Source organism: Hyperolius riggenbachi, chromosome 9 (assembly GCF_040937935.1).
Source record: "Hyperolius riggenbachi isolate aHypRig1 chromosome 9, aHypRig1.pri, whole genome shotgun sequence".
Taxonomy (NCBI): Eukaryota; Metazoa; Chordata; class Amphibia; order Anura; family Hyperoliidae; genus Hyperolius; species Hyperolius riggenbachi.
In genome coordinates, this window is record NC_090654.1 from 28,160,030 (window position 1) to 28,304,208 (window position 144,179).

Here is a 144,179-nt window from a genome sequence, read left to right on the forward strand (position 1 = left end):
GAGGTATATGTCCCCAGTATATGTAGGCAGGGGTATATGTGCCCAGTATATGTAGGCAGGGTTATATGTGCCCAGTAGATGTAGCCAGGGTTATATGTGCCCAGTAGATGTAGCCAGGGTTATATGTGCCCAGTAGATGTAGCCAGGGTTATATGTGCCCAGTAGATGTAGCCAGGGTTATATGTGCCTAGTAGATGTAGCCAGGGTTATATGTGCCCAGTAGATGTAGCCAGGGTTTTATGTGCCCAGTAGATGTAGCCAGAGGTATATGTGCCCATGGGTAGCCAGGGTTATATGTCCCCAGTATATGTAGTCATTGTTATATGTGCCCAGTAGATGTAGCCAGAGGTATATGTGCCCAGTAGATGTAGCCAGAAGTATATGTGCCCAGTAGATGTAGCCAGGGTTATATGTGCCCAGTAGCTGTAGCCAGGGTTATATGTGCCCAGTAGATGTAGCCAGGGCTATATGTGCCCAGTATATGTAGCCAGAGGTATATGTGCCCATGGGTAGCTAGGGTTATATGTCCCCAGTAGATGTAGCCAGAGGTATATGTGCCCAGTAGATGTAGCCAGGGTTATATGTGCCCAGTAGATGTAGCCAGGGTTATATGTGCCCAGTAGATGTAGCCAGGGTTATATGTGCCCAGTAGATGTAGCCAGATGTATATATGCCCAGTAGATGTAGCCAGATATATATGTGCCCATGGGTAGCCAGGTGACCCCCCAAAGCAGGAGGGGAGCAGCTCGCTCTCCCCTCCTGAACTAAGTGACTGAGTGGCTGGCAGTGGCAGGCGGCAGTGAGCAGAACTTACCTGCGTCTTCTCTCGTCGCCGGCGCGGTATGATTTGCCGCTACTCTGGTCTGGTCCAGACCAGAGCAGCAGAACTTCCGGCGCAGGAGCGAGACGGAAGGTAAGTCCCGCCCGCTGCCAAACGCCACTGCCAGTTAGATCAGGAGGGGGACAGTCAGCGAGGGAGGGAGAGCACTAAGGTGAGAGAAGAAGGGGGAGATTGCCCCCCCTTCTCCACCGCTGCCCACAGCTCTCCCTCCACTGCGCTGCTGTCCTCCTGCAACAGAGCGGGCGGCCCTTTTACGGACGCTGCTGAATTCCTTACGGAATTCACGGGCAGCTTAATTTGTAGCAAAAATTACGGGCTACCCGTAAATTTACGGGCGGTTGGCAACACTGGACTAGCCCAAAGGTAAAGTAATGTCAGAGTTCTACTACGTACTGTAAGTGACAGCAACATAGGAGAAGTCTTTTATGGCTCATTTTACTCTGGAAGAAATGTACTTCCTATTTGTATGTGTTTTAAATTTTAGGATTTTTGCGACAGTTCCTCTCTAAGTATTCATATAGCGCCAACATATCACGCAGCGCTGTACAGAGTACATTGGCTAGTCACTAACTGCCCCCTCAGAAGGGCTTACAATCTAGTCCCTACTGTAGTGTATATGTATGTATGTATTGTGTAGTGCATGTAACATAGTTTAGGGCCAATTTAGGGGAAAGCCAATTAACTTATCTGCATGTTTTTGGGGTCTGGGAGGAAACCAGAGTGCCCGGAGGAAAACCACACAGACACAGGGAGAACATATAAACCCCTTGCAGATGCTGGGATTCGAACTGGGGACCCAGCGCTGCAAGGCAAGATTGCTAAGGGCTCTTTCACACTACAGGCAGCGGTAAAAGGCTGCGTTTTGGCTGCAGGCGTTTTCCAGGAGTTTTGAAGGCGTTTTAACGCCAATACATTAGTATCAATTGTAATGAGAAACGCTGCGGTCAGCCCTAAAAAAGCTCCTGGGAGCTTCAAAACGCAACGCTGCAAAACGCAGCGTTAAGTGTGAAAGGTAAAATGAAACTCTATGGACTTTCATTTTACCTAGGAAAACGCCATCTTTTTACCTAGGAAAACGCCGAAAAAGCCCTCTAGTGTGAAAGGGCCCTAACTACTACGCCACCATTCTGCCCATAAATAAAGGTCTCAACAGCCTGAAACGGCTGTCTCTAATTTGGATTATATGGGCTATACATTTAATAAGGTTTGCTATGAAACTGTGAGAAAACGCGGAAAAGCCGCCGCGAGTACTCAGAATAAGGCGGCTGATTCCGCGTTCAACATGGCAGCTGGCGCGCAGGGACCTGCATTCACTAGCCTGACGGAGCGCGGAGAAACCGCCGCATGCCCAGTGAACAAGGCGGCGGATTCCGCATCCGACGCGGTGGTTTGCACGCATGGGCCTACCACTAGCAGTACGGCTGAACTCGGGGAAACCGCCGCATGCTCTGACAGCGGTGCGGCTGGCCCCGTGTTCAAACCTACAGATGCATTACAACACATGTCTGGTGTGGCTGGGACTGATAGTCCACACAGGTTCAGAAGGACGCGCGCGCGCGCTGAGAGACAGAGCCTTTATGGCAGTCAGAAGGGTGTCAGCTGACAATTCCGATCAGCTGACAATTCTATCAGTTTTCATTGGTCCAGCACTTAGGGGAGGCGCTGGAGAGCGCTTGTGTATATATACTGGGTGCTGGTCATTTCTCTTGTGTCTGGCGTTGCGATCACTACGTGGTAGCACTCAGACCTTGTCAGTTCTGTGATATTATCTGTGTTATTATCTAGACCAGTTCCTAGGTGTTGATGATCAAGGACCTCACACCTCAGTCTAGGGAAAACTGTATATTATCTGTGTTATTATCTAGACCAGTTCCTAGGTGTTGATGATCAAGGACCTCACACCTCAGTCTAGGGAAAACTGTATATTATCTGTTATTATCTAGACCAGTTCCTAGGTGTTGATGACCAGGGACCTCACACCTCAGACTAGGAATTAGCTTTACCATCTAGTTATATTCAGACTAGTTCCAGGGTGTTGATGATCAAGGAGCTCACACCCAAGACTAGGCATTGTTGATTATTTGTTATGACCTTCTGCTTTCCTGACTACTCTTCTGATCTCTGATTAGGTACTTCGCTATATCTGATACTCTGTTGCCGAACTCTGCTTGTCTTAGGATTCCACATCTGTCTCTTGTCTCTGTCCCTGATCTGTCTGTCTGTTGCCGACTTGGCTTGGCCGACCTCGAGAGCTATCTCCCCAGTCAAGAGATAGCTCACAGACCTGTGGGTGACACCCTTCCTTGGTCACTCACACTCTGTCCTTCCTACTCCTAGCCTGACCCCTCCCTTGGGAGAGTCTCAGGCTTGCGGAAGGAACGTGTTACTGTGCAGTACTCCTTACTGCTGTGCACCTGCTCTCTAGGTGCAGTCCTCAAAGTATTTCTGTTGCACCAAACACTCTTATTACCCAAGTGTCCAGAGGTTAGAGATATATCTTATTATCGGTGATACTGCAGATCATCAATAATCGGGTACAGATCTGTATTCTCGGTGATACTGCAGATCACCGGTAATCAGACCCTCTCTGTGTTACACCGATCGTTACAGAAACCAGTGCTTCTGACTTACAAGAAAACAGAAGTACAATTGGCATCGACACACCATCGTGAAAGGACATTGCTTCTTGCTCATGGAGAAGTGAAATTTGCAAATACCTTTTGTATTTACACAGGGGCTGAGCAATCTTTTAGTGAGAGGGATATGGAGGCTGCTATGAGGGCCGGATTTACCATAAGGCACTGTAGGCACGTGCCTACAGGCTCTTGGTGATGAAAAGGCGGCTCACTTTCCTAGTGCCTGCCTCCTTCCTAATGCAGAGTCCTGAGCAGAGCGCAAATGAAAGTTTACTGATCCTGCTCTCGGAATTCCACTGACGAGATCTCCCTCCAGTCGGGGGCACCTCAAGCTACTTAATACTTGGGGGCGCCTCTAGCTACTTAATATTGAGGGTACTTCTGACTACCTAATGCTAATGGACACCTGTAGCTACCTATGACGGGCAAAAGAAGGGAGGAGTATCAGCTGGACCAGTCTGTAACTTATGGTGCGGTTCGGCAGGGTTTGTAGGTTCATGGAGGGCGAAGTCTAAGGTGCCAGGACATCTGTGCCTATAGACTCCTGTGATGTAAATCAAAACCTGGCTGCTATATTGATTTTCTTTTAAAGAATGCAGATTGCCTGCCAATCCTGTAGAATATCTTCCTCCCGTACTTTAAAGTCTACCCGAGCCAAAGCTTTGGTAGAAAATCACATACGTACCTGGGAAGAGGGAAGCCTTTGGATCCTAACAAGGTTTCCCACAGTGCCCTCTGGTCCCCCCGGCACGTTTGTGGACCCTCCAAAGATTACCGACAAGGACTTGTCAGTAATCTGATTGGAGCCACGCTTCTCTTCAAGCACGACCGTATTGCGACTGCGCAAGTGCCGCCAGTGGGAGCTGTTTAGGCACAAGCAGCTCCATGCTATTGTACAGGCGTGCTGGTGCCAGGAGACGAGCCCGGATCAGCTGCCTGGTCTTGGGCAGCAGCGGTGAACCAGAGGACAGCATGGGAACTGGGAAGCCTCTGAAGGATCACTCACCTTCGGTAAGTACGTGTTTCTGGGCCCAGGCTTCAGCTCCAGTTCTGCTTAAAGAGGAACTTTAAGAAAAAAACACAGCCTTTGGGGGTACTTACCTCGGGAGGTCTCCTCTGGGCCCTCCGTTACTCTGTTCCGACCCTCCGAAGCTACTTGCTTTGCGTAGGTGCTGAACGCTGACAAGCGTCCTTGATCACGTGCCTGCAGGGCGGGAACGTTCTGCGCATGCACACTACATAGTTGTGACGTAGTGCACATGCGCAGAGCGCTCCCGGCTGCATGGGTGCAATTGAGGACGTGCGTCACTGGGCAGTGCCAGCACAGTCTTCCCCGACCCTCCCGACCAGGAAGTGGCTTCGGAGGGTCGGTACACAGTAACGGAGGGCGGTAGAGAACAGGGGAAGCGGTGGGCATGAGAAGAGACCACTGCACATGCCTGCTGCCCCAATTTTTACATTTCCTTTTGGACTAAGGCATCCTTTAAACCAAAGACCCGGAACAAGTATGAAGATCAGCTGCTCTAACGAAAGCCTGGTACACACTTTCAATTATGATTGGACAATTTTACTACCTCCATGTAGTATGAGGCCCCTTTCACACTTGCAGTGCAAGTGTGTGTTGCGTTACTCTGTTTTACCGCAGGGTAACACAACCGCAATGCAAGGCAATGGGGCCTAGCATTCCCATGGGGCATATCTGTCACTTACCTCTCGGTGGCACCTGGCTCCCTCTTCAGCCTTTTTGCAGCATCTCTGGTGGAAACTCTTATTATGTGAGTGCTGGAGGATGTCATAGAGTGGTGATCTATTCTACGCATGCACAGATTGCTAAGACTATAACTACGTTTGTGCAGAATGTTCCAGGCATCGGAGTAATAACAGGAGGCGCATGTGGCCAGAACCACTCATGCACAATGGAGCACGACTGGGTTGGATTGCAGATTCCACGGTGGGAGAATAAAATGGATCGGAAGATCGGCGAGGGTGCAGATTGGACATTTATAAAAATATCTTTGGCTGCAATCCTTTATAACGTGAAGGATCAAAACACAGTCCTCTTATGGGGCATTCCACCTTGCCCACCAAGACACATTTATTGCTTTAGAAAAGGACTTATGTGAATAGTGCAATCTCAAAAAGGCAAAAAAACTTTTCGAAAAAACTTTGACACATATAGAAAAAGGGGTATATCAAAAATAGTATAAAAGCACGGTTCTTCAATTTCATGCAATAAATCTTCATATAATCAATAAAACATCGCTTGACCAAATAGGCTAAATAGATGGTTAGAGCTTTGCAGGTATTTAATCCCAATCAAGTAGACTTAATAAGTGGTTGTAGCTTTACGGGTATTTTATCTCAAGGCAACGACACATGTTCGTTTCGGGCTCTTATATAAATTTGTATGCGCCCTTCATCAGGCCGTGATACCCAGCTCTGTGTGGCTCAACCAGAACAACCGAGCAGCGTTTCTTTTTCACCGCCGTTGGGAAGGTCACTTTTTGTGCGTCTGGTGAGTTCAGACGCCTCCTTCAATTTGGCTTTTTTGATTCCAGTCGGTTGTTCTGGTTGAGCCACACAGAGCTGGGTATCACGGCCTGATGAAGGGCGCATACAAATTTATGTAAGAGCCCGAAACGAACATGTGTCGTTGCCTTGAGATGAAATACCCGTAAAGCTACAAGCTTTGTCTTGGGACAAAATACCCGCAAAGCTACAACCACTTATTAAGTCTACTTGATTGGGATTAAATACCCGCAAAGCTCGAACCATCTATTTAGCCTATTTGGTCAAGCGATGTTTTATTGATTATATGAAGATTTATTGCATGAAATTGAAGAACCGTGCTTTTATACTATTTTTGATATACCCCTTTTTCTATATGTGTCAATAAAGTTTTTTTTTCGAAAAGTTTTTTTGCCTTTTTGAGATTGCACTATTCACATAAGTCCTTTTCTACAGCAATAAAGGTGCAGATTGGACTACAGAGGGTTGGAGGAAGTCCAGGTAACTATAAATCTATATACCGTATTTTTCGGAATATAAGACGCACTTTTTCTTCCCCAAAACTAGGGAGGAAAAGTGGGTGCGTCTTATATTCAAAAGGTACGGTTTTGGGTCCCAGAATATACTCACCTGATCCTGCCGCCGCGCTCCTCTTCTCCATCTGCGGTAATCCGAGGCTGCCCGATCATCCAGATTCATGTCTTCTGTATCATGAGGCTTCCCATTCCATAAGGATGCAGCTCTTTGGCGTCCCATCCGCCGCGTTCCTCATCGCTGCAGTCTCGGTATACAGACTGCAGCCTTCCGGTGTACGCATTCCTCTGCCCGATACTCTTCCTAGTTACCGCGTCATAGGCACTTCCTGGTTACAGTGCCTCTTCTGTGTGACCCGCAGCGCACGTGCGCCTGACGTCACGTGCGCTGTAACCAGGAAGTGCCTATGACGCTTTAACTAGGAAGAGTATCGGCAGAGGAAGGAGTACACCGGAAGGCTGCAGTCTATATACCGAGACTGCAGCGATGAGGAACGCGGCGGATGGGACGCCAAAGAGCTGCATCCTTAATGAGTGGGAAGCCTCATGATACAGAAGACATGAATCTGGATGATCGGGCAGCCTCGGATTACCGCTGATGGAGGACAGGAGCGCGGCGGCAGGATCAGGTGAGACACAGCAGAGGTTAGTTAGTGAAGTGTAGCATAGTGTAGTGTCGTTGGTGGGGGGGCAGAAGGGGTTAGTTAGTGTAGTGTAGTTGGTGGGGGCAGCATAGGTTAGTGAAGTGTAGTGTAGTTGGTGGGGACAGCAGAGGTTAGTTAGTGAAGTGTAGTGAGGTGTAGTTGGTGGGGGGCAGAAGGGGTTAGTTAGTGAAGTGTAGTTAGTGGGGGACAGAAGGGGTTAGTTAGTGAAGTGTAGTGTAGTTGGTGGGGACAGCAGAGGTTAGTTAGTGAAGTGTAGTGAGGTGTAGTGTAGTTGGTGGGTGGCAGAAGGGGTTAGTTAGTGAAGTGTAGTGAGGTGTAGTGTAGTTGGTGGGTGGCAGAAGGGGTTAGTTAGTGAAGTGTAGTGTAGTTGGTGGGGGCAGCATAGGTTAGTGAAGTGTAGTGTAGTTGGTGGGGACAGCAGAGGTTAGTTAGTGAAGTGTAGTGAGGTGTAGTTGGTGGGGGGCAGAAGGGGTTAGTTAGTGAAGTGTAGTTAGTGGGGGACAGAAGGGGTTAGTTAGTGAAGTGTAGTGTAGTTGGTGGGGACAGCAGAGGTTAGTTAGTGAAGTGTAGTGAGGTGTAGTGTAGTTGGTGGGGGGCAGAAGGGGTTAGTTAGTGAAGTGTAGTGAGGTGTAGTGTAGTTGGTGGGGGGCAGAAGGGGTTAGTTAGTGAAGTGTAGTGTAGCTGGCCAGTGTAGCCTAGATGGGGACATTTTAGAGGGGAGTAGGTTGGTAAGACGCCCCTGCACCAAAGACGCATCTAGGTTTAGTTAATTTTTTTTTCCTGATTTTTGCCATCTAAAACTAGGTGCGTCTTATATGTCGGAGCGTCTTATATTCCGAAAAATACGGTACATATATATATATATATAAATATATATATATATATATATATATATATATATACATATACATATATATATATATACATACATATATATTTCTCTACTAAAAAAATGTGTTTGACTCTAAACTTTATTCCCATCCTTTAAATGGATATATTACTAATTTTAAAATGTTAATATGAAGTAAATGAACCAGGATATGAAGGACCAGTGTGGTTTGAATTATAAAACAACATATTTTTCTTATGAAATCTTTATGGTATGCATGACTAGGGGTGTGGCTTAAGTGTCTCTCATCTCAAAAAGTTAGGAGGTATGAAAATGTGTTTTATTAAACTCGATAGAGGACCAGAGTGGTACGATATACAAATCTGGGTCTTTTGCGTTTGAATTGCTTGTTGAATGTGTGACTAGGGATACTATGTCCCACTTGCTTAACCCAAAAAGTTGGGTGGTATGATTGTGTTGATGCACATTTTATGCTAAGCTGTGGCACTTTAAAATACACAGGCATTCCCAATATTCACCGCACAAGTAAACAAGAGCTAAAACAATCGTATTATATGTTCAGCCAATTGCTTTGCCACCAGGTGCCTTTCCTTCCCTCTTTAGTAGCCTATTACACAGCCATATAATTCAACCTGCAGGCTTCGCTTTTTAGGCTTTTATAACTTATTGCATTAGAAAAGTAATAAATATAAAAACAGTAATAATAAAATATAATTATTACATAATAATAATAATAGAGAAATAAGGAAGGACTGGTATCCAAGCAGTCACAAGGAAGTCAGGAGGAACACCTCCTCTCCAGCCAGCTCCATGGAAACCCATCCTGCCAGCAGTCAAAATGGCGGCCGCGCATGATTCCGGCATGACAGGCACTTCCGGTTCCGGCGCTCTTTTCTCCGGCCATCATGGTGGATGAGGCCACTCGCCGGGTGGTGTCAGAGATTCCGCTGCTGAAGACCGGGGCCAGCCCTCGGGACAAGGAGCTGTGGGTGCAGCGTCTGAAGGAGGAGTACCAGGCGCTCATCAAGGTGACGGGAAGAGGGGATAGAGGTGTGTTTGTGTAATGCTTCCCCCGGGGACTCTAGAGCGGTGAGAGGTTCCGGGTGTAACGGGGCGCGGAACTGCTGAGTTTACCACACAGCTGTGTGGGAGGAGCTTTGTACTGGACAGCCCCGCCTCAGCTACATGTAGCGCAGGGCAGTGTATGGCGGTGAGAGGAGTTTGTGAAGAGACAACCCCACAGGTCGGAGCAGTGCTTTTCAGCGCTGCTAGCTTTGGGCGCAGCCAGCGCCGCCATAGACTGTAATAGGAATCAGTCTATAGCGGCGCTCAGTGAGGAAGGTCGGCTCCGTCAGAAGACGGAGCCGAAGTTGTTTAAAAAACACATTAATTCGGCCTCCAGCGATCGCTGGAAGCCGAATTATTTCATTCCCCCACTATCCATGTCGGCCTGGAGGGGGAATAGTAATTAAAACGCCCCGGACTTGTGCAGAAGCAGGACCAGCCATTTAACAGCTGGATCCTGCGCCCAAGTCTACCAGCGCCGTATTCAAATGTACGCCCACAGGTTCTTTCAACAGCTGCTGAGCGAGGGTATGATTGCCCCGCCCCTAGCTCCTCCCAGCTGTAAACAAACCAAACATCTGTCATGGAAGGTATCTGAGGGTCCCTAGTAGTGGAACTTTATTCCACAATTTTGTATTTGAGGGCTGGTTCACCCTGTGAGCGATTGAGCTCAGCTTGCCGACCACCAGCTATCAGCAAAGCTCTACAGCAGTGTCACCCTATGAGGGTGATCTCAATGGCAGCATTTCAGTTTTTAAAAAAATCGAAAATGTGCTGCCTCTACCATTTAACCCCCCCCCCCCCCCCCCCCGAGATAAATGATATAGCGCATGCTGGGCCACACGCCCTTCGTTGTACTCTCGCAGCTGGGAGTATTCCGCGCAGGCGTAGAAAGCTCCCGGACACGGGTGCGCGACCGAACCATGCATCTGCTCAAGGCTGGATCATTTGCTATTCTTATTTACTATTTATATAGCACCGACATCTTATGCAGCGCTGTACAGAGTATATTGCCACTAACTGTCCCTCAGAGGGGCTCATAATCTAGACCCTGTCCTATCATAGTCATATGTCTATATGGTTTAGCGTATGTAATGTAGGTTAGAGCCAATTTAGGGGGAAGCCAATTAACTTATCTGTGTGTTTTGGGTTGTGGGAGGAAACCCACGGGGATAAAATACAAACTCTTTGCAGATGTTGACCTGGCTGTGATTTGAACCAGGGACACAGTGCTGCAAGGCGAGAGCGCTAACCACTATGCCACTGTGCTGCCGGGTCAGATAGCAGCAGAATGGAGAGTGTGTTGGGGAAACCTCAGGTAAGTATAAATATGCCTATATAGTTTATCTCAGGTACACTTTAAAAGCACATTCCTTTAAAAATCGCTTTGCAAAATGTTTGAAGCTTGAACTTGGTGTTATTGTGGATTGAGTCTGTGAGGGTTAGATATAGGCTACTTTCACAATGGGAAGTTGCGTTCCTTGTAAAAACAGGACAGCAACCCAATGGTGGTAAAAAGTTGCATTACACATTATGAGAATGTTCGGTTGATTACAGTGAAGCATACAGTCAATGAAAAGTTAGCTTCTCTGCCACTAATGCACTCATTATGTGTAACGCAGAGTGCATTAGAAGTCGGGAGTTGGTGCATTTTTTTCCTGACTCCGACTCCAGACTGCACCAGGACTAAAGAGTCGGAGCCATTTTTGGGTACCTGAAAAAAATTGCACCGACTCTGACTCCTAACTGTCAGGCTGCAGAAGCTAATTTAAACCTCTATTCTCCTGTGTTAAACAGTTTAGAAGGAAGCTCAAAAGCCATTAGTGAAGATAAACATTTCAGTTACCTTTGATGTGTGCTTATCTTAAAGTCTGTTATAGACCCATAAAGACGCAAGCCGCAGCTAAACTGCAAAGCATTCTGGGGCCCTCCCCTCGGCTGCTAATGAGACAGTACAGGAGCTTCTAATCAGTCCAGTGCGAAGCACTGATAAATCTCGGGCAGACTACACTGCAGGAGTCAGCTATTGTTCCTAGCCACATGGCTCATTAATATTCACTGCACACTGTGTTGTTCAAGAACGAGCTTATCTGTGATCAGAAGCAGGCAGGACATGACGACACATTTGGCTTCACAAACATGGAGCCTGCCATGAGCTGTCAGGAGCATCTATCTCTGCATATACTATATACAAAATCTGTGAAATCCAAACGTGGACAGTGAAATGCATATGTAATGTAAGTACAGCCAATCTTTAGCTACTGATATATGTGTTTATTTTCTCTGAGACCCTATACCTAACAGCTCCTCTAATTCAAATAGAAAACATGATAAAATGTTCTATTTTTCAGATAATACACACACCACACCCCCACTTCTGCTAAACCAATCAAAACATAGTTACTTGTGCTGCTTCAATAAAGCAGCCCCTGTTATATATAAATACCATCTATGCTGTAAGAATAAAACCTGATGGGTAGCTGTGTCACTCAGGGCCGGGCCGACACATAGGCTCAGGAGGCTGGAGCCTCGGGGCGGAGCTCACTGCTGTGTGGGAGGGGCGCAAGGAGCAGGTCTGTGTATTGCCTGGCTTGGCTTGCCGCCCACTACCCCCGCTGTGTATGCTGCACTCACCACTTTGCTGGCTGCAGTGCTGGCTGGCTGCTGGGGAAGACGAGCGGAACAGATGAGCTGTATATAATCAGCTTTCTGCTGCTCGCTGTCCCCAGTCTTTCCTGGCTGCGTGCGTATAGAGAGCGCCCCTCCCCTCCTCTCTTCTTCATGTGACACTGACTGAGGGGCGGGGCTGAGCACTGTAACCCGGGCATTTCGATCTACAATGAAGACTGGAAGAGAAGAGATAGCTATGCGGGGGGAGAGACACTGCAGGGAGAGGTATGTTCAGACCATAATATGCACACATGATTCTGCTCTTCTCCAGCCCACACACTGCCTGTGTTCCTGGTGCTTGCATGATAGATCAGTTTCCCTAATGCTGCCTTGTTTGTGCACTACAGGAAACACTCAGCTGAGCTCTCTCTCTCTCTCCTTCCCTGTCCCTGAAGCTGCTGCATGAGTATATCGAGGTTTTAAGATTACAGGAATAACTGCAGCTTTTTAACACCCCAGAGCTGGGCAAAGGAGAGCACAGGGGGGAGTGACTATGTGCTGTGTCAGGTGTGTGATAATGCTGGCTTCTATGTCACTAACTCCCCTGCCCCTCTCCCATTCCCTATCACTCTATTTCTCCGGCATCAGGCTATATTCTGTGGGGGTGTCCTGGGGATAAAAACACACTTACCTGGGGCTTCTATCAGCCCCCTGTAGCAGTAATGTCCCACACCGTCCTCCTCCGATCCACCGTTCTCCCCCGCCGGCTCCGGGCAATTATTCGTCTGACGACAGACGAATAATGCGGGCTCTCGTTCGTGTCAGTGGAAGCTTACTGCGCAGGTGCAGTACAAAGGTTTCTCGTACTGCGCCTGCGCAGTAAGCTTTTGATGATGCCGGCGGAAGCGAGCAGGCGCGCGGCCATTGGCGCCCAGCCGCAGTTGAAAGCGTGCCACGCTGGACTGGAGCCGGCGGCGGAGAATGGCGGATCGGAGGAGGACTGCGTGGGACATTACTGCTACAGGGGGCTGATAGAAGCCCCAGGTAAGTGTCTGTATTTAACCCCAGGACACCACCACAGAACCCCTTTAACCTCCCCCCAAGGACAAAGGAAAACAGAGAAATGCACCCTGTATGTATTTAGAGAGTTTAGCCTGTCTAATTCCCCCTCATCTGTGACTAATCACAAGTTGTAGTTTGATCTCACCCCTGTGCCTCCTGATTGCCATGGCAGATAAGACATATAAGCTCATTTAAAAGCTCAGGATATTAGCAATGTCTGCTTCCATGAAAGCAGGAAGTAGACACACTGCAGATTTATTGCAGGATTTGTATCAGCTGTAACATCGAAATTTTTTTCTTTAAAGGTTATTATACTGTTGCCTATCTTTTAGAGCAGAGAGGAAGTTCAGGTCCGCTTTAAAGTGGCCACTACCGATACAATTTTCCGGACAATCAGTCATCCTAGACCACTAATGACAGCTTGCTGGTATATCTAATTCGATCAAATTGATGGAATCGATCCAAAAAAGTATCAATTCCATTAATCTGAGCAAATTGGATAGCAGCTTTTCTTTCATTAGTGGGTCCGAAAGATCGTTTCTGATCAATGTTATCAAATCAGACGATCAATCATCTGGAGAATTGTATAATTAATGGCCACTTTAAGTATTTATATAGTGATGATGCCCTCCATAGCACTTTGAAGAGTACATAGCAATATTGCTGATTATTCTCAGAGCTTAAACTGTAATCCTACCATAGTTGTAGTGTAAAAAGTCTCTACCACATTAATATGTATTTATATAGCACTGACATGTTCTGCAGCACTTTACAGAGTACATAGTCATGTCACTGACTGTCCTCAGAGGAGCTCACACTCTAATCCTACCATAGTCATAGTCTAATGTCCTGCCATATTATTATTATGTATTTATATAGCACTGACATCTCCTGCAGCACTTTACAGAGTACATAGTCATGTCACTGACTGTCCTCAGAGAAGCTCACATTCTAATCCTACCATAGCCATTGTCTAATGTCCTACCATGTTATTTATGTATTTATATAGCACCGACATCTTCTGCAGCACATTACAGAGTACATAGTCATGTCACTGACTGGCCTCAGAGGAGCTCACAATCTAATCCTGCCATAACCATAGTCTAATGTCCTACCATATTCACATTATTATGTATTTATATAACATTGACATGTTCTGCAGCACTATACAGAGTACATATTCATGTCACTGACTGTCCCCAGAGGAGCTCACAATCTAATCCTACCATAGTGTAATGTGTCCTACCATATTATGTATTTATATAACACTGACATCTTCTGCAGCAGTACTGTATACAGAGTATATAGTCATGTCACTGACTGTCCTCAGAGGAGCTTACAATCTAATCCTACCATAGTCATAGTCTAATATCCTACCATATTATTATTATGTATTTCTATAGCACTGACATCTCCTGTGTTGGATTCAATGTGTTTGATCTTTGTAAGCTTACTGCTCACTCAGTCATCAGAGAGCTGCACATGCGCAGTAAGCTTACGGAGCAGGGGGGGGGGCGCACTTGGGCAGCTCAGCCTCTGTTGATTGTGGACCTTGTCCCAGCCCTGGTGTCACTAATAGAGATGGTCAATGAGATGGAAATAATTCTGTGTTGATTCTGATTTATGCAAATGTATGCACTCCCTTTGCTCATGAAATCAAATAATTTGATATGTTGTTAAAATTTGGTTTAGTGACTATGAATTAAAGGGTACCAGGTTTACTTTGTTACTCAGTAGTACTATACTCTACATATGCACTCTCCACAGAGCTGCAGGGAATCCACTGAGAATGTTGTGCACATTGAACACAGAGGTGTTGTCTATCACCCATAAACCTGGTTCAGATTGTACCTGAAGAATGTGTGAGGGATGGAACCCACAAGAGTGTTTTATTGAGCATTTTGGCAGCGCTGCGATACGCTAGCGTTTTTCCAAAACGCTTAGCTGATGTTAATGGATGGGGCAACTTCCACAGGAGCGTTTGCGTTTCCCAGAAACGCAAACGCAGGACCTGCAGCATTTTGGGAGCGTTAGCGCTTCAATGTAAAGTATTGAAACGCTAGCAGAAACGCTCATCAAAACCTAAACTGAGCGGTTTTGCTAGCGTTTTGCGGTTCAGCACACTGTAACAAAATTAAAAATAATTCACAGGACCAATCAGGATAAAAACGCAAAACGCTACACAACCGCTGAGCAAAAAAATACACTGTTGCAAAACGCGACCGAAAACGCGCATGAATCCGCTTGCAAACCGCTCAGACAAAACGCTAGCGGTTGCGTTTGTGGATTTCAGTGGGTTCCAGGCCTAATAGAGGAAGAATCCCCTCATTCCCCTGCAGAGTACCTGCACATCACTCTTACATGTACCCACAGTTACATTGCCTAGGGCCTGATAGATGTTCTTTGTTCTTGTCTGTACCTTCTACTGGTACTCTTACCAAGGACTAGTTTTATTCTATGACTAAAAGTATTAGAGGCAGAAGATCTGCCGGATATCCAGGTAAGGGTCGTTTCCACTGAAGTGAAAACCGCTCCGAATCCGCAGAGTTTCCCGGCAGGCAAATCGTGCGGGAAAACTCTGCCATTAGGGGGTAAAAAAGGGGCAGAGAAATTCGTACCGCGGAGGGTAAAGTGGTTAATCAGCGCTGTACAGAGCATATAGTTTTGTCACTAATTTTCCCTTAGAGGAGCTCACAATCTAGTCCCTACCATAGTCATATGTCTATGTATGTATCCTGCAGTGCATGTATCGTAGTCTAGGGCCAATTTAGGGGGAAGCCAATAAACTTATCTGCATGTTTTTGGGACGAGGCAGGAAACCAGAGTGCCTGGAGGAAACCCACGCAGACACGGGGAGAACATACAAACTCCTTGCAGATAGTGACCTGGCTAGGATTCGAACTGGGGACCCAGCGCTGCAAGGCGAGAGCGCTAAACACTACACCAAAACGGATGCTTCCAATGTCCCCCTCCATACCATTGCCGCTGCCCAGGACCCAGTGGCAATGGCCACTATAACATATGACAAGCTTGTGTACCGTATATACTCGCAAGCAAGCCGAATTTTTGACCCCCCAAAAGTGGGCCAAAAGTTGGGGGGTCGGCTTGCTTGCGAGTCATGGGTGGGTGGGTGGATAGGTGCTGTCCCTCCCCGCTCCCCCTGCGGCCACCGCTGCTATTACCTTAGGCGGCGCCGCTTCCTCTATCCCCGTCCTCCTCCGGTAACTCATTCACAGCAGCGCCCCCCCGCTGCTGTGATGACGCAGGAAACCATAGAGAGCGGTTCCCATAGTAACGGCATCGCCGCTACAGGAAGCCGCTCTCTATGGTTTCCTCGTCATCACAGCAGCGAGAGGCGCGCTGCTGTGAATGAGTTACCGTAGGAGGACAGGGATAGAGGAAGCGGCGCCGCCTAAGGTAATAGCAGCGGTGGCCGCAGGGGGAGCGGGGAGGGACAGCACCTACCCACCCACCTACCCACCCACCCATACTGGGGCACTATGCTAGCTATACTGGGGCACTATGCTAGCTATACTGGGGCACTATGCTAGCTATACTGGGGCACTATGCTAGCTATACTGGGGCACTATGCTAGCTATACTGGGGCACTATGCTAGCTATACTGGGGCACTATGCTAGCTATACTGGGGCACTATGCTAGCTATACTGGGGCACTATGCAAGCTATACTGGGGCACTATGCAAGCTATACTGGGGCACTATACAAGCTATACTGGGGCACTATACAAGCTATACTGGGGCACTATACAAGCTATACTGGGGCACTATACAAGCTATACTGGGGCACTATACAAGCTATACTGGGGCACTATACAAGCTATACTGGGGCACTATACAAGCTATACTGGGGCACTATACAAGCTATACTGGGGCACTATACAAGCTATACTGGGGCACTATACAAGCTATACTGGGGCACTATACAAGCTATACTGGGGCACTATACAAGCTATACTGGGGCACTATACTAGCTATAATGGGGCACTATACAAGCTATAATGGGGCACTATACAAGCTATAATGGGGCACTATACAAGCTATAATGGGGCACTATACTAGCTATAATGGGGCAGCACTATACTAGCTATAATGGGGCAGCACTATACTAGCTATACTGGGGGCACTATACTAGCTATACTGGGGGCACTATACTAGCTATACTGGGGGCACTATACTAGCTATACTGGGGGCACTATACTAGCTATACTGGGGGCACTATACTAGCTATACTGGGGGCACTATACTAGCTATACTGGGGGCACTATACTAGCTATACTGGGGGCACTATACTAGCTATAATGGGGCACTATACTGAGCACTATACTAGCTAAACTGGGGCACTTCACTAGCTATACTGAGCACTATACTAGCTATACTGAGCACTATACTAGCTATACTGAGCACTATACTGAGCACTATACTAGCTATACTGAGCACTATACTAGCTATACTGAGCACTATACTAGCTATACTGAGCACTATACTAGCTATACTGAGCACTATACTAGCTATACTGGGGCACTATACTAGCTATACTGGGGCACTATACTAGCTATACTGGAGCACTACCTACCTATACTGAGCACTATACTAGCTAAACTGGGGCACTTCACTAGCTATACTGAGCACTATACTAGCTATACTGGGGCATTTTACTAGCTATACTGAGCACTACCTACCTATACTGGGCACTATACTAGTTATACTGGGACATACTGGGGGGATCACGCGGCCAGCGTTTCCTACCCCCGGCTTGCATGAGGGTCAATCATTTTTTCCTGTTTTTTGGGGTAAAAGTAGGGGGGTCGGCTTACATGCGGGTCGGCTTGCTTGCGAGTATATACGGTATATGTTCCAGGGATCTGCGCACAGCGATAGTGAGGGCGAGGAGGACACAGGAAGCCTCCACAGGATCCAGAGGCTTCGCTCTGTGTAGGAAAAGGTGCCTACACACATCCAATATTGATTGGCCAATCGCTGAACAATTTTACCGATTCCATGTAGTAGGAGGGCCAACAGGCTTTGAATACTATGAATAGATGCTATATATATATACACTCTCCTATTATATGGAAGTGTACCAGGGTTTATACTGATATCATCTATCAAGCTCTGGCCAAATATGACTATTAGTTCAGATGCTTGCAGCAAAGCTGTAGACCACCAACCCCTATACAAACCTGAGGGGAGGATGAGCTGGGATAGACAAGCACCCAGCTCTGTACCCAGTAAAAGCTATGGGCAATAGCTCTTGACGGCTGTTTGTCCAAAGCCTGAAAGAGGAGATTATGTATCTGGTTTTTATGTTACAATCTCCTGGTAGTTGAACTACTGGTGCATTTACGGTACATACACTTTTTTTTAATACATTCTCGGTTTTGCTTTGCAGTATGTAGAAAATAACAAGAAAGCTGACAATGATTGGTTCCGATTAGAATCGAATAAAGATGGGACGAGGTAAGACCTGAGTGAGATCGCTGGCGTAGATTACTTGGCACAGTAGCATTGTAATGTATTGACTTTTTTCTTCCTGTGTTGCAGGTGGTTTGGAAAATGCTGGTACATCCACGAATTATTGAAATATGAATTCGATGTGGAGTTTGACGTGAGTTTTTATTTAGACACCTGTTACTGTGCTCTATTAGATTTTTCAAAGCATTAACAGGTCTAAGAACTGAACAAACCCTTAAAGGGAAGGTCCAAGCAAAATAAAAAAATGAGTTTCACTTACCTGGGGCTTCTACCAGCCCCAGGCAGCCATCCTGTGCCCTCGTAGTCACTCACTGCTGCTCCAGTCCCCCGCTGGCAGCTTGCCGACCTCGGAGGTTGGCGGGCCGCATTACGTGCATTTTTACGCATTCCCGCTAGTGCAGGAACATTAACACATACATTTTTACGCATTACTGGGTCAATGCGTAAATTTTTTTAAGGGTCCTTCCCTTTAAATGGGTAAAACAAAATAATCTTCTTTTCCCTGATCCCTTGGTTCAACCCCCCCCCCCCCCTCCAGATTTGCCAGTAAAATCATTAGGGGTAATTCCTGGGGGGGCTCAGCGCATCTCTGATGGAGGCCATTCGGAGGCGGCCTGGTGTTGCGCTGATCCACCTTTTGCGCAATTTTCGATTTTATTTGATTAGCCGCACCCAGGCTATGCATATACATAGGTTAGGATTTAGTTAGTGTTAGGCCCCTCCCATGGAGGATTGACTTCTTCGCAGTGGGAGGGACGAGTACTTAATAGGTTGCATGCAAGCTGTTAATGGAAACCAACATCCTCCTCTAGTGGTAGACAGGTCATGTGTATGCTCGGTGTGTATTCGACCCCACAAGTGGGGCTTGCACTCTTTTGCAGGTAGGCACTAGTCTGTTTTTAAGTAGCGCTGCTCATTTCCTTGCTATGTACTAATGTAATTCGTTTTTGGTCAGCTGCTCCCACTTAACAGCCATGCTTTTGGTGTATATGCAGAGCTTCTGTTTGGGTTCAAGGTGCGTCTGTAGTTCCTGGGGGGGCTCAGCGCATCTCTGATGGAGGCCATTCGGAGGCGGCCTGGTGTTGCGCTGATCCACCTTTTGCGCAAAAATCATTAGGGAGACTGTGAAATTAACACATAGATTTCATGTTTGATGCAGCTGTTTCAGAGTGGTTCCTTTTCGAAAAATCAGTCCCTTGGCCAGAGATCTGTTAGCAAAGTATGCCACTGCCAGCAGTCATGAGTGCAGACGCAAGCACTGAACACTTCCAGCCTTGGGAGCATGCCTGGCCAGTCCGTGCATGCGCGATAAAGCGTAACTTGGCCAGGCTATGGGGCACTATTGTGGGTGACAGGGGCCACCTGGGGACACAGCCAGGGACTGAGCGGCCTCAAGGGGGCTTAAGGAGCCCCATGTAAGTTTGGTAACTGAGATGGCTTTCATCTCAGGTACACTTTAAAGGAATACTGTAGGGGGGTTGGGGGAAAATGAGTTGAACTTACCTGGGGCTTCTAATGGTCCCCCACAGACATCCAGTGCCCGCGCAGCCACTCCCCAATGCTCTGGCCCCGCCTCCAGTTCACTTCTGGAATTTCAGACTTTGAAGTCTGAAAACCACTGCACCTGCGTTGCCGTGTCCTCACTCCCGCTGATGTCACCAGGAGCGTACTGCGCAGGCCCAGTATGGTCTGTGCCTGCGCCGTGCGCTCCTGGTGACATCAGCGGAAGCGAGGACATGGCAACGCAAGCATAATGGTTTTCAGACTTCAAAGTCTGAAATTCCAGAAGTGAACCGGAGGCGGGGCCAGAGCGTCGGTGAGTGGCTGCGCGGGCACAGAATGTCTGTGGGGGACCATTAGAAGCCCTGGGTAAGTTCAAATCATTTTCCCCCAAACCCCCCCCCCCCCCCACACACACACACACACACACACACACACACACACACACACACACACACACACACACACACACACACACACACACACACACACACACACACACACACACACACACACACACACACACACACACACACACACACACACACACACACACACACACACACACACACACACACACACACACACACACACACACACACACACACACACACACACACACACACACACACACACACACACACACACACACACACACACACACACACACACACACACACACACACACACACACACACACACGCACACACACGCACACACGCACACACACACACCCTTACAGTATCCCTTTAAAGGACACCAGAAACCAAAGAGGGATATTAAGGCTGCCATATTTATTTCCTTTTATACAATAAAAGAGGGATTTCCACATTTTTGTCAATAAAGTAAGTTAATTGTGAAATAGTGTTGTTTTTTTCGCATTTTTGATTGACATCTGCGGCAAACTTTTGCACTTTCTAATTGGCCTAAACTGATTTCAGCAGCACAATACTGACTATCTGATTGGTCCAATGTTTCAGTTTTGTGATTGGACTAAAATTTCCGAGTCTAGGTAATGCGGTATTTCCGCAGAATTCCGATTTCCGCATACAGTCTTCCACTGCGTAGAGTCGATTTCCAATCATGGGAAACTCGGAATTTGACAGCTCATCCCTACTTATAGCTGAAATGTGTGTTCTGTATGGACCTGCTGTTTCACGGGTGACTGTCAGGAATAGATTCTGCTTCTTACAGTTAGAGAGGAACTCAGCCAACATAAAGAGGAACTGTAACCAAGTATTGAGCTTCTTTACCTTCTCTCAAATAGATCATCAGGGGGGGGTCTGTGTGGCTGATATTGTGGTGAAACCCCTCCCACAGTGTGATGTCATGAGCAAGGTCCTGACAGTTTCCTGACTGTAAACCTCGTTGCATTGTGGTGAAAACAGCTGTTTCCAACTGCCAAGCAACCAGTATCGCCCTCTGTGCAGATGTATGTCTATAATGGGTGTGGTTATAGACTGCAGTAGTTGGTGCTATTTGTTGTTTTTCATGTCTGCCAGTAGTAAAGAGGATGACCTGCAGGCTCATTGTGGATCAAACAACTTGAACAAATTACATGGCGCATATCAATCATTTCTTGATAATTTCTTGATCTCTCTCTATTTTTTAACTTCTCATTTTGCAATGTATTTTATTTTTTTCCCCCTTTTCGATAAACTTCCTCTTCAACTCGTTGTCATTTTCCCATAGATTCCGGTCACGTACCCAGCCACAGCCCCCGAAATAGCCATTCCAGAACTGGACGGGAAGACAGCAAAGATGTACAGGCAAGTATGGGGTTAAAGCTGAAATCCAGACAGCTATGTACATAAACAGGCCCCTAATCTATGACATCACATTTCAGCCACATGCCTCTACTGGTTATTGAACTGGTCACATGATCACAGTTCTGTTCCAAATTCCAAAGTCATTCTTCTTGGAGGAGTGTGTGAGCTGCAAACAGGCAGGCCCTGCATCTCTTCAGACTGGGCGTCCCTGGCCAACGCAATGCATGGTAGGAGATGTAGTCCAATAACCTCCCTAGCAGTATGACCACTTCTGGTTTCTTGAGTCTAAAAGTGGTGCAATTTTTTCACAAGCGTTTAGACCCTAAAAGCAGGAAAAACATACTGCTACATAGATCTGCAGCAGTCCTGCACTTACTCACCTCCCCTGGATCCAGCACTGCAATTCTTCCTCCGTCAATTAGGTGGCGCTCTACCCCTATAGTAAGATTGCCGTCTGTCATCACGACAACAGATGATGATCTCACCAAGAGGGATCATGAGCCTCTGAGGACTGAAAGAAGGACGGCTGCCAACGTCTGGATCCCAGGGGAGGTGAGTTAGAAATGCAGCCACACTGCGCTATTTATCCATACCTCCTGGCGGCTACCACGAGTCAGGCTCTGGGTTACCTCTGTGAGCTGTGTATTCCTTGCCCGATCCTGACTTGGGGTTACCGCTAAGGAGGTTAATGTGATTCCATCTCCCAGATAGGTTTGCAATGTCACAGTGGCTGCTTTTCACTTCCTCATCTGAGACCCATGAAGAATCAAGATGGAGGCGCTGATATAGACATTGGGCTAGATAAGTAAATGCCCAAATGCCCCCACCCCCTCCCCCCAAAAATATGCACACTGTTTATGAACCACCCTTTGGGAGAGGTTCATTTAATTCCTTACTCGAATATGGTGCACCGGTTTTTCTTTAAAGAGACTCAGACTAGTATTGAGGTGTTTTTGTTTTTTTTACTTACCCGGGGCTTCCCCCAGCTCCATAAGCTCTGATGCGTCCCTCGCCGTCCTGCAGTCTCCCATTTAACCGCGGTGAGCCCTGGTAACAGGCTCAGTAACATCAGTTCTGGTCTACTGCGCATGCACAGTAGGTCCAGGCATGTGCAGAAAATCCAGACTGGCTTCGATTGAGCCTGTTACCAGGGCTCACCGCGGTTGAACGGGAGACCGCAGGCGGACGGCGAGGGATGCATCCATGCTTATGGGGCTGGAGGAAGCTCCGGGTAAGTAAAAAAACTGAGTACTTGTCTCTGAGTCTCTTTAAGAGATAATTAAAGAAAACCTGTAACAAAAAAAACCTCACCTGGGGGGTACTCACCTCGGGTGGGGGAAGCCTCCGGATCCTATTGAGGCTTCCCCCTTCCTCCTGTGTCCCACGGCGGCGAAAAAAGCTCCCCTAACAGCGGGGATGTAAATAATTACCTTCCCAGCTTCAGCGCAGGCGCAGTATCGGCTCTCTGCTCGGGGATAGGCGGAAATAGCCGATTGCTGTCGGCCCACTCTACTGCGCAGACGCAAGTCTCCTGCGCCTGTGCAGTAGAGCGGACCCGACAGAGATCGGCTATTTTCGCCTATATCCGCGCGGAGAGCCGCAACAGCGCCACCCACTGGAGCCAGGAAAGGTAAATCATTGCTTGTCGAGGGAGAATTTCCAGACACTTCGGGGGAGCCAGCGTTGGATTGCCTGCAGCTACAGGGGAGGGGGGGAAGCCTCATTGGGACCCTGAGGCTTCCCCCTCCTGAGGTGAGTACCCCCCAGGGGAACTTTTTTTTTGTTACAGGTTCTCTTTAAAGGAGCTGTTGGTGCTTCTGATTTATCATATCAGCTGAGATAAAAATCGGAAGTATAGGAACACCTTTAGTTTGTTGATGATAGTTGCAATGCTTCCAGTTCTGTGCAGCTAATTACTCACGGGGACGGGATTTACTGGGCAGTCAGTACATCAGAAAGAAAACAAGTAAATACTAGTGCCTCGTACACACTGTGCAATTTCCCATCAGATAGATGTGTTGAATCAATTATTTACAACAGGTCTGATTTCTGATCGTTCTTCTGATCGAAGAAAGGATCATTTTTAATGGCTAAAATGACTTGTGTAGCACTGATCTGTAATAGAAATGTTTTAATTATTATTTTTTTAAACTAACTTTAAAGGAAACCTGTAATGATAAAAAGTAAGTTTCATTACTGCCGACTTGCAAGTTGACGGCTCCTGCATCTGTGCTGCCATGGCCGTGTGGATGCTCGTTCGCGCTTCCGTCGCCGGGAGAGTCCTGTACATGCGCAGTATGAGAAAACCTCGCATTGCACCTGTGCAGGACGCTCCCGGTAAGGGGAACAATTTGCGATAATGAAACTCAGCCACAGTAGGGACCGGAGGATCGTTCAGAGACGGCGCAGGGACAGGGAGGATGCAGGGGGCTGGCAGAAGCACCAGATAAGTGATTTCCCCCCCCCCCCCCCCCCCCCCATTACTGGTTTCCTTTAAGGAACAGAGACTCATTTGGAAGATGTTTTGATGTTCTAGAAGTTGTCTCTTCATTATAATTTTTTTTCTGTCATGTATTTTCTTCAGAGGAGGGAAGATCTGTCTCACAGAACACTTTAAGCCTTTGTGGGCTCGGAATGTACCCAAGTTCGGCCTGGCGCATATCATGGCTCTGGGGGTGAGTGATATTCCTCATCCTCTACACAGACATTGCTACTACTCTTTGTCACAGTGTGGAAGGGAATCTGAAGTAAGAGGTACAGTGGTGTGAAAAACGATTTGCCCCCTTCCTGATTTCTTATTCTTTTGCATGTTTGTCACACTTAAATGTTTCTGCTCATCAAAAACCGTTAACTATTAGTCAAAGATAACATAATTGAACACAAAATGCAGTTTTAAATGATGTTTTTTATTATTTAGTGAGGAAAAAAACTCCAAATCTACATGGCCCTGTGTGAAAAAGTGATTGCCCCCCCTTGTTAAAAAATAACTTAACTGTGGTTTATCACACCTGAGTTCAATTTCTGTAGTCACCCCCAGGCTGATTACTGCCACACCTGTTTCAATCAAGAAATCACTTAAATAGGAGCTATCTGACACAGAGAAGTAGACCAAAAGCACCTCAAAAGCTAGACATCATGCCAAGATCCAAAGAAATTCAGGAACAAATGAGAACAAAAGTAATTGAAATCTATCAGTCTGGTAAAGGTTATAAAGCCATTTCTAAAGCTTTGGGACTCCAGCGAACCACAGTGAGAGCCATTATCCACAAATGGCAAAAACATGGAACAGTGATGAACCTTCCCAGGAGTGTCCAGCCGACCAAAATTACCCCAAGAGCACAGAGAAAACTCATCCGAGAGGCCACAAAAGACCCCAGGACAACATCTAAAGAACTGCAGGCCTCACTTGCCTCAATTAAGGTCAGTGTTCACGACTCCACCATAAGAAAGAGACTGGGCAAAAACGGCCTGCATGGCAGATATCCAAGACGCAAACCACTTTTAAGCAAAAAGAACATTAAGGCTCATTTCAATTTTGCTAAAAAACATCTCAATGATTGCCAAGACTTTTTGGGAAAATACCTTGTGGACCGACGAGACAAAAGTTGAACTTTTTGGAAGGTGCGTGTCCCGTTACATCTGGCGTAGAAGTAACACAGCATTTCAGCAAAAGAACATCATACCAACAGTAAAATATGGTGGTGGTAGTGTGATGGTCTGGGGTTGTTTTGCTGCTTCAGGACCTGGAAGGCTTGCTATGATAGATGGAACCAGGAATTCTACTGTCTACCAAAAAATCCTGAAGGAGAATGTCCGGCCATCTGTTCGTCAACTCAAGCTGAAGCGTTCTTGGGTGCTGCAGCAGGACAATGACCCAAAACACACCAGTAAATCCACCTCTGATTGGCTGAAGAAAAACAAAATGAAGACTTTGGAGTGGCCTAGTCAAAGTCCTGACCTGAATCCTATTGAGATGTTGTGGCATGACCTTAAAAAGGCGGTTCATGCTAGAAAACCCTCAAATAAAGCTGAATTACAACAATTCTGCAAAGATGAGTGGGCCAAAATTCCTCCAGAGCGCTGTAAAAGACTCATTGCAAGTTATCGCAAACGCTTGATTTCAATTATTGCTGCTAAGGGTGGCCCAACCAGTTATTAGGTTCAGGGGGCAATTTCTTTTTCATACAGGGCCATGTAGGTTTTGAGATTTTTTTTTTTACTCACTAAATAATAACAAACCATCATTTAAAACTGCATATTGTGTTCAATTATGTTATCTTTGACTAATAGTTAACGGTTTTTGATGAGCAGAAACATTTAAGTGTGACAAACATGCAAAAGAATAAGAAATCAGGAAGGGGGCAAATAGTTTTTCACACCACTGTATATGGAGGCTGCCATATATTTATTTCCTCTTAAAGGACACCCGAAGCGAAAATAAACGAATGAAATAAACAATTGCATCTCTATTCCTTCTCCAAAAAAATGACTTTTTAAGATATTCCACAGTTTTATTTTATGTTTAAATCTATTTTTTAAGTTTTAACTTTTATTGTTTTTGTTCAAAGACACAGTCATTGAAGTATGCCAGAGGTAAAATCTATGAACTATTGATCCTTTTTATCTCTTTCCTGCTCACAGAAGCCATTTTCTGCTAGGAAAATGTTTCATAGTTGAAATTTCTTATCAGTGAGGGTCACACTGTTGTCACTTCCTGTCAGGACTGAGTCAGCCACTTACATACCTGATATTTAACTCTGTCAGGCAGAGAAAGGAAAAAAAAAGGAACACAGCATAGTTATTTGTGTGCTTGGCACTGTACAAACACATCTATCTCATCATGTCACATGTCACTTCGGGGATCCTTTGAACAATACCAGTTGCCTGGCAGCCCTGGTGGCTTTTTTTGGCTGCCATAGTGTCTGAATCACACCAGAAACAAGCATGCAGCTAATCTTGTCAGATCTGACAATAATGTCAGAAACGCCTGATCTACTGAATGCTTGTTCAGGGGCCGTGGCTAAAAGTATTAGAGGAAAAGCAGGATAGCCAGGCAATCTGCATTGTTTAAAAGAAAATAAATGTCAAGACTCCATGTTTCTCTTATTTCAAGTATGCTTCAAAGAAAACCTGTGTAATTAGCAATTTTTAAAGAGACTCTGAAGCGAGAATAAATCTCGCTTCAGAGCTCATAAATAGCAGGGGCATGTGTGCCCCTGCTAAAACGCCGCTATCCCGCGGCTAAACGGGGGTCCCTTCACCCCAACCCACCCCCCGCAAAAGTGTGTCGTAGAAAGGTCGCAGAATTTCCCTTCCTGGTTGGGGCAGGGCTAACGGCTGCAGCCCTGCCTCCAGTCGCGTCTGTCAGCGGCGCATCGCCGGCTCTCCCCCGCCCCTCTCAGTGAAGGAAGACTGAGAGGGGCGGGGGAGAGGCGGAGATACGCACTGACAGACGCGCGTGGGGCAGGGCTGCGGCGGTTAGCCCTGCCCCAACCAGGAAGCGCTCCCCGGGTGTATCGAGGGGGATTTGGGGGTGAAGGGACCCCCGTTAAGCCGCGCTATAGCGGCGTTTTAGCAGGGGCACACGTGCCCCTGCTATTTATGAGGTCTGAAGCGAGATTTATTCTCGCTTCAGACTCTCTTTAACAAAGTTTCTGATGGAATCTAATTGAGACTTATTGTAGAAGTGTGGCCTGTTACCTGCTATATCTAGTCCATTTTAATTTTATCATTTAATTTTTGATTTACGGACCACTATTCACCTTTTTTTTGGGGGCTACCTCTAGCGATTAGTAATTTTGCATTGCAACTTCTGTTCTCTAAACTTTTTGTAAGGTCATACGCAGTGCATACGCTGCCTATTTACTGCTAACAGTGGCATGGCAATAGGGGGTGCAGAGGTTATGCAGGGCCCTCCCTCAATGGCAGTTTTAACTCTTTATTGGTCCTGAGCTGGTAATAACCACTTCTATACATTCTTTCAAAAGTGGTAATCCTTAAAGGACACCCGAGGTGACATGGTGTCCCGGGTCGGGACCGGGTCAGACTACAGCATAACCCTCGCGGATAAGTAATTACAGCCATAAAACACTTTCCTGTCATTAAATTACTTCTGAGAGCAGGAAAGAGATAAAGAGGGTCAATAATTCATAGATTTGAGCTCTGGTAAACTAAATGAAGGTGTCATTGAGCAGCGACAATGAAACGGTAAAATCTTAAAAACTAGATTTAAAGTGAATGTTTACAGAATTAAAAAGAAAAAGTCAGATACTCACCTAAGGAGAGGGAAGGCTCGGTCCTAATGAGCCTTTCCTCTCCCGGTGCCCGGTCCCGCGCAGGATCCCCCGTGGCAGTATTCGACCAGTTTGGTCAAATACTGCCACTTCCGCATGCCTTCGGGAGCTTTCGGAAGCCTTCGGGAGCACTCGGGCTCCCGATGACGCGGCCGCTCCATACTACGCATGCGCGAGCGCCCTCTATGACACACTCGCGCGTACGTAGTATGGAGCGGCCCGTCTTCGGAAGCCCGAGTGCTCCCGAAGACCTCCGAAGTCCCTGCGGCAGCGGACGCGAATGGGGGAGCCAGCGCAGCACCGGGAGAGGAGAGGGAAGGCTCATTAGGACCGAGCCTTCCCTCTCCTTAGGTCAGTATCTGACTTTTTTTCTTTTTTAATCCCATTGGCTTTAAATATAAAATTGTGGGATATTTAAAAAAAAGTCATTTTTAGGAGGAGGAGGATAGATATAATTGTTTTTCTCATCAGTTTATTTTCACCTCGGATATCCTTTTAACAAGCTGTTCCACATCCCCTCCTTGCACATCCAATACTGTGGCGGTGCTTGGCAGGTTTTTGTGCACCATATAAAGGGGTATGTATTGCTATGAGTGCTTGTGTGCTTTTGGAGGGTGGGGGGTGTAAAACCTGCACTGGGGCCCATAGCTGCTTAGCTACACCACTGATTGCTCCCATGGATTTGCGGAGACACCCGTCCTCCACACACGTGCCTGGGCATAGCAGCAGCCGTGCTGAGACACAACCAGTTGATTTTCTGCTGCATAACCACCACTAGGGGCTCTATTCACAATCATTTTCCGCATATGGAAATGCACTTGTGGTAAATTCCTGACTGAAATAAGAGCATCTTGACATTCACAACATTTTACGCAATTTCCTCTGCATGCGTAAAATTGTACGCATCGTTTTCCAAGTGCGAAATAATGTCCGCAAAAGTCGGTAATCCCTGCAAAAAAACATAATTCACACAGAACAAGGGGCGCATTTTTTCTGACTTGACTACCGATTTTTATATCGCCTACAAGTACTTGATGATATATTTTGCTTCCCATTGACTAAGATGGAGTCTGAAGCCTTGAGCGCTGTGTTTGCTGGACTTTATTTATTGTGACGAAAAAATTTTATGCAGCTTTTTTATTTTTTTTTACGCATGGTTTCCGCATGTTTTCTACTTGATTCCGCATGTTTCCCCAATGTTTTTAACATATTGTTCCCGAATGCGGAAAACGTGTAAAATTTTTAGTGAATGTTGAAAAAAATGCGGAAATTATCACTGCCGAAAATATAGTGGTAAAAAAAATCCCTTTCCACATGTCTGATTGTGAATAGAGCATAATGAGGGAGATTTATCAACGCATTACCGACAGTTTTTTCTTCTTAATCTGCTCTAACCAGCAGGGAAAACAGTTCTGCATGATATGAACCTTCTTAAATCCTAGGTAATGGCAATTTAGCATGAATTTCTAAAGCTGCACTACAGTTAAGCAAACTGCAAATCCATCCCTAAACTGGTGCAGATTAAGAAGTGCTTGATAGCAGTTCTACAGATGTAGAACTGCAGGTAGACATGATTGCAGAATGCAGGCTAGACATGATTTGTGATGTGCCCCTCCCCCCTGCTGAATTCCTCCTCAGAGCCTGCTGCTATCTATACAGCAGGTGTAATGGTTACCTCAGCAACAGCAATTCCCCTCACACACTGCACTGTCTGAGAGACCTTCCTAGCTCCACCTATTTAAGAACAGTTTTAGAAGGAATCTGCACTATCTAATGATTTCTTAAGATGCCAGAGACAGTTCTGCACGGATTTCTAAAAACCTACCAATATTTTGTCTCAGACACTCTTGATAAATCTGGCCCAGTGTGTGTCAACAGCCAATGCACGTGGCTATGAACGTTTGCCATTCAGCTGCACTAAACTGTAAACTGTTTTCATGCTCTTCTTCTGTTAGTGTAGGTTTCTTCTTTAAAGTGGACCTGAACTCTTGTACAGGACAGAGGGAAAACCTAGAGAAATGCCCCCTGAATGTATTTAGAGAGTTTAGCCCCCTTCTCTGTGAATAATCACAAGTTGTAATTTGATCTCTCAGCTGCGTCGGCGCAGGAATCTCACTAGCCGTGGCAGAGCATTAAATTTGCAAACGCAGGATGTTAACTCTATGTCTGCTTCCATGAAAGCAGGAAGTAGACACACTGCAGATGTATTGCAGGATTTGTATCAGCTGGAACAAAGTAATGTTTTTCTTTAAAGTATGCTGCTGTTTATCTTAAAGGAGAGGGGAAGGTTTAAGTTCAGTTCCGCTTTAAAGACCCCAAAATGTAGATTAATAATCACCCAGAAAGGACTGAACAGCCCCATGGAAGTTGCTGATGCTATATAATGATTAAAAATAATTATCTTACCACTGTGTGCTTTCTCTATGTGCTCTCTGTAAAGCACTATGTACTCAGAGGCGGGACAAGGTCCTCCAGCACCCAAGGCTGAGACACCAAAGTGCGCCCCTCCATCCCTTCCACCTCAGCCGTCACACACTGATTGCTATTAGACTAAGAGGGCCACAAGGCCCACAACCTCCCCAACACCTTAATCTCTAGTTATCTGGCTTACAGTCACTGCCATGTATCTCCTTTTCTTATTTCTTTCTGCTTCAAACACAATTAGGAATGACAGCTGAATGAATTGTGCGCCCCCTCCTACACTGCGCCTTGAGGCTGGAGCCTCTCCAGCCTCTGCCTTGGCCCGGCCCTGCGATGTACTAATGTTATAAGAAATAAATAACACATTTTATCTGTTTATCTTGCAGCTGGGGCCTTGGCTTGCCGTAGAGATTCCCGATCTGATCAGCAAAGGATTGATCAAACATAAGGACAATTCATGAGAATCCGCCACAAGACCAATCAGCCGATCATCGTTTACAGACTAAAGAGGGAGGAGCCATGATTCAATGCTGACACTTGATGAGGGCATCAGAATCCATTCACCTACAGTTATTTATGTCTTAATGTACGATGCTGACCACAGCATCAGATTTATCAAACTAATCAACGAGCATTAACATTCAGGCTAATAAATATTCAGCTCCATGAGCAACCCTGGTCCCGTGTCTGCTGTACTCTACTGACTTGCAATCCTTGCTTGGCATTTCAAAATATTCTATAAACACTCCGTATCTGTGTACAGGGAAACAATATATGCAAACTTTGTCCCTAAGGGACAGGCCCTACAGTACTAATGGCAATAAAAACAATAATTTATTGAATCGTCAAAATGAATGACATGACACATTCAGGTCTAAACTCTATGCTAAACAGCTGAAGGAGGCTGTGTTAGATGCAGTCACAGGGATATATTAGTGAGGTCCTGGTCGATTCCCTCTCCCCCACCCCTAAAGTACAGACAATGGGGGGGTTCTATTCCCAATCCCAATTGACAAACTTGCCTGGTGTGTTGTGGCCAGTTCTGATAGTCATCAGGTGACAGTATTTGGACCACAAAGCACGCAAGAGGTGTATACACAAACTGGTAAGGATAGAACAATAAAATCTAGGTGCTCATATTTACAGTGCTATCACCACCCTAGTCAACCAGTTTCACCCCAAAGGGCTTCATCAGGAGTGTAATCAAGCAGTGTAGTGTCTACATATCATACAACACCAAAGTCTAACATAGTATTCTCCCCCCCCCCCCCCCCCCATTAAAGCCCAAGTCAGAGCCAAAATTGATTGAGAATGGGTGATCACACCAGACAGATGATATTGATCGCCCAATCGGTGGCAGATCAGGACGACCAACGTAGAGTGTTGGAAGAAGAGCCCATTCTCACCTGATCCCCGTCACACCCCCTCCTGTGTCCGATGTCTGACATGTTTTGGCGCTTTTCCCTCTCTTTTCTCCCGGGGTGGCTGTGCCATGTGACACATGCTTGAGGCAAAACTGTAGTTGCACCGTGGTATACAGGCCGGGCCTTTAGTGGTCTTTTCTTCTAGCATTTGTCACATGACACAGGCACCCCAGGCTAGAAGACGTGGGAAGGAGCATCGTAGCAGGGGAAGGCACGCCTGGCAAAAGATGAGGGTAGCTCCCCTGACAACACCTGGGGGGGGGGGGGCACATTAGGTGGGGTACACCTGCCGGCCAGATTCTCATCTAGTGAAAATCAGTGTACAGTGTGTGGGCTGCTATAGATTCTTCTCTGATCAGATTCGATCAGAGAGGGATCTATCCGATGGTCGATCTAGTGGCCGCTTAGAGGCAGAAAGTCAGAGGCAAGTCCCCCGACTGGGACACACACAGTTCTAAAGTAATGACATTTGTAACTCTTTACCCTTCTAAAACTACAGTATAAAATATTGGTGAGTTTCTCTTTAATTGTCAGGTTCTGTGCATTGTCTGCAAAATAAAATTGCCATAAGAAAAAGAGGTTTTCTTTTCGAGTAAAGCTATTTACTTTGTTGTAAAGGGTGTAAAGCAATCTTGGAGTTTTATTGCTGTCCTATATCCTCATCTGTGACTATTTTCTACCTCCTGTTCCCAGCAACAGCAATAATATATTATCATTTGTATTTAATATTTGTAGACTGGGGGAAAGTTTAAATTCCTAACTAGTTTTTTATATTGTGGCTACTAATGTCCTGTCTGCTTGTGAATACACACATCTAACTTTGATTGGCCAATCACTGACCAATTTTACCACCTCCATGAAGTTCAAGTATGAGGGCTAACAGAGGGAGAGCTGTGAACAGATTGGGTTCTATTCATAAAACCTTCCCGCAAGTTTTCCGCTCAAAACAGCGGATTTTCACATCCATTTAGCAAAGTGGGCATTCATAAAAGCTGTTCCCGCATGAAAATCTGTGATCCCCCAGCAGAGCGAGAAATTTCCGCCTTCTCCAGTGTTTTTCTAGATTTATCTAGAAAAAAGTAACAACATCTAGAAAAAAAGTAACAAAATGGCCATTCATAAAGTTTAGAGGAAGCGGTATGTGGACGGGAAATACCGCTTCCTCTGATTTTGCGGATTACATACAAGTGAATGGGACAGACTGCCCAGAGAGAGCAGTGCACGGAGGGACTCTGCCGGCTGAAGTGTTTCCGCATGCCTTCCGACAGCTTAGGCCCGGTTCACATTAGCGGTCACCGTCCGGAATCGCCGAGCCGGACCGCATGCGGAACGGACGCACGGCATAGCAATGAAAGTCTATGCGTCCGTTCACATGCGTCCGGATCCGGACTGGATCCAGACTCCGGCATAAGACCCAACATGCGCTATTTTTTGGTCCGGCTCCTCCGGCAGACGTATCCGGAGCGGAGCCGGACTGCACCGTCCGGCCAATACAAACCAATGAGAACCGGAGAGCGCACAACACACTGGCTATAAAATCCGGATGTTCTACCCCACTTCCTATGCGTATTGTAGCGGCGATTTTGGATGGGGACACATGGGCAAGCATTTTGGAGTGGAGCAGCAGTGACTTTAAACGTGCTGGAGATGTTGGCAGTATGTCGGAGGTGGAGGTGAGTGCTAAACAGCGGAGGGCCTGATTCCACAGGTGCACCTTCTGCTGACCTCCCAGACCCCAACATTTTTATTCTATTTCTACTATCTTTTGCCAAACGGATCTGGATCGCATCCTGATGAACACCTGATGCAAACTGACTGGATCCGGATCAGAACCGTACGGTTCTGATCCGGTCGTACGGTTCCGATCCGGTCATACGGTTCTGATCCGGTCAGGTCATCCGGTCCGTTTGGCAGAGAACCGCAAGTGTGAACGGGGCCTTACCGCCAGCTTTCAGCGGGAGATCTCCGCACTTGCATCGCAGCTGGCAAGATTTTTTATGAATTACCACCCAGAAGTCTAAAATACCGCTGCGGTATTTTCCCTCCAGGAGTTTTTTCGCCACGACTTTTTTTATGAATAGAGCCCATTGTCTAGGTAAGCTCTTGTGCTGTTATCTCTATAAGAGGCAGCAGCTATAACCTCAAAAAGTTTCAAAACCCTTTGCAAATCTAAAATTAACATACGCACGGGGACAGTCTGTCTCTATATGAAAAGTTCCAAATTTCATGGCTTAATGGGTTAAGCTTGCCCTCAATAAAGATGGCTACCAGACCTGTGTACGTAACTACGTCTAGTAGCCGCGCATGCGCGCCGCTTCCGCTCTCTATGGTAACCGCGTACACAGAGGTCGGCGCAGGCGCAGTCCGCTGGTATACAGGCAACTGGAAGATGGCGGAGATTGGAGCGGTTGCTATGAAGCAGCCAGGGAGGAACGAGCCGCGTCTGTAACGCGCCCAGGTACCGGTAGAGCGGGGCTGGTATTACATTATCGCTTCTGCTGCAGAGGGGCGCGGAGATCATCAGCCCGAGGCGCTGTCACTTCTGAGGACCAGCCAGAGCCATTGTTGTAAGGGGGAGGTGCTGCCTGCTCTGTTACTATGGCAGCAGCTACTCATCTGCTCCTATATGTGACCCTTGACCCGAGTGATCAATGACTTAATGTGTGGCTGCAGTGTATTACTCCAAATTACAGAGAGACCAGGGATGCAGTGTGTGACTCCAGTGTGCAGAGAGGCCAGGGATGCAGTGTGTGACCTCAGTGTACAGAGAGGCCAGGGGTGCAGTGTGTGACTCCAGTGTGCAGAGTGTGACTCCAGTGTGCAGAGAGGCCAGGGATGCAGTGTGTGACCTCAGTGTACAGAGAGGCCAGGGATGCAGTGTGTGACTCCAGTGTACAGAGAGGCCAGGAGTGCAGTGTAGAGGCCAGGGGTGCAGTGTGTGTGACTCCAGTGTACAGAGATGTCAGTGGTGCAGTGTGTGACCTCAGTGTACAGAGAGGCCAGGGGTGCAGTGTATTACTCCAAATTACAGAGAGGCAAGGGGTGCAGTGTGTGACCCCCAGTGTACAGAGAGGCCAGGGGTGCAGTGTGTGACCTCAGTATACAGAGAGGCCAGGGGTGCAGTGTATTACTCCAAATTACAGAGAGGCAAGGGGTGCAGTGTATTACTCCAAATTACAGAGAGGCAAGGGGTGCAGTGTATTACTCCAAATTACAGAGAGGCAATGGGTGCAGTGTGTGACCCCCAGTGTACACAGAGGCCAGGGGTGCAGTGTATTACTCCAAATTACAGAGAGGCAAGGGGTGCAGTGTGTGACCCCCCAGTGTACAGAGAGGCCAGGGGTGCAGTGTGTGACCTCAGTATACAGAGAGGCCAGGGGTGCAGTGTGTGACCTCAGTGTACAGAGAGGCCAGGGGTGCAGTGTGTGACCTCAGTGTACAGAGAGGCCAGGGGTGCAGTGTGTGACCTCAGTGTACAGAGAGGCAAGGGGTGCAGTGTGTGACCCCCAGTGTACAGAGAGGCCAGGGGTGCAGTGTGTGACCTCAGTATACAGAGAGGCCAGGGGTGCAGTGTGTGACCTCAGTGTACAGAGAGGCCAGGGATGCAGTGTGTGACCTCAGTGTACAGAGAGGCCAGGGGTGCAGTGTGTGACCTCAGTGTACAGAGAGGCCAGGGGTGCAGTGTGTGACTCCAGTGTACAGAGAGGCCAGGAGTGCAGTGTATTACTCCAAATTACAGAGATGCCAGGGATGCAGTGTGTGACTCCAGTGTACAGAGAGGCCAGGGGTGCAGTGTGTGACCTCAGTATACAGAGAGGCCAGGGGTGCAGTGTGTGACCTCAGTGTACAGAGAGGCCAGGGATGCAGTGTGTGACCTCAGTGTACAGAGAGGCCAGGGGTGCAGTGTGTGACCTCAGTGTACAGAGAGGCCAGGGGTGCAGTGTGTGACCTCAGTGTACAGAGAGGCCAGGGGTGCAGTGTGTGACTCCAGTGTACAGAGAGGCCAGGAGTGCAGTGTATTACTCCAAATTACAGAGAGGCCAGGGATGCAGTGTGTGACTCCAGTGTACAGAGAGGCCAGGGGTGCAGTGTGTGACTCCAGTGTACCGAGAGGCCAGGAGTGCAGTGTATTACTCCAAATTACAGAGAGGCCAGGGATGCAGTGTGTGACTCCAGTGTACAGAGATGCCAGGGATGCAGTGAGTGACCTCAGTGTACAGAGAGGCCAGGGGTGCAGTGTGACCCCGGTGTGCAGAGAGGCCAGGGGTGCAGTGTGTGACCTCAGTGTACAGAGAGGCCAGGGATGCAGTGTGTGACCTCAGTGTACAGAGAGGCCAGGGATGCAGTGTGTGACCTCAGTGTACAGAGAGGCCAGGGATGCAGTGTGTGACCCCAGTGTACAGAGAGGTCAGGGGTGCAGTGTGCGACCCCAGTGTACAGAGAGGCCATGGGTGCAGTGTGTGTCCCTAGTATAGAGAGAGGCCAGGGATGCAGTGTGTGACTCCAGTGTACAGAGAGGCCATGGGTGCAGTGTGTGACCCCAGTGTACAGAGAGGTCAGTGGTGCAGTGTGTGACCTCCGTGTACAGAGAGGCCAGGGATGCAGTGTGTGACCCCAGTGTACAGAGAGGTCAGGGGTGCAGTGTGCGACCCCAGTGTACAGAGAGGCCATGGGTGCAGTGTGTGTCCCTAGTATAGAGAGAGGCCAGGGATGCAGTGTGTGACTCCAGTGTACAGAGAGGCCATGGGTGCAGTGTGTGACCCCAGTGTACAGAGAGGTCAGGGGTGCAGTGTGCGACCCCAGTGTACAGAGAGGCCATGGGTGCAGTGTGTGTCCCTAGTATAGAGAGAGGCCAGGGATGCAGTGTGTGACTCCAGTGTACAGAGAGGCCAGGGGTGCAGTGGCATCTCTAGAGTTACAGATCCGAATCGTTTTTCGCTAAGCATGACTGGGTCCTGCCCGGCTTTAGGTTTGGCACAATACATAGCTCAAGTAGAGGATAGAGATAGGCGCAAAAAATGCAGTTAACAAAAGCGAAAGAAAACAACAATGCACATTATACAAACACTTCCAAATTGTGACACACAAGTCTAATCAGTTTAGTCATTTTGGGCCAGTTGACTGTATGACAGAAAAAACACTGTCCTGGTTGCATGTTAACCATTTCAGCTCTGTCGTTTTTCACCTTATGCACCTCCCATTCATTAATAACTTTATCGCTACTTATCACTATGAATTGATCTATATCTTATTTTTTTTCTGCCACCAATTAGGCTTTCTTTGGGTGGTACATTTTGCTAAGAATTATTTTTTTCTAAATGCATTTTAACAGGAAATATAAGAAGAAAATGGAAAAAAATCATTATTTTAAAATACAGGTCTTTCTAAAAAAAATTGCATATTGTGATAAAGTTCATTATTTTCTGTAATGTACTGATAAACATTAGACTTTCATATATTTTAGATTCATTACACACAACTGAAGTAGTTCAAGCCTTTTATTGTTTTGATATGATGTTGATGTTTTGATGATTTTGGCATACAGCTCATAAAACCCCAAAATTCCTATCTCAAAAAATTAGCATATTTCATCCGACCAATAAAAGAAAAGTGTTTTTAAAACAAAAAAAAGAGAGTCAACCTTCAAATAATTCTGTTCAGTTATGCACTCAATACTTGGTCAGGAATCCTTTTGCAGAAATGACTGCTTCAATGCGGCGTGGCATGGAGGCAATCAGCCTGTGGAACTGCTCAGGTGTTATGGAGGCCCAGGATGCTTCGATAGCGGCCTTAAAGGGAACCTTAACTGAACGGGGGGGTATAGAGTTTTACTTACCTGGGCTATTGCCAGCCCCCTGCAGCAGTCCTGTGCCCTCGGCGCCGCTCTGGAATCCTCTGGTCCCCCGCTGTCACTTAGTTTCGTTTTTGACGACTCACCAGTCGCCGGCCGCCATGCGTATTATTGGACGCAATCACCAATGCAATTAGCGCTATTGCGGACCGCAACGCGTACAAAAATATGCGTTGCCGCATTCCGCACGCGTAGATATGCGGCAACGCGTATTTTTGTGCGCGTTGCGGTCCGCAATCGCGCTAATTGCATTGGTGAATGCGTCCAATAATACGCATGGCGGCCGGCGACTGGTGAGTCGTCAAAAACGAAACTAAGTGACAGTGGGGGACCAGAGGATTCCAGAGCGGCGCCGAGGGCACAGGACTGCTGCAGGGGGCTGGTAATAGCCCCAGGTAAGTAAAACTCTATACCCCCCGTTCAGTTAAGGTTCCCTTTAAGCTCATCCAGAGTGTTGGGTCTTGCGTCTCTCAACTTTCTCTTCACAATATCCCACAGATTCTCTATGGGGTTCAGGTCAGGAGAGTTGGCAGGTCAATTGAGCACAGTAATACCATGGTCAGTAAATTATTTACCAGTGGTTTTAGCACTGTGAGCAGGTGCCAGGTCGTGCTGAAAAATGAAATCTTCATCTCCATAAAGCTTTTCAGCAGATGGAAGCATGAAGTGCTCCAAAATCTCCTGCTAGCTAGCTGCATTGACCCTGCCCTTGATAAAACATAGTGGACCAACACCAGCAGCTGACATGGCACCCCAGACCATCACGGACTGTGGGAACTTGACTCTGGACTTCAGGCATTTTGGCATTTCCCTCTCCCCAGTCTTCCTCTAGACTCTGGCACCTTGATTTCCGAATGACATGCAAAAGTTGCTTTCATCCAAAAAAAGTACTTTGGACCACTGAGCAACAGTCCAGTGCTGCTTCTCTGTAGCCCAGGTCAGGCGCTTCTGCCGCTGTTTCTGGCTTGACCTGGGGAATGCGGCACCTGTAGCCCGTTTCCTGCCACACGCCTGTACGCGGTGGCTCTGGATGTTTCTACTCCAGACTCAGTCCACTGCTTCCGCAGGTCCCCCAAGGTCTGGAATCGGTCCTTCTCCACAATCTTCCTCAGGGTCCGGTCACCTCTTCTCATTGTGCAGCGTTTTCTGCCACACTCTTTCCTTCCCACAGACTTCCCACTGAGGTGCCTTGATACAGCAGTCTGGGAACAGCCTATTCGTTCAGAAATTTCTTTCTGTGTCTTACCCTCTTGCTTGAGGGTGTCAATGATGGCCTTCTGGACAGCAGTCAGGTCGGCAGTCTTAAGGGGCCCATACACTCAGCCGATTTTCTGGCCGACCGATCGATCCCGATCGATCGATCGATTGAAAATCGGTTGGCCAATCGACCGATCGATGGCCGATTTCGATCAATTTCGATGGATTTCCATCGAACTGGCAGGGTGGAAAATGTAGGTCGATCTGATGAGATTGCTTATCAGTTTGCATTGGCCTTAATGGAAATCTGATGGCAAAAAAAATGCCATCAGATCGAATTTCAATAGATTTCAAACTGAAATCTATTGGAATTCTATCCTGGTAAAAAAATGTTCTAAAAAAGCATCAGATAGATCATCAGATGCATTTCTTATCTATCTGCTGCCAATCTGACGAGTGTATGGGCACCTTTACCCATGATTGCGGTTTTGAGTAATAAACCAGGCTGGGAGTTTTTAAAAGCCTCAGGAATCGTTTGCAGTTGTTTAGAGTTAATTACCGGTAGTTGATTCAGATGATTAGGTTAATAGCTCGTTTAATGCTAATTTTTTGAGATAGGAATTTTGTGTTTTCATGAGCTATATGCCAAGATCATCAGTATTAAAACAATAAAAGGCTTGAACTTCTTCAGTTGTGTGTAATGAATCTAAAATGTATGACAGTCTAATGTTTATCAGTACATTACAGAAAATAATGAACTTTATCACAATATACACATTTTTTGAGAAGGACCTGTACATGCTACCATAATTAAAACCCACACATTTTAATTGCCCATTTGTCCCGGTTATTACACCATTTAAATGATGTCCCTATCACAATGTATAGTGTCAATATTTTATTTGTAAATAAAGGTGCATTTTTCAGTTTTCATTTATCAATATTTACAAGCTTATAATTTAAAAAATATTAGTAATATAATCTTTTGACATGCATATTAAAAAGTTTAGACCCTTAGGTAACTATTTGTTTTGTTTTGTTTTTTCAAATTGTAATTTTTTTTTAAGTTAACATTTTTATTAAAGTATTAATTGGGTGTGGGGGGTAAACAGTTAATTTTAATTGTAATTTTTTTTGTTTTATGTGAAAAAAAGTATGTAAATGTAGTTTTACTATTTGGCCACAAGATGGCCACAGTGATTTTTTTTTTTTTTTTTTTTTAATTCCCATGCTGTAAGAGAGCATTCTTGCTTACAGGAAGTTTGAGGACAAGGTTTTTTGTTTTGTTTTGGGTTAGAGAGGCGGCTGCTTGTTATAAGAAGCTGTCGGTCTTGCTACCGGGGATTAGATCAATGCATGGAAACATCAATGAATGGGAACTATGTTTCCATTCATTGATCTCCTGGCTAACGGTGGCAGCACAGGAGCCACCTGGACGTGACAATTACGTCCAGGCGGCTAAAATGGTTAAGAGGCGGTGGGCACTGATGGGGGTGGAAGAATTAGGAGGGAGTTCAGGAGATTGACAGCCGAGGGGAAGTAAAGTGGTGTCATGTGTAATAAAAAAGCAGTATTATATATTTTGTGTATGACAACTTTTTGTATCTCTGAAATGTTGTCTCACAAGTTGTTGGTTAGTAGGGGACTGTAATGTATGAACCATGACCTCACGGTGCAGTTATTAGTGATCCACCACAGTCACCCCTGACCTCACCTTGCAGTTATTAGTGATCCACCACAGTCACCCCTGACCTCACTGTGCAGTTATTAGTGATCCACCACAGTCACCCCTGACCTCACTGTGCAGTTATTAGTGATCTACCACAGTCACCCCTGACCTCACTGTGCAGTTATTAGTGACCCACCACAGTCACCCCTGACCTCACTGTGCAGTTATTAGTGATCCACCACAGTCACCCCTGACCTCACTGTGCAGTTATTAGTGATCTACCACAGTCACCCCTGACCTCACTGTGCAGTTATTAGTGATCCAACACAGTCACCCCTGACCTCACTGTGCAGTTATTAGTGATCTACCACAGTCACCACTGACCTCACTGTGCAGTTATTAGTGATCTACCACAGTCACTCCTGACCTCACTGTGCAGTTATTAGTGACCCACCACAGTCACCCCTAACCTCACTGTGCAGTTATTAGTGATCTACCACAGTCACCCCTGACCTCACCGTGCAGTTATTAGTGATCTACCACAGTCACCCCTGACCTCACTGTGCAGTTATTAGTGATCTACCACAGTCACTCCTGACCTCACTGTGCAGTTATTAGTGACCCACCACAGTCACCCCTAACCTCACTGTGCAGTTATTAGTGATCCACCACAGTCACCTCTGACCTCACTGTGCAGTTATTAGTGATCTACCACAGTCATCCCTGACCTCACTGTGCAGTTATTAGTGATCTACCACAGTCATCCCTGACCTCACCGCGCAGTTATTAGTGATCTACCACAGTCATCCCTGACCTCACTGTGCAGTTATTAGTGATCTACCACAGTCACCTCTGACCTCACCGTGCAGTTATTAGTGATCCACCACAGTCACCTCTGACCTCACCGTGCAGTTATTAGTGATCTACCACAGTCACCCTTGACCTCACCGTGCAGTTATTAGTGATCCACCACAGTCACCCCTGACCTCACTGTGCAGTTATTAGTGATCCAACACAGTCACCCCTGACCTCACTGTGCAGTTATTAGTGATCCAACACAGTCACCCCTGACCTCACCGTGCAGTTATTAGTGATCTACCACAGTCATCCCTGACCTCACTGTGCAGTTATTAGTGATCTACCACAGTCATCCCTGACCTCACTGTGCAGTTATTAGTGATCTACCACAGTCATCCCTGACCTCACTGTGCAGTTATTAGTGATCCACCACAGTCACCCCTGACCTCACCGTGCAGTTATTAGTGATCCACCACAGTCACCCCTGACCTCACCGTGCAGTTATTAGTGATCCACCACAGTAACCCCTGACCTCACCATGCAGTTATTAGTGATCCACCACAGTCACCCCTGACCTCACCATGCAGTTATTAGTGATCTACCACAGTCACCCCTGACCTCACTGTGCAGTTATTAGTGATCCACCACAGTCACCCCTGACCTCACTGTGCAGTTATTAGTGATCCACCACAGTCATCCCTGACCTCACTGTGCAGTTATTAGTGATCTACCACAGTCATCCCTGACCTCACTGTGCAGTTATTAGTGATCTACCACAGTCATCCCTGACCTCACCGTGCAGTTATTAGTGATCTACCACAGTCACCTCTGACCTCACCGTGCAGTTATTAGTGATCCACCACAGTCACCCCTGACCTCACCGTGCAGTTATTAGTGATCTACCACAGTCACCCCTGACCTCACCGTGCAGTTATTAGTGATCCACCACAGTCACCCCTGACCTCACCGTGCAGTTATTAGTGATCCACCACAGTCACCTCTGACCTCACCGTGCAGTTATTAGTGATCTACCACAGTCACCCCTGACCTCACTGTGCAGTTATTAGTGATCTACCACAGTCACCTCTGACCTCACCGTGCAGTTATTAGTGATCCACCACAGTCACCCCTGACCTCACCGTGCAGTTATTAGTGATCTACCACAGTCACCCTTGACCTCACCGTGCAGTTATTAGTGATCCACCACAGTAACCCCTGACCTCACCGCGCAGTTATTAGTGATCTACCACAGTCACCCCTGACCTCACCGCGCAGTTATTAGTGATCCACCACAGTCACCCCTGACCTCACCGTGCAGTTATTAGTGATCCACCACAGTCACCCCTGACCTCACCGTGCAGGTATTAGTGATCTACCACAGTCACCCCTGACCTCACTGTGCAGTTATTAGTGATCCAACACAGTCACCCCTGACCTCACTGTGCAGTTAGTGATCTACCACAGTCACCCCTGACCTCACCGTGCAGTTATTAGTGATCCACCACAGTCACCCCTGACCTCACCTTGCAGTTATTAGTGATCCACCACAGTCACCCCTGACCTCACTGTGCAGTTAGTGATCTACCACAGTCACCTCTGACCTCACCGTGCAGTTATTAGTGATCCACCACAGTCACCCCTGACCTCACCTTGCAGTTATTAGTGATCCACCACAGTCACCCCTGACCTCACTGTACAGTTATTAGTGATCCACCACAGTCACCCCTGACCTCACTGTGCAGTTAGTGATCTACCACAGTCACCCCTGACCTCACTGTGCAGTTATTAGTGATCCACCACAGTCACCCCTGACCTCACTGTGCAGTTATTAGTGATCCACCACAGTCACCCCTGACCTCACCGTGCAGTTATTAGTGATCCACCACAGTCACCTCTGACCTCACCGTGCAGTTATTAGTGATCCACCACAGTCACCTCTGACCTCACTGTGCAGTTATTAGTGATCCACCACAGTCACCTCTGACCTCACCGTGCAGTTATTAGTGATCCACCACAGTCACCTCTGACCTCACTGTGCAGTTATTAGTGATCCACCACAGTCACCTCTGACCTCACTGTGCAGTTATTAGTGATCTACCACAGTCACCTCTGACCTCACTGTGCAGTTATTAGTGATGCACCACAGTCACCCCTGACCTCACTGTGCAGTTATTAGTGATCTACCACAGTCACCCCTGACCTCACTGTGCAGTTATTAGTGATCCACCACAGTCACCGCTGACCTCACTGTGCAGTTATTAGTGATCTACCACAGTCACCTCTGACCTCACTGTGCAGTTATTAGTGATGCACCACAGTCACCCCTGACCTCACTGTGCAGTTATTAGTGATCCACCACAGTCACCTCTGACCTCACCGTGCAGTTATTAGTGATCCACCACAGTCACCTCTGACCTCACTGTGCAGTTATTAGTGATCCACCACAGTCACCTCTGACCTCACTGTGCAGTTATTAGTGATCTACCACAGTCACCTCTGACCTCACTGTGCAGTTATTAGTGATGCACCACAGTCACCCCTGACCTCACTGTGCAGTTATTAGTGATCTACCACAGTCACCCCTGACCTCACTGTGCAGTTATTAGTGATCCACCACAGTCACCGCTGACCTCACTGTGCAGTTATTAGTGATCTACCACAGTCACCTCTGACCTCACTGTGCAGTTATTAGTGATGCACCACAGTCACCCCTGACCTCACTGTGCAGTTATTAATGATCCACCACAGTCACCCCTGACCTCACCGTGCAGTTATTAGTGATCCACCACAGTCACCCCTGACCTCACTGTGCAGTTATTTGTGATCTACCACAGTCACCCCTGACCTCACTGTGCAGTTATTAGTGATCCACCACAGTCACCTCTGACCTCACTGTGCAGTTATTAGTGATCCACCACAGTCACCCCTGACCTCACCGTGCAGTTATTAGTGATCTACCACAGTCACCCCTGACCTCACTGTGCAGTTATTAGTGATGCACCACAGTCACCCCTGACCTCACTGTGCAGTTATTAGTGATCTACCACAGTCACCCCTGACCTCACTGTGCAGTTATTAGTGATCCACCACAGTCACCGCTGACCTCACTGTGCAGTTATTAGTGATCTACCACAGTCACCTCTGACCTCACTGTGCAGTTATTAGTGATGCACCACAGTCACCCCTGACCTCACTGTGCAGTTATTAATGATCCACCACAGTCACCCCTGACCTCACCGTGCAGTTATTTGTGATCTACCACAGTCACCCCTGACCTCACTGTGCAGTTATTAGTGATCCACCACAGTCACCTCTGACCTCACTGTGCAGTTATTAATGATCCACCACAGTCACCCCTGACCTCACTGTGCAGTTATTTGTGATCTACCACAGTCACCCCTGACCTCACTGTGCAGTTATTAGTGATCCACCACAGTCACCCCTGACCTCACTGTGCAGTTATTAGTGATCCACCACAGTCACCCCTGACCTCACTGTGCAGTTATTTGTGATCTACCACAGTCACCCCTGACCTCACTGTGCAGTTATTAGTGATCCACCACAGTCACCCCTGACCTCACTGTGCAGTTATTAGTGATCCACCACAGTCACCCCTGACCTCACTGTGCAGTTATTAGTGATCCACCACAGTCACCCCTGACCTCACCGCGCAGTTATTAGTGATCCACCACAGTCACCCCTGACCTCACTGTGCAGTTATTAGTGATCCACCACAGTCACCCCTGACCTCACCGCGCAGTTATTAGTGATCCACCACAGTCACCCCTGACCTCACCGCGCAGTTATTAGTGATCCACCACAGTCACCCCTGACCTCACCGTGCAGTTATTAATGATCCACCACAGTCACCCCTGACCTCACCGTGCAGTTATTAATGATCCACCACAGTCACCCCTGATCTCACCGTGCAGTTATTAGTGATCCACCACAGTCACCCCTGACCTCACTGTGCAGTTATTTGTGATCTACCACAGTCACCCCTGACCTCACTGTGCAGTTATTAGTGATGCACCACAGTCACCCCTGACCTCACCGTGCAGTTATTAGTGACCCACCACAGTCACCCCTGACCTCACTGTGCAGTTATTAGTGATCCACCACAGTCACCCCTGACCTCACTGTGCAGTTATTAGTGACCCACCACAGTCACCCCTGATCTCACCGTGCAGTTATTAGTGACCCACCACAGTCACCCCTGACCTCACTGTGCAGTTATTAGTGATCCACCACAGTCACCCCTGACCTCACTGTGCAGTTATTAGTGATCTACCACAGTCACCCCTGACCTCACTGTGCAGTTATTAGTGATCCACCACAGTCACCCCTGACCTCACCGTGCAGTTATTAGTGATGCACCACAGTCACCCCTGACCTCACTGTGCAGTTATTAGTGATCCAACACAGTCACCCCTGACCTCACTGTGCAGTTATTAGTGATCTACCACAGTCACTCCTGACCTCACCATGCAGTTATTAGTGATCTACCACAGTCACCCCTGACCTCACTGTGCAGTTACTAGTGACCCACCACAGTCACCCCTGACCTCACTGTGCAGTTATTAGTGACCCACCATAGTCACCCCTGACCTCACCGTGCAGTTATTAGTGATCTACCACAGTCACCCCTGACCTCACTGTGCAGTTACTAGTGACCCACCACAGTCACCCTTGACCTCACCGTGCAGTTATTAGTGATCCACCACAGTCACCCCTGACCTCACCGTGCAGTTATTAGTGACCCACCACAGTCACCCCTGACCTCACCGTGCAGTTATTAGTGATCTACCACAGTCACCGCTGACCTCACTGTGCAGTTATTAGTGATCTACCACAGTCACCCCTGACCTCACTGTGCAGTTATTAGTGATCTACCACAGTCACCGCTGACCTCGCCGTGCAGTTATTAGTGATCTACCGCAGTCACCCCTGACCTCACTGTACAGATATTAGTGATCCACCACAGTCACCCCTGACCTCACTGTGCAGTTATTAGTGATCCACCACAGTCACCCCTGACCTCACCGTGTGGTTATTAGTGATCCACCACAGTCACCCCTGACCTCACCGTGCAGTTATTAGTGATCCACCACAGTCACCCCTGACCTCACCGTGCAGTTATTAGTGATCCACCACAGTCACCCCTGACCTCACCGTGCGGTTATTAGTGATCCACCACAGTCACCCCTGACCTCACCGTGCAGTTATTAGTGATCCACCACAGTCACCCCTGACCTCACCGTGCAGTTATTAGTGATCCACCACAGTCACCCCTGACCTCACCGTGCAGTTATTAGTGATCCACCACAGTCACCCCTGACCTCACCGTGCAGTTAGTGATCTACCACAGTCACCCCTGACCTCACCGTGCAGTTATTAGTGATCCACCACAGTCACCCCTGACCTCACCGTGCAGTTATTAGTGATCCACCACAGTCACCCCTGACCTTACCGCGCAGTTATTAGTGATCCACCACAGTCACCCCTGACCTCACTGTGCAGTTATTAGTGATCTACCACAGTCATCCCTGACCTCACTGTGCAGTTATTAGTGATCTACCACAGTCATCCCTGACCTCACTGTGCAGTTATTAGTGATCCACCACAGTAACCCCTGACCTCACCATGCAGTTATTAGTGATCCACCACAGTCACCCCTGACCTCACCGTGCAGTTATTAGTGATCCACCACAGTCACCCCTGACCTCACTGTGCAGTTATTAGTGATCCACCACAGTCACCCCTGACCTCACCGCGCAGTTATTAGTGATCCAACAGTCACCCCTGACCTCACTGTGCAGTTATTAGTGATCCACCACAGTAACCCCTGACCTCACCATGCAGTTATTAGTGATCCACCACAGTCACCCCTGACCTCACCGTGCAGTTATTAGTGATCCACCACAGTCACCCCTGACCTCACTGTGCAGTTATTAGTGATCCACCACAGTCACCCCTGACCTCACCGTGCAGTTATTAGTGATCTACCACAGTCACCCCTGACCTCACCGTGCAGTTATTAGTGATCCACCACAGTCACCCCTGACCTCACTGTGCAGTTATTAGTGATCCACCACAGTCACCTCTGACCTCACCGTGCAGTTATTAGTGATCCACCACAGTCACCTCTGACCTCACTGTGCAGTTATTAGTGATCTACCACAGCCACCCCTGACCTCACTGTGCAGTTAGTAGTGATCCACCACAGTCACCCCTGACCTCACTGTGCAGTTATTAGTGATCTACCACAGTCACCCCTGACCTCACTGTGCAGTTATTAGTGATCTACCACAGTCACCCCTGACCTCACCGTGCAGTTATTAGTGATCCACCACAGTCACCCCTGACCTCACTGTGCAGTTATTAGTGATCCACCACAGTCACCTCTGACCTCACCGTGCAGTTATTAGTGATGCACCACAGTCACCCCTGACCTCACCGTGCAGTTATTAGTGATCTACCACAGTCACCCCTGACCTCACTGTGCAGTTATTAGTGATCCACCACAGTCACCCCTGACCTCACTGTGCAGTTATTAGTGATCCACCACAGTCACCTCTGACCTCACCGTGCAGTTATTAGTGATGCACCACAGTCACCGCTGACCTCACCGTGCAGTTATTAGTGATGCACCACAGTCATCCCTGACCTCACTGTGCAGTTATTAGTGATCCAACACAGTCACCCCTGACCTCACCGCACAGTTATTAGTGATCTACCACAGTCACCCCTGACCTCACTGTGCAGTTACTAGTGATCCACCACAGTCACCCCTGACCTCACTGTGCAGTTATTAGTGATCCACCACAGTCACCCCTGACCTCACTGTGCAGTTATTAGTGATCCACCACAGTCACCCCTGACCTCACTGTGCAGTTATTAGTGATCCACCACAGTCACCCCTGACCTCACCATGCAGTTATTAGTGATCCACCACAGTCACCCCTGACCTCACTGTGCAGTTATTAGTGATCCACCACAGTCACCCCTGACCTCACCGTGCAGTTATTAGTGATCTACCACAGCCACCCCTGACCTCACTGTGCAGTTAGTAGTGATCCACCACAGTCACCCCTGACCTCACTGTGCAGTTATTAGTGATCTACCACAGTCACCCCTGACCTCACTGTGCAGTTATTAGTGATCCACCACAGTCACCCCTGACCTCACTGTGCAGTTATTAGTGATGCACCACAGTCACCCCTGACCTCACCGTGCAGTTATTAGTGATCTACCACAGTCACCCCTGACCTTACCGCGCAGTTATTAGTGATCCACCACAGTCACCCCTGACCTCACTGTGCAGTTATTAGTGATCCACCACAGTAACCCCTGACCTCACCGCACAGTTATTAGTGATCTACCACAGTCACCCCTGACCTCACCGTGCAGTTATTAGTGATCCACCACAGTCACCCCTGACCTCACGGTGCAGTTATTAGTGATCCACCACAGTCACCTCTGACCTCACCGTGCAGTTATTAGTGATCCACCACAGTCACCGCTGACCTCACTGTGCAGTTATTAGTGATCCACCACAGTCACCTCTGACCTCACTGTGCAGTTATTAGTGATCTACCACAGTCATCCCTGACCTCACTGTGCAGTTATTAGTGATCCACCACAGTCACCCCTGATCTCACCGTGCAGTTATTAGTGATGCACCACAGTCACCCCTGACCTCACCGTGCAGTTAGTGATCTACCACAGTCACCCCTGACCTCACCGTGCAGTTACTAGTGATCTACCACAGTCACCCCTGACCTCACTGTGCAGTTATTAGTGATCTACCACAGTCATCCCTGACCTCACTGTGCAGTTATTAGTGATCCACCACAGTCACCTCTGACCTCACCGTGCAGTTATTAGTGATGCACCACAGTCACCCCTGACCTCACCGTGCAGTTATTAGTGATCTACCACAGTCACCCCTGACCTCACTGTGCAGTTATTAGTGATCCACCACAGTCACCCCTGACCTCACTGTGCAGTTATTAGTGATCCAACACAGTCACCCCTGACCTCACTGTGCAGTTATTAGTGATCCACCACAGTAACCCCTGACCTCACCGCGCAGTTAGTGATCTACCACAGTCACCCCTGACCTCACCGTGCAGTTATTAGTGATCTACCACAGCCACCCCTGACCTCACTGTGCAGTTATTAGTGATCCACCACAGTAACCCCTAACCTCACCGTGCAGTTATTAGTGATCTACCACAGTCACCCCTGACCTCACCGCGCAGTTATTAGTGATCTACCACAGTCATCCCTGACCTCACTGTGCAGTTATTAGTGATCCACCACAGTCACCGCTGACCTCACCGTGCAGTTAGTGATCTACCACAGTCACCCCTGACCTCACCGTGCAGTTATTAGTGATCTACCACAGCCACCCCTGACCTCACCGTGCAGTTATTAGTGATCCACCACAGTCACCCCTGACCTCACTGTGCAGTTATTAGTGATCCACCACAGTCACCCCTGACCTCACCGTGCAGTTATTAGTGATCTACCACAGCCACCCCTGACCTCACTGTGCAGTTAGTAGTGATCCACCACAGTCACCCCTGACCTCACTGTGCAGTTAGTAGTGATCCACCACAGTCACCCCTGACCTCACTGTGCAGTTATTAGTGATCTACCACAGTCACCCCTGACCTCACCGTGCAGTTATTAGTGATCTACCACAGTCACCCCTGACCTCACCGTGCAGTTATTAGTGATCCACCACAGTCACCCCTGACCTTACCGTGCAGTTATTAGTGATCCACCACAGTCACCCCTGACCTCACCTTGCAGTTATTAGTGATCCACCACAGTCACCCCTGACCTCACCGTGCAGTTAGTGATCTACCACAGTCACCCCTGACCTCACCGTGCAGTTACTAGTGATCTACCACAGTCACCCCTGACCTCACCGTGCAGTTATTAGTGATCCACCACAGTCGCCCCTGACCTCACCTTGCAGTTATTAGTGATCCACCACAGTCACCCCTGACCTCACCGTGCAGTTATTAGTGATCCACCACAGTCACCCCTGACCTCACTGTGCAGTTACTAGTGATCTACCACAGTCACCCCTGACCTCACCGTGCAGTTATTAGTGATCCACCACAGTCGCCCCTGACCTCACCTTGCAGTTATTAGTGATCCACCACAGTCACCCCTGACCTCACTGTGCAGTTATTAGTGATCCACCACAGTCACCCCTGACCTCACTGTGCAGTTAGTGATCTACCACAGTCACCCCTGACCTCACCGTGCAGTTATTAGTGATCCACCACAGTCACCCCTGACCTCACTGTGCAGTTATTAGTGATCCACCACAGTCACCCCTGACCTCACCGTGCAGTTATTAGTGATCTACCACAGTCACACCTGACCTCACCGTGCAGTTAGTGATCTACCACAGTCACCCCTGACCTCACTGTGCAGTTATTAGTGACCCACCACAGTCACCCCTGACCTCACCGTGCAGTTATTAGTGATCCACCACAGTCACCCCTGACCTCACCGTGCAGTTATTAGTGACCCACCACAGTCACCCCTGACCACCTTGTGCAGAGATTGGCTATGGAAACTGAACCCGCTCATCCTCTCTAAGCAAGCCTTGAAAGAGTTCAGCATCTCTTGCGTGAAACGGACAAAGCCAGAAACTCTTGAACATTTTCATCCAGCAGCGGCTGGGTTAATCCCGCAGGGACTCTCCTCACAGGGCAGCCGTTCCCTCAGGATGCCATTTTTGCTATTGGTGTTTATTTATAATATCTCCGGGAAATCCCAGAGGAGTAACTGATTTCTTCTTTCTGACAGGCCGCAGAGATGTGAGTCCCGATCGCTCCCAACGCCTGCTGACCGTGGACATGAGGTACGGTAACCCCGCGCAGTCCTGAACGTACGCAGGGCAGAACGATTAAAGTGGACCTGAACTCAGAACCTCCTCTTTGCCCTAAAAGATAAGCAACAGCTTAATAACATTTAAAGAAAAACATTTCTTATTTACAGCTGAGAGATATCTTGCAATAAATCTGCAGTGTGTCTACTTCCTGCTTTCATGGAAGCAGACATAGGGTTAAAGGACAAGTGTAGTGAGAGGTATATGGAGGCTGCCATATTTATTTCCTTTTAAGCAATACCAGTTGCCTGGCAGCCCTGGTCTGAATCGGACCAGAAAAAAATCATGCAGCTAACAATATTATCAGAAACCCCAGAGCTGCTGCATGCTTTTTCAGGGGCTATGGCTGAAATTATTAGAGACAGAGGATCAGCAGGATAGCCAGGCAACTGGTATTGCTTAAAAGGAAATAAATATGGCAGCCTCCATATACCTCTCACTACAGTTGTCCTTTAACATCCTGTGTTTACACATTAGCTGCTCTGCTGTGGCAGTCAGCTGACACAGCTGAGAGTTCAAATTACACTTGTGATTAGCCACAGATGAGGGGGAAATTAGACAGGCTAAACTATACAGACATACAGGGTGCAAATCTGTATGTTTTCCTCCTCTCCTTTGCAAGAGTTCAGGTCCACTGTAATGGGAACCAGTGGAGGGGATTGATTAGGCATCTAAAAAGGTATGTCATCAGTTTTGTCAACTACCTGTCAGCATGTAGAGCTCGGCACACACCTGGTCAAATCTGACGGCCATTCTTTGCCCCAAATGTATCCAATCCATTCACTTTCAATTTTGGGCAGTTTCTCAAAAAGATGGCTGCCCTCGTGAAGTCACAAATATTTGCCTGTTCTTTTAAAAAAGGGTGGGTACGAAATTATATTACCTATCTATTTTAATTAATATCACTAATGTAACTTAATGACGGTATGTTTGTTTAGGCTGAAGTTCCCCTTTAAATCATTTAATTTAGCTGTTTTAGGTCACATGACTACATTTGTAAAACAGGATTTTTTGCTTGCTTGAGTAAATATTGTTTTCGTTCTTTTAGGGCTCCCTTGTCCACAAGATCCACAATGCCCCAAGTCTTTGAATCCAGATATAGGCGAAGCCGCGACTCCGGAGTCATCACCACTCAGCCTGTTATCGCTGTCAAAACGCTCACCTCCCTCCGCAACGTTAGTCAAGAGCGAACCGCCGTCTCCAGCACGGTGTTCAGCAATGGCGCCCCAAAACTACGACCGCTGCCGCCGCGTCCAGTCCTGGAGGACAAGGGCAAGACAGAACGTGGCCGCAGCACTCAGCGAGCGGAGTCCTCCAACAAGAGGGGCCCTGTGAAAGCCGACCACAAGCTGCCACTCCACAGCGCCGCTCCTGCCACTAAACCACCTGTCCAGCCACTTCCTGCCAGGTCAGGAAGTCTGTCAAGGTCGAAATCCGTCAGTTATGGGGACTTGAGTTCAACCAGTGACAAGGTGGAGGAGATCAGCAAAAGCCTAGGGCGTATGGTTGTCAGAGAGCGAAGCGCCTCCACTAGCAGGAAGCCACCCCTGGACCCAGCTGTGCTCAGGAGAAGCAGCTCACTGAAAAGACTGAATACCTTACCTACAGTGGATTCACCCCTGAAGTCTAGCAATCCGCCACTCGTGTCCCTGCGAACTGAGGTCACGTCTAAAGTGACACCCCGAAACTCCCCCGAAAAGAAAGACTCCTTCCAGCCTCAACCAGCCTGCAGCCCAACAGCTAGGGAGTCACCGGTGGTCAACCGTGCCAAGGTACAAGAGAAGGTGTCTGCTCCTTCTACACCGGTATGTATGCAGAAAATCGCACCGCTTCATTGTGTGTTATATTCAGGGCCCAATGTCTCACTAGTAGAAACGGTGGTCACTGTGGAGATACCACGGTCACCTGTTTGACAAGGAGAGACCAGGAGCCAAATGGTGCAGTATTGTGGGGTATTAGATGTTAGATTGTAGCATCTATACTTGTGACCATATTTTAAAGGCACTTTTATTGACCTGAAGAAGCCGCCTGAGATCCGTGAAACGCGTTGTCCTTTTAATTGTGCTGAATAAATAATTTAATCTTTTTACATTAACCCTGTGGTTTGGGTTCTTCCATCTGACGTGGTAAAGACCCCTCCCTCCACTTTATTATTATTTTTTGTTTCATTACATTACCATTTTTGGGGGCGCTTCCATGGTCCTGGCAGTTTCCTGTCAGTTATTTCCTACAATGCACGGAGGTTCACAGTTTACAGCTGTTTCCAACTGCCAAACAAGCCAGCAGCATCTCCTTCCAGTGATATCACCCGTCGGCATAAAAAATGTCATCGTGTGATAAATGTCAGAATGTAAATCAGGGAGAGGAAAGCTTTTACAATGGGCAAACACTGCCTAAATCATTTATACATAATTATAGAAATGAAGCACTTTTTTATTACATTATTTTCACTGGAGTTCCTCTTAGGCAGGGGTCTCAAACTTAATTTACCTGGGGGCCGCAGGAGGCAAAGTCAGGATGAGGCTGGGCCGCATTAGGAATTTCACAATCGCGGCGCATCGCCGCCTCTGCCCGCCCCTCTCACTCTTCCTTCACAGAGAGGGGCGGGGAGAGGCGGCGATCCGTGCGGCGATTGACGTCAGGAGGGTCAGAGCTGAAGCTAAAAGCTCTGCCCCTTCCAGGAAATGCCGGCGGATTGCCCCCCCCAGGCGTTTTGGGGGCTCTGCAGCCCTCGTTTAGTGGTGGGGATGCGGCGGATTACTTGGGAGCACTGAAGCGAACTATAAGGAAGCTTTTGCCGGCGAGGGCCACAAAATATTGTATCGAGGGCCGCAAATGGCCCGCGGGCCACGAGTTTGAGACCCCTGCCCTTAGGTAGAGATGGGCCGAACCTCCGATTTTAGGTTCGCGAACCGGGTTCGCGAACTTTCGCGTAACGTTCGGTTCGCGTTAAAGTTCGCGAACCGCAATAGACTTCAATGGGGATGCGAACTTTGAAAAAAAAAAATAATTATGCTGGCCACAAAACTGATGGAAAAGATGTTTCAAGGGGTCTAACACCTGGAGGGGGTCATGGCGGAGTGGGATACATGCCAAAAGTCCCGGGGAAAAATCTGGATTTGACGCAAAGCAGCGTTTTAAGGGCAGAAATCACATTGAATGCTAAATGACAGGCCTAAAGTGCTTTAAAACATCTTGCATGTGTATACATCAATCAGGTAGTGTAATTAAGGTACTGCTTCACACTGACACACCAAACTGTTCACTGAACACAACAGGTATGCAGTGGCAGGTTCACTGAACACAACAGGTATGCAGTGGCGGGTTCACTGAACACAACAGGTATGCAGTGGCGGGTTCACTGAACACAACAGGTATGCAGTGGCGGGTTCACTGAACAGAACAGGTATACAGTGGCGTGGCGGGTTCACAGAACAGGTATGCAGTGGCAGGTTCACTGAACACAACAGGTATGCAGTGGTGGGTTCACTGAACAGGTATACAGTGGCGGGTCCACTGAACAGAACAGGTATACAGTGGCGGGTTCACAGAACAGGTATGCAGTGGCAGGTTCACTGAACAGAACAGGTATGCAGTGGCAGGTTCACTGAACAGTACAGGTATACAGTGGCAGGTTCACTGAACACAACAGGTATGCAGTGGCGGGTTCACTGAACACAACAGGTATGCAGTGGCGGGTTCACTGAACACAACAGGTATGCAGTGGCGGGTTCACTGAACACAACAGGTATGCAGTGGCGGGTTCACTGAACACAACAGGTATGCAGTGGCGGGTTCACTGAACACAACAGGTATGCAGTGGCGGGTTCACTGAACAGGTATGCAGTGGCGGGTTCACTGAACAGTACAGGTATACAGTGGCGGGTTCACTGAACACAACAGGTATGCAGTGGCGGGTTCACTGAACAGGTATAAAGTGGCGGGTCCACTGAACAGAACAGGTATGCAGTGGCGGGTTCACTGAACACAACAGGTATGCAGTGGTGGGTTCACTGAACAGGTATACAGTGGCGGGTCCACTGAACAGAACAGGTATACAGTGGCGGGTTCACAGAACAGGTATGCAGTGGCAGGTTCACTGAACAGAACAGGTATGCAGTGGCGGGTTCACTGAACACAACAGGTATGCAGTGGCGGGTTCACTGAACACAACAGGTATGCAGTGGCGGGTTCACTGAACACAACAGGTATGCAGTGGCGGGTTCACTGAACAGGTATGCAGTGGCGGGTTCACTGAACAGAACAGGTATACAGTGGCGTGGCGGGTTCACAGAACAGGTATGCAGTGGCAGGTTCACTGAACACAACAGGTATGCAGTGGTGGGTTCACTGAACAGGTATACAGTGGCGGGTTCACAGAACAGGTATGCAGTGGCGGGTTCACTGAACAGTACAGGTATACAGTGGCAGGTTCACTGAACACAACAGGTATGCAGTGGCGGGTTCACTGAACACAACAGGTATGCAGTGGCGGGTTCACTGAACACAACAGGTATGCAGTGGCGGGTTCACTGAACACAACAGGTATGCAGTGGCGGGTTCACTGAACACAACAGGTATGCAGTGGCAGGTTCACTGAACACAACAGGTATGCAGTGGCGGGTTCACTGAACACAACAGGTATGCAGTGGCGGGTTCACTGAACACAACAGGTATGCAGTGGCGGGTTCACTGAACACAACAGGTATGCAGTGGCGGGTTCACTGAACACAACAGGTATGCAGTGGCGGGTTCACTGAACAGGTATGCAGTGGCGGGTTCACTGAACAGTACAGGTATACAGTGGCGGGTTCACTGAACAGAACAGGTATGCAGTGGCGGGTTCACTGAACACAACAGGTATGCAGTGGCGGGTTCACTGAACACAACAGGTATGCAGTGGTGGGTTCACTGAACAGGTATGCAGTGGTGGGTTAACAGAACAGGTATGCAGTGGTGGGTTAACAGAACAGGTATGCAGTGGTGGGTTCACAGCACAGGTATGCAGTGGTGGGTTCACAGCACAGGTATGCAGTGGTGGGTTCACAGCACAGGTATGCAGTGGTGGGTTCACAGCACAGGTATGCAGTGGTGGGTTCACAGCACAGGTATGCAGTGGTGGGTTCACAGCACAGGTATGCAGTGGTGGGTTCACAGAACAGGTATGCAGTGGTGGGTTCACAGCACAGGTATGCAGTGGCAGGTTCACTGAACAGGTATGCAGTGACGGGTTCACAGCACAGGTATGCAGTGGTGGGTTCACTGAACAGGTATGCAGTGGTGGGTTCACTGAACAGGTATGCAGTGGTGGGTTCACTGAACAGGTATGCAGTGGTGGGTTCACTGAACAGGTATGCAGTGGTGGGTTCACTGAACAGGTATGCAGTGGTGGGTTCACTGAACAGGTATGCAGTGGTGGGTTCACTGAACAGGTATGCAGTGGTGGGTTCACAGTACAGGTATGCAGTGGTGGGTTCACAGCACAGGTATGCAGTGGTGGGTTCACTGAACAGGTATGCAGTGGTGGGTTCACAGTACAGGTATGCAGTGGTGGGTTCACAGCACAGGTATGCAGTGGTGGGCTCACTGAACAGTACAGGTATGCAGCCAGGAACAAGTTAAGCCTAACTATTCTTTCCCTGAGAGACAGTCTGCAGCAGCTCGCCCTACTCTCACTAACGCAGGCAGCACACGAGTGACCGTAATGGCCGCCGCTGTCTGTCTTATATAAGGGGGGGTGGGGCTCCAGGGGCTAGTGTAGCCTAATTGGCTACACTGGGCCTGCTGACTGTGATGTAGAGGGTCAAAGTTGACCCTCAAGGTGCATTATGGGGCGAACCGAACTTCCGCAAAGGTTCGCCAGCGGGACGCGAACGCGAACCACCGAAGTTCGCGTGGAACCGTTCGCCGGCGAACCGTTCGGCCCATCTCTACCCTTAGGGAACCTAAACTGAGAAGGATATGGATACTTACTTTTAAAATAATACCAGTTGCCTGACTCTCCTGCTGATCCTGTGTCTCTAATACTTTTAGCCACAGCCCCTGAACAAGCATGCAGATCAGGTGCTCTGACTGAAGTCAGACTGGATTAGCTGCATGCTTGTTCCAGGTGTGTGATTTAGCCACTACTGCAGCCAAAGAGATCAGCAGGGCTGCCAGGCAACCTGTTGTTTAAAAGGAAACACCCATATCCATCTCAGTTTAGGTTCCCTTTAAGCAAACCTGAGGTGGTCTTGGTTATCCGGCAGCGTTGGGGATCAGCTGATACCGGATGAGAGTAATTCCTGGTTGTTTGAGACTTAAAGTGAACCGAGCACCATTTTTTAGCACCCAGAGCAAATCAATAGCACGTTAAACATTCATGCCAACAACGTGGCTCATTATATTAAAAAAAAAACTTCCATTTTACCTTTTTTTTTTTTATAAAAGTTTAGCAGCTACCTTTATAATCCTACTTCAGAGGCCTGCCCAACCACAGAAAATTCAGGCAAATAAGATCTGCTGTAATTATTTTATTGTGCATATTTAGCAGAGAACAAATAAAAGCTATCATCAGCAGAGGGGTAGAGATATTGGACACTGTGCTTCAAAGAGTTTAGAGAAGTCACAGATGCTATTTTCACACCTTCCCTGCCGATAAATAATGGGCAGCTAGAAGGGGAGGGGGAACATGGCAGCTCCTATAGCTATTAGAAACCAGGACAAAGTGCAGAAAACAAAAGTGGCACTTGGTTCTTTTTAATGTTAAAAATAGGCCTAGCTAATACAGTACTACACCCCACTATATATACATACCATGTTAAATGTTAAAATACAGTAACTGAAAGTATATTAACCTTGGGGGAGCCATGAAACCCAGTCCTTAAATTCGCCCTGAGAGGACTGAATGCAGAAGATTTATACATCACCGGGGCTTCCTGCAGCCCCCTCTGGACTGATCATTCCCACACCGTTGTTTCTAGTCGTTAAGTCTCTCCAGGCAAGCAGTCCTGTCCCATTCCTGTACTATCCCAGCTTGGTGTGTAAATGCAGAGTAAAGCGCAGCAAAAGCTGTGCTGTGCTTCCGCATGTCCACTCGCCCTAGTGCCCAGCATCTCTTACCACTCGCCCTAGTGCCCAGCATCTCCTACCACAGGTAGCATGATTACATGCAACATGAGGAGAGTGATGGGCCAGCGCTAGATGGAGCAGGAGACAGGATGGTCACACAGCGCTGGACTCTGGCAGAGAGGTGAGCACAGCTTTTACTGCGCTAAACTCTATATTTACATACTGGGCTGGGGGAGTGCAGGAGGGGGATGGGAACAGATAGTGGCCCAAGTGGACAGAGGGAGAACACAGAGGAACGCACACAGAGCCCGATCATCCACAAGGCAAGTGCCTAGGGCCTGGAGAGAGTCTATGGGCCTGGTTTAAGCTAGCCCCCAACAAATCTTGCCAAAAAAGCTAGGTGGCCGTCAAGGGTGGGCCCAAAGTCATTGCACCATTTCACCTTAATCCATCTCTGGACGCACAGGGGCCAGAGGTGGCACGGGGGGCAGAGGCGGCACAAGGGGATAGAATAAGGCACAAAAGGGGACAGAAAGAGGCACAAACTCCAGTGGCTGTATGGCTTCATTCAAGGTGTGTGGCTTAGTTTGGAGCGTAGCTTAATCGGGGCAAAATTCTGCGTTACTTCCTGGAAAAGGCAGAGCTGAGCACAGTAGCTCTGCCTCCAGTCCAGTCAATCTCTGCCGATCTCCACCTCTCCCCACCCCTCTGTCTTTTTTCACTGAGAGGGGCGGGGAGAGGCGGAGATTAACTGGACTGGGGGCAGAGCTACTGCGCTTAGCTCTTGCCTCCCCAGGGCAGCAAAATCTGTGACTTTTATTTCGGGTGGATAAATACCTCGTTCTACCATGGGGATGCGGTAAATCATCTTCGATCTTCATGCTGAACAGGACTGGGAAATAAAGAGGTAATTTTAATGGCGTCAGTCTCTCTTTAAAGCGGACCTGAAGTCAGGCCTCTCTGCTCTAAAAGATAAGCAACAGCATAATAACCTTTTAAGAAAAAAACGTCTGATACCATTCCTACAATAAATCTGTAGTGTTTCTACTTCCTGTTTTCATGGAAGCAGACATAGGGTTAACATCATCAATCAGCTACTCAAGGCAGCCAGCTGACACAGCTGAAAGATCCAAATACAGTTGTGATTAGTCACAGATGAGGGGGGGATTAGACAGGCTAAACTCTCTAAATACATACAGGGTGCAATTCTCTAGATTTTCCTTCTGTCCTGTACAAGAGTTCAGGTTCACTCTAAAGTTTAGGAAAGTTCAATCACAAAGTCCTGTTTAACATTGCAGAACTGGGTCACACCAGTGACAAGGTACATAGAATTCCCTCCTGGTGACGGTGGATTGCCGGTGTTTGTGCCGTGTGTACACAACCAAGGTCAGGCTATGCATTGTGCGCTGGTAGAGTATGTTCTGCTCCCCCGCCCGAGGAGATAGAGCGAGAGAACAGCGTGACTCTGCAGCTAATTAATCCCAAGGAGATGAGCTGCCTGAGCCACCTTGAACAGTCCCACGGCACAATCCTCTGAGAGGATGAGGAGGAGACCCTGTCCCTCTAATCCCCGTCATTCCGCCCAGGGCAATCGAGCAGGCCGGTCAGGCTGGCACCCTCGCAGAGCCGCACCATGCCCGGGCTGCAGGGATCCGGTCTGGTGGAGCTGCCTCAGAAGCTGCAGCACATGCTGGCCGACAAGAAGGAGGTGCAGGGGAAGGGAGTGGACATCTCCGAGTCTGTGGTCCACACGGCTATGATGGGGCTCCTGCTCATGACCAGCGAGGTAAACGCGGCAGAGTCTTCCCACAACCAATCAGAGCTGAGCTGGAGCAGCCCATAAGGCTGCCACACACAGGTGGCCATACACTTGTTGATATTTCGCCGACCATCAGATAGATCCCTCTCTGATAGAATCTGGTCAGAGGAATCTGTTGCGGCCCACATACTGCAGACAGTATGGCAAGTGTTGCATACTCGCCTATCATGCCTCCTTCTGTGTCCAGTGTCTCTTTGAATTGCCACCGCGAGCCTCCGTACCACAAGACACCTTGGCATGTAGTGATGTCAGTGCATGCATGTGTGTCCCGTGGTACAGCTGCTCATGGGGACAATTCAAAAAGAGGCGGAGCATGGGAGGAGACAAGTTATCGCGTTGGTGGGACAGGTGACCTCATGCAGCACTTGCCATGGGCCCCGGGGGGGGGGGGGGGGGGGAAGGAAGGCCCACATACAATTGGGGGGGGGGGGGGGGGGGGGAGACCGGCCGAGGGTGGGGGGCATCTGTCATTACTGTTGCACACCCTATCGAGCCGTTGTGATTTTCCAACATGCCCAATCGATCCTTCCGGCCAATTTCGGCTAGAAAGCGGACGAAACAATCGATTAGGCGGCCTTGTTGCAGCATCGATCTCTACCAGTTTTTTTATCATGATTGATAAAAACTGGCAGGTCAGCCAGATATCTATGCCAAAAATAATTGAGTAATGAATGGGCACCCTTTTAACGTATTAACTGATTAGCTGTTAGATGTGATGCCATTGTTGCTTCAAATCAAAATCTGTTAAATTTGGATTTCTTAAAGGGGAACTTCAGCCTAAACAAACATGCTTTCATTAAGTTACATTAGTTTATGTTAATTTTAAATAGATCGGTGATATAATCTCTTACCCACCCCGTTTTAAAATAACAGGCTAATGTTTGTGATTTCATGTGGGCAGCCATCTTTCATAGGGGCCGACATCTTTTTGGTAGAAAGGAGGTGACAGGGAGCATGAGACACAGTTCCAACTGTCCTGTGTCCTGATCACCCCTCCCAGCTGCGCATGCTAGGCTTCGAGTCTCAAATTCAAAATAAAAAAAATAAAAAATGTTGTGCCAATAAGCAGGAGGAGAACAACATCAGAGATCCCATCATGCTTTGCACAGCATGAGGGCAGATTTCTTTGATGAGGCGGAGCTTAGCTTCTGTGCAGCTAAAAATGAGGCTTGGGTAAGGAAAACAAAGTTCTGATGCTGTGAAACTGTATAAAGGGGTTCATCTACAATTTTAAGGGGTCCCAGCATAGTGGCCATTGTAAGTGGGAACAGCACAGGAGCTATTATAAGGTGGCACAGCATATGGGATGGTATATATGCAACATGTTTCCAGAGGGAGCAAAACAAAAGGCATCCCTTCCCCCACCAAAGACATAAAGACTGTTATATGTGTGTGTGGCTCCTGTCACATATGTGTGTTTGTGGCTCCTGTCACATGCGTGTGTGTGTGGCTCCTGTCACATATGTGTGTGTGTGTGGCTCCTGTCACATATGTGTGTGTGTGGCTCCTGTCACATATGTGTGTGTGTGTGGCTCCTGTCACATATGTGTGTGTGTGGCTCCTGTCACATATGTGTGTGTGTGGCTCCTGTCACATATGTGTGTGTGTGGCTCCTGTCACATATGTGTGTTTGTGGCTCCTGTCACATATGTGTGTGTGTGTGGCTCCTGTCACATATGTGTGTGTGTGGCTCCTGTCACATATGTGTGTGTGTGGCTCCTGTCACATATGTGTGTGTGTGTGGCTCCTGTCACATGTGTGTGTGTGTGTGGCTCCTGTCACATGTGTGTGTGTGTGTGGCTCCTGTCACATATGTGTGTGTGTGTGGCTCCTGTCACATATGTGTGTGTGTGTGGCTCCTGTCACATATGTGTGTGTGTGTGGCTCCTGTCACATATGTGTGTGTGTGTGTGGCTCCTGTCACATATGTGTGTGTGTGTGTGGCTCCTGTCACATGTGTGTGTGGCTCCTGTCACATATGTGTGTGTGTGGCTCCTGTCACATGTGTGTGTGTGGCTCCTGTCACATATGTGTGTGTGTGGCTCCTGTCACATATGTGTGTGTGTGGCTCCTGTCACATATGTGTGTGTGTGGCTCCTGTCACATATGTGTGTGTGTGGCTCCTGTCACATATGTGTGTGTGTGGCTCCTGTCACATATGTGTGTGTGTGGCTCCTGTCACATATGTGTGTGTGTGGCTCCTGTCACATATGTGTGTGTGTGGCTCCTGTCACATATGTGTGTGTGTGGCTCCTGTCACATATGTGTGTGTGTGGCTCCTGTCACATATGTGTGTGTGTGGCTCCTGTCACATATGTGTGTGTGTGGCTCCTGTCACATATGTGTGTGTGGCTCCTGTCACATATATGTGTGTGTGGCTCCTGTCACATATGTGTGTGTGTGGCTCCTGTCACATATGTGTGTGTGTTTGTGGCTCCTGTCACATATGTGTGTGTGTGTGGCTCCTGTCACATGTGTGTGTGTGGCTCCTGTCACATATGTGTGTGTGTGTGGCTCCTGTCACATATGTGTGTGTGTGTGGCTCCTGTCACGTATGTGTGTGTGTGTGTGTGTGTGTGGCTCCTGTCACATATGTGTGTGTGTGGCTCCTGTCACATATGTGTGTGTGTGGCTCCTGTCACATATGTGTGTGTGTGGCTCCTGTCACATATGTGTGTGTGTGGCTCCTGTCACATATATGTGTGTGTGGCTCCTGTCACATATGTGTGTGTGTGTGTGTGGCTCCTGTCACATATGTGTGTGTGTGGCTCCTGTCACATATGTGTGTTTGTGGCTCCTGTCACGTGTGTGTGTGTGTGTGTGGCTCCTGTCACATATGTGTGTGTGTGGCTCCTGTCACATATGTGTGTGTGTGGCTCCTGTCACATGTGTGTGTGTGTGTGGCTCCTGTCACATGTGTGTGTGTGTGTGTGTGGCTCCTGTCACATATATGTGTATGTGTGTGGCTCCTGTCACATATGTGTGTGTGTGTCTCCTGTCACATATGTGTGTGTGTGGCTCCTGTCACATATGTGTGTGTGTGGCTCCTGTCACATATGTGTGTGTGTGACTCCTGTCACATATGTGTGTGTGTGTGGCTCCTGTCACATATGTGTGTGTGTGTGGCTCCTGTCATATGTGTGTGTGTGGCTCCTGTCACATGTGTGTGTGTGGCTCCTGTCACATATGTGTGTGTGTGGCTCCTGTCACATATGTGTGTGTGTGTGGCTCCTGTCACATATGTGTGTGTGTGTGGCTCCTGTCACATATGTGTGTGTGTGTGGCTCCTGTCACATATGTGTGTGTGTGTGGCTCCTGTCACATATGTGTGTGTGTGTGGCTCCTGTCACATATGTGTGTGTGTGTGGCTCCTGTCACATATGTGTGTGTGTGTGGCTCCTGTCACATATGTGTGTGTGTGTGGCTCCTGTCACATATGTGTGTGTGTGTGGCTCCTGTCACATATGTGTGTGTGTGTGGCTCCTGTCACATATGTGTGTGTGTGTGGCTCCTGTCACATATGTGTGTGTGTGTGTGGCTCCTGTCACATATGTGTGTGTGTGGCTCCTGTCACATATGTGTGTGTGTGGCTCCTGTCACATATGTGTGTGTGTGTGTGGCTCCTGTCACATGTGTGTGTGGCTCCTTTCACATATGTGTGTGTGTGGCTCCTTTCACATATGTGTGTGTGTGGCTCCTGTCACATATGTGTGTGTGTGGCTCCTGTCACATATGTGTGTGTGTGGCTCCTGTCACATATGTGTGTGTGTGGCTCCTGTCACATATGTGTGTGTGTGGCTCCTGTCACATATGTGTGTGTGTGGCTCCTGTCACATATGTGTGTGTGTGTGGCTCCTGTCACATATGTGTGTGTGTGGCTCTTGTCACATATGTGTGTTTGTGGCTCCTGTCACATGTGTGTGTGTGTGTGTGTGTGTGTGGCTCCTGTCACATGTGTGTGTGTGTGTGGCTCCTGTCACATATGTGTGTATGTGGCTCCTGTCACATATGTGTGTGTGTGGCTCCTGTCAGAGGGCCAAGGGCCAGTACCACTTCAGTTCTGACAACACACACACACACACACACACACACACACACACACACACACACACACACACACACACACACACACACACACACACACTTTTGAGACAGTCTTTATGTCTTTTGTTATACTCAGTTATACAAATTTGTAGTCCTCTGAGGAAGCCCTTTGCATAGGGCGAAACATGTTAAGTATTGTGTTATGTAAAGCACCATTGCGCCCACTTATACTCTCCTAATGGACCAGTGTACTATTCCCATCTGGCTATACTAAGGTAGATGCCGGGGGAACTGTCAGCATATTATTGCAACGCCCTCTAGCATGCTTTTAGGTTTAACCTGACTGGGCTGGCAGATCATTTGAGGAGGAGGTCAGAGCAAGAGGTGCACTACTTATACTAGGCCTGAAAGATAAATTGAATTTAAACCGAAATCGCGATCACCAAGATCACAATTTTGGAATCGTCAAAGCGGCAATTATCGCGATCACGTCATTTCCACATAGGGGAAGTTTGCAGAAGTGACTTTAAACTTCCCCAAAGTCCCGGCGCGTGTGGCCCGCAGCGTTGGACATACCTTCCGCATGAGTTGAAATGCTGTCCGTCTATCGCCATCTGACGGCTCTTGTGCACGGCATACTTCCTGGTTCCTGAATGTCACATGACATACAGTAAGTATTCCGTGCATTAGCGCCTGCAGGAGGTGAAGTGGATAGACGGGCATCGCTGGACTCGTGCTGGAAGCTATGTCCGGAACTCAGCTTGGGGGACAGAGGAGGCACAGAGAGAGACACAGTGGGCACAGAGAGAGACACAGTGGGCACAGAGAGAGACACAGTGGGCACAGAGACACAAAGGGGGCGAGAGAGACCCAAAGGAGGTATAAAGAGGCAAAGGGTGCACAAAGAGGGACAGGGGGGAACAAACAGGCAAAGAGGGTGAACAAAGCTTGATTTGAAGGAAATCATGACTCAAATCGAAAACGCTATTTCGGACAGAAACCGCTCAATTCAATTTTTTCCTAAAATCGTTCAGGCCTAACTTATACTTTGTGCATCAGTGTCTAGTATTTATCCAACACATGTTTTGTGTTATGTAGATAATCTATGTATATTTAGTAGCCACCTGGAGTATTTAATGTGTATCTTATGAAGGTTATTTTTTACGGTACTATTAGGTCATCCTTCTAGGACATGCTGCATTGATCATTCCCACTTGTACCATTTCTTTTCAGATTGGAATATATGGTATATATTTAAAGGACAACTGAAGTGAGACGGATATAGAGGCTGCCATATTTATTTCCATTTAAACCACTCCAATTGCCTGGCAGCCCTGCTGGTCTATTTGGCTGCAGTAGTGTCTGAATCACACCAGAAACAAGCATGCAGCTAATTTTATCAGATCTGACAAAAATGTCAGAAACGCCTGATCTGCTGCATGCTTGTTCAGGGGCTATGGGTAAAAGTATTAGAGGCAGAGGATCAGCAGGGCTGCCAGGCAACTGGTATTGCTTAAAAGAAAATAAATATGACAGCCTTCATATCCCTCACACCTCGGGTTCACTTTACCTACTTACCTGATCAGGATTAATTCATTCAGTGAGGTGAATGCTCCACCCCCAGCTCCAATCTGAAATGCAGCCTTTAAAAAAAAGCTTTTGTTAAGGCTTTGGCCACACCCATCTGTGTTGCCGCAGCCCGCCCCCAGCTCAGCAGACACAGCCTTATTGGTGGCTGTCAAGCTGGGGGTTGGGCCATGGTATGTAGGTGAAGGTTTCCTGAAGCGCTTTCGGAAGACTTTGGAAACATGGCTGCGACTGCATTGCCGAGGGGGCAGAGTCTCACCTTACAGCCAATCAGGTGAGCAATAAACCCTGAGAACCCCCCAATCCTACATCATTAAAGCAGACCTGAACGTAGAGCTCCTCTCTGCTCTAAGGCCCAGTGCACACCAAAACCTCTGGCAGATCTGCGAAACGCTGGAGGTTTTTGGAGCTGATTTCACAAATGTGGGGGAATTAAACAGGCTAAACTCTCTAAATACATACAGGTGTCCTGTGCAAGAGTTCAGGTCCAGTTTAAGACAAAGCCTGGCATGACAAGCGCTGTCTTTTTTATATGGGAGGTACTCTTTAAAAAAATGTTTCCGAATATGTGTTATTAGTGAAATGTGGTAAAAAGGTCAGTACTTGCTGGTGACTCATCAACCAAGTCAGATGATGCCTGAAAAACCGCATTAGATGGCTGTGAGCATATGTAGATTTAGGTGATCTATGTGGGGAGGCCAGTATTGTATCCATGCTCCACTAATAGCAACACCCTCTGATCTTGGCATACAGAGATGCAGGCATGAACCTCAGGTGAAATCCGAATGGGTTTCATACGGATTTCATCCTCCTAACTAGTGCAAGTGAGAGGGGGGTTAACCTCTTAACCATTTCACATCCAGACCTTGTTTCCCACTTATGGACCAGAGCAGTTTTGACAGTTTAGCTATGTCCTTATTTAATCAGAAATAGCTTTATCCCTACTTAGGATACAGAAATGAAATATATATATATTGTTTTTTTCAAGACAAACTAGGCTTTCATTGTATGCCATTTTTTTCCCTCGAACAATTTTGTTTTCTATGAATTTTAATAGGAAAACAAAGAAAAAAAACATTTCTGTTTGACCAATTCCAGATTAAAAATAAAAAGTGCTACTGTAGATAAAAAACACAAATTTTGTTTGGCTATTCTTACTGCTTATCACAAAACCTAGATTATGTTCCGGTCACAATTTATGGTGAAGATATTTGATTCTGAAATAATGCTACAGAGTCTATTTTTCATTATGAAATGAGAAAATAAAAGTATTTTTAATAGTAAAAATCAATCTCATTAGCTCAGGAAACATATATTCCCATTCACCAATTAGTGCTGCATCAGATAGTGCCAGAAATGTGCACTGGAGCAAGCCCAATCCTGCACAGCACTGCTTCTGCTACAAGACGTATATCTACTGACTTGTGGCTTAAATAAAGTCACAGAGGACATATATCTACTGACTTGTGGATAAAGTGGTTAATTACCGTAGGCTTACACCCCCTGCTCCACCCCCCAGTGATCAGGCTATTTCTTACAATTCTGGCCACTGCAGCTTTAAGAGCTTGCTGCAGGGACGTACGAATTAGCACACAAGTGAATATCCCCTCCCCCCTTTTCTGCCCACCAACAGAGATTTCTGTTGGTGGGCTCTAAACACTTTTTTTTTTTTTTTTTTTTACTTTTATTAATTTGTTTTTTGGCGGGTTTTTTAAATAAATTTTGCTATTTTTTTATTTATTTTTATTACCCCTTCCCTCTCTCCCTTCGCCAGCCAATCACAGCAATCGGCTCTCATAGACATCAGCCCATTAGAGACGGTTGCTCTCTGAGCACCCCAGGGGGACAGCCGAGCGTCAAGGCTGTCCCCAGTACAGCACTGCTGTAGATTACAGCGCTGTACAATGTAAATAGCCGGCATATAACAGTCTGTTAGCGACGATCGCCACTGGCAGACTGATGACGGAGCTCTGTGTCACTCAAGCGGGGATGCGCGCGCATTAGCGAACGATCCCCTGCAATCTCCGCCTCCAGGACTTGAAGCCAATTGATATTAGGCAGTCCTGGGGGAGCTGCCCTGTTCACGCCCATTGGCGTTAGGAGGATGTAAACTGGTTAAACTTACCCAGCAGCCGTCTGGCTTGTCCCAAGCCGCGTCACGTGACTTCTACGCTTAATCTTTCAACTTGGAAGGAGGAGGTGTTTGTAGTCACGTGACTGCGGCTTGGGACAAGCCATGGGACGGATTAGAGAAGACGGCTGCTGGGTAAGTTTGACCCGCCCTTGCCCACCCGCTCAGCTGTGCTAATTAGCAGGATGAAATCCGCAGGAAACCCGTTCGTATTTCATCCGGAGTTCATGCCTTCAGAGAAGTGTCCAGTCTTTCTTTCCCAAATGTCTGATGAAGCTCCACTTGCAGCTCATTTCCAGGTGACTTTCTGAACTGAAAGGGATATGGAGGCTGCCATGTTTATTTAATTTTAATCAATACCAGTTGCCTGGCATCCTGCTGCTCCTCTGCCTCTAGGGCTGGATCACACGGACGTCTGGCAAACTTTTGCCAGACGCCGCGTGCGAACGCTGGCGATTTAACGGCTAGCTTTTGAAGGCCTTTGGGAAGCTTTCAAGGCTAGAGGTTTGAGTCCCTTCACTGGTTTCCCGACGTTTACCACCTCTGAAAGCTGCATGTTGCTTTCGAGACGAGACACCGGGATCTACCGCCAGGTTTTCATGAAAGCCTCCAAATGCCAGCCCTAAATGCTCCCATTCGCTTGAATGGTACGGCGGTATATCCCCAAAAAAGCGTCCGAAACGCCACGTTTAACGCCGCAAAATCATCCAAGTGAACCAGCCCTAATGCTTTTTGCCATAGGCCCTGAACAAGCATATGCAGATCAGATGTTTCTGACTGAAGTCAGACTGGATTAGTCACATGCTTGTTTCAGGTGTGTGATTCAGACACTACTGACCAGAAAGATCAGCAGGGCTGCCAGGCAACAGGTATTGTTTAAAGCAAACCTGAACTGAAAAATGAAAGTCACGTTAAACATACACACGTCATACTTACCTCTCGTGTAGTTTACCCATCAATCTCTTTCTCCACCCCCCCCCCCCCCCCATGACCTGTAAACATTGAAGCTAGGAACACACTAGGCGTTGTATGAAAGGTAGTGATTTGCTGCATATGCGTTTGTGAGTTTTGAGTGCATTTTTCGCATGCGTTTTTCTTGCATTTTACTTACGTTTTAATGCCTTTGCGCTGTCAATTAAGCCCACGTTGTCTGTGCGTACTGCACAGGCGCAGAGTGCCACGGACAACGTGGGCTTGATTGACAGCGGCGCTTCACGCAGGCGCAGTAAGTACGACCTTGAGGTCTGCACTGCGTGGGGACCTCGGGGCGGCAGCTGCAAACAGAGCTGTCTGCGTGGGACATCTAGCTGCGAGGGGCTGGAGAAAGCCCCAGGTAAGTACATGGGATATGCTTTTATATTACCGGATGATTCCTTTAAGAAATCTTTATAGTATACGTGAATAGAGATGTGGCAGGGGTGTGGCTTAAGTGTCCCTCTTTCTGAGTTCAAAAAGTTGGGAGCAGGGCCGGCAGAGGCGAGAGAGGCTCCAGCCTCAGGGCGCAGTGTAAGAGGGGCGCAGGGTGGGGCGAGGCAGAGGCGAGAGAGGCTCCAGCCTTGGTGCAGTGTAGGAGGGGGCGCACAACTCACTCAGCTATCATTCTGAAGCAGAGAGAAATAAGAAAAGGGGACCCATGGCAGTGACTGCAAACAGAGCCGGATTAAGGCTAAATGGGGCCCTAAGCAAAGTAACAGATTTGGGCCCCCCATCCTGTCGTAATAGAATCAGAAGATGCAGCTGCACAGCAATATGCCGCACACACCGGGCAGCCGAGCTACTGGTTGCTATGGGCAACAGCACGCTTTCCTCTGTGGGTGCACAATGCAGGGAATAGCAGTGGCAAAATGCAGAGTGAGAGATGAATGGCTGGGACATTTGCACTCGGGCTGGGGCACCCCTGTGACGAGGGCGCCAGATATTACAGCAGCAGCACTTTCCCCCTGCATCCCCAGCCTGGCAATAGCAGAAAGCTCTGGACACCGCCAAACCGGAAGCCGTTCCCCAGACAGAATTACATAACCACCCCCACCACCGAACAACCAATTTCCTCCCAAACTAGACAGCCACCATGCAGCCTCCATCCCAGTGAATACGATAGTCCAGCAGAGAAGGCAGCCGCAGTGGGGGAAAATGACAGCACCAGATGACTCACATTCACCTATTGCGATCCAAGCAATAGAGGTCCCGTCATCCGGAGCCCATCTGTCTCCTCTAGAGTGCTGCCTCTCTGTTACTACTACTATTACTACTTCCTACTTCCTGTCTGATCTGAGAATCAGGAAGTTCAGAGCGAGCGGCTGCACTGTAGAAGAGACAGATGGGTTTCAGATGACGGGATCTCTATCGCTTGGATCATGGATAGGTGAGTGAGCGTTTGCCATCTGCTGCTATCATTCTTGCTGCAGCTGTGGTTCTCTGTGGGAAGGGAGGGTGGAGTGGGCAGCGGCAGAGCGCACAGTAGCAGGAGGGGGACCTAGGAGGAGAGCCTGGCTCTGAAGACAATCAGCAGCGCACGGCATCATTTGACAAGACAAGACAAATAACATTTATATCGCGCTTTTCTCTTGGTGGACTCAAAGCGCCAGAGCTGCAGCCACGCCCTATAGGCAGTAGCAGTGTTATAGAGACTTGCCTACGGTCTCCTACTGAATAGGTGCTGGCTTACTGAACAGGCAGAGCTGAGATTCGAACCCTGGTCTCCTGTGTCAGCGGCAGAGCCCTTAAAGGGACTCCAAGCAGTGCCTGTGGATATGCCTTTAACCACTTTACCTCCCTTGCTACGCTTATCTACTCCCCACAAAACTTTACTTGAAGCTCAGGGGAGTAGATAGGCGTACTTGTGGTAAACAGTGTGCTGTATGCCCAATAAGCTATCTGATTATGTATATAGGGTATCATTTTAACCGTGACAAGTGAGAGAATAGATTTTGTGTTGTTTGACAACTGAGGGCTACGTCATGTGATTTTTTTTTACCGGAAAACTAAATGAAAAGCAATAAAACTGTTATTTTCATGTACTCTATACCCCTAAATAAATACTTGTTAAAAAAAAAACAAAAGTGACAGCATTGAAAAGAGAATACATAGTTACCCTAGGGACTTAGCTTTTAAAATATGTATGCCATGAGAGTGTATTACTGTTAATGATGAAGATAAGGGCTTTTAATTACTGATAGAGTACAATGAGAAAACAAAAAACACAAACCAGAAACTAATATATTATCGCCATACATTGCACTAGGAACATTTTTTAAATGTTGAGATAACCAGGACAAATTAGCAAATACAATGTGTGGGTTTTACCTATGGTAACATTGTTTATATGAAAACTATAGTGCATGGAAATGGAGAAATAGAGTATTTTTTCTTTTTTTTTCTCATTTTTCCCTTTAAAATGCACAGATAATAACATAATTACTAAAAGCAAATATCACCCTCCCAAAGCATAATTTGTGGCAAAAAAAAACAAGATATAGATCATTTACATCTCATGAGTAGCAATAAAGTTATTGGTGAATGAATGGGAGGAGCGCTGAAATGTGAAAATTGCTCTGGTTTTTAAGCAAAAAAACCCTGTGGTGCTGAAGTGGTTAAGCATACCCACAACTAATTCATTACATCCTCACACCTACCAGCATGATGTTTCTAATTATATCCCCCTGGGTTCCTTCTATTTCATTGCATTGTGCTGAATCGAGCTGCCAACTTTGGAGAAAAGTCGTCCTGTGGCCGTGATTTCGATCGCGAAAATATCGAAAACTAAAAGGCATAGAGCAGCCGTTTATATATCATTGGAAAGAGGAGAAAGAGAGCTTTAAAATGATATGCATCTTTCCATAGTTACTGCACTGCTCAGAGTCCCTTTAACCATTATACCATCCAGCCACCGCTGACTTTGGAGAAAAGTCGTCCTGTGGCCGCGATTTCGATCGCGAAAATATCGAAAACTAAAAGGCATAGAGCAGCCGTTTATATATCATTGGAAAGAGGAGAAAGAGAGCTTTAAAATGATATGCATCTTTCCATAGTTACTGCACTGCTCAGAGTCCCTTTAGCCATTATACCATCCAGCCACCGCTGACAGGATGGCAAGGGCTGGTTTATGTGCTGATGGGGCCCCTTTGACTCTGAATGGGGCCCCAAGCGACTGCTTTTGTTGCCTGGTCGGTAATCCGGCCCTGACTGCAAACCAGATAACTAGATATTAAGGTGTTGGGGGCCCTGGGGCACCTCTTAGTTTACTAGCAATCAGTGTGTGACGGCTGAGGTGGGAGGGATGGAGGGGCGCACTTTGGTGTCCCAGCCTTGGGTGCCGGAGGACCTTGTCCCGGCTCTGGTTGGGAGGTATGATTACAGAGACTCAGGGGAAATGAGAAGTGGACGACGCACAGAGGTATGTGGATCCACCATGAACGTGCCTCAGGTCAGGTATACAAAGCTGTCAGCTCCTGAAAGGGACCTCTGGGTCATGTGACTGCCTTTTCAAAGGGAAATTAACACCTGCATCAAATAGCAGTGAGTAATGCCACAGCCCCCCATTTAGCTTCACCAACAATGAACAATCCAGAAGGGTGAGTCGGGGCGTTAGCTGATTTTCACCCTGAGATGAAGGGCTTAATGTGTAAAGTTATTTTTTTTAGCATAGGTGCTATTTTTTTTTTTTTTTGTCCTATTGAATGTTACCTAACTTGTATATTTTACCATTTCTTCCTTTTAGCCTCCTCGGGTCCCTATCCTCGGCTCGGGGCACGTCGGACTCCGGAATCTGGGCAACACGGTATGTGGATGTTATTTGCATGTTGTATGGAGGCTTTTCTGCTAGTTAAAGTGGACCTGAACTCGTGCACAGGACAGAAGGAAAACACAAATAAATGCACCCTGTATGTATTTAGAGAGTTTATCCTGTCCAATCCCCTCCTCATCTGTGACTTAGCACAAGTTGTAATTTGATCCCTCGGCTATGTCAGTTGGCTGCTTATGCAGAGCAGCTAATTTGTAAACACAGGAAGTTAACCATATGTCTGCTTCCATGAAAGCAGGAAGTAGACACACTGAAGATTTATTGCAGGATGTGTATCAGCTGTAACACATGTTTTTCTTTAAAGGCTATTATGCTGTTGCATATCTTTTAGAGCAGAGAGAGGAGTTCCGAGTTCCGGTCCGCTTTAAAGTGACAGTCCACTCAGAAGGGTTGTTACAATCACAGGTGTGGTCTATCTGGAGTCACCCACTAACTGCATTGTGTGTGAAATCTCCCTGTATTTATACCCCTTCCTTTTTTATTCTAAGTTGGTGTGTTCCTGATCCTTGGTTAAAGTGTACCTGAGGCCGATTTTCTTCATTAAAAATGACACAGAAGCATGTACTCTGCACAATCGCATACCTCTTTGTCCTCTCTGCTTTACTCTCTGTCCCCCCTGGTCTCCACAGCACCCCTTTAAAGAACACTGACAAGTAGCTTGTAGGTCATGTGAAACAGGAAGAGGCGTGCTTAGCTAGAATGGCAATTCTGAGCACGCCCATTACAGCCTCTGGAACACCCCTTCTCGCATCCTGCATGCTAGCCCCCGTGGCTGCCCGTCAGGCAACCAGCATTGTTAGAGAATGAAGATGGCAGCCTCCGTATTCCTCTCACTTCTGCTTTCCCTTAAAGTAAACCTTCAAGTGAACCTCCGGACTAAAAATCGACGCAGCAGCACTGAAAAGGCCTGGTGTTTCTTTAACAGTTTCACAGCATCAGAACTTTGTTTCTCTTATCCAAGCCTCATTTTTAGCTGCACAGAAGAAAACTGCCCGGGCTTTTTTCCCCTGATGCTGTTCAAAGCATGATGGGATTTCTGATGTTGTTGCTCTCGTTCTGCTGTTTTGGTGCAAAATTTTTTTTTTTACATTTTGAATTTGACATTTGAAGCCTAGCGTGTGCAACTGGGAGGTGTTATCAGGACACAGGACAGTTGGAACTGTGTCTCCTGCTCCTTGTCACCTCCTTTCAACCAAAAAGATGGCTGCCTCCATGACAAAGATGGCAGCCCCCATGAATCACAAACATTTGCCTGTTCTTTTAAAACAGGGTGGGTAAAAAATTATATTAGCTATCTATTCTAATTAACATAACTAATCTAACTTAATGACAGTATGTTTGTTTAGGCTGAAGTTCCCCTTTCATCTAACTTTATGTAGTGAGACTTAAAGTGAACCTCCGGACTAAAATTTGACTCAGCAGCACTGAAAAGGTTTTGTGTTTCACAGCATCAGAACTTTGTTTCTCTTATACAAGCCTCATTTTTAGCTGCACAGAAGAAAACTGCCCGGGCTTTTTTCCCCTGATGCTGTGCAAAGCATGATGGGATTTCTGATGTTGTTGTTCTCGTTCTGCTGTTTTGGTGCAATTTTTTTTTTTTACATTTTGAATTTGACATTTGAAGCCTAGTGTGTGCAGCTGGGAGGGGTGATCAGGACACAGGATAGTTGGAACTGTGTCTCCTGCTCCTTGTCACCTCCTTTCAACCAAAAAGATGGCTGCCCTCATGACAAAGATGGCAGCCCCCATGAATCACAAAAATTTGCCTGTTCTTTTAAACAGGGTGGGTAAAAGATTATATTATCTATCTATTCAAATTAACATAACTAATGTAACTTAATGACAGTATGTTTGTTTAGGCTGAAGTTCCACTTTAAGACCGGGTGATGGATTGTGTCCGCCCCTTCCTGTCTCACTAATATGCTCCATTGGTCAAATATTAGTATCTACAGTCATGTGATACTGGTGACCGAATAAGCAGGCGCTGGTCTTGAGTAAAGATGGGGAACGACATGCTGATATTTCCAGCTTGCATGCTCATTGTATGCTGATTGTATGCCTCGTGGGTTGAATCAGCAAGTATCAACGGTGGCTGGATGGTGTAATGGTTAGGGGCTCTGCCTCTGACACAGGAGACCAGGGTTTGAATCTTGGCTCTGCCTGTTTAGTAAGCCAGCACCCATTCAGTAGGAGACCTTAGGCAAGTCTCCCTAACACTGCTACTGCCTATAGAGCGCGCCCTAGTGGCTGCTGCTCTGGTGCTTTGAGTCTGCCAGGAGAAAAGCGCAATATAAGTGTTATTTGTCTTGTCTTGCCAATATGAAGAGCTGTTAATTGGCCCAATTCCAAGCTGCATACATTTTACATTTAAATTTCACGCAAGGCAGAATCATTAGCAGGTCATTGACAGGGTTGCTCACCGGATGTAATCACAAGTAACTATTCGTGATTCAAATGAGGTTTAATTGGTGCAGGTGTGCGGCGGGGATAGAAGGGATTATTTACCCATAATGCCGCCGTCCGCCCTGCGTTCCAAAGAGCTTGCAAGCGTCCTATTGGCCACGTTGCAAGCCTCACACTGACACACTTCCTCCTTCCAGCTTGAAGGAGGAAGTGCGCTGGTGTGAGGAAAAAGCCGTTAAGACATGCGGCTCCGTGCTGCTGCGTTAGTGCGTGCTGTACTTGTTATTGCGCTGTGCAGCTGCACTCGTGCACGGATGGGAACACAGCCATGAGAACATGCTCAACAATCTCTTGTCAGTTATGTTCAGAGGGTCCCAACGCTGGATTAGTGGGGTGAAGGAGGAAGCCTCTGGACTATGCAGAGGCTTCCCACTGCTGAGGTAAGTATTCCTTTTTTTCCGGCGCTTCAGGTACCCTTTAAAGCGGACCTAAACTCAGAATTTCCTTTCCGCTCCTAAAAGATAAGCAACATCATAATAACCTTTAAAGAAAAAAACATTTGTTAGAGCTGATACAAACCCTGCACTAAATCTGCAGTGTGTCTACCTCCTGCTTTCATGGAAGCAGACATAGGGTTAACATCCTGTGTTTACAAATTAGCTGCTCTGCCAATGCAGACCGCTGACACTGCTGAGAGATCAAATTACGGTGGTGATCAGTCACAGTTGGGGGGGGGGGGGGATTAGACAGGCTAAACTCTCTAAATACATACAGGCTGCATTTCTCTGTTTTCCTTCTGTCCTGTGCAAGAGTTCAGGTCTACTTTAATTGTATGAATAAATGGGAAGGGGAGAGGTGATGCCTATAAATGTAGTAACTTCGGAGTGCTCACACTTCATTGGAACAAAGTATGAATAAGTTGGGTGTGTATCTTACAGTGCTTTCTCAATGCCGTCCTCCAATGCCTGAGCAGCACCAAACCCCTGCGAGATTACATCCTGCGCCAGGAGTATCGCCAAGAGCAGCCTGCAACCGGCAGGACGCCACAGGACCTCACTGAGGGTAAGCTGCCTGAGCGTGTCACAGACACAAGCTCCGCCCACCACACCAGTTAGCTGGAGGCTGTGATTGGCTGGGTTTAACTCCCCTTGTCAGTGAGAAGAGATTTTATGTTAGGAAAATGTTTTGCTGATTACTAGGCCTAATGTAGCAATGTGTTTTGTGACCTGAGGCAACCCAGCTGAAGGAGTGTACAGCAGTCTCTATAAGCAGCATTGCTGCTTGATTATAACTAATTAGCCGAGCCCCGGGCAAGAGCATTGTTCTCCCCACTCACCCTGCCCACTGCGTGATGTCACTTCCATTCCACTGGCCCTCCCCACATAGCAACAGAGCACTTTGCTAGCCTGGAGGCTAGGGACATGTCTACACATCTCGTAATTTGTGTGTTTTTAAAGGCACACAAATTTACACAGCAATGATTTCCTGTGTGCTTTTTTCCATTAAAGGACAACTAAAGTGGGAAGAATATAAAGGATGCCATCTTTGTTTCCTATTAAACAATAACGGTTCCCTTACAGCCCTGCTGATCTATTTGGCTGCAGCAGTGTCTAAAAGAAAAATACCGAGAACAAGCATGCAGCTAATCTTGTCAGAGCTGACAATGTCAGAAACACCTGATCTGCTGCATGCTTGTTCAGGGGCTATGGCTAATAGTATTAGAGGCAGAGGATCAGCAGGGCTGCCAGGCAACTGGTATTGTGTAAAAGGAAATAAACATGGCAGCCTCCATATCCCTCTCACTTCAGTTCCCCTTTAAATGCGAAATTCGCATCCAGAAAATAAGACGAACAGTATTATTACTATTTTTTGGACGCCGTATGCTGTTTTTGTATGCGTTTTCACGATCAATAATATCAATGGGATTTTTGTCTTTGATCTTCTTGGATGAAAGTAAAAATTGCAAAGTTGCATGTAAAATGCATGTATAATTTGCATTTGCATGTGAATTTCACATCTGAAAATTAAAACCAAATCACAGGTTTGTAGTGGAAACGTACCATAACACATACACTAATATACTGTGCAGCACATACTGTCATACACACACACACACACACACACACACACACACACACACACACACACACACACACACACACACACACACACACACACACACACACGTTATATCATCACACACACACACACACACACACACACACACACACACACACACACACACACACACACACACACACACACACACACACACACACACACACACACACACACACAGGAATCAGACCTATACACGCCCACGCAATACACACACACACACACCAGTTATATCATCACACACAGCACACACACACACACACACACACACACACACACACACACACACAGGAATCAGACCTATACACGCCCGCACAATACACACACACCAGTTATATCATCACACACAGCACACACACACATACCCCACCACACACACACCCCACACACCACACCACCACCCCCCCCCCCCCACACACACACACACACACACACACACACACACACACACACACACACACACACGAGTTATATCATCACACACTGCACCCACACCACACACACACACACACACACAGCACACCCACACCACACACACACCCACACCACACACACACAAATCAGATCTATACATGCCCACACAATACACACACACACGAGTTATATCATCACACACACGCGGTTAATTCCGGTTAATCCTCTTATGTCTGAGGTAGCAATAGAACACCAGAGATAATAATAGCGCTGGCTTTACCTCACATGATACGCCGCAGTTCATGGCGATGCTGAACTCAGTGACTTAGAAAGATTCACTTTTACAGGAACCGCCCGCTATTTGTATGCAGGCTCCGTATCCACCCTAGAAGTGACATCGACTCCTCTGCCATGCTGGCTTCTATATATCTGCTGTAGTCTGTGTAAAGCACGGACACCCCTGGCTGCTGACCATGTCTAGTGAGGGAATATCTGCCTGGTGGTAACACACACGGCAACAAAGCACACACAGATACTCGGATTCTTCCTCACACTGTCCAAGGCTGAGGAAGGCTTTTCGTCATCTCTGACTTCACCTGTTACTTTTTTTTTAGTTTATATTAATAACCACTTCAGTACCAGCACCCTCTGCCCCCTTAAGGACCAGAGGGCGCTGGTACAGTAAACCGCCGCTTCCCGACGAATCACCGCTTAAATTAACCGCTCCCTCTGGTCACGTCGCTCTGGCCCCGCCGCAGGCTGCTCTCTCTGCCGTCGCTATGACAGCAGAGCGCTGGCCGCTGGTCAGGAGACGCTTTCATTGGCTCCTGACCCTGTCACTCAATGTAAGCCAATGGGAACGGCTCCTGCCCGGCTCACAGTGCTCTGCCGTCATAGAGGCGGCAGGGCAGCACATTGCGGCGGGGACGGGCAGGGGTGCGCGGTGAATGGGACATAGTGTTTATGTCCGGTCAGAACCGCAGCGCCACCCGCCCGCCGTAGATTTAAACTGCGTCGGTTCGCAGGTAGTTAAAGCGGTTTTCTAACCTCAATTATTGTAACACATATGCCCAGTTCTCAGTACTTTAGCTGGAGAATTAAAGCATACCTAAAGTGACATGTGACATGACCAGATAAACCTATACACCTATAGTACTAGCCCTACTAAGAAATTATCTGAAGAGTTAAAGGAGTTCTGTTGGGGTGTGCTGAGGGTAAAAACAGACACTTACCTGGGGCTCCTATCAGCCCACTGTAGCAGTAATGTCCCACGCCGTCCTCCTCCGATCTGACGGTCTCAGCTGCCGGCTCCGGGCTAGCGCGGCGTGCTTTCCAACTGCGGCTGCGCGGCCCTGCTCGCTTCCGCTTGCGACATCGGAAGCGTATTGTGCAGGTGCAGTACAAGAAACCTTCGTACTGCCCGGTGCCGGTGGCGGAGGACGGCGTGGGACACAGCTACAGGGGGCTGATAGAAGCCCCATGTGAGTGTCTATTTTTACCCTCAGCACACCCCCACATGACAGAACCCCTTTAAATTTAGCCTGGTTTCCTGAACTTTGAATAGCAGCCAAAATAGCTGAGTAACAGTGAGCTAATGATTGTAATAAGGTTTTACTGCAGGAAATTTCAAAGGGTCATTATTTATGTATTGTTTTCAGCTAAGCAAAGCGCAGTGTGGGTTCTAAACTGCAGCAGTCACAGCCTGATGCAATAAAAAAAATTTTAAAACTGAAAATAAAAAAAGACTATTTTCTATATTGCTAATGTTCTTTTTATCATCCATACTACACATACAATTCAATATCTCAGTTTATTTTCACATCAGGATCACATCAAAGTATACCAAACACCTTTATGCTGACATTAGTGATCTTTAAAGGGAAGGTCCGAGGTGATTGAAAAACAAAAATCTACTTACCTGGGGCTTCCTCCAGCCCTTGGCAGCCGTCCTGTGTCCTCACCGCAGCTCCAGTGGCTCCCGGTCTCCTCCGGGGCAGATGCCGACCTCGCCAGTTCGGCATCTACTGCGCTTAAGCTTGTGGCTCGCAGAGTCGCACTGACATCATCCGGACTGCAATGCGCAGGCGCAAAACTACTGTGCCTGCGCAGTACAGTCCAGATGACGTCATTGTGTCTCCCTGAGCCGCAAGCTGAAGCGCAGTAGATGCCGACATGGTGAGGTCGGCATCTGCACTGGAGGGGATCGGGAGCCACCGGAGCTGCGCAAGTGCACATTACGGCTGCCAGGGGTTGGAGGAAGCCCCAGGTAAGTAGATTTTTTTTTATTTTAATTATCTCAGACCTTCCCTTTAAAGGGAACCTAAACTGAGAGGGACATGGATGTTTCCTTTTAAACAATACCAGTTGCTTGGCAGTCCTGCTGATCTCTTTGGCTGCAGTCGTGTCTGAATCACACACCTGAAACAAGCATGCAGGTAATCCATTCTGACTTCAGTCAGAGCAGCTGATCTGCATGCTTGTTCAGGGGCTGTGGCTAAAAGTATTAGAGACACCAGATCAGCAGGGGAGTCGGGCAACTGGTATTATTTTTAAAGGAAAAATCCATATACTTCTCAGTTTAGGTTCCCTTTAAGGCTGAAGACAGGCCTATTTTTTTAATATTTTTTTTAAAGGGTCAGAGTTGATATTTTTCTAATACGTGTATATTTGTCCCCTCTCCAGCCTTTGCGGATGTCATCGCCTCTCTGTGGAGCACGGACGCGCCAGACGCTGCAAATCCAGCACGGCTAAGATCGGTCTTCCAAAAATATGTCCCGTCTTTCACTGGATACAGGTGACTCCAGACTATGTACTTGAAGGAAACTTGGGGCTCCCTTTCACACTAGGCCTCTTTCTTTGCATTGCATTACCCTTTCAGCACGCAGGCTAACGCAACAGCAATAAGAGTCTATGGGGCGTAGCACACTATTTGCGCCGCGTTGTGCCGGAAGTGTCCGATTCGCTGTCGGCCCACCGCCAAGTCAACAGTGCATTACCGTTGGACCAAATACGTGTAAGTCAATGGGAGACACAGAAACATTAAATACGTTGGCGGCAGTGCTGCAAGCATGTGTGGAACGACGCAAATATGACGGGGAAGCAAAGAATCTCAGTGACATACTTCCTGTCTAGCAGGAAATACGTCTATGGGGGAGTGGCAGTGAAGGCGTGTCGGGGGGGGGGGGGGCTGCACTTTGCATATGACCCTGTTGGCGCTCTCGGACGCAGGGTTAAATGAATCTATTTCTTGGCGGTGCGAGGGGGCGGAGCATCGCACTGCAGCTCTCTGACCAGGTGTAAAACCGGCCTAAATGCCCAGCACAGGAGTGAAGTGTTTCTTATTTTATTCACAAATTATCAGTGAATATTACCAGCCAGGCCTATTACAGACCATTGTTTTTGACAAAGGACAGTCAATCCATCCAAAATGGTTACAGTGTGTTGTTCTGTAGCTGCTGCGATGTGACCATTATTATCGCTGCAATACCTCCTTTAACTGCAGCATGAGCTGTTAATTGCACTACTACTAAGCTGAATGTAAGCTCTGATTCTGATTCTGAATTTACAAGACTTGAATCTGCAAGTGTCTAGCAGACTTGACCGTTGCATGGAGGCTATTTACTTTGGAGGTGTGCCGTCTAGCCACGTACTACTGCAGAATCTGTAATCGCTGGGAGATATCGCAAGCCGCTGTCAGAGCATTCAGGAGGTCATATCCATGGAATGTTGGGCCCTGTTTCTCACAATGCACCAGACCGGTGTAAGGGCTGCTCTACCGTGTTTCCCTGAAAAATAGGACCTCCCCCGAAAATAAGGCCTAGCATGCTTGAAATATAAGACATCCCCCGAAAATAAGACCTAGCTGGCCACCCAATGCAACCCCCCCCTTTTGCTCCCTCCCTCTGCAGAGTGGCGAGCGAAGCATTACCGTTACAGCAGAAGAAACTCACCGGCTTCCGACGTGCCAGCGTTAACATCTCTCCTCAGCAGCGTCCAGCATCCTCTCCTTGACAACGGCGGCTCTTGTCATGTGACACACGCGCGTTCCACCGCGTCAAGAGCCGCTGTTGTCAATCAGAGGAACCCGGGCGCTGCTGAGGAGAGAAGTTATCGCTGCCACGCCGGAAGCTGGTGAGTTTCTTTAATGCTACGCTTGCCACTCTGCAGAGGGAAGGAGGGAAGGGCTATACTGGGCTGGGGGCTGCCATTGTGGACCAAGTCCCCACGGGTATCACTACAGGGCAGCACATCAGGGAGGGAGGGCTTTACTGGGCTGGGGCTGCCACTGGGGACCAGAATTATAAGACCTACCACATTATTTGGTGGTCAAATTAATATAAGACAGTGTTATTTTCGAGGAAACAAGGGTATGCTGCAAGTCACAAAACACAATGCGATCTTAGTGATTTTACCATGGGGTTTTTTCCACGATTGCATTTGGATGCTAGGAACATAAGAACAAATGCAGAAGAAATGCAACATTGGATCACACTGGTATAAAAGGGTTCCTGTGGTTTTCATTATTTTCCTTCTGTCCTTGCGTTTTATGATTTATATTTGATCAGAAGGATCACACAGCGGGGTAAATTGTTCTTAGTATAAAATAGCCCTTATAAAATGACTTGGGCAGGAAGCTCGCATGTTCTTTATTCAGTTTTCCAACTGTCTGTGATTGCTGTTCCCATGGAAACATTTTTGGGGAGGGCGATCATTTGCATTTCTTTTGCGGCAAAAGGTTAGGCATTAGGTGGCGGTTTTCTTTTTAAAGGATACCCAAACTGAAATGTGACATAAGATAGATATGTGTATGTACAGTTCCTAGCACACAAATAACTGTTGTGTTCCTTTTTTATTTCTCTGCCTGAAAGAGTTAAATATAAGGTATGTAAGTGGCTGACTCAGTCCTGACTACAGTGACTACAGTGTGACCCTCACTGATAAGAAATTCCAACTATAAAACACTTTCCTAGCAGAAAATGGCTTCTGAGAGCAAGAAAGAGGTATAAAAGGGGAATTTCTTATCAGTGAGGGTCACACTGTGGTCACTTCCTGTCTGAGTCAGGACTGAGTCAGCCACTTACATACCTGATATTTAACTCTTTCAGGCAGAGAAATAAAAAAAGGAACACAGCATAGTTATTTGTGTGCTAGGCACTGTACATACACATGTCTATCTCATTATGTCACATTTCAGTTTGGGTATCCTTTAAGCATTAGGTGGGGTGGTCTTCTTTTTTGGCAATGGGGGACTAAGGTTAGGCATTAGGTGGGGCGGTCTTCTTTTTTGCCAATGGGGGGGAGCTAAGGTTAGGCATTAGGTGGGGAGAGTTAGGCACTTATAGCGTAGGGTTACTGTTTGAATGGGTGCCTGGTAGTGCATAGTAAGATATCTGTATTTTACTATTAGCGGCACCACCCGGCGACCAACTGGTACTGCAGCGCCTCATTATGTACTCGCCTGTGCTCAGTGAGTTAACCTCTTCCCCTCCTCTTCCAGCCAGCAAGATGCTCAGGAATTTCTCAAGTTCTTCATGGACCGGATCCATGTGGAAATCAACAGGAAGTGCAGGAAATCTCCTAGCATCCTCTCTGATGCCAAGCGTTCCATGTCACTAGAATCCCAAGACTCTCTCAGGTAAGCAGTCAAGAAAAAACACTTTATAAAACCGTACATGGTCTGTGATCAGCAGGGTGGCAAATATACAGCTAATCTCATAGAGGATCGGATGCTTTCTGGATTGCAACCGAAAATCCAGCAACTGCTCATCCTGAAAATGATATTCACACTTGGAAACAAACCGATGCACAACGTGCTATCCCGTCCCCTGCAAACATTGGGCCCAGGACTCAACCTTGTGGGTGGGAATAATTCATGATTATTAACCTTCTTGTCTGTAATCCCGAGGTACGCTTGGGCTAGCCGCTGGGAGCTCTATGCAGAGTATGGCGTGCAGCGAGCATTTTTACTCACCTCCCGGGGGATCCAGACGTCGTAGCCGTTCTCCTTCCTGTCCTCCGAGGCTCTGAAACATTATGGTGAGATCGGTGACGGCGATCTCACCAGAGAGTTACAGCGCCACCCGGAGGATAGAGGTAAAATTGCAGCGCTAGAGCCCAGGGAGGGGAGGGAGAGCAGGGGCTGCTGCAGGGATTCTGGTGGATGATTTTTGTCCCCTGATTTTATGGTCTGAAACATTTTAAAAAGACCCTCAAATCTGGAAATAATCATACGGCCAGGGGGGTTAAAACAGGAGTAGAATAGCACAAAACATTTCGGGCAACACAGGCCCTTCTTCAGGTGTATCAACTTACCTAGACATGGCACAATGCCTCCATACATTATAAAACAGGTATTAGATCAGATATACAATTGTTACCTGACTGATATTGGCCGTGTACCAAATACCGCTGCGCACCAGTTGGCTTCCCATGTGTTGTCAGCAGATATCTGACAGAATGCCAATCTGACTATTACTAACTCTGTACTACGCGGTGCAGTATAACCCTTTAGGAAATGACAGTTGATTGCTATCCGTATGCTGCGGACGTTTATAAGCGTTTTTGTCTTCCGCCCTGCATACGTAGTAGGTCACCAGTGAGCTGGGCACAGGGGGAGCCGAAATGATGACTCGCCCTGCTGCTGCTCAAATCCCCGGTAGTGGTAAATACTATTCCCTCTCCAAGCCGTAGAAACTTGGAGGGTCTGGCAATCGCGGGAACCCTAAATCATCCTTACGCACCTCATGCAGTATAACGTTACTGCTATGGCGGCACCTGAGCACTGTGAACCACCCACTTCATTTCCATATTCCTGTGCATCAGTGGCTGGCTAGTGTGGTTAAGGGCTCTGCCTCCGACACAGGAGACTTGGGTTCAAATCTAGTCTCTTCCTGTTCAGTAAGCTGCACCTATTCAGTAAGTTCTTTGGGCAAGACTCCCTAACACTGCTACTGCCTTAATGAGCGCCCCCTGGTGGCTGCCTTGCAAGCGCTTGGAGTCCAACAGGAGAAAAGCACTATACAAATTGGGGCCGGCTCATACGGGTTTCAAACGGTGTTCCTTTTGTTGTTGTCTCGTTTGGGGGCTTGTGCGGGGTGTTTTGGTGGCTTCCTGTCACGATCGGCGGTTTTTGTCCCCGCACGAAGACAAGGCGATAATCGACCCTCCGGGGTCACCTGGAACGTCGAACGACGCCACGTTTGAGCAAACACCGGTAAACGATACACGCCGCCCGATACAAATGCTCCCATGCACCTAAAAGGCGTTTAGTACAAAGATTTGTCTCAGTGACAACTTTCTACTTGACCTATGCAAGTATGATACAGAATTATGCAACCTATTCAGCTTAAATATGCTTTTACTGCAAGATTTGATTTTTCCATTTTACAAAAGATTTTCTTTTTTATAATAATTAGCATAATTCTCAATCATCTTAAATGTATTTGCACCTCAATGACATCACTGCTGACTAATGTGGACTTTGGTACATGTAGATTTGGGCAAAACATTTAACAAACGTAAATGTAAATCTCCCAGCATGCACCTTGGTAGACAGTAGCCCACAGGCATAGTCATGTGATGATCTGATTGGCAAAGTTACATAGTTACATAGTTATTTTGGTTGAAAAAAGACATACCGTATGTCCATCGAGTTCAACCAGTACAAAGTACAACTCCAGCCTGCTCCCTCACATATCCCTGTTGATCCAGAGGAAGGCAAAAAAAAAACCCACAAGGCATAGTCCAATTAGCCCCAAAAGGGAAAAATTCCTTCCCGACTCCAGATGGCAATCAGATAAAATCCCTGGATCAACATCATTAGGCATAACCTAGTAATTGTAGCCATGGATGTCTTTCAATGCAAGGAAAGCATCTAAGCCCCCTTTAAATGCAGGTATAGAGTTTGCCATAACGACTTCCTGTGGCAATGCATTCCACATCTTAATCACTCTTACTGTAAAGAACCCTTTCCTAAATAAATGGCTAAATCAGGATCAGGAGCCCAGTCTGATTTTACTATAAAAGATGAGGAAAATGAAAGAAATCTGCCTAATGAGATGTGTGCTATCAAGTGACTGATATATTTGTTTCCTACAGCGACGATGAACGAGCCAATCAGATGTGGAAGAGATACCTGGAGAGAGAGGACAGTAAAGTTGTGGGTGAGCTCTTGACGTTGCACTGGCGGGATAAAGGGGCACTCCACCTAAAACTGATTTATCAGGAGTTAGCTGCTGCTGTATTTTGTGCTTCTCTGTGACTCCGGCGGTGAAATTTGTGAATTTGTGGGATGCCAGCCTGTCACTCATGTTGTGTCCATTACTCCCAGCCTCTGCTGGATTTTTTATTTATTTTATATCAAGAGTAATGTAAAGAGGATGGGCATTATGGGTTGTATAGGAACACCCCAAGCTGCGAAACATCAGAGCCGGGATGTATAGTGGGAATATGCAACCACATTATATATGTCACATAACACCAATCCTTCCCTCGCTACACCGGCTACCCATAAAATGGAGAATCTTTTTCAAAATTGGCATGACATTCAAATCCCTACACCACCCAGGCCCCGGATACCTGAGGGATTTGTTGCAACTACGTCACACCTCCCACAACCTCAGATTAACAGGATCCAATAACTTGACCTCCCCCAGAGTCCAACTAAAAACCTTTAGAGCCAGAGCTTTCTGTCATGCTGCCCATACCCAGTGAAATGCCTTTCCAAACTTAAAGAAAACCTGAACTGAAAATTAAAAGTCAAAATAACCATACACAAGTCACACTTACCTCCCGTGTAGTCTACTCCTCTACCTCTTTCGTCTCTCCCGCGTCCTGTTTGTCCACTGTGATCAAGAGAATTCTCCGTCCTCCATGTTGAAAATGGCCATTACCCCATAACAGCTTCCTGGTCAGCACACAGTTAAACTGTAATATCGCCTACTTGAGCCATAGGGAAACATGGATACATCAGTTCTCCTCTCAGCTGTAACTGACAGCAACTGATATATAACTGACAGCAACTGATATATTTCAGTTCTGACAAAATGTTGTCAGAACTGGAAGGGATTATTGTCAGAAGAAAATGGTGAGCTTCTGAGAGGAACTGATGGCAAGGTAACTATGTAATGTTCATTTGAAGTTACCTCATGTGTTTATTTTAAATAATTTTACTCAGTACAATTTCCCTTTAATCAAGATAGCTCCAACCCTGGACACGTTTGAATCAAAAACTGAAAAGCCACCTGTTTAGTCTGGCATTTATGACTACATAACGTTCCCCCCTGTACACATCACTATGTACTGATCTGAGACAAGCTTTTGTTCTTTGAGTCCTGTGGGAGAAAAGCGCTTTACAAAAGTTTTGTTGTAGTTAAGGCCCGAACCTGACGTTGGCTACTTCTGGTTCTGACTGGCCAATTTGTGGCCAAATTGGCCAGCCAGAACCAGAAGTGACTGCATCAGCTGGCCAAAAAGTGGACAGCTGATGCGGCCAACACACAGAGCCGGTTCTAGTCTTTTTGCTGCCTGAGGTAAACTTGTGAGTCCTCCCCCCGAATTGGAATGATGGCACAGCACCCGACAATTTGCACCGCACATTTTAACTGTGGTGAGCCCTCAAAAAACACCCTCAGTATATGTAGGTAGCCAGGTACAGTTGCCCCCAGTATAGGTTGGCCAGGCACTCTCTTCACTTCCTGTTTCTGCCTGGTGCCGCCCCCAGACTTCTACCCCCTGAGGAAGTCGCCCTCACTTGGCATCAAGGGGCGGACCGGACCTGACTTTAAGGACCAGAGATTTTTTGGTACAAAAACGGGGCTCACCAATGTCACGCTACACGGACCTCGTCGCTCTTGCCGTTTGTGCCGTTCTCCTGTTGCTGAAGCCCACTCACTCTGCTCTGCTATGACAGCGGAGCTCTGTGAGCTAGTCAAGAGCAGATTTCATTGGCTCCTGAGGAAGTCGCCTCACTTGGCATCATGGGCAGAACGAGCCTGCCAACACATGAATAATGTTTAATGAATCTGACTTTGACCAACCAGAGGCAAAATGACAGAACTCAGCCGGCCAAGTCCCAAAGATGGGCTTTTCCTCTCCCTCCACTCCGTCTCTCCCCACCCCCTCTGCTCTCTGTAGCAGTTTCCCTCCGTCTTCAGTGGCCTGAGTTCCGGAGAAGCTGGCTTGAATGCCTTGTTCACCACTCTCTGTCCACCACTCTACATCGGGCCAGCTTGCTGGGCTGCTTCAAGGCTTGTAGCACTGGCTGCTGCAGCTTACTGGCCGGTCAGGTCACGTTCTGGCTGGCCAAAGTCCGAAAGGAGACCGCTCTTCTTGTGTTGGCCACTTCGCATATTGGCCGTCCAGAAGCCGAAGTCACTAGACTTCGGGTTCTGGCTGTAATCTGTACATTAAAGAGACCCTGAAGTAACAGGGATATGGAGGCTATCAAATGTATTGATTTATAAACAATGCAGATCATCTGCCTGTAATACTTTTGACCATAGACCCTGAACAAGCATGCAGATTAGGTGTTTCTGACTGGAGTCTGACTGGGTTATCTGCATGCTTGTTTCAGGTGTGTGACTCACACTACTGCAGCCAAAGAGATGAGCAGGACACCGGGCAACTGGTATTGTTTAAAAGGAAATAAATATGGCTGCCACTATATACCTCTAAATCTAGGTTCCCTTTAATCCATACATAAGCTGTGCTATTTTTACTCTTGTTTAGTATAACTTTTTAACCACTTTGTCCTTCCTGTTTGTCTCCCTAGATTTGTTCGTGGGTCAATTAAAGAGTTGCCTTAAGTGCCAATCCTGTGGCTATCGGTCACCAACCTTCGAGGTCTTCTGTGATCTTTCCCTTCCCATCCCCAAGGTACAGAAGAAAGTGAAACATTCTTGCCACTTAACTTTCTTTACTAACTTTGCCATGTCCTTACTCTTTGCATACTTCACACTGTGGTCAATCACTTTACTCGCATATCTGTGATCTGTAGTCAGGTCTGGTCCCTGCTCTGTGTATCCCTTCCAGCTCTTGTCTGTGCCCAGGAAAGGAGGAGACCAATAGCACATGGTAATTCAAACTCTTATAGGACATCAGACAGCAGGGTAGTACACCCTGGTATTTAGTCACTTGTTGCCCCTGGTGATGAGCATAGGCGCTGTGCTGATCCGATGCTGCAGACTGATAGTCATGTCCTTCTGCTACAACTGGTGACTGAAAAGATATGCTTATACTGTAACATGGGCACAAGTGGGTAAGGAAACGAGAGGGACAGAGCAATGAGCTGGCCTGATTAGCTCAGTGTTAGTAAAGCTGTCACACCAAGATGCAGAGCTGATCAGATCAGTGTGAGTAAAGCTGTCACACCAGGATGCAGGCCTGATCAGATCAGTGTGAGTAAAGCTGTCACACCAGGATGCAGGCCTGATCAGATCAGTGTGAGTAAAGCTGTCACACCAGGATGCAGAGCTGATCAGATCAGTGTGAGTAAAGCTGTCACACCACGATGCAGAGCTGATCAGATCAGTGTGAGTAAATCTGTCACACCACGATGCAGAGCTGATCAGATCAGTCTGAGTAAAGCTGTCACACCAGGATGCAGAGCTGATTAGGTCAGTGTGAGTAAATCTGTCACACCACGATGCAGAGCTGCTGCACAGAATGCACAGTATACATTCTAAAGAAGAAGCAGCCCGGGGTTCTCAGATCTTTTCAAGAGGCAAAACCATAATCCCACTAATTGGCCTTATGCCTGGTACACACTAAGCAATTTCCCATCAGATAGATTTCCAACTGTTCCGATCGTTTTTTGGATCGATTTACCGATCACTCTCCTTACAAAATCCATCAGAGAAACGATCAGAAATCAGATCGGACCTGTCAGAAATAATTGATTTGATTGATTTGACCTGTCTATCTGATGGGAAAACTAAGAGCCCCCAGTAGTGGAGTATTTTACTGCTCAAAATGATACAAGTAGGGGTTACCACTAAGGCAAGCATTGATTAGGCAGGTGGGGAGATTAAACCCGACCCCACTCAGGTTAAGAAGTCGCTCTCTGTAGACAGGAAACCGCGGATAACACCCCTCCAAGGTTGGACCAAAATGTAACACTAGACGTTTTTACAGAGACGCTAAAAACAGTTTAAAACAGGAGGCATTGGTAGAGAAACAGAGGTGCTTGGCGTTTACAGGACGGATTCTAGTTACCCCCTAATTTGCCTGATGAAGCAGGATTGCACCCGCGAATTGCGTTGCATTGTGGAGTAGTCAAATAAAGCTAACTGTTCACTAAAATTGACAAAATGAAGTCTTCTCTTGGGAAGGCAAGTCCGCCACTACCTCCCATTTTAAACCGTTTTTAGCCAATTGTATCCTTTTTTTGGCATGTCTGTTCAAACGTCTAGTGTTTCATTGAGGTATAGAGGTACCTGCTCTGGAACGGTGGCCTGTAGCAGGATCCAGGAACTCTGTCCCATCCTGATGCCTCCCACTACAGAGGTAAGTATAAACCTTCTATTTTTGTTAGTTGCTTCGGGTACCCTTTTATATACATTGCTGTCCTGGCATTATGCTACTGTATATTATTCCTGTGTAAAACCCCTCTGGTCTCTCTGCAGAAAGGCTTCAACAGTGGAAAGGTCTCCCTCTACGACTGCTTCACCCTTTTCACCAAGGAGGAGGAGCTTAATTCAGAGAACGCCCCTGTAAGTCCCTCCCCCTGACCATGTGACCTGTCACATCCATGAGACTTTTTGCAATTTAATGTTTTTATGGTTTTTGTCTTTTTTTTAAAGTAACTTTCCATTTCTGTCAGCGTATGGAGTACTGTCTGCCCAGAAACTTCCTATCTTCCTGCAGGATAGTTCATAGGTTCACTCGGGCACACCGTCACAAGTTGTTGGGTCCTTGATATAGTGTCATAGGCGATAACCACAGTCAAGTAGATGCAAAGGATATCAGCACACCAAGGTTGCAATGGTAGCATGCTTTTAATTGTGCTCAGTATCCATAGAGATCCAACAGTTGTTTCAGGGGCCACGAAGGGTCCACCCTTTGTGATAGCCCTGATAAAGGGGAACCCTGCCAGGTCTCCAAAACAGCAACAAAACATTTCTAAAGCGCTTTTCTCTCATAGGGCCCCAGTGTTCTCCCCAGGCTCTTTTAGCCGGGTGTTCCGCCCAGCTAATTTTAGTGAGCACCCGGCTGTAATCGGCTCACCACCTCCTTCTATGCTGTAAGCAGAGTCGCGCCCCACCCAGCTACTTTTTCATGCCACCTGGCTGAAAACAACTTCTGGGGAGAACACTAGGGCCCAAAGCACTTGAGCTTGTCTCAGATCCGTACATAGTGATGTGTACAGGGGGAAAAGTTATGTGATCATAAATGGCTTTTCAGTATTGACTTAAACATGTCCAGGGAAGTGAGAGGGATATGGAGGCTGCCATATTTATTTCCTGTTAAGCAATACCAGTTGCCTGGCAGCCCTGCTGATCCTCTACCTCTAATACTTTTAGCCATAGACCCTGAACAAGGATGCAGCAGGTCAGGTGTTTCTGACATTATTGTCAGATTTGACAAGATTAGCGGCATGCTTGTTTCTGGTGTTATTCAGGCACTACTGCAGCCAAATAGATCAGCAGAGCTGCCAGGCAACTGGTATTGTTTAAAAGGAAATAAATATGGCAGCCTCCATATTCTTCTCACTTCAGTTGTCCTTTAAAGCCAGTTCACATGGGCGTTGAACTGGCGCTAATCGCGGCACTTGACTTTCATTACTTAACTACTTAAAGACCGCCTCGCGCTAATGGGCGTAAACGCGGCGGCAGCCCCAGGACCGCCTAACACCAATTGGTGTCAAGTCCTGGGGCTGCAGTTTCCCAGGGATCGGTGCGCGCATGCGCAATCGTTCCCTGCCCGATCACGGCTAGCAGGCTGCTTGTAAACGTAAGGGGAAAGAAATCCCCTTTACGTTTACACACTACTCAGCATTCTAAAGGGGAGTGCAGACGCACTACAAAAGGAAACAACAGGTCCGCCGCACCTTCCCGCTGGGTGGTCTTTAGCCGACTGTCGGCGGACTGATGAGGCTGTTTCTGAGCGATCCGCTCAGCGGATCGCTCAGAAACAGCCTTATTAGTCCGCCGACAGCGCGTACACATGCGCATACTGTCGGCTAAAGACCACCCAGCAGGAGGGTCCGGCGCATCCGTCGTTTCCTTTTGTAGTGTGTGTGTATGCACCTTAAACGATTTTACAGAGCAGGCCAATGAACTTTTGAACTGTCCTCTACAGAGAAAAAGAAAATACAGTGACTGACAGTTGAGATAACAAGCTTCAGAAGACAGAGCTCTCTGCGACTTTGAAAGTCGTGGAGCTCAATAACTCTTCCTGTACTGTTTTTATTTTTTAGCTGTACTACACATATAAATCATATCAGAATTCTTTTTTCGCTTCAGTGTCTCTTTAAGCACTGTCCGTTCAAATAAATGGTCACTGTTTTTTAAACGTCAGTACCAGCTTTTCCCGTCTGATCGCGTCTCATTTTGTCCTGGATGCTACATGTACATACCGCTCAGGGCCCGCTTCCACTAGCCGCCGTGACCTGCGCTACTCCTGGAAACCGTACAATGCACACCTATGGGATTCGCTGCCTGCCGCACGAAAAATGCTGCGATGTCGGCCAAATCGCTAAGGCAAGCGATTCAGACAGCGACTGCATTATCCCCTATGGCAGAGTTTCCCTGGGCGATTTGCTTGCAGGAAACTCTGTGGATTCAGCCCGATTTCTGCAGTAGCAGGGTCAAAATGCAATCTGTTCACCGAGCGACGGGTGCAGAGAAATGTCTAGCATCGGCTAAACCCTCCGCCGCCAGAAGCGTGTGAAAACCGGTTCTCTTAGTAAGCTCTTTGTAACCACTTGACGGAATGGCGTCACTACTATTGTCTCCTAGCAACTAACCATAGCAACGTTTTTTTTGTTTTCTCTGACAGATCTGCGATCGATGCAGGCAAAGGACAAAAAGCACAAAGAAACTCACCATCCAGCGGTTTCCGCGAATACTCGTACTCCGTATCCTTTTCATAACTGCACCTGCAGCAATATGTAAATCCACTTTCTACATTTTTTCTTCCTTAAAAAAAAAAAAAAATAAACAATTCCCTTTGTGAGAAGGTTTTGTTAAATATCCATACATGATGCCATTCAACTATTCAATAATGGGATCTAGTGTTAGTTGAAAAAGACAGAGGCTCGCCGAGATCAGCTAATAACGTATGACGTTTTCCTTCAACTTAAAGTGAACTTGAAGTGAAGTGAGTAAACTTATTTAAATCAAACACATGATGTACCTGCAAATTAATATTACAGACCCGTGTTTCCCCGAAAATAAGACAATGGCCTCAATTCACTAAGCTTATCTCCTGTCTTTAATAACTCTTCTGAGCTGTTTCTACAGTTATCACATGGTGATAACTATAGAAACGTTATTAAAGTGAACCTCCAGACTAAACATCTACTCAGCAGCACTGAAAAGGCTTGGTGTTTCTTTAACAGTTTCACAGCATCAGAACTTTATTTTTCTTACCAAAGCATCATTTTTTAGCTACATTTTTAGCTAAGCTCCACCCATCAAAGAAAAAAAGCCCGGGCTTTTTTTCCCTGATGCTGTGCAGAGCATGATGGGATTTCCTATGTTGTTGTTCACGTTGCCTAGCAACTGGGAGAGATGCTCAGGACACAGGACAGTTGGAACTGTGTCTCATGCTCCCTGTCACCTCCTTTCAACCAAAAAGATGGCTGCCCTCATGAAATCAAACATTTGCCTGTTCTTATAAAACAGGGTGGGTAAGAGATTATATTACCTATCTATTTTAATTAACATAACTAATGTAATTTAATGACAGTATGTTTGTTTAGGCTGGAGTTCCTCTTTAAAGACAGGAGATAAGCTTCGTGAATTGAGGCCAATGTCTTTTATATTAATTTTTGCCCCAAAAACATTTGCTAGGGCTTATTTTAAGGGGATGTCTTATTTTTGGTGAAACCATGCAAGGAAGAACACATGGCTATTAGGAAAACGTAGCAGTAGTATTTGTGCAGAATATGTGCATCTCACTTTACATTTACTGATAAAAGACAAATGATGAAAGGCAATGGCAAAGTCACTGTACTGTTTGCTGAGGTTGATTTCTACTCCCAGAATCAAACTTTGATCAAATCTAACGATTAAAGTGGATCCGAGATAACTTTTACTCATTGCATAATTGTGTTTGTTTCATATAGTTTATAGGGCATTCCTAAAGCTAAATACTTTTTTTTGGTTTTGTTTTAATACTCTAATTCCCTATAAACTAAACAAGCCTCGCCCACAGCTTTTCAGAGAGCCTTGGCACTCAGTCCCAGGTAGCAGGGGCTTATGGGTGCTCAGTCTGGGCAGGAGGAGGTTACTAGCCATTGATTTCAGAGGTAGAGGGGAGGGACTGAATTTACCAGGGTTGCGGAGTCGGTACAAAAATCTTCCGACTCCGACTCCTCAGTTTATGAAACCACGACTCCAACTCCGACTCCGGGTAACCAAAGTGGCCCCGACTCCGACTCCTTAGACTAATATTTAACAGGGCTTTGGATTTTGTACAAAAATCACCTGACTCTCTCAACTCAGACTCCTCAGTTTATGAAACCACGACTCCAACTCCGACTCCGGGTGCCCAAAATTGCTCCGACTTCAACTCAGACTCCACAGACCTGGAATTTACACACAGGCAAGCTGATATCACCTCCAGCCCTCAGCCTGTGACAATTTGACAAACAGAACATGGCCGCTCTCATTGTATCACCGCAATAAATAATCATAAACTTTTGAAGCTGTTTGCAGCTAGATTTGCTGTGTGAACGATCTAAACTTTAGATAAGATATATAGGGCTTGATTCACAAAAGAGTGCTAACTGTTAGTACGGCCGTTTTCGCGCGAATTTTCGCATTGCGCGCGATTGCAATATCGATTTTGCGGTAAAATTCAACATTGTCGTTTAGCGCGAAGATCGCGCGCAATGCGAAAATTCACGCGAAAACGGCCGTGCTAACAGTTGTCACTCTTTTGTGAATCAAGCCCATAGACAAGTTATTTGTTATAGTTAGTTTTTCATCTCGGATCCGCTTTAAAAAGAGTCTGAAGCGAGAATAAATCTCGCTTCAGACCTCATAGATAGCAGGGGCATGTGTGCCCCTGCTAAACCGCCGCTATCCCGCGGCTTAACGGGGGTCCCTTCACCCCCAAATCCCCCTCTGTGCAGCGCATCCCCTCTTCCTGGTTGGGGCAGGGCTAACCGCCTTAGCCTGCCCCACGCGCGTCTGTCAGCGCGTATCTCCGCCTATCCCCCGCCCCTCTCAGTTTTCCTTCACTGAGAGGGGCGGGGGAGAGGCGGCAATGCCCCTCTGATAGATGCGACTGGAGGCAGGGCTGCAGCCGTTAGCCCTGCCTCCAGGAACGACCAATTCCACGACCAAGTGTTGCGGGGGTGGGTTTGGGGGTGAAGGGACCCCCGTTTAGCGGCGCGATAGCGGCGGTTTAGCAGGGGCACACATGCCCCTGCTAACTATGAGCTCTGAAGCGAGATTTATTCTAGCTTCAGAGTCTCTTTAAGGAGAGGACAGCCACATGCTTAAAGAGGAGCTGTTGGGTATAAGGTCTCAGAGAAAAAAAACACATATATCAGTAGCTAAATATTGGCTGTACTTACATTACATATGCATTTCTCTGTCCACGTTTGGATTTCACAGAATTTTTATATAGTATTTGCAGAGAATGATGCTCCTGACAGCTCATGGCAGGTTCCATGTTTGTCTGTCTCCTATGAAGCTAATTGTGATGTCATATCCTCCCTGCTTCCTGATGATTCCACTCACAAAAATGATCTTAATGTACAACACTACTGTGCAGTGAATATTAATTAGCCATGTGGCTAGGAACAATAGCGGACTCATGCAGTATACTCTAAAGGCCCATACACACGGGGTACGGCCGTCGCCGTCGCCGCAGCCACGTGGCACGCGCGTGTTGCGGCGACAGGTCGCCCGTGTGTATAACGCGCCCGTCGGAGCTGTCGCCAAGCGATTGACATGTTCAATCGCCGGCTACAGCTGTCGCCGCGACTTCGCCGGAACTGTCGCTAGTCCCACGTAAGTACGCGGGCTAGCGACAGGAGACCTACGCGAGTGAATGGAGCATCCGACCGGGGGATGCTCCATTCACAAACAGCTTCCGCCGCGTCTCTGCCTTTCTGGCGAGACGTGTGGACAGCTGTCGCCGGCAGGTTGCTGTCGCTCCCTGTTCGCGTGCGCGCATGCTACGGGGGACAATTGTCCCCCGTGAGTACGGTATGTAGCTTAACAGAACATGTGCCCTCTGATTTTTCAGTGCTGGCTGCTGTTAGAAGCTGCTGTAACATGAGCCTGTAACGTCTCACTGAGAAAGCAGCCTAGGCCTGATAGGGAAATGAAGGGGGATGACCCAAGGTACTGCAGTGGGAAGAAGAGGCAGCCCCAGAATGCTTTGCAGTATCTGTTATTCGACCTGCGTCCTCCTTAGGAGCTTGGGAATAAAGAGCCTTGCTGTTCAGCACACCTCACAGTAAGAGAGATTTTTAACTTCAGTATTGCCTTTTTGGCTTCCTTCTAAACTGTTTAACACAGGAGAATAGAGGTTTAAATTAGCTTTTGCAGCCTGACAGTTACTCTTTAAGATTCCTGCCACTGCTGCAAGTTGTGCAGAAGAGAGCGTGAAAGGACAGCTAGCACAGCTAAAGAGCACAAGCACACATCTTTCTCCATACTAAGGGCTCGATTCACAAAGCAGTGCTAACTTAGTTAGCACGCCCTAAAAGCCCATAGCACGTCTAAAGTAACATATGACGCACTAAGCTTCGCATGCAAAGTTTAGCGCTGCGCGCAAAGCGGCACACCGAGTGCGCCTAAAACTTCGCACTGGGTGCGCCTATAACGTCACACCGGGTGCACCTGAATCATCGCACGGTGCGACTTTATAGGTGCACCCAGTGCGATGTTTTAGGCGCACCGCGTAGCGCTAAACTTTGCGCGAGCTAACTTAAAGCTTTGGCTGTGCTAACTAAGTTAGCACTGCTTTGTGAATCGAGCCCTAACTCTGCTGAGCCTACTGTAGCAAAGTGGTGCTGGCAGAAGCTCCCTCCACACAGTCTCCTACACACTCTCACGCACAGACACACACGCACAGACACACACACACAGAGCTCCTTCTTACCCCCTCCCACTGTCCCAGAGTAAATGAAACAGACAACAGCAGCCAGCACATCTCGCTCACCAGGGGGGCTTGCAGAGCAAAGGGGAGAGAATGACAGAAGTACTGGTGGATTGAGGAAGCAGCCAGGCTGACATTTAGCAGGGATGAGTCATCCACTCACTAGTGTTGACCGGATCATGAACGATTCAGATCTTTGATCCGAATCTCTTTTGTGAGTCGAATCATCCGAATCATCAAAATGAACGATTCGGTTCACAAAGGGGGTGGAGCCAGGAGCGGCACGCCCCCTCTCAGTGGGCAGGGGGGGTCCTGGAAGCAGAGCAGAGATGGATCGCACAGTTGGAGGGGAGCCAGCCTTGCAGGGACAGGTAGATGACAGAGCAGACATGGGTGCCACTGCCAGATATGTGTAGAGCACACATACTGGCTGTAATGTGCTGCTCATTATAGGCTGCCTGTTCCGTAGTTGTGCAAAGTGAACAAATGGGAAACGTTTGGCTCAGAAGCACAGCTCAGTAACTTTGCAGACAGCGTGCTGGGCTATGACAGGGCAGGCACTGTTTTTGCAGTGCAATATGATCCTTATGATTAGTATTGGAGGTGAGAAAAGGACACATTAGGATGGGGAATGCTTTCTTTCACTGTGAGACGTTTGCAAAGTATACAGATGAACATATAGGTGAAATAGATTTAGCGCATATGATTGCAACGTGTGGGTAATGTGTGCAAAAAAAAACATTTCTGCTCTCTGCTCACCCCTCTTCGTCCACCTCCTCCCTTTTCTGTCCACACCCTGCCCTTCTCTGGCCACCATCCCCCCTTCTCTGTCTGTCCACCCCCTCCTCATCTCTGTCCACTGCAGGGAAAGTCCTGTCCTGCTAGTCATTACACCCCCGAATGCTTCCCTTGTAAAATGATCCGAGATTCGGATCAAAGATCCGGATCTTTTCAATGATCCGATTCGAATCATCCGAATCATTGAAAAATCCGGACTTCCCATCTCTACCACTCACTGCTTCCTGGCTGCCTCTTCCTAAGGCCTGGTTCAGACGGACGCTTGCAGAGTGTTTACTGCAAGCGTTTGGAACGTCGCGGTAAACGCTCCCATTCAAGTGAATGGGAGCGTTTACACAGAGCTTTTGCATGCGTTTGCACGATCGTGGCGTTCGGGTCCCGATTTTCGCAAGCGTTCGAGCTGCCCCTGGAAGCGACATGTAGCTTCCAGGGGGCGGCCAACCGCGACGGCTAATGTCCCCCTAGGGCAGGGGTCAGCAACCCACGGCTCCAGAGCCGCATGCGGCTCTTTTTCACCTTTGCCGCGGCTCCTAGGCCGCGGCTCAGCCGCGGCTCCGGTAGTGTGTGTCAGTGGCTGTGGCGCGCGTGTGACGTGTGCTGCTGCTGGCCGGCAGCCTATCAGAGAGGCCGCCGGACCGGTGCAGTGCAGGGCTTCAGGCGGCCCTTTTTCCGTAGCCCTGCAGTGTAATGCAGGCAGGACGTGACGTCGGGAAGGAAGAGGATCGTGGGAGTTGTGCGCCACAAGGAGGTCGGGACCGGAGGTCGGGACAGGAGGAGATCGTGACAGGAGGTCTTCTGACTAGGTGAGTAAATAGGTTTTTCTTTTCATATCTGCTGAAGGATTTGTGCATATTGGGGTCATATCTGCTAACGATTTGTGCATATTGGGGTCATATCTGCTAACAATTTGTGCATATTGGGGTCATATCTGCTAACGATTTGTGCATATTGGGGTCATCTCTGCTAACAATTTGTGCATATTGGGGTCATCTCTGCTAACAATTTGTGCATATTGGGGTCATATCTGCTAACGATTTGTGCATATTGGGGTCATATCTGCTAACAATTTGTGCATATTGGGGTCATATCTGCTAACGATTTGTGCATATTGGGGTCATCTCTGCTAACAATTTGTGCATATTGGGGTCATATCTGATCCTGTATATAGCATTAAGGTAAGAAACAATATATGCAGTGTTAGATTTGTTTTATAATGGTTTTGCGGCTCCCAGTTTTTTTTCTCTTTTCGGAAACGGATCCAAGTGGCTCTTTATGTCTTAAAGGTTGCAGACCCCTGCCCTAGGGGAACAAAAAACGCGACCGCATCGGAACGCGACGCGAAGGCTACTGTAAGCCTGACCGCGCAGGCGCCGCAACGCCCCCAAACGCAACGCCACGCAGACGTCCGTCTGAACCAACCCTAAAGCACCGCTGTGTCCCCGCCTCTTCTCTTCTCTGCTGGTAGGTCTTATTTCAGGGGGGTGTCTTATTTTTCGAGCGTTCTGAAAATATAACATAGGGCTTACTTTCAAGGGATGTCTTACTTTTGGAGAAACACGGTAGTTACCTCGCCGTCCGTTCCTTTCAGAAGCTCCCAATTTTTTTCTAACAATGATTCCTTCCAGTTCTGACATGTTTCCCTGTGGCTTATGTGGGCGATATTACAGTTTAACAGTGTGCTGACCAGAGTGCTGTTACGAGGTCATCCCCATTTTTAAAATGAAGGATGTAGATTTCTATTGATCACAGTGTACAAGCAGAACGCAGGAGAGGCGTAGGAGTAGACTACGCGGGAGGTAAGTATGACACGTGTATGTTTTATTTTGCTTTTAATTTGCAGTTCAGGCTTGCTTTAAAGTGAACTAAGCAGCTCCTGGCTTCCAATAGCTGCAAGGGCTGCCATTGTTCAGAAGCTCAACCCCTGCTGTTTTACAACTGCTATTATCCAGGCTAGGTGTGAAATTCTTCAACTGTAACTGATGTTTTCTGTTTGAAGTACAATGGGGGTTTGTTTGTGGTCAGTTAAGTCTAATGAGGTGATTTCTTATCTGTTTTCACCATCTCCTGCTCAGCGACCGCAGGTCCTTTGTGGACGGACAAAGTGGCTATTTTAACCCTTAGATGTAAAAAAATGAGGTAAATTGAAAGTTTTTTTTTTTAAAATAATAAACCACATTTTTAGAATGCATTTTTAATTTGCTATAGAGCTGCCCTGGGAGTTAAAAATGATACTCGGTTCTTTAGTGTGTTTGATTTTCCTGCTCCTTTATTTCATGTTGCCCATCACGCTGGGACATGGATGAATGGTTTGTATACTTAGTCAGTATTTATTGCTATTTGCTCTTTCTCTGCCTGTTGGCTGAATGGTGGCGCTGTGATTGATGCACGGTCTGCTTGCTCAGCGATCATTATTTATACAGGTAGTCTGAGATTCTCTCGCTGCATTGGGAAGGCATTTCCCTGTGCGGTGTATATTGTGTGGGCTGATTTATTATCAGCAGTGACTCTATGCTACTCCTGATAAATTGCTTTATTGTTTATCACTCGCTGTATTATACGGCTGCGGTGGATGGCGGATTATGGTTTTTAATTATCGAATGGGTATTTTAATCAGAGGAGTAAACTTTAAACCCTTCTGAATGATAAGTAAGAGCTGCGGCCATTAAGCCTCCTTCACCGTCTGTTGTCCCTTAAAGAGGAACTGTAACGTCAAAACGGCCCCTTGGGGGTACTCACCTCGGGTGGGGGAAGCCTCCGGATCCTAATGAGGCTTCCCACGCTGTCCTCCGTCCCTCAGGGGTCTCGCTGCAGCCCTCCGTGCAGCGGTGACGTCAATATTTACCTTCCCGGCTCCTGCGCAGGCGCTCTGACGGCTGTTGGCTCCGAAGTAGACGGAAATACCCGATCGCCGTCGGGTCTGCTCTACTGCGCAGGCGCAAGTTTCCGGCGCCTGCGCAGTAGAGCGGACCCGACGGAGATCGGGTATTTCTGTCTATTTCCGAGCCGAAAGCAGCCACAGCACCCCCGCTGGAGCCAGCAAAGGTAAATATTGAATCTACAGTCGGGTCTATCGCCGGCTGTTCGGAGGGCTGCAGCGAGACCCCCGTGGGACAGAGGACGGCGTGGGAAGCCTCATTAGGATCTGGAGGCTTCCCCCACCCACGGTGAGTACCCCCAAGGGGAGGTTTTTGATGTTACAGAGTCTCTTTAAAGGGAACCTGAACTGAGTAAAATTATTTAAAATAAACACATGAGGTAACTTCAAATGAACATTACATAGTTACCTTGCCATCAGTTCCTCTCAGAAGCTCACCAGTTTCTTCTGACAATAACCCCTTCCAGTTCTGACAATATTTTGTCAGATCTAAAATATATCAGTTGCTGTCAGCTATATATCAGTTGCTGTCAGCTATATATCAGTTGCTGTCAGTTATAGCTGAGGACAACTGATGTGCTAGGTAATGTCCATGTGTCCCTTTGGCTCAAGGAGGCGATGTTACAGTTTAACAGCGTGCTGGCCAGAAAGCTTTTATGGGGTAATGGCCATTTTCCAAATGGAGTATGCAGAATTCCATTGATCACAGTGGACAAACGGGACACAGGAGAGGAGAAAGAGATTGAAGACTATGCAGGAGGTAAGTATGACCTGTGTATGTTTATCTTGAGTTTTAATTTTCAGTTCAGGTTTTCTTTAAAAGCGGACCTGAACTCAGAACTTCCCCTCTGCTCTAAAAGATAAGCAACAGTATAATAACCTTTAGGCTGCTTTCACAGTGGGACGTTAAAGGCGCAGGTTACAGCAGCCTGTAACGCAGCCCAACTCACAATAATGACAAATCAATGGGCTGTTCACAGTGCCCACGCTGTGTTACAGTGTAACGCTGGACGTTATTGGAAAGTGCAGCATGCTGTGCGTTCTAAGCGGCTTTAGCCACGTTAGACTGTTTGCACATGCTCAGTAATTTGTTTTTGTTTTTTTATATTTTTGTGGAGGAGGGGAGAGTCCGCTATTGTCGGCAGCCACATGGCTAATTAATATTCACTGCACTTCTTCCTGGAGCGGCCGCTTATTGGCTGGCGGGACCACATGATGCGGAGTGTTCCGATCATGTGGTCTCCGCAGTCTATACTGCGCACCAAGAGCTGCATAACGCGGCTCACTCTGGCGTCCTCCAACACCACCATGCCTTGCGTTAGGGGCACGTTGTGCGACCTTAACGTCCCCTAAACGTAACGTCTTGGTGTGAAAGAGGTCTTAAAGAAAAACAGGCAAATTACACAACTTGCATTCAAAACAGGGACGACAAAGGAGGGTGTTCGCTTCAGCAAAAATAACATGTGCACAATTTATTCCCTACTAGACTTTTCCACAGCGATGACGTGCCCTCATGGAAGAGACCTAAACACTAGCCTAACAATAAAAACATACCGTATTTTCCGCCGTATAAGATGCACTTTCTCTCCACCAAAATGGAGAGAAAAGGTTTCTGCGTCTTATAAGGCGAAGGCAGGGAATCTCCAACTTCCAAACGCCCGTCGCCGTGACAAAGTCAGACCTCTGCACTCACCCCCCCCCCCCCCCCTAGCCTCCTCCTCCCTTCCCCTTGTCTCTCCTAGCCCCCTGTGCTGTACTGTATAGCGGCCTGGTGCACACCATGCAATTTTGCATCAAATAGATGGGTCAAATTGATTATTTCCAACAAGTCCGATCTGATTTCTGATCGAATTTGTATAGAAGTGATCGGAAAATCGATCAGAAAAGCGGAAATCAGAGCTATCCTGTTGGAAATGATCGATTTGTCCTATCTAGCTTATGGGAAATTGCATGGTGTCTACCAGGTATAAAGAAATGGGGAGGAAATAAGTGGTGGGGTGGTGCAGAAGTTTTACATCCACGGTTGCTGTGTCTGTAAGCTTTATTCAGAGAGGAGCATAGTTTGTCCCACAGGCTGAAGGTGGCATCTCCTAGGTTAGATTGTATGCAAAAGTTTGTGGTTGAGAGGTTTGGAGAGTGACGAATATGTTTTGGAAGTTAATTCCAGAGGAGGGGAGGAAGTCGTGAGAAGTCCTGTATATGTGAGTGGGAGGAGGTGATTCTAGAGGAGGACAGCAGAAGGTCGTGCACAGGACAGATTCATATAATACTTAATTCTGAAGTTACTGGAGTGCTTCCTTAACGTTCCACCTGCCAGATCTGAACAGATTCTCTACAACACGGTTCTCCATTAAGAAGTGTTCGGTATCGGTTGAGTTTCCCATTCACCGACTAAACCTCAAGGAGTTTGCTAGCGAGAAGGCCGGTAAGTGAATTGTTTGATCATCCCAGTGAGGCATTACACAAAAAAAGTAAGTGTTATAGAAATGTATAATAATTGGGGACAGCCAAGGCCCCAATTTGGCATAAAGCAGAAGTTAGGTTAAAGGTCACCTGAAGTGAAAAGAATACGGAGGCTGCCCTATTTATTTAATTTTAAACAATACAAGTTGCCTGGCAGCCCTGCTGATCTCTTTGGCTGCAGTAGTGCCTGAATCACACCAAAAACAAGCATGCAGTTGATCCATGATGACATTTCAGTCAGAGCGCCTGAATCTGCATGCTTGTTTAGGGTCTATGGCAGAGGATCAGCAGGACAACCAGACAATGTGCATTAAGGGCTCTAATACAGCGGGACGTTGCGTTGCAGGGGATGCTAAGGTCGCATAACGTTCCCCTAACGCAACACATGGTGGTGCTAAAGGTGGACGCTACATAGAGCCGCGTTATGGGTCTCTTGGTGCACCGTTTTCGTTCTATAGAACCGGCAATGATTCATATGAATCATTGCTAGCAGGCAGAAAAACGAGAATGATTTATATGAATCATTGCTAGCAGGCAGAGAATGATTCATATGAATCATTGCTAGCAGGCAGAGAACCGAGAATGATTCATATGAATCATTGCTAGCAGGCAGAAAAACGAGAATGATTTATATGAATCATTGCTAGCAGGCAGAGAATGATTCATATGAATCATTGCTAGCAGGCAGAGAACCGAGAATGATTCATATGAATCATTGCTAGCGGGCAGAGAACCGAGAATGATTCATATGAATCATTGCTAGCGGGCAGAGAATCGAGAATGATTTATATGAATCATTGCTAGCAGGCAGAGAACCGAGAATGATTCATATGAATTATTGCTAGCAGGCAGAGAACGAGAATGATTCATATGAATTATTGCTAGCAGGCAGAGAATGATTCATATGAATCGTTGCTAGCAGGCAGAGAATGATTCATATGAATCGTTGCTAGCAGGCAGAGAATGATTCATAAGAATCATTGCTAGCAGGCAGAGAATGATTCATATGAATCATTGCTAGCAGGCAGAGCATGATTCATATGAATTATTGCTAGCAGGCAGAGAACCGAGAATGATTCATATGAATCATTGCTAGCAGGCAAAGAATGATTCATATGAATCATTGCTAGCAGGCAGATAATGATTCATATGAATCATTGCTAGCAGGAAGAGAACCAGCATTGCAGTGCAGTGAATATTAATTAGCCATGTGGCTAGGCAAAATAGCAGACTCTCCCCTCCTTCTCTCCTGCACACAAAAAAAATAAAACCACATTACTGAGCATGTGCAAACAATCTAACGCAGCTAAAACCACCTATAACGCACAGCATGCTGCACTTTCTTTGAACGTCCAGCGTTACAATGTAACGCAACGTGGGCACTGTGAACAGCCCATTGATTTTTCATTGCTGTACGTTGGGGAGCGTTACAGGCTGCTGTAATGTGCGCCTGTAACGTCCCACTGTGAAAGTTTTTTTCTTGTTTTCACTTTTTGCTTCATGATTTTTCATTTTTCCCCAAGATGTCGGAATAACATTGTTATTCTGTATACAGTAATTGATTTATATAACGGTGAAAGTGGCTAGTCATTCTTATTGATTTATAAAGCGCCAACATATTCTGTGGCGCTGTACAAAGCAAAAGACTATAATGGGGTACAAAACAATACGGTGAATGGTGTACACCAATATAAAGGACTGGTACACAATACTGAATTGGTGATAACAGTGATAAGTGACATGAGGAATAAAATGTACACATTCCAAGACACAAAAGGGTGAGAGAGCCCTGCCCTTGTGAGCTTCCAATATAAAGGAATGGAGGGGTAGTATAAAATAATCAGGCCTAGAGGCAGTGTGTTTTTAGGTTATCTAGTGAGGAGTGCAACTTGGCCAGAGGTCAAAGGGGGAATGGCCTAAGCTAGAGTGTATGCTTGTCAGAAAATGTGAGTTTTGAGGAAGTGTTTAAAGATATCAAAGGTTGGAGAGTAACGGATGTGCTGTGGAAGGGCAGTCCAGATAAGAGGTGAAGCATGTGAGAAATCATGTATACATGAGTGCGAGGAAATTCTAGAGGAGGACACATCACACCCATCACACCACCAGTGAAAGGTGATCTGTGCACATTAGTGTCAGGGATTCCTGTGACGGGATTACGGCAGATTAGTCTTCGGGGTCAGCAGCTGTTATTGGACAGATTACATGGTAAAGTCACCTGCAGGGGAATCCGTGCCTGAGCCAGGAGCATCTTGTCCATTCCAGATCCTCGCAAGCAGAGCTTACACTCTAATGGAGCAGATTGTTACTACGGTCTGTAGCCCTGCTAGCGAGATCCTTCCTATGCCACTGACACTAACGGGTACTACTACAGGGATAAGATAAAATAAATATTTATTGATGCCTATGTCAATTTTAAAGTTAAAGATTAAATATTCTTATAATTTGGGGAGCCAAAGCCCCCATTAAAGCGGTATTGTCACCATAAAAATCTAATTTCAACAGCAACTGGTCTGAGTGTATTAAGTGATAAAGATGCTAATCCTGCATTCAAAACTTGCAAAACTTTTTCTGCTGTTATGGTTTGGAGTTATCACATACTTTAGGAGCACCGGCCCTAGTGCCAAACAGTGCCAAAGAGTTGAATGCTGGGAGCTCTTTTTATCTATAATATATTCCTCCTCTTCCATTTATTTCCCTGCCTAGCTGCTTATCAGAAACACCCTCTGATTACTTGTGTTTACAAGCAAGGCTGAGGTGACTCAGCAGTGTTGCCAACTCATCCCTTTAATTACTGACACATATGAATTATACAGGTTTAGTGGCTAGGTAGATGTAGTTAAGGCACTAATTATGTGCAAATAGCCCCAGAACCTGTATAACTAAGATGTGTCAGTAATTAAAGGGATGAGTTGGCAACTCTGTGACTCAGTGATTGGATGTGTAAATAAAAAAAAAAGTCAGTGCAGTTGTTAGTATACAACTCAGTGGGAGTGTCTGAAGACTCTGGGAGAAGGGCAGCTAATGAATACACAATGAGCAAGAGAAGGGAGGGTTGTAAACAAGAGTCAGGGAGGATATGATGTCATCATTAGCTTGGCAAGATGGCCACTGCCTAGAATAGGATTTTCTGCTTTTCCTTTGTAAAATTCACAGGAATCATTATGTGGATAGCACAATACATCTGTTATGTAAGTAGAAGTAGTATTTATGTACTTATATGTGTGTGTTTTATTGCTAGGTTAGCATGGGTGTCACTTGTTCTTTAATAAGCTCTTCAATAAGCTCTGCATTATGATCTGTTACATCTGGTTGCCACTAGCTGCCCTCTACCAGCATGCAGTAACCATGTAGAGAAGTGTTCCTGCCTGCCAGACTGCTTCCAAAGCTCCTCCCCCACTACTGTGTGTCTCAGTATTACTTGTGACTCTGTGATCTACACATCAGCCTGGGTCAGTGTTCTCTATGTGCTATGTGTAAATCAGACCTGGTATGTAGAAAATACACAGGACTGTCACCCGCAGTGATTGGCACTCGTTCCTCGAGTGCTATACAGCTGCAGTAGAGGGCAGACCATGCGGTGCATGGCGGGGGGGGGGGGGGGGCGACAAAGACCTCAGCCTGCATTCAGACAAGATGATCCCTGTCCCTGCATGGTGATTGGCTGGCTGCACACACTTGCTAACTAACCAGGAAGTGGAGGAGATGTGATAGCCAGGAGCAGGTCATGTATAATAAGGCTTCCGCTGCGCATTCTGCATTATTACATTAGGTACCGGACCGCCCCCAGGCCACCCACCACCACTACTGTAGTTGCTGCAGGGGTTATAGTTACGCCATTAGTCTCCATTGAATGCAGGTTTTTTTAGTCCGTTCCGTTTATAAGATTTTCTCACCATGCATCTATTTCCTGTATAATGATTGTCAATTACGCTGAACACACGCGAAAATCTGCATACAATTTGTAGAACATACAAAAGTTTGCATATGGAATAGACACATGCCAAATGTAATCTTGTGGTAATGGGACCTAAGACGATCGTTATGTGCGGTACAGGACAGAGGTGGGACCCAGAAGCCAGGTGAAATATTGTGGCCAATTGCTGCTTAACACCAGCTTTGAGGCACGACACAGGAGCCTAGTTACCACGATGAAGTGGGTGTGCAACTTGGCTACATGTGGCTCCATTGGCTATTTCACCCAGATTCCGGTGCTTACCACCACCAGGGGCGGGGGGGCTCTGGGTTCCCAAGCACCCCCTCTTTAAATGCCCATAAAAAGGCCCCTTCCACTGTAAAAATAAAGCTCCGTCTTTGGCTGCAATAAGCCCCACCCCTTCCCGTGGGACGTCCCGACACACATCCGCAGGAAGTTCCTCTCCAATTGCACCCTTCTTGTCCGCAGAGCGCAGCACCCATAGTGACCTCTGTCAGCACCCAAGCTGACCTCTCCCTCCCCAGCACCCAAGCTTACCTCTCCCTCCCCCAGCACCCATAGTGACCTCTTCCTCCCCCAGCACCTACATTAACTTTTCCCTCCCCCAGCAGCACCATTCCTGTCCCCAGCAGCACCCATAGTGACCTCATCCAGCACCTAAACTGACCTCTCCCTCCCCCAGCACCCCCAATGACTTCCTCTTCCTGCAGCACCCACACTGACCTCTACTTCTTCTCTACCCAGTACTCACACTCACATGACACCAGGTACCTTCACCCAGGCCTGGCATTGCACCCAGTACTCACACTTGTACACAGCCTCTACATGGCACCCACTATCTGCAACAAGCACCTATTTAACTAGAGTGACCAGATTTTTCTGGGTCCAACCTGGGACGGAACAGGGGGCTGTGGGGGAAGGGGGATGTTTGCGCCGAAAAATGGGCGAGGCCATGACGTATGGGCGGAGCGTAACCGTCAGGGCCGTATCTATTAAGAGGCACCCGTGGGCCGGTGCCATGGGCGGGTCCTCGGGGGGAGCGGCCACCTATAGATCATTTATTATTTTTATTTATTTATTTTTATACATAAAAAAAAAAAAATGTTTTTTTTTTTGTTGAGCGGGGGTTAGCTTGTCATGGGGGGGAGCGGGGGGAGCGCACCTACTGATGAGGGGAACTCGCTCACCCCCGCCCTCCAGCAGAGTGGCAGCGGCCGGCCAGGACATGATCCTGAACTCTGCATGCCGCCGCCTGGTCTAGTGCGGCGGCATGCAGAGTTAAGGATCACGTCCTGGCCTACAGCTGCCGCTCTGCTGGAGGGCGGGAGCGAGTCGGGAAAAGCCGGGAGACACGCGAAGGAGCCGCTGGCAACTGCAGCCCAGCTACCCAGCCAGGAGCCAGCCAGCCCGCATGCCCAGCCAGGTACCCAGCCAGCCCGCATGCCCAGCCAGGTACCCAGCCAGCCCGCATGCCCAGCCAGGTACCCAGCCAGCCCGCATGCCCAGCCAGGTACCCAGCCAGCCCGCATGCCCAGCCAGGTACCCAGCCAGGTACCCAGCCATCCTGCATGCCCAGCCAGGTACCCAGCCAGCCCGCTGCCCAGCCAGGTACCCAGCCAGCCCGCTGCCCAGCCAGGTACCAAGCCAGCCCGCTGCCCAGCCAGGTACCCAGCCAGGTACCCAGCCATCCTGCATGCCCAGCCAGGTACCCAGCCAGCCCGCTGCCCAGCCAGGTACCAAGCCAGCCCGCTGCCCAGCCAGGTACCCAGCCAACCCACTGCCCGCTCGCCCAGCCTGCCCGCTCGCCCAGCCAGGTACCTAGCCCACTGCCCGCTCGCTTAGCCAGGCAGTGGCTGGATAGTGTAATGGTTAAGGGCTCTGCCTCTGACACAGGAGACCTGGGTTCAAATCTCGGCTCTGCCTGTTCAGTAAGCCAGCACTTATTCAGTAAGGAGTTTCTTAAGCAAGTCTCCTTAACACTGCTACTGCCTACTGAGTGCGCTCTAGTGGCTGCCTCGCAAGTGCTTTGAGTACGACAGGAGAAAGGCGCTATACAAATACTGCAATTAATTACTCAGGCAGCCCACTGCTTGCTCACCCAGCTACCCAGCCAGCCCACTACCCGCTCACCCAGCCAGATACTCAGCCAGCCCACTGGTATTATGCTGCCCACTGTGTGATTTACTGCTAAAAATGCTGCCCACATTGTGATTATTTTCTGGTGAAATGTTGCCCACATTGCGATTTTCTGGTGAAATGTTGCCCACATTGCGATTATTCTTTGCTGAAATGTTGCACTCATTGCGATTATTTTCTGCTGAAATGTTGCCCACATTGTGATTATTTTCTGGTGAAATGTTGCCCACATTGCGATTATTCTTTGCTGAAATGTTGCACTCGTGATTATTCTCTGCTGAAATGCTGCACACATTGCGATTATTTTATGGTAAAAACGCTGCCCCATTATGATTATTTGGCACCTATGGGGGGGGGGGCCCATCCAAATTCTCGCAAGCGGGCCTAGTGATTTCTATGTACGCCCCTGACTACTACCTAAACTGGGGATACCTATAGACCTGGATATCTATACTGGGGACACCTATAGTATGTCTACATTTGGACACCTATAGACCTGGCTACTGTACTTATACTAATTATTTATATAGCGCCAACATATTACGCAGCGCTGTACAGAGTATGTATTGTTTTGTCACATAACTGTCCCACAGAGGGGCTCACAATCTAATCCCTACCATAGTCATATGTCTATGTATGTATCATAGTCTAGGGCCAATTTTTAGGGGAAGCCAATTAACATTATACTTATCTGTATCGTATGTTGTTGGGATGTGGGAGGAAACCAGAGTGTCTTAAAGAGACTCCGTAACAAAAATTGCATCCTGTTTTTTATCATCCTACAAGTTCCAAAAGCTATTCTAATGTGTTCTAGCTTACTGCAGCTCGTTCTACTATCACCATCTCTGTAATAAATCAACTTATCTCTCTCTTGTCAGACTTGTCAGCCTGTGTCTGGAAGTGTTGTGGTTCTGTGATGCATCTCCCCCCCCCCAGGCCCCCCTCTGCACACTGCCTGTGTATAATTTAGATTAGGGCAGCTTCTCTCTTCTCTCTTATCTTTTACAAGCTGGATAAATCCTCCTCTGAGCTGGCTGGGCTTTCACATACTGAGGAATTACATACAGGCACAGCTGTCTGCACTCTGCAGGAAGAAACAGCCTGACACTTCAGTGTAAGATAGCTGCAGGGGGAAATAAACACACAAATGATCTCTTGAGATTCAAAAGGAAGGCTGTATACAGCCTGCTTGTGTATGAATGTATTTTCTATGTGTGGACATACTGTACATCAACCTACTTCCTGTTTTGGTGGCCATTTTGTTTGTTTATAAACAAACTTTTTAAAACTGTTTTTAACCACTTTTAATGCGGCGAGGAGCGGCTAAATTGTGACAGAGGGTAATAGGAGATGTCCCCTAACGCACTGGTATGTTTACTTTTGTGTGATTTTAACAATCCAGATTCTCTTTAAGGAAACACACACAGACAAAGGGAGAACATACAAACTCCTTGCAGATGTTGACCTGGCTACGATTCGAACCAAGAACCCAGCGCTGCAAGGCGAGAGCGCTAACCACTACGCCATCATGCTGCCATACCACTGTACTATATTGTACTTACATCTTCAGCAGTACTTCACGGAGTACGTAGTCATGTCACTGACTATCCTCTGAGGAGCTTACAATCTAATTCTCCCATAGTCTAATGTCCTACCATATTATTATGTATTTATATAGCAATGGCATCTTCTGCAGCACTTTGCAGAGAACAGTCATGTTACTGACTTTTCTCAGGGGAGCTCACACTCTAATACCTACCACTATTTTGTGCGAGAGAACACTGGCTAATGTGTGGTGTTTTTTTTTTTGGGGGGGGGGGGAGGGGGACATTTCCTACTTGCTTTTTTAAGGTCACTTTACTCATACCCAGGGAGAAACCATGGCCCCACTGACTTTGGGCTGCACTCTTACTAGGATATTTTAATTGGCCACACCCACTGTGTTATGGACACGCCCACTGCATTCTGTGGCCACGCCCATTTTACGTCGCGGCGCGCGAAAACGTTCTCCTGGGGGGGCGCCATAGGTTTGGGGTGCCTAGGGGAGCCCAAACCCTAAATACAGCCCTGGTAACCGTAACCCCAAAGCAGCAAATATAGCCAACTATGACCATTAAATAATAAATGCAGCAACAGTTACCCCAGACACCAGAAAATAAACACAATGTGGGCAACATTTCAGCAGAAAACAAATGCAATTTGGGCAACATTTCAGCAGAAAACAAATGCAATTTGGGCAACATTTCAGCAGAAAATAAATGAAATTTGGGCAACATTTCAGCAGAAAATAAACGTAATTTGGGCAACATTTCAGCAGAAAACAAATGCAATTTGGGCAACATTTCAGCAGAAAATAAACGTAATTTGGACAAAATTTCAGCAGAAAATAAACGTAATTTGGGCAACATTTCAGCAGAAAATAAACGTAATTTGGGCAACATTTCAGCAGGAGATAAAAAATAATTTACTCACCTGACAGAAGTCCCCTCTCCCGGCCTCTGGTGTGCAGCTCCCCGGACGATCCTCCTCCTGCAGTCTCCCGCGCTGAGGAATAGCAGGGCTACGGGAAGATGGCGCCCGAAGCCCTGTACTGGAGACACAAATAGTCTCCAGTACAGGGCTTCGGACGCCATCTTCCCGCAGCCCTGCTCTGCCTGTTGGAACCTGAAACACTATGCAGGCTCAGGCTGGAGCGGGGCTGCGGGCTATGAACTGGCACGGCGTCTATTAGATGCCGCAGCCAGTTCACGCAGTAGTACGGTGGCCAGAGTCCCGAGGCCGGAACGGCCCGCAGGTAAAAGCGGGACGTTTCCCGGGACCTCGTGCAGCCTGGGACAGCGGACCCCAAAGGCGGGACCTGTCCCGGGTAAAGCGGGACGTATGGTCACCGTAATTTAACCAGTACCCGCACCCAAAGTATCTGCATTCAAAACCTATGTGACGCCCAAAGCCTACCCATAGCCAGCACCCAGTACAGGCATGGTGCTAAGTATTTTCACCCATGTCACACCCAGTACCTGCACCCAGCACCCACATGACATCCAATACATGCACCCATATCTCACATGGCACTAAGTACTCGCATATCAACACCCGCATGACACTCGATACCCACCCATAGCCAGAACCCACATGACACGCTGTACTCATGCCCAGAACCCACATGGCACCCAGCATCTGCTTTCAGCACCCACATGACAACCAATACCCCCTAGCCAGAAACGAGAAGGGGGAAGTGTGGGGAGGGCACCCTCCACTTAAGGACCCTCTGCACGGCCGTGACCACCACCCGGGACTGCATGTGCGTAAATGTGTCACCCCCCACGCACCCAACGCCCCCCCGCCCCCCTTACCACTCAACCCGTTTGTCTAATCTGTATCCAGAATGTATTATACAAACATACCTCACAACTTTCTGAGGTAGGAAAGAGGGACTCTTTTAAGACATGCCCCTGCCACACCCTCAGTCACATCATCACCACTCCCCTAGTCACACATACCACTAAAGATTTTGTTAGCAAAAGACAGTTTTATAATTTAAACCACACTGATCCTTTTTATCATCATTAGTTCTCTTTCATATTAACATTTGAAGACAAAACGTATATTGATTGAAAGGGATGAGAATGCTCCAACACTATAGAACTCCCTTCCTCCACCCATTAGGGCAGCCCCTCCTTCAACATCTTCAAGAAAGCCCTCAAAACTCACCTTTTCACTCTGGCCTACCACCCCTCACAAGTGCTCTAAACCCGCAGCTGAACTCTGGTCTCCTACCATTCGTGTCCTTACCTCTCCCTCTAGATTGTAAGCCTTTGGGCAGGGTCCTCCCCCTTTTGTGTCCTACCTGATCATGCACCTCCATTACTGTGAACCCATCCTATGGATCTGAGTGAACCTAACTTGCCTAATCTCCATGCTCCATCCAGTGACTGACTAAGCATTACCTTGTACTCATACTGTGCTGCGTGATCTGGTTTTCTTGTATTCCTGTCATATTGCTGTATGTCACCCCTAAATATTGTCTGTATCCCTATTTATTGTCCATCGCTGCGTAACATGTTGGCGCTTTATAAATACAATAAATAAATAAATACAGTTTAGACACATTTTTTGATGGAAAAAATACATTTATTTACACAGATCTGTACATCGGTCCTAAAATAATTGTAATGCGGCAGCGTTTCACCAGAAATTACACTTATTGCGGCAGCGTTTCACCAGAAAAATACACAATGCGGGCAGCATTTCACCAGAAAATACACATAGGCAGGGCTCCACTTTCATGAGGCACAAAGGGGGACAGCAGGAGGCACAGTGGGACTGAAGAAGGCACACAGGGCGACATAGGGAGGCACAGGGGGACAGAAGGAGGCATAAGGGTTAGAAGAAGTCACAAAGGGGGACAGAAGGAGGCACAAGGGAACAGAAAGGGGGACACAATGAGGCATAATGGGCAACAAAAGGAGGCACAATGGGGAACAGAATGATACACAAAGGGGAACAGAATGATACACAAAGGGGGACAGAAGGAGGCACACAAGGGTGACAGAAGAAAGCAGAGGGGGATGTAAGGAGGCACAGGGAGACATAAGTAGGCAGATGGGGACAGACAGAGCCACAGGGAGACAGAAGAAGGCACAAAGGGGCACAGAAGGAGGCACAGGGGGACAGAGGAAGGTGCAGGGGACAGAGGTGGCACATGGGGACTGAAGGGGCACATGAAGACAGAATGTGGGACTGAAGGAGGAACAGGGGGCAGAGGTAGCACAGGGGGACAATGAAAGGCACAAGGGGACAGAAGGAGGCAGAGGTGGCACAGGGGGACTGAAGGAGGCACATGGAAACAGAAGGAGGCACAAAGGGAGACAGGAGGCATAAAGGGAGACAGAAGGACAAACATGGGGGTCAGACATGGCATAAAGGACTGAAGGAGGCACAGAGGGACACAGTGCTTGCAACTTACACTAAGCAGATGCAGCAGAAGCAAGTAATAGAACACCCGTGGGGGTGGTGCTTAGTCAGGGGGCATGGCTTAATCCAACAAAATGGTGCCCCCAGGACCAATGACACTCCAGGCAATGGCCTGTACTGCCTATGCCTAGCGGCTCCCCTGTGTAGTAGCACAATAGGGAGAAGAGGCGCCCAGGAATATATAGAACTAGGTTAAAAACACTAAAATCTGAAAATGGGAGGTGGCTCACCTCAATAACAACAGTCACATATGTCAATGATATATATTGAGCACATGAAATGCGTTTCATAGGTCTGAGCCTGCTTCCTCAGGCCAGTACAGTGCCAAAGGTTTACAAAGCCAGAGTATTGAGCGGTTCTGTCAGAGGAAGCGTGCTCAGACCTTCATAACATGTTGCCAGTGTTTAATAGATATTGACATATGTGACTTTAAGGTAAGCCACCTCCCCCTTTTCAGATTTTAGTGTTTTTAACTTGGTTTTATACATTCCTGGGGGCCTCTTCTCCCTATTGTGACGATACGAATAAAGAACACAGCTGATGCATATCGGTATGTATAATTATGCTTCTCCTTCGAACTATTTCCAATGGATGTGCCACAGAAAAATTTCTCCTTCTGGTATATTTCCGATCCCCCAAGTAATGTCTGCCATTTCTGCTTGCAGGGAGCCCCGTGTATAACCTGTATGCCCTTTGCAACCACTCTGGCAGCGTTCACTACGGCCACTACACGGCGTACTGCAAAGACCCCTCAGGATGGTACGCTTACAACGACTCCAGGTGAGCACCTGCGCCTTCCTCTGCCTTTGTCTGCCACTGAGGATTCTGGGAACTCTGAGTAACATGTCTGTCCTTCTTGTCTGCAGGGTGACCTCTATGAGTGAGAGCATTGTGCAGTCCAGCGAGGCCTACGTCTTGTTTTACGAACTAGAAGATGCCTGTTTAAAGAAGTGAACTGTTATCTGGCGAGGAACTACAAATCCCAGCATATCCTGCTGGAAAGTGTCTCCTAGGGCACCAATTTATTTTTTTTATTGACTTTTAGCTCCTTCTTGGGCCCCAGAGGAACTGGTGAGAAAGCAACCAGGGAACGATAGCAATAAAAAAAAATGGCAGCAAGTTGGTTTTAACAACTTTTTAAGCTGGTCCAAAGACTGTTTACTGTTATTTTTGCTGAAAGAGATATCCTTTATTTCATCCCTGTTTGTGGGATCTTCTTTGTACGCGATTTACTTCATCCCTGTGTGCTGGATCTTCTGCATACAGAATTTATTTCATCCCTGTGCGCTGGATCTTCTGCGTACGCGATTTATTTAATCCCTGTGCTCGGGATCTTCTGCGTATGCAATTCTGCAAGGCACTCGCTATGGACTACATGTGACGGGATGAATTATGCAAAAGAGGAACCAAAAGTTTTCTACATTATCGAAAGATGACTTCTCCGCAGTCTGTTTCTGAAGGTGGGAGGAGCCGCTGATCGCCCAACGAGCTGTTTTCAAATCCAGCAGCTATTGATGTCTGCACATGCTCTGCTTCGAAGTGCAACGCCGAAAGGAAACTCGCATCTTGTTTATGTTTTGGGAAGGATTAAAAATGGTCAGTTGGGTTTCTTATTGTGTTTGTTTGAAATATTCTTTTGTTCGGCGGAGGTGCAGCCACAAAAAGGCTGTTTGTTTATTTTTTTTATTCATTCACATGTGCCTGACTGTTGGAAGTCAGGGAATCCCAGATCCAGGACAAGTCAGCGCTGCCATTGTTTGTTTTAAAGGGAACCTGAAGTGAGAGGGATATGGAGGCTGACACATTTATTTCACCTTAAAGTGGACCCAAATTAAAAACACAAGATTTCAGAAATAAAATCTATTTTCTAAATTATAATAATAAATAGCAGCCTTTTTTCAGCTGCTTGATGACAAATATAATATATTTTACATTTATTGGAGGAACCCCTCCCTTCCTTTCATATTGCCGGGACAGAATCCGGCAGACTGGTGGAGGAGATAAAAACAAAACACAGGCTGCTACTGATGATGTCACAGGGGAGGTGATCTCAGCTTGTGTGAGATTTCACATAGACGACGCCCCTGTGAGGGAGGGTAGCTGATGACAAACACACCATGATCTAAAAGAAGTAATGACTGCCACCTGTATAACTCTAGTTATGAAAACAGAAGGGTGAAAAGCATGCATTGAAATGCTCATAGGCTTGAAGGAGTGTTTATTTATATTTGTATGTGTCAGAGTGGTGCAACTAAATATTTTGAATGAAAAAAAAACGTTTGGCTTGGGTCCGCTTTAAGGTGGACCTGAAATCTTGTACAAGACAGAAGGAAAACAGAGAAATGCACCCTGTATGTACTGAGAGTATAGCCTTATTACTTCCCCCCCCCCACACACTTTTTAATCTGTGACTAATCACAATTGTAATTTGATCTCTCAGCTGCATCAGCTGGCTGCCTTGTACACACAGGATGTTAACCCTATGTCTGCTTTTATGAAAGCAGGAAGTAAACACACTGCAGATTTATTGCAGTATTTGTATCGGCTGTAACAAGGAAATGTTTTCCTTTACCCGGTTCAGCCTACAAGTGTTTTTACCTTCAGGACGGAAGCAATTTTCCCATCAGCACTCCTCCCATTCATCAACCAATAACATTATCACTACTCATCACATGTAAAGGATCTATATCTTGTTTTTTTCGCCACAAATTAAGCTTTTTGTGGACGATTCTTGTTTTCAGTAAATAGGTTATTTCCTATGCAACTTATAGGCAAATACACACACAAAAAAGGAAAAAATACACTATTTCTCCCATTCCATCCCCTATAGTTTTAAAACAAGCAATGCTACTGTAAATAAAACCCACCCATTTTATTTCCCCGTTTGTCTCGGCTATCACAACATTAAATTACAGTATGTTCCCAGTACAACGTGTGGCGCCAATTTATTATTTGGAAATAAAGGTGTATTTTTTCTGTTTTGGGTTTTTTTGTGTCCCATCAATTGTATGCCCTTATGTACTAAAGTAACAGTAATATACCCTCATGGCATACATATTTGAAAAAAAAAAAAAGCTAAGTCCATAAGACTTATTTATTTTTTTGCTTTCATTTACGTTCTTTATTATGAATGGACATGGCCCCTGATTGGGGTCACGTCCATTCATTAGATGCACTGCAATTGATTCGAGGAAACTTTGCTTCCCTTCTCCAATCGCCGATACGGAAATGACGAGAGTCCGAGCGGCAGTAGCGCGCACCCGTCGCTTAAACACAGGATGTGGATACGCATGAGTGGCGCCTATCTGAGTATACTCGCCTAGATAGGCTGAAGAAATTAAGTCATTATGCTTTTGTTTATCTTTTAGAGCAGAGAGGGAGTTCTGCGTTCAGGTCTGCTTTATACAATGCAGATTGCCTGGCTCTCCTGCTGAGCCTCTGTCTCTAATACTTTAAGCCATAGATTCTGAACAAGTATCCAGATCAGGTGTTTCTGACAAAACTTGCTGCATGCTTGTTTCAGGCGGGTGTGTGATTCAGACATGCATGAAAGATCAGCAGGGCTGCCAGGCAACTAGGATTGTTTAAAATGAAATACATATGGTAGCCTCCATATGTCTCGCTTCTTGTGTTCTTTTTCCAGGGCCTTTCTAACTACTAAGTCATAAAGGTACAACAGGCATTCAAGACAGACATTAAGGAGGACCTCCAGCCTCTTCAAAAAAAATCTTGTGTGAACAGTCTAATCCTTAAGGTGGCCACACACCGTACAATAAAATGCAGTGTTCCCCCCAGGCTCTTTTAGCCGGGTGCTCCACCCGGCTAGTTTTGATGAGCACCCGGCTGTCATCGGCTCACCTCCTCCTATGCTGTACGCATAGTTGCTCACAGAAGTACTAGCCCTGCATTCTCTTATCTCGCCCCACCCGGCTACTTTTTCATGCCACCCTGCTGAAAAAAATTCTGGGGAGAACACTGAAATGATCCGATTTTATGGCAATTCGATAAAAACGATTGGATTTCCCAACAGTTTGAATTGCATTGCCAAATAATTCTGCATGTCAAATTGCTGCCTATACAATTCTCTACGAGCCTGCTCACAGTAACGCGTTATTCTAACTCGCTGCATGCAGGCTTTGTATTACAGTCTATGTCCAGTCTCCATTGCAGTTCACATTTTAACAAGTGCGTTATGCAACTGCCCACAGTGAACCCCCCAGAACTTAGAATTTTTGTGTTAAAAAACTTTGTTTTTGTAATATCATTTCTTTTATGCATATAGAAAACCTACCTGATTTAGGGTCTAAAACAGGGCTGGATTTAGGCGTAGGCCATGGCCTAGGGCACCCAAGCAGCAGGGTAAACTGGTGCAGCATTTGCAGGCTTGCAAATACTGCAATGCAGGGAGATCAGGCGAGTGACTGACCGCAGTACTCTGCTGCTAGCCACCTGTGCATCAGCCACCTGGCTCTCTGTGCACGTTGGCATTGTGTCCGGCGGCTACGGACTCGGGCAGCATTGGAGACAGAAAGGAAGAGGAAGCTTCTGCACTGGAGATGAGTGTAGAAATGAGTGACACTGATGGCTGCTGCGTGTGAAGGCGAGCTGGTTACCTATACCGAAGGGGGGGGGGGAGGGATTAAGGGAGTCATATGGCTACCTATACTGGGGGGGATCATCAGGCTAGCTATACTAGAGGGGAGGGGTTATCTGGCTACCAATACTGAAGGGGGTGGGGCGGCTGGTGACAGTTGCCTTGGGCGGCAAGGAGTACAAATCCGGCCCTGGTCTAAAAAAGAAAAAAATGGCAAAATCGCCTCTTATGCTTTGCAGAAGTCTATGGCAGGGATACATTGGGCCTGATGCACAAAATTGCAGTAATACTGCCGTGCATAGATCCCGCACTCGAGTGCCACGGGTCGCGATAATAGCCTGATTTGCTGTGAAGGTAATATTGCCATGTTCTGTCTGTCTACACAGCAGTATTACTGCAATTGTGTGCAGTGGGCCCATTGACCCTTATTCAGTTTACTTTTTTTTCTCCTAAGGGATATTTTTGCACCTTATCGCGTTCCATCGCTGGGGCCCCTGGACACAGAGCGACAGTAATATTTACAACTGTCGCCGTGCACAGGCCCTCCAGCAGCTTGCCGCTCCAGGGTAAATGGCCGAGCCCGATTGGGTCCTCTCTACTACACAGGCACAGACAGAGACGGCTCACGTCTGCGCAGGAGAGCAGACACAATCCAACTCGACTATGACCTAGCAGAAAGTGCGCACGCAGTGGCAACAAGTGCTAAAAGGGGGCTTTTCAGGAGAGCCAGCGCTGGATCCCCTCTGCAAAGGAGGACGAGGGAAGCCTCTTTCTGATCCAGAGGCTCCCCCTATGGACGCTCTTTTCCCCCTTCAGGTATTCTTGAAGCCAGCAGCGCGCAAGATGGTACTTTTTCAATTTGCAGAGTGCTGAAAAATTATTTTAAACTGAAAATTAAAAAAATATCTCCTAGAGAATTTTTTTCTTCTGAGTTTTCTCCAAGGAAATTATTTGTGTTATCGTAAAAAACACACACACACACCCTTTTCAGTACTTAAAGAGGAACTCCAGTGAAAATAATGTAATAAAAAAGTGCTTCATTTTTACAATAATTATGTATAAATGATTTAGTCAGTGTTTGCCCATTGTAAAATCTTTTAAATCCCTGATTTATATTCTGACATTTATCACATGGTGACATTTTTACTGCTGGCAGGTGATGTCAGTGGAAGGAGATGCTGGTTGCTTTTTTGTCAGTGGGAAACAGCTGTTATTTCCCACAATGCAACAAGGCTCCCACAGTGTGATGTCAGCACCATGGTCCTGACATCACACTGTGGGAGAGGTTTCACCACAATATCAGCCATACAGAGCCCCCCTGATGGTCTGTTTGAGAAAAGGAATAGATTTCTCATGGGAAAGGGGGTATCAGCTACTGATTGGGATAAAGTTTAATTATTGGTTACGGTGTGTCTTTAAGGCAATTTATCTTTTGTTGGAGGAAAATCCTGCAGGTACAGATTGTGTGTGGCAGAATCACAACCGACAAATCCAGACAATTAATGGCCTCAATTCACTAAGATCATGCTGGAGATAATAAGGCAAGAGATAAATTACCTCCACACAGTGAGAGAGTTATTTTATCTCTTCACTCCTTAAGTTACCTCTTCTGTAGTTAATTTACCTCCTCTGTAGTTAATTTACCTCCTCTGTAGTTAATTTACCTCCTCTGTAGTTATTTTCACACAGCAGTTAATAAACAGCCTGTCTTTAACTCTGGAGTTATTTTAAAGATTGAAGAGTTAACTTAAAGACAGAAGAGTTAACTTTAGGTTTGCCTGATGTAAAATGTTTCCTGAATATGATATGCCTTATCACCATGGTGATAACTCTAGAAGAGTTATTAAAGACAGGAGATAAGCTTAGTGAATTGAGGCCATTGTGAAGACAGAGCTGTGTGGACAGCTCTTTCCGCTTGTCTGCTTGTGTGTTGCTTGCCTATTGACCACTCTGGGAAAGTTTAATTTAATTAGAAAGGTACTTTTTTTTTTTTTAATTTATAAAAACACAAACAATGGCTGCACTGTCTTTCCATCCTAGGCATTCCTCTCTAAGCACACTCCCCATGGCGATCTGCTTCTGTTCTGAGCATGTCTTACCTCCCGCTGCGTTCTGCACCGCGGCTGTGCGATATCCGCAGCCGATCCTCCTTCCTAAACACGGAAAACCGATTTCATGAAACCCGCGTCCATTTCAAAACCCGCTTTTATAATATTTTGTTACAAGAAATATGTTGTTTGTACAGAAGATGACCTATTGCAGAGAATATTTCTATGTATATATATGTATGTATGAGAACGATACTGAGAGTTATATGAAATTTTATCAGTAAAGTTTATTTTAAAAAAAAATACATGGTGTTTTTATTCAGAAGTGTTTTTATTGCTATAATATTCATTTATAGATTATTTAGTCAGTGTTTGCCCATTGTAAAAATCTTTCCTCTCCCTGATTTACATTCTGACATTTATCACAGGTGGTGACATCTTTAGTTCTGGCAGGTGATCTCTGTGGAATGTTTGGCTACTGAGAGTTCTGAAACCAGTAGAAAATATACCTGGTCTCCCAGAATGCTTTGAGGCTACTTACACACCAAGACATTGCGTTTTAGGGGACGTTATGGTCGCATAACGTGCCCCTGACGCAACGTATGGTGGTATTGAAGTTGGACGTCAGATTGAGCTGCATTACGCAGCTCTCAAAGCAGCCGCTCCAGGTTAGTCATGGGAAGTCCGGATCTTTTTAAGGATTTGGATCATTTGAATCGGATCATTGAAAAGATCCGGATCTTTGAACCGAATCATTTGAATCATTTTACTAGGGAAGCAGACTGGGGGTGAAATGACTAGCAGGACAGGACTTTCCCTGCACTGTACGTTCTGTATGTTCCGGTTTCTTCCAGACAGACATCCACTGTAACCCGAATCTTTCATTGTGGTGATCCGGATGATTCGACTCACAAAAAAGATCTGGATCAAATGAACGATTCGTTCATGATCCGGACAACACCACAGTCCCACCAGGAGTCACCACAGTGCAGTGAATATTAATTAGCCATGTGGCTGGCGCAGTGGAGGAGGGGAGACCTCCTCCTCCAACATTACTGAGCATGTGCAAACAGTCTAACGCTGCTTAGCCCAGTATAACGTACAGCATGCAGCACTTTGTTTAAACGTGCTGCGTTACAATGTAACGCAACGTGTGCACTGTGAACAGCACATTGATTTTACAGTGCTGTGAGTTAGGCTGCGTTACTGGCTGCTGTAACGTGGGACTTTAACGTCCCACTGTGAAACCAGCCTGAGAGGCAGAATTCCGCATAGCGAAACAGCCATAGGCTAAACATTACTGGGAGGCGGGGCTACATACCAATATACAGCAATATATAGATATAGTGTTTCTGATGTTGAAACCAGAAAAATTACTGTAAAAATGAATAATTTTACTGCATTCTGCTATATGTCACTACAGCGGCTCTTTAACATTTTCACACTCCACAGAGGATGGATTATTTGCAGTTCTTTTTAGTTCAGAAAAAGTGTTTCAGCTTCTGGTAGGTGGAAGGAGGCGCCGCAGGGAGATGAGTTGTAAATAGGATTTTAAAAAAAAGTCTTAAATTAAATGAGGATGACCTCTTAAAGGGGAACTGAAGAGAGAGGTATATGGAGGCTGTCATGTTTATTTCCTTTTAATCAATACCAGTTGCCTGGCAGCCCTGCTGGTCTATTTCTCTGCAGTAGTATCTGATTAAAACCAGAAACAAGCATGCAGCTAGTCTTGTCAGATCTGACTTTAAAGTCTGAAACACCTGATCTGCTGCATGCTTGTTCAGGGGCTATAGCTAATAGTATTAGAGGCAGAGGATCAGCAGGGCTGCCAGGCAACTGGTATTGTCTAAAAGGAAATAAACATGACAGCCTCCATATACCTCTCTCTTCAGTTCCCCTTTAAAGGGAACCTTAACTGTGGGCCCAAAAAAAAATTCACTTACCTGGGGCTTTCCCAAGACTCCTGCAGCCGTCCTGTGCCCGCGCTGGTCCCTCGGTGCCCTCCGGTCTCCCTCCGCGGCTAAGTTTCGCTGCCAGTCGTCCTCCGGCAAAGCGTCCTTCTTCCGCATTCCCCGTCGTAAAGCGCGTCCGCATGACGCGTCTTATTTACGGTAATTAGAAAGGTCCTACCCTTTCTGCCCACCAACTGAGCTTTCTGTTGGTGGGCTAGGATTGCTTCTCTAATGTTTATTTTTTTGTATATATTTTTTAAAAATAAAGTTACCTATTTTGTTATTTTTGTTCCCCCCCCCCCCCTCCACCAGCCAATCACTGTGATTGGCTGTCATAGGCATCAAACACGGAAGTCCCCAGTACATCGCTGCCGTAGATCGCAACGCTGTACGGTGTAAATAGATGGTGATCGCCGCTGGGAGACTGATGACAGAGCTCCGTCATTTAAGCAGAGGTGCGCGCGCGATCCTGCAAAATGTGCCCCCAGGACTTGACGCAAATTGGCGTTACGCGGTCGTTTAGTGGTTAAGTATTTATTACACAAAGCCGATGCGTTTCGCAGGTCCTACCCACTTCTTCAGATCACAGTACAGTGTCCTTATAGACAGACTCAGAGGCACAGTCCAGATCTCTGTCTATAAAGACACTGAACTTTGTACTTTGACTTGAAGAAGCAGGTAGGACCCGCTAAATGAGTCGTCTTTGTGCAACAAATCCTATATTAACCCCATTCCTCACTTGGATTCCCTCTGGTAATTACAGCCAGAGGCCGTGTGTGTTTTTTTGTAGAGTGACCCAAAAATATTAACAAGCATTCCCTGGATTAACGACCCACATTTGTAAGTAGCTCTTTCTATAACCACCATCCAAGTGTTGTAACTGCTACATTATGTTGGCACTCCTGGTGTTTTCCCGTTTGTCTTTTTTCTTCCAGTTCCGGAACCCATTTTTGATGTCCTTCCACCAGTCAAACCTATTGGTTCAGCTTCAGACTGTATCTCGGTTTTTGACTGGTATTTCTGGTAGTCATGTACTATGGTAGGCATTATACAGCAAATACCCCGGTATCCAGCACCATCGGAGACCGCCTCACGCCGGATACATGTGCTTGCCGGTTGCATGAGCCCCAACAAACAGTCCATGTTACCCCCTCAGGCATGCCGGTTGGTTTAAACTTACGGTTGCCTTAGTTCCAGATAACGGGGACTTTGCTGTACAAACCACCCTGTGCCCGTGGCGCCTGTCCGGCAACTGATTTCCTATTTGGTAACTGACCCAATAAGAACTAACGGCGGTCAAAATTACCAAATTTCAAATTCAATAAGATTTCACACAAAGTTCTGAAGAAATTCCACATTTCCCAGATTCCGGGTTTGCATTGTGACAACAAGAAATTGTCATTTATTGTGAATATACTGTAGTTTCACCCTGACCGTAACATAACTATGGTAAGTACACATTTGTTCACAATAAATTACAGTTTTGCTTAGCATTTTCCTGAAGCATGCTATTATTTATTCTTATTATTTGGTATTTCTATAGCGCCATTTTCCACAGAGTATATTGTCTTGTCACTAACTGTCCCTCAGAGGAGCTCACAATCTAATGCTACCATAGTCTGATGCTACGTACACACATGCGACAACGATCGTTCGTTGAGAACGACGAATGAACTTTTAATTGATGAAAGAACGACCTAAGTAAAGTTAGTTTTTAAATGTGTGTAACGATCTGATCGTTAGAACGAACGTTACATTACGTAAAGCAACTATTGCGCTTGCGCATAAAAATGAGAAGTTTCATGGAGAAATAGCGAAATGCGCATGTCAAGTCTAGTACGAACGACCGTTTCCAACGATGTACTACTTTTGCAAACGATCGTCGTTGGAAAAAATCCGCCAAGCTAGATTGTTCGTTTTTAACGATCTAGCTCGTCCGTCGTTAGACTTAATGATCGTTGGCTGCTTTTTTTTAAACGATCGTCGTTTGAAACGATCGGGGAACGATCGTTTCAAACGACTATAGTCGCATGTGTGTACGCACCTTTATGTCTATGTGTGTATTGTGTGTAGTATATGTATCGTAGTCTAGGGCCAATGCTAGGGGGAAGCAAATTAACTTATCTGTATGTTTTTGGGATGTGGGAGGAAACCAGAGTACCTGGTGGAAACCCACAGAGACACTGAGAACATACAAACTCCATGCAAATGGTGTCTGGGTTGGATTCGAACCGGGGACCCAGCGCTGCAAGGCGAGAAAGGACCGATCAGTTTAAACCTGGGTTTAAATTGATTGCTCCAATTTCAAACTGCGTATATTTGCATAAAAATGTGCATAATTTCAGAAAAATTTGCATCTCATTCATCATCCCTAATGCTGTATACGTTTTTCCACAATCTATGCGAAAAATGTGTACTGAGTTCTCACAAAAATGGATTCAATGTCATTCACAATTGCACAAAAAAGTGAGTGCTTTCTTTGTAACCACAACAGCTCCAACCATCACAAAAGTTACAGAGGTGTTTAGCTATAGATCAGTGCACATAGTTGTCCACTAGAGGGAAACATTAAACATTAGTGACTAAGATGTGCTGGCTTGCATTAGGTATTTCACTTGAAATCTGATTGTTAAAATGAGAAATATGCTGTATTAACCTCTATTTATATTTAATCCTGTTCTTAACACCGAGAGCCCATCATAGAGATGGATTAAACTGGCACAGGTCATCATACAATTTTGGGCTCACTCTTGATGGTTTTTTTGGGGTAATATTTGATGGGAGCCAGCATAAACCAGGCCCCTAGACTCTCGCCAAGGCCTAGGAAGCTGACTAAATTGCCTTGGGGATGGCTCAGCTCTGGCCCACCACCAGACACAGATGTTGACCTAGTGGCAGACCTTATTCTATCTAGTTAAATTGCAATCCACACACGGGAGCTGTAACACCGCGATCACAGCACACAGCTCTGCCTGTTCCCTGCTCAATTTCAGTTAAATCTGCAGAGCTGAGAAGCACAGCCACAGTCTTGCCCACATGGCCTGCTGTGAAAGGACAGATGAAGCGAGAGGGATATGAAGGCTGCCATATTTATTTCCTTTTAAACAATACCAGTTGCCTGGCAGCCCTGCTGATCTATTTGGCTGCAGTAGTGCCAGAAACAAGCATGCAGCTAATCCTAATGTCAGAAACACCTGATCTGCGGTGTATATGCTGCATGCTTGTTCAGGGTCTATGGCTAAACGTATTAGAGGCAGAGGCTCAGCAGGACAGCCAGGCAACTGGTATTGCTTAAAAGAAAAATAAACATGGCAGCCTCCATATCCCTCTCACTCAGGAAACCTGAGATGAGGCAGGATAAAAAAAAATCATGCATACCTGGATCTTCCACAATCAGCCCTGGCAAGTCTTCCGTCTGGGGTGTACTGCGAATGCACACCCTGGTACTGCTGCACAGGCGCAGAGCGCTCTTGGCCACAGGAGCGCACACGATCAGACTGCACCCGACTGGACAACTTACTGGGGCTGATTGCACAAGATACAGGAGGCGGAGAAGGACGGCGAGGGAGCGATCAGGCTGGAGGGGGCTGGGTATGTATAATTATTTATTTTATCCTGCCCCATCTCAGGTACACTTTAAGGCCTCTTGCACACTGCAAGTGATTCCGATTCAGATTCCGCTTTTTAATCAGTTTTTACATCCGATTCAGATTCCGATTTGCAGTTTGCTCCCTGCACACTGCAAATTGGAATCTGAATCGGATGTAAAAACTGATTAAAAAGCGGAATCTGAATCGGAATGACTTGCAGTGTGCAAGAGGCCTAAAGGTGGCCATACATCAGGCGACTTGGCGGCTGATCGACCATTGGATTTGATTATTCTAATCGTATTGGATGAAAATCGGTGCTGCTAAGTGTATGCCCGACCAACAGTGCAACTAATTTTGGGACAAAAATTGGTGGCATTGTTGATGGCGCATGCTGCAAGATGTTGGGCCGACTTGCTCGATTAGGTGAGCGGCTGGAACGACATGCAATTTTGCGATGATTGACTAACGTGACGTACACATCCGGTGCTGTCCGCCCCCAATGAAAAATGCCCCCCTGGTGCCCCGTGCAAGTCAAACATTACCTGTCCGCGGCCTGCGCTTGCTCCTCTGCTGCTCCGGACGCGTTCCTTCCTCCATACATGCGCGCCACGTGGTGTCCTAGTAAAGGCGTGCAGGTGTAACGTCGCACACACACGGCCTTACTAGGACACGACGTGGGACCTACGTGTATGCAGAGGAGGGATCCCGGAAGCCAGCGGGGGACATGTGGAGGCCACGGACAGGTAATGTATACTTTAAGGCCCATACTCACGGGGGACGGCCGTCGCCGCAACCGCGTGGCACGCGCATGTTGCGGCGACAGTTCCCCCGTGTGTATGATGCGCGCGCCCCGAACCGTCGCCCGTCGGAGCTGTCGCCAGGCGATTGACATGTTCAATCGCCGGCTACAGTCGTCGCCGCAACCTCGCCGGAACTGTCGCTAGCCCCGCATGTGTATGCGGGCTAGCGACAGCTACCCACACACACCACACGGAGCTTCCGGCGGGGGGGGAGGAAACTCGGCGACAGCTTCCGCCGCATCGCTAATCCCTCTGCTGCCGTGTGGATGCAGAGGGATTTGGCGACGAGCTGTCGCCGAACTGCCGCCGAACTGTCGCGCACACGCTCCCGTGTGCGGCGACAGCTACAATTGTACCCCCGTGGGTACTTAGCTTTACACTGAGCACCTGGGGACATTTATCATTAGGGGGCGGCAGATGCAGTGCACAAGGCCGATTCCGGATGGATTTCAGCTTGAAATTTGTCGGGAATCGGCCTATGGTGTATGGGCAGCCGACAGATCTCTCGCTAATCAGATTGGATCAGAGAGAGATTTGTCTCTTGATCGAATCTGCCAATCATCGCTAGACTCAACTCTTTCACCTTGCCTGATTCAGGTTCTGCAAGCATTTCAATAAGTGTTGTTTCAAGCTTCAGCAGCCTCATTGCACACACAACATTTGGCGGCTCTGCTTATTCAGTGTCACTCAGTGTTTACATCATTTGGGGAATTTGGATGGTTTCACTTCTCTGTAGGGAAGCTTTGCTTTCAGCGACGGTGAATTTTCCTGGGAGGGGTTCGGGGGAAACAGGAACTGAGCCCATCTCCGGCGTTCCTGACCCTGCTGCAGGCTGAACGCTCTGCCAGGCATTATGGGTAGGATTTAGAGGGATGTCTGGCCAAACACGCCAACGTGGGCCAGTAAGAGGCGAAGGCTGGGCAGCCGCTGTATGGAAATGTGACATGTAAATATCTGAGGATTATTATGCAGCTGAGCGGGAGGACAGGAATACAGCACGACTCTCCGCACCTGCCCCATAGGTCGCTGCTACGGATTTCACCTAAGATCCTTCACTAAAGGAAGAACAACATTATTTATTACTATTGATTTATAAAGCGCCAACATGTTCCATGGCACTGTACAAAGTAAGAAAGACAAACATGGGGTACATAATAATACAGACAATAGTATACACCAAATATGGACATTGGTACATAATACCAGCAGGGTAGCGTAGTGAAGGGAGCTCTCACCTTGCAGCTCTGGGACCCTGGTTTAAATCCCAGCCAGGGTACTATCTGCATGGAGTTTGTATGTTCTCCCCGTGTTTCCTCTAGGAACTCCGGTTTCCGCCCACATCTCAAAAACATACAGACAAGTGAATTGGCTTCCCCCTAAATTGGCCGTAGACTACGATACATACACTACATGATACTTACTTACTTTTTTCGCTTTAGTGGTCCTTTAAAACAACCAGGGGAGGGGCAAGAGCATTGACAGATCGATGGCCTATAGCTTTGTACTGCATTGAACAGTGCAACTCTGCAGTTCGATCCATTTTTCAATAATTCCCTGATGGAATCAATTGGAAATTGATGTGCAGTAAATGGTAGAAATCGATTCCTTCTGAATCGATTCATTTCAAAAAGGAGCTGATCGTTCTGGAACATTGGGTGGAGATCTAAGTGTATGGCCAGCTTTGGGGTGTTTTAGTGTTAAGCCCTATGTCTTCTGAATTATTTTTAATGACTAAACTAAATCAAAAGCAATAACAATTTTTATTTTCCTATGTTCTGTACCAAAGTAAAAAGCTTGTAAAAAGAAAACAAAGTGAAAGAATTGAAAATGGACTGCATACATTGTTACCTCAGGGACTCAATTTTTTAAATATGTATGAAGGGATGGGCTGCATTCTCAGTGATGTCAATGGCCTCTAGTCAATGGATACGCTGTGTTATTGAAATAAATTCAACAGTGAAACAGTTGTTTAAAATTGTAAAATACGTGATTTATTAATTGTTTTAAGTGAACCTGAACCAAGTAAAATTATTTAAAATAAACACATGATGTACCTGCAAACATACTAACCTCATGTCAGAATCCGCTCTGCTGGCCTTGATTCCTTGGACTGTGTTGTTTCCTATGCAGCTTGCATAGTTCAGTCCAAGGAAAAGAGGCCTTTCTGTCAGTTTGCAGGGCTGACTGATTTGCATCTACTTGTCATGCAAATTGCTTGTCTGCTTCCTTTGAGGCCTGGAACCCACTGAAATCAGCGAACGCAAAACGCAACCGCTAGTGTTTTGTCTGAGCGGTTTGCAAGCGGATTCATGCGCGTTTTTGGTCGTGTTTTGCAACATTGTATTTTTTTGCCCAGCGGGTGCGTAGCGTTTTGCGTTTTGCGTTTTTATCCTGATTGGTCCTGTGAATTATTTTTCATTTTGTTACAGTGTGCTGAACCGCAAAACGCTAGCAAAACCGCTCAGTTTAGGTTTTGCTGAGCGTTTCCGCTAGCGGTTCAATACTTTACATTAAAGCGCTAACGCTCCCAAAATGCTGCACGTCCTGCGTTTGCGTTTCTGAGAAACGCAAACGCTCCTGTGGAAGTTGCCCAATCCATTAACATTAGCCCAGCGTTTTGGCAAACTGCTAGCGTATCGCAGTGCTGCCAAAACGCTGCCAAAAGCGCTCCTGTGGGTTCCAGCCCTGAAGGTTTCCAGTATGAGGCTACTAGCACACTAAAGGTGCGTACACACATGCGACTATAGTCGTTTGAAACGATCGTTCCCCGATCGTTTCAAACGACGATTGTTTAAAAAAAAGCAACCAACGATCATTAAGTCTAACGACGGACAAGCTAGATCGTTAAAAACGAACGATCTAGCTTGGCGGATTTTTCCAACGACGATCGTTTGCAAAAGTAGTACATCGTTGGAAACGGTCGTTCGTACTAGGCTTGACATGCGCATTTTGCTATTTCTCCATGAAACTTTTCATTTTTATGCGCAAGCGCAATAGTTGCTTTACGTGATGTAACGTTCCTTCTAACGATCAGATCGTTACACACATTTAAAAACTAACTTTACTCAGGTCGTTCTTTCATCAATTAAAAGTTTGTTTGTCGTTCACAACGAACGATCGTTGTCGCATGTGTGTACGTAGCATAAGACGTTGCGTTAGGTGCCACGTTAAGGTCGCATAACGTGCCCCTAACGCGACGCCTGGTGCTCTTCTATCTGGACGTCAGACTGAGCCGCGTTGTGCAGCTCACTCTGGCGTCCGTGATGCCGTGATGCGTACTCTTGTGCGCATGCGCCATCACGTGGTCCCGCCGGCCAATCACCGCACAGAGCGGCCGCTCCAGGCAGTAAACACTGCACGTCACAACTTGCAGTGAATATTAATTAGCCATGTGCCTGGCCGCTCTCCGCTTCTCCCCAACATGACTGAGCATGTGCAGACAGTCTAACACCGGCTTAAGCCGCTCCAACGCCGTAGCATGCTGCACTTTGCACAGAACGTGCAGCGTTACATGTAACGCAACGTGGGCAGTGTGAACAGCCCGCTTGTGTTACATTGCTGTGCGTTGGGGGAGCGTTACAGGCTGCACTAACGTGCGCCTGTAACGTTCCTGTGTGTAAGCAGCCTAAATGTCACTTCCTCCCAGAATTCCTCGCTTGACATAGTTTCTGATCAGGGAAACTTACTTTGGAGCCTCAGCCTCTTTTGTATCTTGTGGCGAATATTCTAGTGTAGTTAATTATTGGGGAGTGCACTTTGCATTTCCTATAGTGCAGTCAGGTTTTGTTTTATTTGTACTGTTTATTCCTGTTCTGTCTTGTCCTGTCCTTGTGATTGTACTGTCACCTGCGGTGGCTGACAGTGAATCGTTTGGTCTCGCTCCTAGATCGCATTCGCCCTAGTGGTAGAGGCGGTGGATCTCCCTTGTCTGACTCTTGGAGTATAACCTTAGCTGCGGTTGCTACTGGTTACTCCTTCTGTCTGTCTTGTCTAGCACGAACGCTTGCTGTTGTCTGGGGTGAAGCAACCGATTAGCAAGCGTTCGCGTTATTTGTCTGTCGTCATTTTCTGTGTTCATTTGTTAGTTAGGGTCGGTACGTTTTGCCACTGTTGCGCTTAACGTGCGGTGGCTGTACCGTTAACGCGCTTGTCTCTGATGCACATATCGTGCAGGGACCGCGTTTAGCGAGTTCTTTTGTTATTTTCCTTGCCGTTCAGATTGTGGTTATTTGCTGTGTCTTCCTTACTCAGTTCACACTCTGTCTTTGCTCAGTCTTGTGTTGCTGATAACAATCGCTTCTCTTGCGATTAGCTTTCTCACTCTGACCTGCTATGATGTGATATGTCTACCGTCGCGGGGTGGCGACTAGATTGGTAAACATTCATATTGTCTGTCCCTGTTTTTGCTTTCTTCTGAGTTGTTACTTTATATTGCTCAGTGTTGCTCAATCGTGCAATTTCAATCTGGCATCTGTGGCTGTGCAGAGGACTTGTTCCTCTGTACTCCACAGCTCCATCTGCTGGTTGGAATTTTCCTCTATAAATCTATACTGGGTGCTTTGCATCTGTGACTGTAGCGATTTCCTTCTGCTTCAGCGCACATGATGTGCGCTGACTGGAAATCGCCTGCAGATCATTACACCTCACCCTTATTTCCTCTCAGAAAGCTCACCATTTTCTTCTTACAACGATTCCTTCCAGTTCTAACAACTATTGTCAGAACTGAAATATATCAGTTGCTGTCAGTTATATATCATTTGCTGTCTGTTATAACTGAAAGGACAACTGATGCGCAAGGGAATGCCCATGTTTACTTATGGCTCAAATGGGCGATGTTACAGTCAAAAAGCGTTCTCAGGAAGCTGTTATGGTTGTAATGGCCATTTTCAAAATGGAGGACTGAGAATTCCATTGATTACAGTGGACAAACAGGATGCAGGAGAGGAGAAATTGATGAGTAGACTACACGGGAGGTCATTATGATGTGTGTATATTTATTTAGACTTTTAACCTTACTGGCGGTAAGCCCGAGCTGAGCTCGGGCTATGCCGCGCAGGAAGATATCTCAGCCCCTGGTGGGGCGATTTCCTCCATTCAAAATGCTGTACGCGCAGCTAGCACTTTGCTAGCCGCGCGTACAGCTTGATCGCCGCCGCTCTGCGGTGATCGCCCGTACACAGCGGTGCAAGAGGGACCCCCCCCCCGCCAGAGCCCTGCGCTGCCCGGACCAATGAGTTCCGGGCAGCGCTATGGGCTGGATCGGAGGTGTCTGACGTCAGGACGTCGGCTGACGTCCATGACGTCATTCCGATCGTCGCCATGGCGACAGGAGAAGCCAAACGGGAGCGCGTTATATACGCGTTCCCCTGTTTGCTATTGATGCCGGCGACGATTACACTAGAGGGACACATGCGCCCTCTAGTGGTGTTTCATGTAGCTACCACTCTGGTAGCTTTACATGAAACACAAAAATTTTTTTTAAAAAAAAAGGATTTTTGCCAATTTGGCAAAAAAAAATGAACCGCCATGAAGGTTAATATTCAGTTGAAGTTTGCTTAAAGCAATGGTGTCATAGCATAGAGACACATGGTAGATTCTCAATAACCAAACGAGTACGGTAACTCTCTGTCAGGGCTTAAATACAGTTAGGTTTACCATTACACAGATGACGGTGGATAATCTTGGAAAACCAGTATGTTAGGAGAACAGATTTATAAGTCATACTTTGAACAAAAGAAAGCTTGATTCACATCATAAATCAATTCAGGCATCAATAGTGGGTTTCAAGAGAAACCATGACTAAGAATTGAACTTCATCCCAATCAGTAGCTGATACCTCCTTTCCCATGAGAAATCTATTCCTTTTCACAAACGGATCATCAGGGGGCGCTGTATGGCTGATATTGTGTTGAAACCCCTCCCACAGGAAACTGTGAGGACCATGGTCCTGGCAGTTTCCTGTCTGTGAACCTCGTTGCATCGTGGGAAATAACTGCTTACAGTGGTTTCCAACTACCAAAAAAGCAAGCAGCAGCTACTTCCAGTGACATCACCTGCCAGCAGTAAAAATGTCACCATGTGATAAATGTCAGAATGTAAATCAGGGAGAGGAAAGATTTTACAATGGGCAACCACTGACTAAATCATTTATATATAATTATTTTAAAATTAAGCACTTTTTTTATTACATTATTTTCACTGGAGTTCCTCTTTAAAGAGACTCCGTAACAAAAATTGCATTCTGTTTTTTATCATCCTACAAGTTCCAAAAGCTATTCTAATGCGTTCTGGCTAACTGCAGCACTTTCTACTATCACAGTCTCTGTAATAAATCAATGTATCTTTCCCCTGTCAGACTTGTCGGCCTGTGTCTGGAAGGCTGCCAAGTTCTTCAGTGTTGTGGTTCTGCTATGAACTCTCCCTTCCAGGCCCCTCTCTGCACACTGCCTGTGTATTATTTAGATTAGGGCAGCTTCTCTCTTCTCTCGTATCTTTTACAAGCTGGATAAATCGTCCTCTGAGCTGGCTGGGCTTTCACATACTGAGGAAATTCAGACAAGGGCAAAGCTGTTTGCAGGAAGAAACGAGCAGCCTGAAACTTCAGTGCATGAGAACAGGGGGAAAGAAACACACAAATGATCTCTTGAGATTCAAAAGGAATGCTGTATACAGCCTGCTTGTGTATGGATGTATTTTCTATGTGTGGACATACTGTACATCAACCTACTTCCTGTTTTGGTGGCCATTTTGTTTGTTTATAAACAAACTTTTTAAAACTGTTTCTAACCACTTTTAATGCGGCGGGGAGCGGCGAAATTGTGACAGAGGGGAATAGGAGATGTCCCCTAACACACTGATATGTTTACTTTTGTGTGATTTTAACAATACAGATTCTCTTTAAGTCACATCCTTCAAAACTGATACTAGCATGTTTGTAGCAGTAGCTGTTTATGTATATTTTTAGTAGTGCAGGAGTTATAAAATAGTAGTCCTTCTACATTCCATTATGCATTCACAGGTTCGCACAGAATAAGGTGTTATCCAAATTATATAAAAATAAGACAAATTGCCATCCTGTGTTGGCAACATGGGCCTATAATAGTATGCATAGGTCAGTGATGTCACTGGTCTCCAGTGAATGGATAGGCTGCATTCTCAGTGATGTCACTGGTCTCCAGTGAATGGATAGGCTGCAGTCTCAGTGATGTCACTGGTCTCTAGTGAATGGATAGGCTGCATTCTCAGTGATGTCACTGGTCTCCAGTGAATGGATAGGCTGCATTCTCAGTGATGTCACTGGTCTCCAGTAAATGGATAGGCTGCATTCTCAGTGATGTCACTGGTCTCTAGTGAATGGATAGGCTGCATGCTCAGTGATGTCCACTGGTCTCTAGTGAATGGATAGGCTGCATTCTCAGTGATGTCACTGGTGTCTAGTGAATGGATAGGCTGCATGCTCAGTGATGTCCACTGGTCTCTAGTGAATGGATAGGCTGCATTCTCAGTGATGTTCACTGGTCTCTAGTGAATGGATAGGCTGCAGTCTCACAGTGATGTCACTGGTCTGCAGTGAATCAATAGGCTGCATGCTCAGTGATGTCACCGGTTACTAGTGAATGGATAGGCTGCATTCTTAGTGATGTCACTGGTCTCTAGTGAATGGACAGGCTGCATTGTCAGTGATGTCACTAGTCTCTAGTGAATGGATAGGCTGCATGCTCAGTGATGTCACCGGTTACTAGTGAATGGATAGGCTGCATTCTTATTGATGTCACTGGTCTCTAGTGAATGACTAGGCTTCATACTCCGTGACATCACTGGTCTCTAGTGAATAGATAGGCTACATTCTCAGTGATGTTAAGGGGCCCATCCACCTAACGATTTTCTCGCCGATATACAGCCGTTTCGATCACAGTGATCGAAACCGCTGTGAAACCGCCGCGCACACCGCTGACAGAACAATCGATTTCTGTCCGATCGTTCCCGTCGATTCCCATCAACCCATCCGTGCGGAAGATTTTCCTCGGTCGCCGGAGGGTCGGGAGTGCGTCGATAGCGTCTAGTGAATGGATAAGCTGTATTCTCAGTGATGTCATTGGTCTCTAGTGAATGGATAGGCTGCATTCTCAGTGATGTCACCGGTATCTAGTGAATGGATAGGCTGCAATCTCATTGATGTCACTGGTCTCTAGTGAATGACTAGGCTTCATACTCCGTGACATCACTGGTCCCTAGTGAATCGATCGGCTGCATTCTTAGTGATGTCAGTTTTATTTGGTGACTTGTGATGTCGCCAATATCAAATTATCAGTTTGAATTTGCCGCAAATGTTCGCGAACGTTGCAAACCACCATAGACTTAAATAGCCAAGCGAATTCTAAAACCTATAGGGACTGTTTCTGGCCACAAAAGTGATGGAAAAGTTGTTTCAAGGGGCGTAGCACCTGGACGGTGGCATGCCTGGTTGGTGGCACCTGGACGGTGGCATGCCTGGTTGGTGGCACCTGGACGGTGGCATGCCGGAGGCGGATCCATGGCAAAAGTCCCATGAAAAATTATGTAGTTTACGCAGAGTCGTGATTTAATATCTTAAGGGCAGAAATCACATTACATTCCTAAATTTGTGGAATAAAGTGCTGTAAAACTTCTGGCGTGTGTACACAGCGATCAGGTTTAGGCCTGCTTCACAATGACAGGCGAAACTCCGCGTTTTCCGCACCACAAACAATTGCAAAGAGATAACCTCAGGTGAGCCAACCATTGTTTTTCGTAGTTGATACCCTCAGGACATAAATGTTAATCCTCTTGGTGGCAATCTTTGTGTAATGGTCGCTGTGCTTGTGCGCACGTTCGCAGGAGTGCAGACGATGGAGGTTTTCCAGCCCCGATGGTCAGGCTGAGGTAGTTCAATGACAGTTAAGTGACCAAAAAAAAAAAAAACACCGATTCTGCAGTGTGGGTCCAGTGTTGTAGTGGATACTAGATGCCAGTTGTGGTTCACTCAGCTGTTTTGTTTTCTTGGAAACTGAATGTCACTTCCCGCAGATCAGGACAGATGCGTTTATACTATCTGCAGCAGTCACTTAAAGAGGAGCTCCAGGGAAAATAATGTAATAAAAAAGTACTTCATTTTTACAATAATTATGTATAAATAATTTAGTCAGTGTTTGCCCATTTTAAAATCTTTTAAATCCCTGATTCACATTCTGACATTTATCACATGGTGACACTTTTACTGCTGGCAGGTGATGTAGCTGCTGCATGCTTTTTTGGCAGTTGGAAACAGCTGTAAACAGCTATTTCCCACAATGCAACAAGGTTCACAGACAGGAAACTGCCAGAAGTACCATGGTACTTAGAGCTTCTTGTGGGAGGGGTTTCACCACAATATCAGTCATACAGCGCCCCCTGATGGTCTGTTTGTGAAAAGTAATAGATTTCTCATGCAAAAGGGGGTATCAGCTACTGGTGAGGTTAAGTTCAATTCTTGGTTGAAGTTTCTCTTTAACAATATAGACCCTGCCTGTGAGGCCTTATACAGGGGGCAGTAGTGGATACTAGATGCCAATTGTAGTTCTGGACACTCAGCTGTTTTGGTTCTTTTTGGAAACTGAATGTCACTTCACGCAGGTCAGGTGACAGGATGGGTTTATATACTATCTGCAACAATCACTTCCAGAGGCGTATCTAGAGGGGTGCAGCTGCCCTCCTCAGACCAGGGGCGGTGCAGTGTCTGGAAAAAGGCACATGTTGAGACACCAGATTTTCTGCAGGTATCTTGCAGCTCACAGCACCACCCCCTTTCTTTCCCTGCTACAGTTGCCTTTGGATGTACAAGAAGCATGTGTACAGAGCATGGAGCACATGCTTCTTGTACATCCAAATCCATCTTGTACATCCAAATCCATCTGTACAGAACATGGAGCAGCAGTGTGTGTACAGAACATGGAGCAGCAGCGTGTGTACAGAGCATGGAGCAGCAGTGTGTGTACAGAGCATGGAGCAGCAGTGTGTGTACAGAGAATGGAGCAGCAGGGTGTGTACAGAGAATGGAGCAGCAGGGTGTGTACAGAGAATGGAGCAGCAGCGTGTGTACAGAGCGTGGAGCAGCAGCGTGTGTACAGAGCGTGGAGCAGCAGTGTGTGTACAGAGCATGGAGCAGCAGTGTGTGTACAGAACATGGAGCAGCAGTGTATGTACAGAGCATGGAGCAGCAGTTTGTGTACAGAGCATGGAGCAGCAGTTTGTGTACAGAGCATGGAGCAGCAGTTTGTGTACAGAACATGGAGCAGCAGCGTGTGTACAGAGCATGTAGAAGCAGTTTATGTACAGAACATGGAGCAGCAGCGTGTGTACACAGCATGGAGCAGCAGCGAGTGTACACAGCATGGAGCAGCAGCGTGTGTACAGAACATGGAGCAGCAGTGTGTGTACAGAACATGGAGCAGCAGCGTGTGTACAGAGCATGGAGAAGCAGTTTATGTACAGAACATGGAGCAGCAGTGTGTGTACACAGCATGGAGCAGCAGCGTGTGTACACAGCATGGAGCAGCAGCGTGTGTACACAGCATGGAGCAGCAGCGTGTGTACACAGCATGGAGCAGCAGCGTGTGTACAGAGCATGGAGCAGCAGCGTGTGTACAGAGCATGGATCAGCAGCGTGTGTACAGAGCATGGAGCAGCAGCGTGTGTACAGAGCATGGAGCAGCAGCGTGTGTACAGAGCATGGAGCAGCAGCGTGTGTACAGAGCATGGAGCAGCAGTTTGTGTACAGAGCATGGAGCAGCAGTTTGTGTACAGAGCATGGAGCAGCAGTTTGTGTACAGAACATGGAGCAGCAGCGTGTGTACAGAGCATGGAGCAGCAGGGTGTGTACAGAGCATGGAGCAGCAGTTTGTGTACAGAACATGGAGCAGCAGCGTGTGTACAGAGCATGGAGAAGCAGTTTATGTACAGAACATGGAGCAGCAGCGTGTGTACACAGCATGGAGCAGCAGCGTGTGTACACAGCATGGAGCAGCAGCGTGTGTACACAGCATGGAGCAGCAGCGTGTGTACAGAACATGGAGCAGCAGTGTGTGTACAGAACATGGAGCAGCAGTGTGTGTACAGAGCATGGAGCAGCAGCGTGTGTACAGAGCATGGAGCAGCAGCGTGTGTACAGAACATGGAGCAGCAGCTTGTGTACAGAGAATGGAGCAGCAGCTTGTGTACAGAGAATGGAGCAGCAGCGTGTGTACAGAGCATGGAGCAGCAGCGTGTGTACAGAGCATGGATCAGCAGCGTGTGTACAGAGCATGGATCAGCAGCGTGTGTACAGAACATGGAGCAGCAGCGTGTGTACAGAGCATGGAGCAGCAGCGTGTGTACAGAGCATGGAGCAGCAGCGTGTGTACAGAGCATGGAGCAGCAGCGTGTGTACAGAGCATGGATCAGCAGCGTGTGTACAGAACATGGAGCAGCAATTTGTGTACAGAGCATGGAGCAGCAGTGTGTGTACAGAACATGGAGCAGCAGCATGTATACAGAGCATGGAGCAGCAGTGTGTGTACAGAGCATGGAGCAGCAGTGTGTGTACAGAGCATGGAGCAGCAGCGTGTGTACAGAGCATGGAGCAGCAGTGTGTGTACAGAGCATGGAGCAGCAGTGTGTGTACAGAGCATGGAGCAGCTCTGGGGAACTTCACAGAGTCAGGCATGAGCACAGCCCTGTGCCCTGCTGTGTGAATGCATCACTTTCCCCTTCATTACTAATGGCGGCTGTCCTCATTATTAAACTGTTCCTGACTGATCCCGTTGTCAATCGGGAGCAGATTGGACATTTAGGAAATTATTGTCAGATCCTGTCAATCGGACGGGAAATTGCATTATGTGTGCCCGGCATGATGTCCTACCATATTATTATACTGTATTGTGCGTGGCTGAGGGAGACCTTTCAGGTATCCCCCCATTGAAAATCCTGGGTTTGCCCCAGTACTGTACTACTAGCAGCAGTGCGCACACCCGTGTCCAACAGCTAAAGTCAGTGCACTGGACATTCTGTAGACACACAGAACTGCAATATACTGTAACAATAGCAAGAAAACCAATGTACCGGCCCTTATAAGGGCGCTTGGGTGTTCAGGACACTGTACTAGCCGCAAGAAACTCCACTGGGGACACAGAACACAGGCCTAACTACCGCTATCCATAATAGCTGCACAGCTCTCTCCCTATACTCTTTTACAGCAGCCACAGACAGAGTGTAAGATGACTGCCATGCTGGAGTTTTTAGGGGGGGCGGGGGTCCAGGAGGAAGGTAAAGCTGATTGGCTGCAATGTGCCTGGGGGGCGAATACGCCATGTGTTCCCCTGCCCACTGCAAACGCAAAATCGCGTTCCTCACCGGGAAATGTCCGCTGGCGACCCGTTCGGGACATCTCTATTGGTGAATAGATCTGCAGGCTTCTCTGGGGAAAAGTTGACTACTCTGGTGATTAATGGCTTCACAGTTAATATTGATCAGGGCCATAAGGGTTTGATTCTTCAGTCTGGCCTTGGCTTATGAGATGAAATGTTTACTTCACAGCAACTAATCAGCTAATTTACAGTTCATGGCATTTGTACAGATTGCTTAATTGCATCTTGTGTAACAAACTTTGTCCTCACTCTACAGGTCCGTACACACGCCGGACTTTAGGCAACGACGGGTCCGTCGTTGCCTCTCGCTGGGTGGGCGTGCCAGCGACAGTCCGGCATGTGTACGCTCTGTCGTCAGACTGATACGGCTGTTTCTGAGCGATCTGCCCGGCGGATCGCTCAGAAACAGCCGTATCAGTCTGACGACAGAGCGTACACACGCCGGACTGTCGCTGGCACGCCCACCCAGCGGGAGGCAACGACGGACCCGTCGTTGCCTAAAGTCCGGCGTGTGTACGGACCTTACCTGTTGTGTATTTCTGTCACACTTATTTCCTTGCAAAAAAAACCCCAGTGATTCCTCTGGTCTCTAGTGAATGGATAGGCTGCAGTCTCAGTGATGTCACTGGTCTCTAGTGAGTGGATAGGCTGCACTCTCAGTGATGTCACTGGTCTCTAGTGAATGGATAGGCTGCAGTCTCAGTGATGTCACTGGTCTCTAGTGAATGGCTAGGCTGCACTCTCGGTGATGTCACTGGTCTCTAGTGAATGTATAGGCTGCACTCTCAGTGATGTTACTGGTCTCTAGTGAATAGACAGGCTGCATCCTCAGTGATTCCTCTGGTCTCTAGTGAATGGATAGGCTGCAGTCTCAGTGATGTCACTGGTCTCTAGTGAATGGCTAGGCTGCACTCTCGGTGATGTCACTGGTCTGTAGTGAATGGATAGGCTGCAGTCTCAGTGATGTCACTGGTCTCTAGTGAATGGATAGGCTGCATTCTCAGTGATGTCACTAGTCTCTAGTGAATGGATAGGCTGCATTCTCAGTGATGTCACTGGTCTCTAGTGAATGGATAGGCTGCATTCTCAGTGATGTCACTGGTCTCTAGTGAATGGATAGGCTGCATTCTCAGTGATGTCACTGGTCTCCAGTGAATGGATAGGCTGCATTCTCAGTGATGTCACTGGTCTCTAGTGAATGGATAGGCTGCATTCTCAGTGATGTCACTGGTCTCTAGTGAATAGATAGGCTGCATTCTCAGTGATGTCACTGGTCTCTAGTGAATGGATAGGCTGCATTCTCAGTGATGTCACTGGTCTCTAGTGAATGGATAGGCTGCACTCTCAGTGATGTCACTGGTCTCCAGTGAATGGATAGGCTGCATTCTCAGTGATGTCACGGGTCTCCAGTGAATGGATAGGCTGCATTTTCAGTGATGTCACTGGTCTCTAGTGAATGGATAGGCTGCATTCTCAGTGATGTCACTGGTCTCTAGTGAATGGATAGGCTGCATTCTCAGTGATGTCACTGGTCTCTAGTGAATGGATAGGCTGCATGCTCAGTGATGTCACTGGTCTCTAGTGAGTGGATAGGCTGCATGCTCAGTGATGTCACTGGTCTCTAGTGAGTGGATAGGCTGCATGCTCAGTGATGTCACTGGTCTCTAGTGAATGGATAGGCTGCATTCTCAGTGATGTCACTGCTCTCTAGTGAATGGATAGGCTGCATTCTCAGTGATGTCACTGGTCTCTAGTGAATGGATAGGCTGCATTCTCAGTGATTTCACTGGTCTCTAGTGAATGGATAGGCTGCATTCTCAGTGATGTCACTGCTCTCTAGTGAATGGATAGGCTGCATCCTCAGTGATGTCACTGGCCTCTAGTGAATAATGGATAGGCTGCATTCTCAGTGATTTCACTGGTCTCTAGTGAGTGGATAGGCTGCATTCTCAGTGATGTCACTGGTCTCTAGTGAATGGATAGGCTGCATGCTCAGTGATGTCAGTTGCATCTGGTGAATGGATAGGCTGCATTCTCAGTGATGTCACTGATCTCTAGTGAATGGATAGGCTGCACTCTCAGTGATTTCACTGATCTCTAGTGAATAATGGATAGGCTGCATGCTCAGTGATGTCACAGGTCTCTAGTGAGTGGATAGGCTGCATGCTCAGTGATGTCACTGGTCTCTAGTGAGTGGATAGGCTGCATGCTCAGTGATGTCACTGGTGTCTAGTGAATGGATAGGCTGCATGCTCATTGATGTCACTGGTCTCTAGTGAGTGGATAGGCTGCATGCTCAGTGATGTCACTGGTCTCTAGTGAGTGGATAGGCTGCATGCTCAGTGATGTTACTGGTCTCTAGTGAATGGATAGGCTGCATTCTCAGTGATGTCACTGGTCTCTAGTGAATGGATAGGCTGCATGCTCAGTGATGTCACTGGTCTCTAGTGAGTGGATAGGCTGCATACTCAGTGATGTCACTGGTCTCTAGTGAGTGGATAGGCTGCATGCTCAGTGATGTCACTGGTCTCTAGTGAGTGGATAGGCTGCACTCTCAGTGATGTCACTTGCCTCTAGTGAATGGAGAGGCTGCATGCTCAGTGATGTCACTGGTCTCTAGTGAGTGGATAGGCTGCACTCTCAGTGATGTCACTGGTCTCTAGTGAGTGGATAGGCTGCATGCTCAGTGATGTCACTGGTCTCTAGTGAATAGATAGGCTGCATGCTCAGTGATGTCACTGGTCTCTAGTGAATAGATAGGCTGCATGCTCAGTGATGTCAGTTGCATCTGGTGAATGGATTGGCAGGCCTCTGTGGGGAAAAGCTGACTACTGATTAATGGCTTTACAGTTAATATTGATCAGGCCCATGACATGTGACTAAGGGTTTGATTCTTCAGTCTTGCCTTGGCTTATGAGATGAAATGTTTACTTCACAGCCAGTAATCAGCTAATTTGCAGTTCATGGCATTTGTACAGATTGCTTAATTGCATCTTGTGTAACAAGCTTTGTCCTCACACTACCTGTTGTGTATTTCCCGCCACACCCTCCTCCGAAGCTCTCACTCTCTTTCCTCTACTCCCAACCTGTCCCCCACCTTTCTGTCTCCCCCATTTCTCTCCCCATTTTCACTCATTTGGTAAAATCCTCCCCCAGGCAAGCTAGGCAGGTGCCTGGGGCTTAGTGCATGTCAAGGGGCCCACCAGCCACCTTCTCTGACATTTCTCCACTTCAGCTTACCACAGAGACCACAAGCGGGGCCCAAATCTACTACCTTGCCTAGTGCCCCATTAGAACTTAAAAGGTCACTATGGCGAAAAATTGTAAAATGTAAAATATGTGCAAACATAGACAAATAAGAAGTACATTTTTTTCCAGAGTAAAATGAGCCATAAGTTACTTTTCTCCTATGTTGCTGTCACTTACAGTAAGTAGTAGGAATCTGACAGAAGCGACAGGTTTTGGACTAGTCCATCTCTTCATAGGGGATTCTCAGCAAGGCTTTTATTCTTTATAAAGATATTCCCTTAAAAGGATTTAAAGAGAAACTCCGACCAAAAATTTAAGTTTATCCCAATCAGTAGCTGATACCCCCTTTTACATGAGAAATCTTTTCCTTTTCACAAACAGACCATCAGGGGGCGCTGTATGACTGATATTGTGGTGAAAACCCTCCCACAAGAAACTTTTGAGTATGTACTCCTGGCAGTTTCCTGTCTGGGAACCTTGCTGCATTGTGGGAAATAGCTGTGTTTACAGCTGCTTCCAACTGGCAAAAAAAAAAGCGGCAGCCATGCTTAATGCAGAACCCCACTAGAGCTGCTAGGGCTTGAAAGTAATCAGCACAGAACTGTAAATGAGCAATTCTCACATTGCTTACTGCCACTATACTTGCATAAATGTCTTTGACTTGTAATATACACACTGTCTGTTCTTGTATTGTTTGTGTTTGTTAAGCAGCTGCCAAGACAAATTCCTTGTAGGTGCAAACTTACTTGGCGAAATAAAATTGATTCTGATTGATTCTGATCACCTGCCAACAGTAAAAATGTCACCATGTAATAAATGTCAGAATGTAAATCAGGGATTTAAAAGATTTAACAATGGGCAAACACTGACTAAATCATTTAAACATAATTATTGTAAAAATGAAGCACTTTTTTATTACAGTATTTTCACTGGAATTCCTGTTTAAACAATGATGCTGGCCAGCTTCCCTGCTCGCTACACGGTTTTTGGCAGTTGGACGGAGCAACTGCCATTCACTAAGTACTTCTGAAAATAAATAAATCCCTAAGAATCCCCCATGAAGAGATGGACTAGTCCAAAACCTGTCCCTTCTGTCAGATTTCTACTACCTACTGTAAGTGACAGCAACATAGGAGAAAAGTAATTTATGGCTCATTTTACTCTGGAAAAAACGTTACTTCTGATTTGTATATGTTTGCACATATTTAAATTTTAAAAATTTTCGCCATAGTGCCCCTTTAATCCATCTCTGATCAGCAGTGGCCGTTTTCTTGTAATTATCGGTTAGCGTTAGGACCGCACTGCGGCGACCAGGGCCGGCCTTAGGTTTCACAGCGCCCTAAGCGAAACCTGATTTTTGTGCCCCCCCCTTCCCCTTCATCCTCTTCCCACGTGCGCGCGCACACACACACACGCACGCACGCACGCACACACGTATATACACACACAGACCCATATGCAATCCCCCTTTGCCCCTGAGATATCTCCTAGGATAATGCTTCTCAACCTTTTTGACGTTGTGACACATCACGCCAAATGCTCAGATCTCTGTGTCACGTATGTATAATAGAAAAAATACTATTAATAACCACAAATGGATGGAAAGTGTGCATTATCCTG

General features: G+C 47.1%; 2 protein-coding genes across 4 annotated transcripts; both read left to right on the plus strand.

Annotated features, from left to right (window-relative positions):
* Positions 1-8,912: 8,912 nt before the first annotated feature.
* On the plus strand, positions 8,913-30,914 carry UFC1 (ubiquitin-fold modifier conjugating enzyme 1). The gene is made up of 6 exons (XM_068251442.1): positions 8,913-9,061; positions 18,180-18,247; positions 18,332-18,395; positions 21,455-21,531; positions 24,116-24,206; positions 30,632-30,914. The coding sequence occupies exons 1-6, from the start codon at positions 8,939-8,941 to the stop codon at positions 30,704-30,706; spliced, it is 498 nt and encodes a 165-aa protein (XP_068107543.1). The 5' UTR covers positions 8,913-8,938; the 3' UTR covers positions 30,707-30,914.
* A 3,092-nt stretch (positions 30,915-34,006) lies between these two features.
* USP21 (ubiquitin specific peptidase 21) lies at positions 34,007-115,541 on the plus strand. 3 transcript variants are annotated; one of them, XM_068252256.1, is made up of 14 exons: positions 34,007-34,127; positions 51,019-51,073; positions 52,149-52,905; positions 72,449-72,508; positions 75,874-75,997; positions 80,150-80,261; positions 82,965-83,102; positions 85,565-85,629; positions 88,239-88,342; positions 90,091-90,177; positions 92,465-92,543; positions 102,739-102,846; positions 114,594-114,708; positions 114,795-115,541. In XM_068252256.1, the coding sequence occupies exons 2-14, from the start codon at positions 51,069-51,071 to the stop codon at positions 114,880-114,882; spliced, it is 1,842 nt and encodes a 613-aa protein (XP_068108357.1). In that variant the 5' UTR covers positions 34,007-34,127; positions 51,019-51,068; the 3' UTR covers positions 114,883-115,541. The 3 variants fall into 3 exon arrangements, with proteins under 3 accessions (XP_068108357.1, XP_068108361.1, XP_068108360.1); XM_068252259.1 differs by lacking the exon at positions 34,007-34,127 and adding an exon at positions 34,134-34,236; XM_068252260.1 differs by lacking the exon at positions 72,449-72,508.
* The last annotated feature ends 28,638 nt before the right edge of the window (positions 115,542-144,179 follow it).

Excerpts from the sequence above, each read along its gene's own strand:
- UFC1 (XM_068251442.1), top strand. The coding sequence starts at position 8,939 with ATGGTGGATGAGGCCACTCGCCGGGTGGTGTCAGAGATTCCGCTGCTG. Across the intron at positions 9,062-18,179 it reads AGTACCAGGCGCTCATCAAG|TATGTAGAAAATAACAAGAA; the intron begins GTGACGGGAAGA and ends TTTGCTTTGCAG. Across the intron at positions 18,248-18,331 it reads TCGAATAAAGATGGGACGAG|GTGGTTTGGAAAATGCTGGT; the intron begins GTAAGACCTGAG and ends CCTGTGTTGCAG.
- USP21 (XM_068252256.1), top strand. Across the intron at positions 85,630-88,238 it reads AGAGGACAGTAAAGTTGTGG|ATTTGTTCGTGGGTCAATTA; the intron begins GTGAGCTCTTGA and ends TTGTCTCCCTAG. Across the intron at positions 92,544-102,738 it reads TCCGCGAATACTCGTACTCC|ATCTGAACAGATTCTCTACA; the intron begins GTATCCTTTTCA and ends TCCACCTGCCAG.